Genomic DNA, 104,938 nt, shown 5'->3' with positions numbered 1-104,938 from the left:
AAATGCCATTACGTTTAAAACACGTTGTATATATATTACAAAAATGCTTATGTCTTGAGACCCACGGAACTTATTTAGACATAGACATAACATTTATTACTAATGAAAGACACACAGAAAAACACAAAATAGTAGTAATAATTATTAAAAAAAGAAAAACTCAAAAATTATTAGATTTCCAAAATGTTTTCGAATGCAAAATTATTCCCGATTAACATAGCAACATAACATGTACTGGGATTTTCACGCGTTTTGCAAACTTCGCGTCGCGCCGAAAATATAATTTATTAGAAAGAGACGAAAAATCAAAACAGTGTAATAAGATGGACTATAACTTGCCAAACAGTTTATAGTGTATCTAATTTGATTATGCGATTTTCTTTAATATATCAAATTACTTAAATATACACGCCTCTATGAAATCTTACCTTCTATTTATAATACGTGTTTACTAACGCGAGCACCACATAAAGTGATTCAATCGCATGTTTATATTTTAAACTAGCATTAACAGTATAGCTGGCATACTTGTAATTTAGCCCAGTGCTCCAGACGAAATCATGGCATAAAATATGTCTGAACCCAGTAATCATGGGCAAAATGTGGTCATCTGGAATCAGTCAAAGCCATGTCAAAAGTCTTTTAAAAGCTAGTTGTATTTTACAACTTCGCTACGCCAATAAAAAAATATTACTTTGAAAGATGCTATAATATCATTTGTCGTAGTAATTTATGTCTCAATATTGAAGTCCGCTTATAATCTTGTCGTCTTGACATGACTTCAAGTCCCATAACCCCTAGATGGGGCAGAGGGCGTCTACAGTCTCCATCGCGTTCGGTCTTCAGCCTCATATTTCCCCTCACTCCAAGTCTTTCCGTCTCTCTTTGCCTCATCAGCAACTGTACGAGACCACGATTCCGCTTTCCTTGCGGGTTGCAATCAAGCGCCTGCTTGGGAATATGATTGGAATCCTTTCAGAGTGTATGGCCTATCTATTTCCATTTGCGTCGCTTGCTCTGCTGGCTAATCGGGGTTGCGCGTTAGAGATCTTTAAGGGCTAGTAGATGCCCAGAATACGGCGAAGACAGGGGTTGATGAAGTCTTGGAGTCTTCGAGATGTCTTTGGTGACCTTCCACGTTTCCATAGAGCAGCACAGATTTGACGTTGGATCCGAATATTTTAACCTTGATTCGACGCAACGTCAACATCCGTGACTGCCGTACAGGCCGAAGTTGTGCGAAGGTTGCTCGGGCCTTGGCAATGCGTGAAGTAATGTCCTATGTATAACAAGAGCATAAGTTCTTAAAATACAAAAAAAAGCTTAACATAAAAGATATCTTCTATCTACAGTTGCTCACACTTTGAAATAAATTTTCCTTTAGATTTTATAATTTTCGAATCCAAGTATTTTCTTTTGTCTATTTTGTTTGCCTTTATGTGCTTGTATCATTAATTTTAGTATTTCTGTATATATATATATATGTCAATAGATACCGAGGGTTTGCAAGCTTTTATAAACAAAAAAGCATAATCAACATGTTTTCATTTTAATATTAAAATTTAAGTTTGAACCATGCGTATCAAACAACGTTATATTTATATCAGCCGGTATCTATTAGATAAGAAGTTTAAATTTTGGATATTTCTTTTACTATTTTTATTCAACTATGATAACTATTATTTATTGATGGGTAATTGAGGCCCATTTTTATAGATGGGTAATCAACTGTTTAAAGTGACGTGGGGAGTGTGGGGGGTCAGTGCGTGAGGAGCAATGGATAGCCACTAAAACGCAACATCCGCTCGCTATTGACAGGAGCTGTAACATCGAATATGCTTTTAATATCGAATATTAGAGAGAAGTATTCGTGAACTATTTGGAAAACAAGATTCGCTATTTACGTAACCAATGACGCCAAAGGCCATATTGACATAACCATTGTTTAAAATTAACCTCCAAGGCCTAATCAATATCCTAACTGTATAGCAATATCATTTCCGATATAAAAATTTCCATGATTACGCTATAAAATTATGACAAAATATATGCTTGTTTCTAAGGTCAAACAAGGTTTAACGGTACACTTTATAACTACAGTTATAAAGTAATTTTTTTAATCCAGTATGACCAAGCTAATATCCCATTTATCATTGACATAAGAGAACCATGGTTCGCGCTAATTCCCGAATACCTTAGACGTTTTTCACGTAATCATGTTCCAATAGAAAAATTGTTAATTGTTAGGCATAGGCATATTACTAATGAAACACAAAATAAAAGAAAGATTTTTTTTTTTGGACTAAGGTACATTTTAATTGTGTAATGTGTGTGTGTCGTGGTTGGCCCTGGCTCAGCATTATGCTGTGGAGCAAACGTGTTCCACAACGCTGGTCATTCTGCCAGAGACAAAAACAGTTTGCACTTTTGCAAAAGAAAAATAATGTAGTAATGATGTTAGTAGAAAGAATTAACAGTGTATATCTTGATCTTGGAAGGTCTTGGAAGATTTGTGTGTAAAAGTATATAGTAAATAAAAAAATAAGAATAATTGTTACTAAAACTACTACTTTATATAAGAAATAGATAAATAAATATTTTTGGGCGGATTAAAAACTAGATTTCGTGGGATTTTTGTTAAGTAAGTACTTTATAACTGCGACGAAAATTTGATTTTAGTTTTCGATACACAGTAAAACCATACCAAATTTCTAAATGCGAAATTACTTAATTATTCTAAGGAATGTTTAGATGCGAATAGTAATCTATGCATCTCGAAGAGAAAATGTTTTAATTAAGTGCGTTGTAGTACTAAATGTATCTTGTACAGTGGTCTGTTATAATATCTGTGTGTTATATTATGAATGCTTTCTCCTTATCACTCTCGTATCAAATGTAGAAGACACGTTGTTTTATTAATGTTTGATATGTATAGGAAGCTATAAATATATATGTATATCTAAAGCAATCCCGCCTATTACGCGGTAGACCCGGATCGCGTTATAGGAAATCGCGTCGTTTTTAAAACAATTCAAAAGCTAGGAACACGAATTTTATAAAGTTAGTTTAATTTTATAACAACACAATACGAACACGCGTTATAGAGGTATTGCGTTATAGAAGGGTTTACTGTTTAGCTATTTAAATCGTTAGATTATTTTTCTTTCCCTTCAAGGAATTTTCTTTTATTTGGATTAATTTTGTAAGCTGTTGGATACGAACAAAATCTCAAAAACTATTGGATTGATTTCCAAAATTCTTTCACCGGTAGAACTCTTCATAAAGACTTTATTTATTTCTAAAATATTCGGTTGTTCGTGCGTTATTATTAGTGGTTAATATTTTGCTTTTCAATCTTCAAGTAAAGTATTTTATTTATTTACACTTCGTTGCGGTAATACAGTACAATTAAAATAATTACATAAAAAAACCTAGGAAAAAATTAATTAGATACGGTGTGCGCAAATGCATAACTACAAAATTACTTAGATTAATCTATGTACTAATGGAACAAAGCAAAGCAATTAAAACAATTGTAAACAGTGAAAGGGTCAATAAAAAACGACGTAAAGTATTGATTACTTGCCAATTAACTATAAAGAGTTAGTTAAAATGATATGTCGTGGTGGGTTAATTATTTGATCAGCGACGATATTTTATTGGATGGTGAGAGGCTCTAAAGTTGGCACGAGAGTAATAAGGACAAAAGATTTTATAGCTATTAAATTTTTTAGTACGTTTTCAATTAAGTGTTTTCCTTCAACGTGTATGAAGTAACAATTATGCCATCAAAACATATCTTGCATACTAGCTAATCAGATAAAAGTTGAGAGATGGCACCCAGTCGGTTAATTAATTCAGTCCCTACTTAAGGACCTATCTGGTCGCCTAACTCAACAAGTACATTGTTTCTTTCCATTTTTCGTCATCGTTTCTTAAAGTAGGGCGAATGGAAAAAATATATGGTGGAGTTTATGTATGCATTTTGAAAGATCGATACACGATTTAAATAACTTCGCTCGATAGAAAAAAAATCCAAACGTAGCCAATTTTTGACACTTTGAATTTTATGACGAAAATGGTTTTGATATTTACACGATATATTTTATAGCAATTCAAGTGATCCATTTCAGAAAAACAAATGATAAAATTACATTAATTTAATGTTTTACATAACTAATTATTATTACGGGCCGGCGCGCCTCAGTGCTCCAGCTCTCCACTGCGCCCCGCAGTCCACCCCGAGACACTGACACAGCAATTCGTGCTGAGATAGGGTCTTAAGGGACTTTTATAAGTTATAACGCTAACCTAACAACATCTTATAGTGACCATATCAATATTAAACATCTTTACGTTTTAAATTGATTTTGGCTTTTTATTCACAATGGAGTTTTTCTTCTTTAATCGGCAGCTCATGGAAGCATCTGGAGTACTTTTCTTAGACCTTTCATGCCGACTCCTTTGGGAAATTAGGAGTGGTGATTTCCCGTTGCCTTCCACTTTCAGACATACACAGGCAGGCAGACAGGCAGTCCTCGACTTACGTCGTTTCGATTTACGTCGTTTCAAGTTACGTCGCGTATTTCGAGAACCTAACATGCCGTAAGTACGAGGAATGCCTGTACTTCAATTGGTTGCACAGCCGGTTTTATGGATATACTGCCATTACTCTGTAGCCAGAATCTCGTCCGCACAGGAGACGGTTCACCCACTTGCCTATTAAACTAGAAATCTGAGGCCCAACCTGAAAAGGTTGTAGTGCCACTGATTTTTTTTTTAAATAGACATTTACACAAATATAATCTTAACGTGACGAATATAGTACGGGAGGTACCAACGTTTTCGAGAAAGAATTTTAGGTCAGCTGATTTTGTGATATGTCTTCCTTCTTGCACTTCCGGTTAGAGTCTGGGCAATCTGGCTGGCGGTAGCGGTTGCGTTCATTAGTGCGCATCCTATCTGTCCAGGTAATAATCCTGGATTTTAAAAGCATTTTAAGAAGCGTAATTTTTGATTTTTCCTTTTTAAATACGTCTACCTGACATACTTTTTTTATTGCCAGACATTTTTCGCGTTGCTAACTAGACATTCTAAAATACTTTGAAATTTTTATAAAAATAAAACTTAAAATCGCGTCTGGCGCATCGTTAGCAACGTGAAAAATGTCTGGCAATAAAAAAAAGTATGTCAGGTAGACGTATTTAAAAAGGAAAAATTTAAAATTACGCTTCTTAAAATGCAATGCTTCATCACACTGCAATACTTTATCATTTTAATTCAAGACTTAACAACCGAATTAATGTCTGGCAAATTCATTTTCAGTTTTTCTTACATTTAAATAACATAATATTAAAATTACAGACATTCTAAAATACTTTGAAAGTTTTATAAAAATAAAACTTAAAATCGCGTCTGGCACATAGTTAGCAACGCGAAAAATGTCTGGCAATAAAAAAAGTATGTCAGGTAGACGTATTTAAAAAGGAAAAATCAAAAATTACGCTTCTTAAAATGCAATGCTTCATCATACTGCAATACTTTATCATTTTAATTCAAGACTTAACAACCGAATTAATGTCTGGCAAATTCATTTTCAGTTTTTCTTATATTTAAATAACATAATATTAAAATTACAGACATTCTAAAATGCTTTGAAATTTTTATAAAAATAAAACTTAAAATCGCGTCTGGCACATAGTTAGCAACGTGAAAAATGTCTGGCAATAAAAAAAGTATGTCAGGTAGACGTATTTAAAAACGAAAACTTAAAAATTACGCTTCTTAAAATGCTTTTAAAATCCAGGATTATTACCTGGACAGATAGGATAGGATGCGCACTAATGAACGCAACCGCTACCGCCAGCCAGATTGCCCAGACTCTAACCGGAAGTGCAAGAAGGAAGACATATCACAAAATCAGCTGACCTAAAATTCTTTTTTTTCAAACGTTGCTACCTCCCGTACTAATAGGACTATAGACAATTTTATTCTTGCATAATTTTTATTATGTAATCTTAATAAAATTTGTTTGGCTTAAAATTTTGTCTGTTTTTCGTCATACTTGAAATTGCTGAGTCGTACACGTGTAGTTTATCTAGGTGAATGGGTTTAAAATTAAATCTATGCATATTACATAATACATGAAAAACACGACATGACAATTTTAATGGGAAATTGTGTAATATTTTAATAACAGCTATAAAGTATCTTAGACTGAAAATCTAAATTAAACACGGATTAGACTTAAGGTGAGATTCAGAGTCATGACTTAGCCCTAAGCGTGAAATTCGGAAGTCGTTCTAAATCTCACTTTTAGAATCATGATGTATGAATATAGAATCAGTATGGTAACGTCAAAAATGTATTGAATTTTGACGTTCGGGAGTTGTCTTAAATCTGTCACTAATGTCAAAAATTAGAATATTATAAATACTTTGACAGGGGGCCTCATAGCCTAGCGGTCTTATTAAGTGGCAGCTAGGTGAGGGGTACCGGGTTCGATTCCCGGTTCGAGGGCAACTTTTAATTTAATTTAAATTTGTTCTCGGCCTTTGGGAGGGATGTGCGGTACCGCACACGCACGAGTGCCTAAACCGTACATGGAGGATATAATCGAATTTCTAAGGCTAAAAGCACGAATGATAAAAATCTCATACTTGACGCTGGCTAATGCACAAACCGTGCCAGAGCCATAAAAAAAAAAAAAGAAATACTTTGACAAGAGACAAGCTTTTAGTTTTTATGTTATTATATACTAAGCCTCTAAAGGCTTGAAATTACATAATAATTTTAAAATTATGCTCTTCTTTTGTCCTATTCGTGGATATAATTAACAATGGTTAACTCGAGTTTATAGGTGGTATCTAGCTCTCTCAAAGGTAATACTTTGTTTAATTAAGTAATTGTTTCTACGTTATTATCATGAAAGTTGAAAAACTTTGCGTCAACTGTCGAATTGTGCAATGAACGAATATGAAGACGAGAAAAGATTTTCATTTGTTTTATCAATTAAAAAAATTGCGTTAGTGATAATTATTTTCTTGTATATTTAATATCAAATGGCTACTATATACATATGTAATGCATTCTACCAGTCTAAATATTATAAGTTTATATAATTAGTATGCTTTGGTTAAGGATATAGTTATAGCTTATTGTTAATTTGCATTTAATACTGCAAAACGGGTATTTACAATATTCTGTAAATTTTTATACATCCAGTTTTAGTTTAAATATTCATTTAAAATATATTTTTCTTGTATACATTGGAATTCTGTTCTCTATTCTTATATATCGAGGGTATTCAGCCGACTTTTAGCGGTAAGTGCATGTCAAAAACATTTGACACCCAGAAGTTATGTCATCCGAGTATCGGATGTCTCATGTACGTCAAGACTTTTTGATGCGAAAGTATATTATCTTGCCCTAACAATAACTACAGTCAAAATCTGTTATGACGATATCGAAAGGACTACTCATATTTGGTCGTAAAAACCAATAGTAGATACAATAGAATTCAGCCGGGCCTTTGATTTTGGTCAATATAACCGGTATGTTCTAAACGATGTCGTTGTAAACGGTTTTGACTGTGCAAACTACCCTCGATAAATACTTCAGTGCCTTCCCAATAAGATAGTATTGTAAAACGACTGTGAGGTATTTACCAAATGTAATAATAATATAATAAGTATCAATGTTGTATCTGGTTGTGTTTATATAGATCTGTTTATTAAAGAAGTACATTTATTCTGAGTTTTCTTTGGGACCCTATATTAGAGTTTTGTAGCGACAACTCAGTCACTGCGACGAAGTTAAACCATAAATCCGCTATGTATATGTTGCAGCCAACTAGCTTAATTAGTCGTTCATTTAACAGCCTAGTCTCTTTACTGAACAGCGCCGTTCAACTAGCGTCCTGAAAGATATTCAGCCATTTGATCAAACAGCTAGGAAAATGAGTTGAACCGATGACGTTACATTTCGTGCCCGATCTTTCATTTGCGGAGCATATTCGGACGATTACGGATGCTGCTTTTAGGAGATTAGGGTTTGTCCTGCGAAATTCGGTTGGTCTGACGGACACTGCCACTAGGGTGCTATATTCATCATTAGTAAGGCCAATTCTCGAAACCAGCTGCGTCATATGGTCCCCTTATGAAAGGTATTATGGGGATATGATTGAACGAGTTCAAAAGAAGTTCCTGAGAAATCTGTATAAAAGAAGATACAATTTCTTTCCTTACCTCTACCCTACAAAGTTCTTGATGGGGGTGTTAGGGTATAATTCATTAGAGCTTCGTAGGGATTTCTCGGTGGTCAGGTTTGGTTTGAGTGTAATTAAGAATGAAACAGAAAGCGCATACTTGCTGGAAGAGATCATGAGGCTATACGTCCCGGACAAATATTACCGCTGCCGGAAACATAACCTTTTCGCTGTGCGTTCGGCTCGCACTGTCCAGCGACAACAAGCGCCCATTCCCCGGCTACTCTCACTGCTTAATGGGTTTCTCGACTCTTCACCGGAGAGCGACCTGTTTGGGAAGCTTATGGGGGTGGTATACTGTGCTTTCAGAGTGTACCTGGAGGGGATAAGGGGGTAATGCGTTGTAAATCTTAATTGTATTTTATTGTATTGTTTATTGTGTTTTTTAGTCTAAGTTTGGCCATTGTGCTGTTATTAAATAAATAAATAAATAAATAAATTTCTGGCCTATCCTGTTCATGTCAATTTAGTTCCACTTTCTGCCACTTGTCAAACTGTCAATAAAGCGTCGGCAAACAACAAATTTGATGTTTTCAAAAGTTTAATGATAAATATGGAAGAGTATAAGAACACTAATAAGTTACATTTCAAATATATTAAATAAAGAATTTCTTATGTTAGATATTTCAGCTTTGTTTATTTCCGTCATATGATCGTACGATGTAACAAATTCTACGGCTGAATATAATTATAATTTAATATAATTATAATTGAAGAGCAGCACATTCCTCCACAGTTATAATAAAATATTGCCATGAAGTCGGATAATACAATTTCAAAGCAAAACATATTTAATAACAATTACGCAATACAGCAAGAAAAAGCAGCACACTGCCGCAGGGAGGTTACTTTTAAAATTTATTTTAGATAATTATAATGCATGTTTATTCTTAATTATTATTATGTACAGCTTAGATAATCGTTTCGCAACCATTTTGTGTCGCGACCCACGAAAAAGACAAAAAGTTGAGTAAAACAATCTTGCGAGTTGCGACCACGTCACTGTAATATTAATAATTTAGTTTTATAACACTACATTTATAATTCCTTTAATAAACGAATCTTTTGTACATATATGTATGTATTTATTAATTTTCAACAGACTGCGACCCCCTTTTAAAACAAACTCGACCCCCCCAAGGGTCGCGACCCAAAAGCGAAGAGCGGTCATGCGGAGCTTGAGAAACGATCTGTTTCATGATCATTTTCAAATCTAATAGGCAAGTAGGTGATCAGCCTCCAGTGCCTGACACACGCCGTCGACTTTTTGGGTCTAAGACATGTCTGTTTCCTCACGATGTTTTCCTTCACCGTTCGAGCAAATGTTAACATTATGATTGAAGTATCTACAGTTATTTTTACGCCCGGAACCCAGTACGGATAAATGCCATACCTACACGGAGCAAATCAATGAAACGGACGCAAAAATGTTTGCCCATCGCTATGATTCGTAATTTCTATCCAGAGGGCAATATTATTTATATAATTTCAAAAATAAACAAATTTTGTATGTACTTATTACAGTTTTCAAACCTACCAGTTTGTTTTAAAGAAAAGTCGCAATTTATCGACTCAAGAAACAAAAAGTTTTGGAAGGCATGTGCAGAAACCCTAGATAGAACGACACAATCACCCACGTAGTCCTGGAATGCGAGGCTGTGGCTAATCAAGGTGAAAAAATCCTCGGAACAGTGAGGGCGCTCCGGGAAGCCTGTGAAGTGCCCAGGAGACTTCTGTGCTTCTGGAAGGAGCTAGGCTGGCTAAACTAGCCAGGACTTTAACGAACAACGGACCAATCAGGAGTCTAATTGCGGAAAAAGGAGTCCTACAACCCTAACCCTAACCCTTAGAACGACACAAAAATGTAAGTATTATGTGCTATTATTCTACATAGAAAACAAATTGTATCTTAATAGTAATAATTAAACTAGCAACTCTTCTAACTCAGAGACTCTGTTTCAGAGTTCAAACAATTGGGTTTACCTCCATACACCCTTTTCTGATAGAAACGAAAAACACTTGTTATTAGCCAACTAATGGACTATTAAAAAACATTCAAAACGTTTCCTTAATTTCAAACCTAATCTTACTTTACCTTTATATCTAATCGATTCAGTTTTATTATAGAGATCAAGAATATTCGAACAAAACTGTGTCAAAATACGATCGGCCGATGACTGACGTCAGATCGTATGACATTATTTTACAACCAATAAACATTTCTTTACATGAATATTAGCAAACGTAGTTTATTTATAAAGTAATGTTCATGTAGCCCTCCAAAGTTTATGTATCTTTTAAGTAAAATAAAATATATATATACAGTCAAAACGATACGACGACATCGTTTAGAACAACTTATCGGTTATATTGACCAAAATCAAAGGTTCCGGCTGAATTTTATTGTATTAGGTACTTTTTTTTTATTGAGATAAAGCTTGCCAACGCTTGGCACACTGAGACATTGGTAAAAACAAACACAAAATACAATTATTAATGTGACAAGCACTTATAGGCAAACATGACATACATATAGAGATCATATGGAGATTATTAAACAAAACAAACATTACAAAAAAAAAAACAAAACAATTACTTATCAAAGAAAAAATTCTAATTACAAAAAACTAAACAAAAATCCATTTTATACTGTGAGGGGAGCAACTATGTATATCCAGACCTAGCTCGTTTATAAGAATGCTTAATCTGGACAACTTAATAACAACGTCATCGGCTGTTACGACTATCGGTTTTTATGACCAAATATGAGTAGTCCCTTCGATGTTGTTATTACAGATTTTGACTGTATATAAGAGATGAAAAAAGTTCCTGGACACTATACATAAAAGCCCTCTAAAGTTCCTGATTCCTATACTTCTTAGTCATTTTTCGTAGCAATCAAGTGTGTACCTCCAATGAAACCTAGCACCTATTTCATCATTCAAATGTATACCGAAATTACTTATCTATTACAAATATACTAAATTTCATGGCTTATTATTATTTATTTATTTATTAACACTTCGTTGCTAAAAACAATAAATCAAACACAATACAAAAAAAAAATAATAATAAGGGATGCAACGGGCGGCCTTATCGCTAATAAGCGATCTCTTCCAGGCAACCCTAGTTAAAGAAAAAACTAAAAACAAAGAAACATGATTCGTTATTATGACCTGGGTTTAATTAATTATCATGTAATATTTGGCATGTTTTTGTTAAGTTGGGTTCAACTGCGTACTTAAAATATGTCCTGTATGTTTATGGTCACAATTTAATCCTTTTTTTATAATTGGAAAACGTCTGTGCTCCATTAGAAGTGGAAATTTGCGACAAGCATTTTGTGAATTGAATTTTTTATTACTCAAACAGTTAAGCTTTACAGAACATACAAACAATTGCAAACGCAGCGGTATTTCATGAAATCCGATATTTCACCTGCGTCGAAAACAATATCTAGGTTATATTTAATAATATTCCTGATTGCAATTTAAAAGTGTTTTCATTGTAAAACTAAATTTTCATTCAAGTCAGTTATTAAGAGTTATTGATTTAAGCCATTTAAATTTGTTATGGATCCAATAATGATGGGCAACCGTCAAGGCCAAAGACGAGCTGGCAGAAGTCATGGTAGCGAACGTACGGGAATGGACCGGCATCTCATCCGCCTAGTAGCGCAAGATTCCCGGCAATTGAATTTGTTACAGTAATAAAGTGGCACCTGAAGAATAATGGAACGAAAGCTCCAACAACTCCAAAGAGACTACATATTTATATTTATTTATTTAAAAAAAATACAAATATATATGTGACGGTTGAACTAAAATTCTTCACAATTTCTCCGTCCACCGAAGCGTCAATATTCATCACAATAATTTTATAATAATTGGTTTACAATGGTAAGTGCGACAATAGGAATCCTGTAGTAATGACGTCCGTGCCAAGTGCGAGGTCCAGGATGTCTATAAAGTTGACTGAAGGAATGTATAAATCTTATTAATGGTTTATATCCATCATACATTATAAATTCGATGATTCAAGTGCTTTTCAATTATCAGCATCTTGGCGTGATGCTTAATGCTGATGCTAAAGTTAATTCCATACTATTATTTATTTATTTATTACAGAAATACATACATTATCCTTACAGACTATGCCAATACGATAATGTCGAGAAACAATTAATAAAATACAATAAAGTAGGTACATATATAATATTAAACACATAATATACACAACTAATATTACTAATATTATAAGGCCGGTTGCTTGTTGGTTGAAGCGCTAAAGTATGAATAAATCATAGTATGACTGTAAAAATAAAATTGGCGCGTAAAGAACCACAGACCACATAATATAGACAGAGTACTATATTATGTGGTCTGTGGTTCTTTTGCGAACTACACTACTATGAGTTTATACTCTATACTCAGTTACTTTCTTATTCATAACTTTGATGAACTGGCTGTAGCAATCGTAATCTCTGTTATAGTAACAATAAAACTAATTCAACAATTAAATGATTATTCAATTAAAACCACACTGCCAACAATGACGTTTTGAAAATCCTCCTTAAGTTTGGCGGAACAGTACACTTTTACTAGTCCATTTATTGAGGAAGTCTATAGGCTATATTACATCAGTTGTTGTTCAGTTAAGGCGGAGCAAGCCACGGAACACAGCTAATTATGTTATATTCAAAAACCGGTTAAAGAAGTTTTGTTGAAATATTATTTAGATATATATTACAGAGCTAAATGAAACAAGTGACAGCTGTGTTGCTCTTAAGCCGGTTGCAGACCGAAAACTAAGCTATGCCAAGGCTAAACTAAGCTATGCCAAGCAAGCTAGGCTAAGCTAAGCTAGAAATAAATAGCGTGCACACCAACAGCTAAGCCAAAGCTCAGTCAGTGTGGCGAAGGATGTGCAAATGGTGTGCGGGGTAGCGGGAGGGGCTTAGCTTAGCTCGTGTAGCTGCGCATCGGCATACACAACTAAATTAGCTTCGCATATTTTAGTTAGTTCACATAGCTTAGTTCGCATAGTTTGCGGTCTGCACACAAGTATGGAAAACTGCGTCAGCTATGCGAGCTAAGCTAAACTAACTTAGCTTAGCTAGGAGGGTCTTGGTCTGCAACCCGTATAATACGGGTTGCAGACCAAGACCCTCCCGCTACCCCGCACTCCCTTTGCACACACTGACTGAGCTTTGGCTTAGCTGTTGGTGTGCATGCTATTTATTTCTAGCTTAGCTTAGCCTAGCTTGCTTGGCATAGCTTAGTTTAGCCTTGGCATAGCTTAGTTTTCGGTCTGCAACCGGCTTTAGTGGCTTCAGCGTGCGACTCACATCCCTGAGGTCGTAAGTTCGATCCTGGTTGTGTACCAATTGACGTATGTGCGCATTTAACACTCGCTCGTACGGTGAAGTAAACATCGTGAAGAACCATGCCTTAGACCCAAAAAGTCGACGGCGTGTATCAGGCACAGAAGGCTGATCTAATCAGTCACAGATACAGAAATCTGAGGCCCAGACCTAAAAGGTTGTAAGCGCCATTGGTTTTAAAATGAAACAAGTATTAAAATGAATTGTTTTTATTTAAATTAATAAATAATTTATTATTTAGGTAACTGTCTCTGTGATTTGGTTTGTATTATGAGCCTATTGGTCTTAAATAGTTTTCGCCAATGACATCAGCAGGTAGCTTGCAATCCTTCCAGGGCGTTGAATGTATTGTGAATGGACCGGGCCCCATTAATGTAACTGTAAACATTACCTTAGATAAAGTTCTTGGCAACTTTTTAGACAATCGATTAATGTATTAACAATAATTTATTTCCTTTCGTTAGTAGGATTAGTATAGAGTAATACACCCCGCAACTTTGCAGACACGTCGCAGCAATACTGCAAATAGAGGCAGACCTTCTCATTGGCTATCACATCCAATATATTACTGCCTCGCATCCGACGCTCCAGAGATCCTCATTGTTGAGAAAAAAAGTGCGTGCGTATAAAGTACCTACACATGTCAGAAGTGAAACTTCTTTGGCAAACTAATTTGTAAGTCTTGTTCATATTTATACTAATATTTCATAAATTCTCTTTACGAAATTTTAATTTTAAAAATATAATTTCTATAAGGAAATTCGCCCATCTCTCAATCGGTCTCAATCGCTCTCTCCCTTTTCTTCGACAAAAACGCTGCACACTTTCGTGACACTAATATTATTACTATTGCGTTTCATCCGAAAAATTTTACCCTCATGCACCTAAAGAAGTTTCACTTCAAAAATAAATTTACTCTTTTTTTATACACAGGCAGGAGGCTCATCTGATGTTAAAGGCGGAAACATACTACCAAAACGCGACGCTACACCACGCCATCCAACGCATGTCAGTACTTATCAATCCCATATATTTAATATGGTCAGATGCACATAGACAAAACGCCATGTGATAACACGCGGTAACATCCAATCGATTTGGATCGGCGTGTTGTGGATGTTGTGATGATGACGTCATGCGTCAGTCTTTCGAGTTTTTGACACGAATGTCAATTTATATACTTAGATATTTTTGGATTTATTTGGCGAATTTGGAATTTTATTTCTTAAAAATAACATCATCCAGGTGTGCACCATTGCGCTGCAAACATTCCTCGAATCTGAACCTCAAATTGGTAAAAACTTGCTGGCACATTGCACGGAGAATAAAAAAATAAATAAATCAGCTAAATGACTTCTGAATTTGCAAGCGTGTCGTGGTGTCGCGTATTGGTAATGTGCACGATGGACATCGGGTGTCGACACGACACGTCGCGTCGCGTTTTAGTAGTATGTTTCCGCCTTAAGTGATACTGCCGACCATAGACACTTAAATTGCCAGAAGTCTTGCTCGTTGCCGGCTTTATGAAGAATTGGTATGCTCTTTTCTCAAGGTCCCTTTAAGTTGAATTGGTACGGAAATACACCGATGGGCAGCTGGTTTTACATAGTGTTGGTACACGGAATCTGCCTAAAAACAATCAGTTGTGGAACGACGGACGTTGAGGTGTTACGGGTGGAATGCTGCCTGGCTGTTGATGAAATTCAGCTGCAGGTATTAGTCCGAACAACTCCTCTGAACAGTCTACACGGTAAATGTAAAAATTAATGTGGTTATCAAAAACGCCTGTGAAATTATGATAGCAATCTTCAACATGCGCTATGTACCAAGGAACAATTGTAATCTAGTTATAGACCAGTCATTAGAGACATTCGAAATCGAAAATTTGATAATAATTCCAAAAGTTTTCAAACTTCGGTCAAGTGAATGGTACATTGGGACGACAATAAATCTCATTTTGCAACCTTGTCCGCAGTCCGGAACATTGTTAAAATTGCAATTAAATTAATTTTTGCTGTATGGTCGTGAAAAAAATTCCAAAAGTTCTGAAAACTTGGGGAAGTTTTCGATATAATATTTCATATCACGTATAAAATTTGCAACCAACCTAAGTGTACGGAACATTTTTTGTTATTTATTTTATTTTCGATATATCTGTCAAATTTGCAGAACTTTTGGAACGTTTTCCTTCAGTTTAATAAAGAAAAACATTAATTTTTAATAACAAAAAATGTTCCGTACACTTAGGTTGGTTGCAAATTTTATACGTGATATGAAATATTATATCGAAAACTTCCCCAAGTTTGCAGAACTTTTGGAATTTTTTTCACGACCAAAACTTATTTTTAACAATGTTCCGGACCGCAGAGCAGGTTGCAAAATTTTATAGTTTGTTTTAATACCACTCCCGACCTTACATCAAAATTTGAAAACTTTTGGAATTATAATGAATTAATTGTCTTGACTGACTGGACTATTACCCACAATACAGGGCCCACGTTTCCGTCATATAAGTTTTATTATTATTAAACAAATTAAATTAAATATCTATTAGATACCTGTCAGTCCCGGAACAAGGGTGATATTATATTTCCCATTAAACATAGTGAGGGGCCATTTATCATCCAGTGACGTCACAGTAAGCGTTGTGCCTGCCACCATAATATCTAATGACAAGTGTGCGCCTAAATATTTAATTCCTAAAAATAGATAACATCCATTATCACTTGAACTCAGAACTCAAACAAAAAAATAACATACATTTGGAAAAAATAATATAGACTCTAAACTGTATTTTAAACTAAACAGATTACATTGTTAAATATTGCTCAACGGAAAACATAGGTCAATTAAGTACATCTTCTAATATATAAAATTCTCGTGTCGCGGTGTTTGTGGTTAAACTCCTCCCAAACGGCTCGACCGATTCTCATGAAATTTTGTGTGCATATTGGGTATGTCTGAGAATCGGACAACATCTATTTTTCATCCCCCTAAATGTTAAGGGTAGTCCACCCCTAAATATTTTATTTTTATTTTTAGATATTTTTTTCTGTTTTTATTTCTTTATGATACAGCATTAAAAAATACATATAACCCCTAACTTTCACCCCTCTACGACCAACCCTTATTTTTTTATTATAAATGAATACATGACAAAACGACGTTTGCCCGGTCAGCTAGTTAATACATAAAAAAAGAAAACTGAAATTAAATAAACCAAACTACAAATTAATACTTTAAAGAAATTGTTTACTGTTTAGTTTATTTTTTCGTAGGTAGTCAGAAACTTGGAGTCGCGTGGTGAAAATGTTGAGTACATTTGTCTGCTTTTCTATTTGAGTCTAGAACATGTTCCTTGTTTTTCTTTAATGTGTTAATTGTCCCTCAAAATAACGCGTGATTTTTTTTATTGTTAGGTCAATCCATTTATAGCTCTCCGAGGTAACCTAGATTAACACTAGCGCAAGATACCGGTGACGCGGAAAGAGAGAGTAAGAGATTCTCACTGAAAACGGCCCCATTTGCTCGCTATGAATGGAAGAAAGCTACAGAAACCTTACCTTTTATCCTGAACCTCGAGGCTTCTGGAGGCAGTTGAGGTCTATTAATAGTAATCTTGTCCAAGTGTACACTGATGCCTGCATAACCGAAGATTAAAGCCTGAAGAAACCCTCCCATTCCCGTGAAGAAGTTGACCGCACCCACTTCCGGACGGCGGAGTTCACTCCACACCTAAAATACTCTTAATGGTAATATGTTTCCCAACCAAATTAATTAAAACTTAACTAAAATTATAAATATTTGCAGCAACTTAAAGGCCAGTACCGAAACCCAACAGCGTGCATGTGATAAGGCACAGGAGGCTGATCACCCGGTTGCCTATTAGACTTAAAAATGGTCATGAAACAGATTCAGAAATCTGAGACCTAAAGAGGTTGTAGCGCCACTGTTTTTTTTTTATTAATTTAAAATTGTATTTTCTTGTTATTTTTAGTTAAATTCATTTCTAATTAAATAGAGAGAACCAACCTTAAATGGCTCTCTGACGTAGGGCTCATAGCTTCTGTTGAAGAGAGAAGCCGCCCTCAAGTTGTCTTCGAGCTGAAGATGCCCAATCGCGTGCATACTCCACGTCATCGCTGGTCCCGTACTTCGAGTTACGGTCTCATAGTATGAGAGGTCGTTTGCTCGGGTCGACCTGAAAAAATATAATCGCTTGGAAATATCGTTTAAAAAGTATTGAAATTCGTGACGTGGCTTAGGAAAAATATTTTATTTATTTTATTTACTGAGAAAGCTTATTATTAACTTACTTACTAAATACAATGTTCTTTTACGCCATTAAATAAATATTTGTAAATAGTTAAGTACTAATAATATTAACTGGATTGGTAAAATGATTTTATTCAACTATATAAATATATATCAAAGAAAGTAATAAACTAAGTAAAAATTGGTAAAGTAACACTAAACAGTTTAGTATAACTTATATGTACACTTATAAAAACTTATGGTTCATCATTCATTCCACTGAGGAGCTCAGATGTCATAGCTCTCCTTGCCGACACCACACGAGGCGAATAGGTCAATCACAAGTTAGACTATTAAACTTACTCGCCGCCCTAACCATAAAGCTGTTCCTTCTGTAATTGTTGTGTTAACTTTAGGTGTGTACAATAGGTGCATATTTTTCATAAGAAGATGTTAGAGTATGGAAGTGTTAAGTGCTAAACAAGCGTAAGTTGAATTTGATGTTTTTATGACAGACTCGACCGATGTTGATGATTTTTTTGTGGAAATAGTTTATATTTCCCATCCGGGGGCATATCAATGTTTTTTTTAAAACATAAGATTTGTAATATTGATATGTTCACTATAAGATGTTTATAACTAAGTAATAAATAAGGACAGAAGGTCCCTTAAATACGGACTGAATTAACCGACCTGGTATTACATGGATCTCACAACTTTTTACGGTAGAAGAACTGCTTAAATGACAAAAATATAAAGGTCTTTTCACCATGTTTGGAGTTATTGACTTTAGAGAAGACTCTTGTGCGGGGTTCAATTGCACTAATAAAAGATTTAAGTTGGCGCCTGGTAGATAATACCGGTGACCCCAGAGCTGGTGCTTTCCTTGCTCAACGAATAAGTATCGCAATACAGCGAAGAAATATTGCCAGCGTTAAAGGTAAGTTAAGGTTCAAACTTTTCAAATTTGTTTTAATTTTATAATTATCATTATTATTACTATGTAGGTAAAGAATATTGTTTAAACAAAAACAGTGAATTATTTATGTTTGCCATACATTTAGTATTTTTATTTGTTTTCATACATTTGATTCTATTAAATAAAAAATTCGTTATATTTATAATATTGACTGACTCGATACGTCAGATTATATTATGTAATAAATAGATGTGTAAATCCGTGAAAGGCGTTTTGTGTGTTTAAAAAAAAGATTACTTACACATTCATTGGATACTGTAGAGGATATCCCAAAAGGACAGCATCGGCCTGTTTAATGGCGTCACCGCGGTGGTAACCACTGAACTGCGGATGATAATCCAGGGTTCGATCATAAGGAAGGGAAAGGCTCCAGGCAATGTCTGCCCATCGATCTGGGCTCTTCGCCTCAAAGTACGATTGGCAAAGGCACGCTACGTATCTGTAAAAGATCACTCATCTCATCATCACGCTTATTTCTATAGAAAAGTTCTTTTAAACTTCTAAACAAAGAAATTAATTAGTAGATGTGGTAGTTTTCCAATTACAGAGCAAAATGCGACTCAGTGCCGCACAATGACGAATAATGCTGAAGCTTAATTGGAACGTGAATTAGTTTTCAAATGCATCAGCAGAGTGCGCTATGTTGAAAGTGCATGCTTCATTGAAAGATTCAATCAAACCATTGCAATGTTTACAAAAGTATAATCCTGTAAAATAAATTTGTTTACAGATCCTAATTTTAAAATGAAATTGTATTCATATTTTAAATGTGGAATATAAAAAAAAGTACTTAATTATTTATTCCTTCATCCATACTTATATTTAATTTTTTAGCAGTTCGAAATAACTTTGATTATTTTCAAAATCTACGACAAAACGAAAGCCTTACAAATTTTTCAACAATAAATAATATTACTAGCGATAATATATAAACAAAATTTCGAACAATGCCATTATTGCCAACTTAAAGAAAAAATATAGTTTAGTAAATAATAATTAGAAGCGTAATCCAAATGTTAGCAATCATCGCACACTTGAAGCCAACATAAGCCTTTTAGTTTTTCCCACACTCATAACGATAATGTCCAATAGTTCGACTACACTTATATTCTTTATAGGTATAAGGTAACAGAAGTGTAACTTAGATTTAATAATCCTTCAATAAGCCAATTTAGTGTTTTCTTAGTGTCGCAACCCCACTACCCCCACTCTAATTTTATCTTAGTTATAAGCCCATGTTTTAAACGATTAAAGCTAGTTGACACCCAGGTTTAAACAAAGTGTTTTATTTATTTGAACGTAACTAGTGAACAAATTTTAAACCAATATTATAAGAAAATATTAATAAACTTACTGAGCCAAATATAAAGAATATCCTGCGACGACGTTAGTGAAAACCGAGTTTGTTACATTGCTGTGGTCTTCATCTGGACCCATTACGTCTGAAAACATACAACAACATATATATGTACATTTATTTATTATTGAAGTTTACCACATCATTCATAATACTATATCTACGATACAAGCTATTCTAAAAGACGTGACAATTACGGTGAACATAAATTTTAATGAATAATTTTGAGAAAATATTTTAAACATAATATTCTGTATCGAAGTCGCAATTTTAAATGCAATTTTTCTATGCTTTACAGAGAATATTTTAAAAGTGTAAGCTGTGTCACAAGAATTTTTCCTTTTCGTATTCTCGCGGACGCTTTTAAATATTTAAAGGTCTGGGTGCTTTTATAGGGAGAGTATTTAGACCATAAGTTTGTACAACAGTTATAAATCTCTACAGTTATTATTAGGGAATTATGATAATTGTGACATTTTCATTTTGAAGTTATACTTCTTTAGGCGCGTTATGAAAAATTGATGAGAGTGAAATTTTACGATGCGCGCGCACCGTGACACAAAATTAAGAGAATGAAGTTGCCCACGGAAGATGCTACGGCATTGGACATAATTTAAAAACAACATTCGAATAATAATAGAATTTATGTTACACTTAATGTAAGAGAATAATAATAAATATTTATTTATTTAATTTTTCAAATGTAAACTGAACTTTATTGACTATAATGACTCCTTTTCCAGTCTTTGATTATTTAATTGTAATTAATTATTTGCATGCAATCAAAAACTATTTTTAATAATGCCAAAGAAGTATAACTTCTTACGCGCGTACACAAGTACACGCACCCTTTTTTTTATTAATCAATTTGAATATACCACTTTCTTTACGATTGTTTATTTATTATCTGACACGTGGAGGGATAGAAACAGCCTTTTCGGCATTTGTTTCGGATAGCGAGGATGTTGAAAATGGTTAGCGTTGCGTGAGATTCGTATTATCATGTCATTTTCAATATGTATACCTGTATAATTGTATACCTTATTTAACATAGTGTTTTACTATCTTCGTTTATGTATATTTGAGTGCATAAAAAAGAGGCATAGTGCAAAAATTTATGTTTCAATGATTATACATTTTCTATGGGGTGTACTTAAATAAACATATAATATTATTTACTTGAAATATCATACAGCCCAGTTGTATAGTTGATGACAGCACGCGAGGCCCAGAACTCGGCTATATTTGTGACTATAGAACAGCCTCCATGCTGAAAGTAAAAATAAATCAAAATGTCGCTACTGGCTGAAGGTAACCAAGATGTTTATATACGACTAGAACTACTCATTACATTGAATTGTTTTATTTTTAAAAAGACAAATGACTTCCCAGGAATATTTTCTATTGGAAAATTCAATTGTCGTTTTTAGTATTTTTCTTTAATTGATATTTATGTTACCCACCGTTATAAAAAGCTCGAAATGGCTGGACTGATTTGGCTAGTTTTGATCCTGAACTATTGGTGGAAGTTCAGGGAAGGTTTGAACTGTGGATAACATAAATATCAATTAAAGAAAAATACTAAAAACGACAATTGAATTTTCCAATAGAAAATATTCCTGGGAAGTCATTTGTCTTTTTATAAATAAAAAAATGTCAATGTAATGCGTAGTTCTAGTCGTATATAACCTTGTTTACCTTCAGCCAGTATTCGTCCCTAGTAAGAGCAAGATATTGTCTCGCCGCGAAAGAAATGCATCCGGTGACGTGTTGCTCGAATTCAGCCACTTCCGGGCAACATGGCTGCGTCACTTCCCCTCCTGTGTATGCGCTTTCCCAGGGAAATCTGGAAATTAGCTCGTTGTAAGAAAATATAGTGAGGACGCCGACATAACCTAATCGGACTTTTTTATTTTTTATTATGTGTATACTAAATTCGTATAGAGGCGTGCACTAACAAACTTATTAGAAAAAAAGACTCTTTTTTATGTGGCAGGAGGCTCACATGATGTTAAGTGATACGTGCCCATGGACACTCTCAATGCCAGAGAACTCGCGAGTGCGTTACCGCCCTTTTAAGAAATGGTACGCTGTTCTTGAAGGACCCTAAGTCAAAAAGGTTCAAAAATACTTACGAGGGGATACGGATGGTATTTCCTTCAAGAAAAGAGCGTACCAATTCTTTGAAGGCCGACAACGCTCATGCGGCAGTGTCAGTGCCCCTGGGCGGCAGTATCACTTAACATTAGGTGAGCCTCTTGACTCCTAATTAATTAAAAAAAATTGTATCATATTCTTGCAAATAAATTATTATTAAACTACTAGGTTAGATAGTGTTCTAAAAATGTATGCTGTCTTCCTGAAAATTATTACAATAGATACCTGTATCCCTTATTTCCCGTGATCTTAGCCAATTCAGCGGCGACATAAGCAGTCTCCAGCCTATATTGGAGCAACGCCTTGGCGTACTCCGGATACAAAAGCAGAATATTTGGATAAATCCACATCTCTGTGTCCCAGAAATTGTGACCTGGAAATTGATATGTTGAAGTAAAATGACGTTTCTGAACTCTAAGACCCAAAAGCATGTGCCAGGCGGCAGGCACATAACCTCTACTTGTCTATTAAAAAGATATCAAAGAAATCGATGCAATCTTCGGCCATATAGGGTTGTCTTTTATTGACATAACTTTCACACGTTTTATAATAAAACAATTTTTTACCGGATTGAAGTTATGTATTTACAATTATTTTTCATAATTTTAAATTTATAGAGGCTCACGGTGTCCTCTATAGAGCCATTTCTGCCAAAACCCTCCATCTTTTAGTCGATACCAACTCTGGGGAAACAAATACAGATAATATAACTTTTTCTACAGCTGTGATACTTTTTGACATTCAACACCTTTTGTCTTCAGTCACCGTGACCACGCACGCTATAGAAACGTCGGTTAAATTTAAAATTATGAAAAATATTTGTAAATACATAACTTCAATCCGGTAAAAAATTGTTTTATTATCATAGAAGGTTGTACGCCTGGATTTTTTAACCACAACCCTAGATTAATATAAATCATGGTAAGATTTTGTATCACAACTGAGCGTTTCTTAAGGCAGTTTTTGCCACGTACTATGTGGATCTAGCTGCCCACAGAAGTATTTCCGAACCAATTCGACTTAGGGTCCATCAAGAAAGCGTACCAATTCTTAAAAGGCAGGCAACGCACTTGCCTTATGGCAATGTGACTGTCCATGGACTGTATCACTTAACAACGCGTTTGTCATTATATAAAAAAAACCATGTGTGTACTTATGTACACGCGTTAGAAGTTATACTTCTTTGGCGAAAAAGATAAAAATCTTTTTAATTTTTTTATCTTTCGCCTTATTCTACGTTTGTAAAAAAACAAACGACACTAACAATAGAAAAAGGTAATTAATACTTTGAAAGTTTTATTATAACGCATTATCTAGTTAAATAAAGTTTATTTAAAATTAAAAAAATAAATATTTCTACATACTTAAAAAATATACATTTTTTATTTTAAAATGTTGAGTATGCTAACTTCAGGGTGTCGGTTTTTTGTGACTGTATGCGCGCGCATCGTAAAAATTTACTCTTATCATTTTTCCCTAACGCGCCAAAAGAAGTATAACTTCAAAAAATTCGGATGCATAAAATATTTGGCAACGGGCGGCCTTATACAACAAGCGATTTCTTCTAGGCAATCCAAGTATGGAAAAATATAATAAGAAACACCTAAAGAGAAAAGTACAAGATCCTCGTACCTTCATAGTCTTCAAATGATCCACCTCTCGCCAAACCAGTGGGACTGAGACCATAGTATCTGTCAGATGGTTGATATGTCTCCTTCGAAGGCAGCGAGCTCAGATAGTAATACCAGATACCATTCACGATTTTCGACTGGAATTTATTTATTTATTTGCTTAATGGTATTCCTACAGCTACTTACGAGTACTTTACAATATTCAAAAAATTACACTCTACACAAGAGCCAAAAACGGAATACACATTTAAACATACACAAAGCACAGTTACACCTATACAAATACAAAATATGATTAATAGTCTTTATAAAGTGTCTTTTAGCTAAAACCTATTTATTGGATATGGATGGTTTTGACTTCAATTGAGGTCAGGCAACTATTAAATTTATTTTTGATTAGGTAACACTTCGTTGCATACCTAAATATATAACATACTAGCTGACCTGGCAAACGTTTTTGCCATGTATATTATTTCTAGGAAACATTTTTTTAGTCAATAAAAATAACTATCTACAATAATAAATAATAACATGTACGTTTTTTCTATGCTGTATTATAAAAAAATAAATTTTTTTTTTTTTTGGGGTTTACACTCCTTATCGCTACGGGGTTTGAAAGATAGATAGTAGCCGATTCTCAGACTTACTGAATATGCATAAAAAATTTCATAAGAATGCCGTTCGAGGACACGAGCATTTTATATATATAGAGATAGAGATAGAAATATAATTTTGTAGTGAGATCTTTGCGCTTATTGCTTGCTGCACAGAGATTTTATACTCGGTTCCAATTTGGTTTACTTCAGTCTCAAGTCTCCTCCGTTGTATTATATTTGCCGCTGATTTCGATTGTCCCCCTTAACAAATAAATTTCCCCCCTGGTGGGCATGGTAGGAAACAGTGGGTCTGACATGGAAACAATCATAAGAAACAGAGTTTATAAGACAATTGTTATTTTCTTGATGACAAAAAACATTGCGTTTGAATAATTCTGTCTGTCTTAATTCAAATCTGTTCTGATTTAGAAAGGTACATACCGGGCTATTCTAATGACATGTTTTGTTCGATATTACTGAACTTATTTTTTATAAAAAAATATCTCACCTAATGTTAAGTGATACCAGGACACTCTCAATGCCAGAGGGTTCGCGAGTACGTTGCCGGCTTTTAAAAAATTGTATTTTTGAATTGTTAACTCCTTACCAATTTAAGATTTCCTTCTAACTCCATGCCAGCTTCTTGATACAGTTTCTGCCATTCTTCAATGTGTTTGTCGAATAGCTCATCCCCATCTTCCTGTAACACTGTTTTTCAATAACTTTAAAATATAATTTTTAAGTTTTTTAAACGAATTTTATATAAAAAAGTTTGCTACAATTATAAAATTTTAGAGGCCATTATAGTGTGGGATTGCATTTAGGCCAAAAGTTTTGAATACAATTATAAATAATTTAGCTGTACTTATTATTATTTATTTCTTTCTTTCTTAATCCTACAGCTAACATAAATGATATATAATGACAAACAGTTACACTAAAAATATAGCCAAAAATAGAATACATAATACATTTAACCACAAAAAGGGTTAAAAAACTTACAATAGGAAACAAACAAATAAACATTATTCAATACATTTCACTAATGGCGCGTCTAAACGGGCCATATTTTGCTGCAATTGATGGCTGCAACACTGTGGCCGGCATCATTGCAAACAATAGCAGCCACACTATGCAATATTGCAGTAATGTCCTGGCCATATAGCCAAACATGTTTTGTATAGCCACATATGGCCGATGTTGCCCCGATAGGTGGCCGGACGATCGCTAGGCTATCGAATTCAACTGCAATATTGCACGGCCAGTTCTCTTGTTGTTTCAGTCACTCTCTTTGTTATGGCATAGTGTATCCTTTTCTACGCGACATGACGTTTGCTTTGAGTGAAGTGTGCCTGTTGCTTTATTCTGTGTTTTGCGATCAGCTGTATTTGACGTTAGATTACTACGTAAAAATGACTACTTTTGACATTCTAGTTCTTGAATAATTTACTATCAAGACTTATTTCTAGACTCAAATTGTCTACAGTTTCACGCCTATTTAAGTAAGGTCGAATCCACAATCTCTTCTTTTTCTGTTTCTTTTTTAAAACAATATAAGCTGCTGCGACAAGTGTGATTTCGTCAGCCATTGTTGCCGGTTTGTGTAGCTCGTTTAGGAGTCTGCATCATGGGCCATACTATTGCAACAAATTGCCCAGCCATAGCTTGTTCGGCCATCAGCTGCATTAAAATATTTTTGTAATGGCCGGGCAATTAGTGGCCAACAGTGCAGCCATCAATTGCAGCAAAACATGGCCCGTTTAGACGCGCCATAAGTTGTACCTAATTTGGCTGTTGTGTAATAGTGTAAAAGTATGTGAAGTATGTGTTATGGCGCGTCTAAACGGGCCATGTTTTGCTGCAATTGATGGCTGCACTGTTGGCAACTAATTGTCCGGCAATTAGAAAAATATTTTAATGCAGCTGATGGCCGAACAATCTATGGCTGGGCAACGTGTTGCAATATGTCTGCAATAGTATGGCCCATGATGCAGACTCCTAAACGGTCTACACAAACCGGCAACAATGGCTGACGAAATCACACTTGTCCCAGCAGCTTATATTGTTTTAAAAAAGAAACAGAAAAAGAAGAGATTGTGGATTCGACCTTACTTAAATAGGCGTGAAACTGTAGACAATTTGAGTCTAGAAATAAGTCTTGATAATAAATTATTCAAGAACTAGAATGTCAAAAGCAGTAATTTTTACGTAGTAATCTAACGTCAAATACAGCTGATCTCAAAACACAGATGGTGCGTTCCACTAAGCGCTCACGACGCTCACGCTCACGACCGCTGATTACCCCATTCCACTTGATTGTCAATGTTACTGTCGTTAACTAAAGTGGAATGGATTATGGAGCGTTTCGGGCGTTCATGTCAATATTACAAATGTCAAGTTTGAAAATAGTAGAATTTTAAGGAGGTTAGGTAATCATAAACAATAAGTTTTGATATTTGTGACTTAAATTTATTTATGTTAAAAGTGAAGAATAATTGAATATTTTATAAATAATTTTCGTGAAGTTATCAAACAACTTAAGTTTAAATATAATCGAAATGGCTTTGACGGCAGTTGGATATTTGCTTATGCATCGCAATAAAGCTCCAGAAACTAGTTCATCTAGCTCAGATGAAGAATGGGATGCAATTATAAAAAATTATAATCGTGAAAACCGACAACTTAGGCCACGTATTATTGACTATGAAAATGTAATTTTTCTTGTCGCCATCTTTAAGCTTTGAATATAATAATATTATTATTTGTCATATTTCAAAATAAAATTTCAAAAATTGCGCCAAATTATTCTCAACGTTCACAACGACCCACCTCTTTAGATGGGTCGTTGTGAGCGTTGCGTGAGCATTAGTCATAACGTCATGAGTGACGTTTTCGCCGTGACCACAACGACCGCGGTCGGTATGTGGAATGGCTAAAGGAGCATTTTGATCGTCGTGAGCGCTTAGTGGAACGCACCAAGAATATAGCAACAGGCACACTTCACTCATAGCAAACGTCATGTCGCGTAGAAAAGGATACACTGTGCCATAACAATGAGAGGGACTGAAACAACAATAGAACTGGCCGTGCAATATTGCAGTTGAATTCGATAGCCTAGCGATCGTTCGGCCACCCATCGGGGCAATATCGGCCATATGTGGCTATACAAAACATGTTTGGCTATATGGCCGGGACATTACTGCAATATTGCATAGTGTGGCTGCTATTGTTTGCAATGTTGCCGGCCACAGTGTTGCAGCCATCAATTGCAGCAAAACATGGCCCGTTTAGACGCGCCATTATGACATTATTATAATTAATTTGACATTTTCAAGCCTTTTTTTATATGTCTGATTGTGCGGTTTTTTTTAGATTTAAAGACATTTATTTATTCTCATAACAGACAATAGTCACTTACATGAGAACTTATATACTAAAGATACAATTTATCACGTCGTGGGTCATTGAAGAGCTTCAAGGATCAATTACCGAAGTATAACTTGGGTGGACTTTCATTTACGCAGGTAACTGGGATCACTCAGGAGATGGTCTTTTAGTCTAAATTTAAATATTGCCTTAATTTTAATTTGTTAATTTAAATTTCTAATTTTTATTGTTTGTGATGTCTTATTTTATTTTATGTTTTCTTTAAGTAATGTCATTTTGTGTGTTTTTGTTTGTAATAAATGTTATGTCTATGTCTATGTCTAATATACTAATTTTTTTTTTATTAATTTTATTATTTTGCAAGTCACTTTGCAGATAAACGATTTATTATATTAAAGAATAAAAATTACCTTTAATAAATTCCTTCCTCGCAACAGTCGCATTTTTATCCACCGTCATCAGAAACGTAAAAACCCTTGGCCGGTAATGTGGTACTACGAGATGATCAGGCACAGACGTCCAGTAGGCACACACATCTACTGGTAGAGGTTGATACTCAGGGTCTTCTGAGACTTTGGTCTTTCCACATGAGGTCCAAACCGAGCGTCCATCGATGATCTCAGGCGTTGGGGACGCGAAATCAATATCTTTACTGTCGGGTCCCGGCATTTGTTTTATAGCTATCCAGATTTCGTGGTGGATATGATTTGGATCTGAAATCCACATAATAAGCTATGTTATATATATATATATATATATATGAATATATATACATATAGTTATATCAATCCGTCAATTGTTGATCATGCGTGCTATATCGCGAGCACTTTGTTGATCCGAAAACCTATGTTGATCCGGGTGGTTTTTGTTGATCCAATATAATATTTTTCATACAAATGTGGTTCCGACCGGATCAACGATTTACTCCGTTGAAGTTTAGGAAACGCAACCGAAATGTTGATCCAATATACAAATCCACTCCGATAGTTGTTGATCCGATTCAAATGGGCCAATCAGAAGTCAGCAAGTCCTCCTACTGGACTTACCTAAGGTATTTGGATGGTTTAATTTCTATAATTTATTGCAAGACCACCTAATCAGTAACTTTTCTTTATTTATTCAGTTTTTATGTTTATAGGTATGATATATATTTATGGTAAGGAAATTTATGACGACACACGCTTGTCGCTTACCCGATAACATCGGGCTAGCTTCGTGGCTAGCTTCATGCATGCCAGCAGCTTTATGTCATACAGAGTATGTGATATTGTATTGCACTCAGTAACCCTGAGATATAAGATCTAGAGTCTCGAGGCCCTGTTATTACTTCGCAAATAATGCCCTTCATCCCGGGACACCGTAGCGTTGTTTAGCTACCGCTTGGCCGTTGATTAACTGACAAAGGTCTGGCCTTTCCTCAGACTGGCCTTCGCAACAGTCTTACCAATACTCGATATAGTCTTATATAACTTGACGTATCACACGGAATCTTCATTAAAATATATTTACTTTTTTTATAAATATTGTTAACATACGTGTTAAGTTGCATCGAAGTCCTATTTTGAAGAATAGGTTCTTTATTTAAAACTTCCATACATTTGTTTTTGCCTGGATTTATCTTTTTATTTATGTATGATTGGAAATATTTTTTTACTAATTGTATCTCTTCATCCGACCACTTTCTATGACTGTTTTTTTTCGTTTCTGAATTGGATTATCACTATCACTATCGCTTAAACTTGGGCATTTTATTTTTGTCTTTCTGTTATTTGGTTTAATTTTGATATTTTTATTTTTAGAATCTTTATGATATATATTATTTTCTTTGGCTCGTCTAGTTTTATTTCGTTTCTGAATCTATTTATCATCATCAACATCGCTTTCACTTGTACTACTTGACCATTTTCTTTTCGTGTTGCTTCTGTTTGGCTTAATTTTGGGGTCTTTATTTTTAGGATCTTGGTTGTAATGATTGTCTTGTTTTTTATCGTTTACTTCATTATAGTCTCCAATTTCTATATCGTCCATGTTCTTATTGACTGTAGTTTCTGGTGTTTCGATAGATATTTTGGGGTTTGTACGTAAGATGTTAGATTGGTCGCTTTCTATTGCCGAATTTTTTGAAGATGGCGTCTCTTCCTCAAAGTTTTTAGTTTCTTGGTATGATTGAGACCTAATCGTTTCTATTATGTTACTCTTCTTCTCCATTAATGTATTTTCATATTCTAAGAGTTGAGATCCTACAACAGCTTTTTGGAGTACCTGCATAGGCAATCTATAATTTTGTGCATGAACTGATATATTATGCCCTAGAAATCCTGCCAATTGCTCAGTATTTTGTTTAGAATGAATTTGGGACATTGTAGCAATATGATGTCTCATTCCGGTTGATGTAATCATCTCGGGGCGTTTCAAATTACACTGTTTTTTTATCATATCTAAACACTTACCGCCCTCAAAAGGTTCTTGTGTACCAGGTTTTGGAAATAAATATTGGTTGAAGCTTGGCATTTTTAAATCTTCACGGCAAGCTATTTTTAAATCTATGTTTTCTCGAATTATTTTTGTTAGTTTAGTTAGTTTGACCATGCCTGTTTGTTCATTAAAGCCACACATTTCTTTTATGGCACTTACAAATGTTTCATTGTTTTCAGGATCAATTGCGTCAGTGAGATTTTCAATAGTTGTGTCTTTTTTCCGCAATAAAATTAAAAGAGTAGCTAAATCTCTCATTTTGGAGAAAATCGCTTTACGACTTCGTCGTTCTTTTTGATTAATGGATCATTTTTAACTACTAATGAAATTTCATCAGAACGAAGATGCGACAGTATTTTTTTTCTTTTAGCTCAATCGAAGCGTTCGCCGTATTGGGAACGATTGTTAAGCTGTTATTAAACAATGCTTTTCTTTTAAGTGACGGAAGAACATGTTCAGAAGCTTTACAATTTCTTAAATGTCTGAAAAATGAAGATCTTTTAAATGTACCCAAGCATGTTTTACAAGTAGCGTAAGTTGACGGACTAGAGGTACCCTGGTTGCTTCGTTTTGATGGTAATAAGGTTAAATGAGCGTCCCGATCAAAGCTATTAGAATTGTGTAAAAAAATTCCCTTGTTTCTCAATTTATCTGTAATTTTTTGTCGTTTTAGCTTTTGTATTTTAGGGTCTGTATCATTAATAGCTTTATACTGAAGAACTTCGATTTCATCTGCGTGGTTACGTAAAAGATGTCTAGAATAATTACGTATAGTTACAATTGCTTGACAGTAGAAACATACATTTCTTCGGTACCACTTACGTTTTCTCGCCGTATTATTAACGCTTTTTTCAACTTTACCTCCTCCAAAATCCGGAATTCCTTCTATGAGTACACTTACGCCCTCATTAGTCGATAAGTTCTGGCTACTTTCCCCACTATTGACTTGTGTGTTTCTTTCTTGTAACTGTTTTACTTTTCTTTTGCAATTTTTTTCAACTGAACGACTGGGTCGTCATTATATTCATCGTTAAAAGACTAAAAGGTAAAGGTCAAAAGCCCTCGGATCAACGTTAGTAAGTAAGATTTCGCATATAAAACGGATGCACATTTGACTCGTCGGTATAATATTTGCGACCGTTACGGATCTACAAAAACATTATGTCAATGTATTTTTTGATGGCAAGTATGTTGCAAAGCGACCGATGCAGATCCCCAAACAAGCCTTCCATTTCTAATTCGGATTAAAGTATATCAGTTATATTTGTAAAGAGCCAATTATACACTGCAAGAAGGTGGATCAACATTTCTTTTAATATCTTACTAGATCAACGTTTACATAGAACGGATATATATATATATTCATATATATTCATATATATATATATATAACATATATATACATATATATTCATATATATATATATATATCCGTTCTATGTAAACGTTGATCTAGTAAGATATTAAAAGAAATGTTGATCCACCTTCTTGCAGTGTATAATTGGCTCTTTACAAATATAACTGATATACTTTAATCCGAATTAGAAATGGAAGGCTTGTTTGGGGATCTGCATCGGTCGCTTTGCAACATACTTGCCATCAAAAAATACATTGACATAATGGTTTTGTAGATCCGTAACGGTCGCAAATATTATACCGACGAGTCAAATGTGCATCCGTTTTATATGCGAAATCTTACTAACTAACGTTGATCCGAGGGCTTTTGACCTTGACCTTTTAGTCTTTTAACGATGAATATAATGACGACCCAGTCGTTCAGTTGAAAAAAATTGCAATAGAAAAGTAAAACAGTTACAAGAAAGAAACGCACAAGTAAATAGTAGCCAGAACTTATCGACTAATGAGGGCGTAAGTGTACTCATAGAAGGAATTCCGGATTTTAGAGGAGGTAAAGTTGAAAAAAGCGTTAATAATACGGCGAGAAAACGTAAGTGGTACCGAAGAAATGCATGTTTCTACTGTCAAGCAATTGTAACTATACGTAATTATTCTAGACATTTTTTACGTAACCACGCAGATGAAATCGAAGTTCTTCAGTATAAAGCTATTAATGATACAGACCCTAAAATACAAAAGCTAAAACGACAAAAAATTACAGATAAATTGAGAAACAAGGGATTTTTTTTACACAATTCTAATAGCTTTGATCGGGACGGTCATTTAACCTTATTACCATCAAAACGAAGCAACCAGGGTACCTCTAGTCCGTCAACTTACGCTACTTGTAAAACATGCTTGGGTACATTTAAAAGATCTTCATTTTTCAGACATTTAAGAAATTGTAAAGCTTCTGAACATGTTCTTCTGTCACTTAAAAGAAAAGCATTGTTTAATAACAGCTTAACAATCGTTCCCAATACGGCGAACGCTTCGATTGAGCTAAAAGAAAAAAAATACTGTCGCATCTTCGTTCTGATGAAATTTCATTAGTAGTTAAAAATGATCCATTAATCATAGCATACGGTGCTCGTCTCTTGAAGAAGAAAAAAGAACGACGAAGTCGTAAAGCGATTTTCTCCAAAATGAGAGATTTAGCTACTCTTTTAATTTTATTGCGGAAAAAAGACACAACTATTGAAAATCTCACTGACGCAATTGATCCTGAAAACAATGAAACATTTGTAAGTGCCATAAAATAAATGTGTGGCTTTAATGAACAAACAGGCATGGTCAAACTAACTAAACTAACAAAAATAATGCGAGAAAACATAGATTTAAAAATAGCTTGCCGTGAAGATTTAAAAATGCCAAGCTCCAACCAATATTTATTTCCAAAACCTGGTACACAAGAACCTTTTGAGGGCGGTAAGTGTTTAGATATGATAAAAAAACAGTGTAATTTGATGATTACATCAACCGGAATGAGACATCATATTGCTACAATGTCCCAAATTCATTCTAAACAAAATGATCATTATACTGAGCAATTGGCAGGATTTCTAGGGCATAATATATCAGTTCATGCACAAAATTATAGATTGCCTATGCAGGTACTCCAAAAAGCTGTTGTAGGATCTCAACTCTTAGAATATGAAAATACATTAATGGAAAAGAAGAGTAACATAATAGAAACGATTAGGTCTCAATCATACCAAGAAACTAAAAACTTTGAGGAAGAGACGCCATCTTCAAAAAATTCGGCAATAGAAAGCGACCAATCTAACATCTTACTTACAAACCCCAAAATATCTATCGAAACACCAGAAACTACAGTCAATAAGAACATGGACGATATAGAAATTGGAGACTATAATGAAGTAAACGATAAAAAACAAGACAATCATTACAACCAAGATCCTAAAAATAAAGACCCCAAAATTAAGCCAAACAGAAGCAACACGAAAAGAAAATGGTCAAGTAGTACAAGTGAAAGCGATGTTGATGATGATAAACAGATTCAGAAACGAAATAAAACTAGACGAGCCAAAGAAAATAATATATATCATAAAGATTCTAAAAATAAAAATATCAATATTAAACCAAATAACAGAAAGACAAAAATAAAATGCCCAAGTTTAAGCGATAGTGATAGTGATAATCCAATTCAGAAACGAAAAAAAAACAGTCATAGAAAGTGGTCGGATGAAGAGATACAATTAGTCAAAAAATATTTCCAATCAATTTCAAATCATAAATAAAAAGATAAATCCAGGCAAAAACAAATGTATGGAAGTTTTAAATAAAGAACCTATTCTTCAAAATAGGACTTGGATGCAACGTAACACGTATGTTAACAATATTTATAAAAAAAGTAAATATATTTTAATGAAGATTCTGTGTGATACGTCAAGTTATATAAGACTATATCGAGTATTGGTAGGACTGTTGCGAAGGCCAGTCTGAGGAAAGGCCAGTCTGAGGAAAGGCCAGACCTTTGTCAGTTAATCAACGGCCAAGCGGTAGCTAAACAACGCTACGGTGTCCCGGGATGAAGGGCATTATTTGCGAAGTAATAACAGGGCTTCGAGACTCTAGATCTTATATCTCAGGGTTACTGAGTGCAATACAATATCACATACCTACTCTGTATGACATAAAGCTGCTGGCATGCATGAAGCTAGCCACGAAGCTTAACATCGGGTAAGCGACAAGCGCGTGTCGTCATAAATTTCCTTACCATAAATATATATCATACCTATAAACATAAAAACAAATAAATAAAGAAAAGTTACTGATTAGGTGGTCTTGCAATAAATTATAGAAATTAAACCATCCAAATACCTTAGGTAAGTCCAGTAGGAGGACTTGCTGACTTCTGATTGGCCCATTTGAATCGGATCAACAACTATCGGAGTGGATTTGTATATTGGATCAACATTTCGGTTGCGTTTCCTAAACTTCAACGGCGTAAATCGTTGATCCGGTCGGAACCACATTTGTATGAAAAATATTATATTGGATCAACAAAAACCACCCGGATCAACATAGGTTTTCGGATCAACAAAGTGCTCGCGATATAGCACGCATGATCAACAATTGACGGATTGATATAACTATATATATATGTTATATATGTTATATCTTAATTAGCCGTCCAATCAACAGCCTAGCGCGTTACTAAACAGCGCCGTTTAACTAGCGGCTTACATTCGCTTGTACGATATGAACATGGAGATGTTTTAAGCCCAAAATTAGACAACGTCTCTCAACTTAGCTACATTTAAGGCATAATCAATGAAATAATCGCAGCAATCTAAAGTCAATAACACACACCTACTGGATGATTTTATTATTGATATACAAGGACTCAATAAAAGAACATCATAAGGGATTTTATGTAAGCCTGTGTCAAATTCAAGTCCGATCTATTTATAACAATACGTGTCTTCTAAATTAAAACGGCTTGATATTTGTATTTACGTTAATAAGCGGTGTACAAAAGCAAATATAAAAAGAACATCGCAACAAAATTATTGCACCTGATAAAATAAATGTAGCAGAGACTAGTTCGTGTTACTTTGCTATGTTAAGAATAAAGGTATTCTAAAAATTTAGATTTACGTAATGTCAAATAGTGGACGTAATAGAATAGTAACAATATTTGAAGTGAAACTTCTTTATCGGGGTTGGATAAAAATTTAGTGTAACATTTTTCGGTTACGCGTCACATGTTTCGGTTACGCGTCACATTTGACCGTTACGTGCGTCTTTTTCTTGTCCCTACCACGGTTGATTCGAAGAGATTCTAAACCATTAATAACAAAAATTTATAATAACTATAACAATGATACTAAAAATTCTGTTACAATTTATGAAATTCTGTAATAATCTTAGTGGTAATAAGGTAAAATGAAATAGACATAGACATGTCTATGTCTATGTCTAAATAATTGTATTTATATTCATGTCTATGATAATAAAAGCCTTTTGTTAAACTTTATCTAATTTAACTTTATTTAACCAATTTCTGTAAAGTTGCATATAGATAATTTTTCGAAAAATAAGTTATAAGGTCATAAAGAAGTTTCACTTCTAACGTGTGTACACTAGTACACGCACATTTTTTTTTTATGAAAAACTGAATAGAGGGTCATGATTGAAAAAACACAAATTATAATTATATGTAGGTTTAGTTACACTTATTTAATAACTACCGATAATTAAAAAAGTGCTTTTAATAATTTGTTATTAATACGTGATATAAACTTACCAATACGTCTCTTTGGCTCCACGTGTATTTGATTAACAATAGCTCTAGTATAGTACTTGTGAGCAAAGATCCTCTGAGTGACAATAGATCTCTCTCTATCCACAGTTACAGTAAAGACACCATGTTTTGTATTCAAGCTATACACAGGGCTATACGGGTTATTTGTTAGAGTTGAGTTCAGTCTTATATTGGCCCAAGAGGGGATCCTTGCGCGACGACTTTCCCCTTTTCTTCCATTGTAAAGTCCATTCATGTAGACTGTGTCGCTGAAGATGTTGGTGGCGATGTGGCCGTTACCAATCGATGGCATGAAGTGGTCATCTGACGGTAAGCTTGAAAAAAATATATTTATTTGACCACAGATAAAAATTAATACGTGTTAAAACTACTGTATAATCTAGTCGATTTCTGGCTGGAAATGTACATGAATTATTTTCTAGTTTGTAACGTTAATATAACAATGTTTACTCTGTAACATTATAAAAAGAAATAAGTATAATTTTTAATAATCTTTAATTTTATAAGTTATCAAGTTTGTTCTGGTTTTGGACGGCTGGATATTATTCAAATTCAAAATCATTTATTCATTTAGGTAACACAATGTACACTTATGAACGTCAATAAAGAAATACGTATGGAATGCTTCTAATTTTTCATTTACTGCCAGTTCTCACATCAAGGGCGTAGAACGGAAGAGAAGAACTGGCAATAAACTCTCCGCCACTCTTTTCAATCGCCAAGTTTTTGTTTTACAGATTGTAAGGAGCTGCAACCATTACACCATGTTCCACATGACGAATTCAAGTCCGACCAGTCACCACAATTATTTTTATAGATTTGGTATATGTTACAATTATAAGCATCTACATCTAGTTTCCATAACAGTATAGATAAAGAAAGATATGCTTCGATATATTAAAATACGGACGGGGTCCGGGAGATTTTTTTTACGTCAGGAAATACGTTACGCATATCCCTGCGGCATTTTGCTCAGGGATTATTTGGGACTCAAACTTAAACTAAAACCTGACTGATGCCTTCAGCTTGCCGATGGGCGGAGACGGGTAGCATCTGAGCTCTATCCTTACCCCCGCCAAAGGCGACTGTCACACACCGTGACTCCTCCCACGCACAAATCTTCATAACCCGAAAGAAAACCTCCTTCATCTTTATCCAACCTATTTTTGCAGCAATTTTCGCCAGTTTTAAATCATGTCGTATATGTTTATCAGGGATGATGTGGCATTTTAATATTGTGAGAAATCAGACCATTGGTTTTTGAGATACGCAATGGCAGATTTTCATCAGGCGTTAATAAATCGTCGGAGTTACTCCCCGAGAGTATAACCAGACGTATGCACTCTCTTCAGCTTTTTATAAGCATATCATAGCGTTTTCATAACATAGCATTCATGAACCATTAAATTATTATATATCCTTTGTTCGCTTGATTATTAGTAGTGTCCATAATTAACACGATTTTTATAGTTTTAGATTACTTAAAACATGCCATTTTTATTCCGATAATGTATTTTATTCGGAACGAGTTTTATCTGTGGTGATCTTTATTTAGTTGACACAATAGCGTACGTAAGGCCATTGATATTTTAATCCGAGTCTACACGTGTATTTATTTACAAAACATATTAGTGTTATTAAATAAAACTTCTCTGGAAGAAACGAATTCGTTGTATTATTTACATAAGACGATTTCAAACAAGTGCCAGGGAGCATCGCCAGCCCATTTTCAAGGACCAGTAGAAGTAGGTACAGGGGGGAGGGGAAGTATGAATTATATAAAGCAAGTAATAATGATAAAAGTTTCATATTTATTTATTAACACTTCGTTGTATACATAAATACAATTGCAATAATGAGGGAAATTGCCCTTATTGCTTTAGTTCTCTTCCAGGTAATGGAAGATTTTTTTAGATAAGGTGAGCTCAAGAAGTGCAAATCTACATATAGTTACTTAGACAAAACTAATGGACCAAAGCAAAGCAATTAATATATTATGTAAACAGTGAAAGAGACAATCATAAAAAAATTGTCCCCTGACAACGCCCTTGTCTCCAAGGCCTGGCAATGCCTTCTATTCCTTTCAAACGTAGTCAACCAGCGCCTCATAACTTGCAGTAAAGCATTTCCGAACCAATTCGACGTAGGGTCCTTCAAGAAAATAGCGTACCAATTCTTAAAACGCCGGCAACGAGCGGCGAGTCTTCTAGCAATGTGTCCATGGGCGGCGGTATCATTTAACATCAGATGAGCCTCCTACCCGTTTTCCTATTACATAAAAAAGAAATCATCAAAGATAATCAAGATACTTAATGGATTTACTTCGAGGAAAATTAAAAATAAATGCAAACTCAAAACTGTCGTTAAAAATATTTTCATTATATCTATCTTCACACAGGTCGTTGACTTCACGCAAACATAATACTTTAAGAATTTATTATAATGATACGAATAAATTCTCGTATAGAACAATGGAGATTTCCACGCCTATATCATGAGGCCCAGGGGTTCGATTCGCATAGAAACAATTCAGTCAAGTTAATGACCTAAGCTGGTTTACCAGCTTAGACAACTTGAGTACTAGATTATTATCACCAATTAATCATATATCATATATGCTTGTTTAAAATTTATACGATTCGATATGTAATATTAATATTGACCATGATTCTATTTATATATTTATGTCCAACGGTATTCTACTGTGGGGTGCTGCTGCAGATGTTCAATCCATATTTATGCTGCAGAAGCGGGCTGTTCGAAGTATTTTTTGTGTTTCCTCAAGGAAGTCGTTACGAAATAAGTTTAAGGAATTAACTATCTGATCAATATATTCTTGAAGCCTTGTTGTATGTACAAAAAAATATAAACGATTTTAAAACAAATGGTGGCTTTCACCAGTATAATACTCGAAGCAGAACTAATCTAAGCGTACGACCAACCGGGCTACTGAAGATAAACTACTCATAATATGGAAATTGCATTAGTTTTTACAACAAACTCCCAAGCGAAATTACAGAATTATCACTGAATACATTCAACATTTTCGTTAAAAGTAAATTAATCAATAAAGCTTTTTGTACATTTGAGGAATACCTAAATGATCCTAATCCTTGGGATTGTTTTGCTCCAGTTCAAATATGTATTGCTGCTCTGCTTTACAAACAATTTGTATGACTCAAACTTTGCGATTAAAAACAGTGGCGGAGAGTTTCTTGCCAGTTCTTCTTGCCCGCTCACACCCTTGACTTGCGAACTGGTAATGTAAATTTAGAATCAATTTAACATCTTTTCTGTAAACGTTCATAAGTGTACTTGGTTTCCTATACGAATAAAGTTATTTTGAGTTTGATGTATATAGCTTGCGGGAATCCAATAATTTTGGCACACAGGAGTTGTATCGATAAGTTCCGACTGAATCTGATCCTCAAACCCAATTTTGTATAACGCTCTAGTGTCTAGTTCATTCGCAACGCAAAGATCAATTACACGACTTGCATTCATCAGTACAGTATTTCTCCTACGCACCCGTACCATCAGCGACTTAGGCAATTGAAAATGATGTCATTGTGCATTGTTAAGTGCCTATCTGATACCTAATCCGCATTGTAAAGCAAAAAATTACGTATTTGTACGTGAATTTTTATTTATTTATTTTGTGTATATGTCAACCATAATTACTAATATACTAATATACTGTATATAAAGCATTATATTTAATATGGTATCCTTTAATTAATAATATTGACGTGCGTCCGGCACAGAAGGCACCTAGTTGCTTTAAGAGAAGCGAAATCTACGCAGAAATATATGTTCCATGCAATTATAATATATTGTATATTTTAGTATGTGGGTACCTAATTTTTTATATATTCTTATCATAGTTCGTGTATTGGTGCCTCTAAATACTTACGTAAATGTTGAAAATATAGTAGGGTCCTCACTGATGTCATTTGTTTCTTCTGGTAGTTTCTCAACCACTTTATAACTTGTGCCTTTGGTGGCCAAAAATATCACCACTAACGCAGCAGCAACCAACACGGCCAACATGGCCGCAACTGGCCTATTTCGCGCCAAAAAATGCCACATCCAATAACTTTTTCGTAATTACAACAATTAATGTAACGATTTATAACTAAATATAACAAATAACTAAAAGCCAATTTTCTTACGATTATATCTAAACGCAATACACTTTGTAATTCGGTATTCACACAAAAACAATCTTCACTCATTTGTTTACATGGCACAGACTAGCACAATTAAATAAAAACTTTTTAGTTTGTCCTACTTTTTTGCAGTCAATTGTCAATGACCAATGCAGTTTACCGCTCACTGCGCAGCGCCACATTAGATTAAGCGACCTGTGACATGACACTATTAAAGATGATAACGTGTACTAGGGCCGACTACTGACCGGATATATTGTTATAATGGCTTTTGTTTTTATTTTTTCAAATGAGATGCACGTTGAATTAATTTTTTGACATAGTCATTACGTACACAGACTTTAATACTTAAGGATTTATTTATCGGATATTCCCCAATAGTTTTAAGGTTATTTTTTAATATTTCATATTCACAATAGTAAAACAAAAACTAGTCTACGGACTTGATTGCAAGAGTATTGAATCGTATACTTAGTGTAAGATAATGCAAGAAAATCCTCTTTTCTTATTCTTCGCAAACAATTAAATAAATTTAACAATTTTTTTTATTATTTCTCAAATATAAGATTCAAATAGAAAACTGACACGCAAAATTAATTGTCACAGACAGTAGATGGATTCAATAGATACTTTTTTCAAATTGTTAGAAGAATTATAATTTTAAAATAAATGTGGTATTTTTAACTTATTTGTTACCCTTTTTTCCATAATGGAATAGTGGATAAAACTATTTTATGTAAAAAGTTTTTGTTAACTCATTAGTTCCTCATTTTAACAAATGTATAATGTGCCAAAAATATTGATGTCAGCCCTAAAGAAGTTTGTCAATTGTCACTTCCTTATTCTATTAAGTTTAAGGAACATTGTCTATGATGTAGATTAACTGCTACAATTAGCCCAACCTGTTAATTATCTTCAATATTAAGATGACAGCATAAAGTAATTTATAGCAGGAGAAACTTAATTTTAGTCCAAAAATTGGTTCGTTAAATTAACACACATTTAAGCAAACGGGTGTGTCACAGACAATTATTGGGTTTCCATAAATTAACTTTTTTTTGTGCAAACGCTCATAGACAATCACATTGACAGCGCAAGTGCGTTGCCAGCGGTTTAAGAAGTGAACTCTTGAAGGACCCTAAGTCGAATTCGAAAACTACAAATAATTTAATGTTTATCACAACAGTGAAACATACATCGCTTTTTCGCTTCAAGAACTTAATTTAGTTTGGTATTTCCTAGATATAGATTATTAATAATTACAACTATTCTGTAATGGCGCTTGTGTGATCTCACTTTCAAACTATCACAGGGCACAGCCGAATTAGTTATAAAGTATTTACCTAATCATTTTTGTCGAGTATTTCCTTTCTTTAATATTTGATCCTTTTTGTATACATTAGTATGTTTGTATTTGACCAGTGGCATAATAGTGTGGCAGGGCTGGTAAAATACACGGGCCCACGACCCAAGAGGGCCCCTGCCCAAGAGATATTATGTTCTATGGATGAATGTGAACTCTCCAATACGCATTGGGCTAGCGTGGGGACTACAGAACATTCCCTTTCGCCTAAGAGAGGAGGTCTATGGCCATTCGTGGGACATATACAACGTGTAATTGAGTACGCTGGAAATCTCAAAGTTTATTAAAATTAGACTGAGTACAACGTGACAATTTTTACTGATAGGGCCCCACCAAAAGAATTTTCCACGGGCCCCAGATGGTATAGTTACGCCATTGTCTTTGACTATATGTTTAGTATAATTATTTTTTCTTGTTTATAAATTATGTAAGCTGTAGGAATACGAAATAAATAAATCATTATTATGTATACAGGACTAACTATGACTATAAATGACTATGTTTATATTGCATAAGTTCTAAAATAAGAATTCTGATCTAGGATTTATTAAGGTGATTCAGGAAATATCAGATGTCTTTTGTGCTTTATACATCTGAGTCATTGAGGTAATTCGCACGATGTTATTTTTAGATCATTACTAGTTCACGCCCGCACTTGAGAACAAAGCTAAAGGCTGAACTGAACACAAAAATACTGCACTTTGATACTGATTGTTCAAACAAACACCACATCAAACACAACGCAAACCTACTTATAAGCAACCCAAAAAAACGCACTTTCTTCGCTCAACTCTCATCTTTAACCACTTTCTTAAAAACAAAATTTTCACTAACATTTCAAAATTAGCATTCCATACATTCACTAAAAATCTGAAACAACATCTTGTCAACCTTTCCTATGCTACCTTTCAAATCAGTCATGAAGCAGTCATTTTATGATTTGGCATTCTGATAAACAATAAACAACAAGCTCCCTCCTTATAACGACTGATTTGAGCGCAACCGTCGCTGCGAAAACCGCTGTGAGAGTTCGATAAGTGAGTTACAGAATCGCAAGGCTGATACAGAAAATATTCTTATCGTGCAAAAATTGTTTAATTATAAATTGTGTTATGTAGAAATTATTGTCAAGTACAGTTAACATGTCAAATGGAAGAGACCCGCTGCCCACAACTTAGAGAATCTGTAGCGCTAGTGCACTTTATTTTACCTAAATATCCTCTTACTGTGTATAATATTTTTTTCCTACTCTCTTTCTTAATGATTTGGAGTGCTAGAGAGTTCGAGATTGAAGTTTTCAGAAGGATTGCATTAAAAGCAACAATGAGTCCGCAATTCGACGCACGTCACAACCGCCATCGCATTTTATGAATTGGACGATGTTGGCGTCGTCAAAGTTATATAATATAGAAAATTATCGTGTCGCGGAGTTTGTAGTTAAACTCCTCCGAAACGGCTTGACCGATTCTCATGAAATTTTGTTTGCATATTGGGTTTACTGTCTGAGAATCGGACAACATCTATTTTTCATACTCCGACATTTTTTTTTAATTATTAGACAATATTTTTGTTTTTATTTTTTAATGATACATATATTTTTTTTTTATTAATTAAAAACTTATGACTTGAACTCTGAGGTTTATATAGAGAAAGACTAACAGAAAAACCTAAAAAGTTTTCATTCCGGAAAACCGAACAGTCTCTGGGGTAGCATAGCAAAATGTTCCATGTTGGTATGTTCTAAAAAGGTAGGCTAAGTAAAATCACATTGAGGAGAAACGAAGTTCGCGGGAACTTTATAAACAAAACAAGAAAACATGAAACCTAACCCAAACCTTTTTTTTATAACAAATTATGAATAAGATTTTATGATCATATTATCGCATTATTGTGAATTCAGACAGTGTGATATATGAGTCTCACATGAAGTAGTATTGAGGGTACGTAAGACGCAAGTAAATGATGTTTTCGTAAGCGACCATTTAATCCTCTTGCAATCTAGTCTTTCGAACGGTTATAACAGTCTTTAAGAGTAGTGTTGGTCTACTGGCTTCAGCGTTCGACTCTTATCTCGTAGCTTTGATTCCTCTTTGTTCCCTGCTGTACACTAATGGAGTTTCTTTCTATGTGCCCATTTCACTCTAACGGCGAAGGAAAACATCGTGAGGAAACGGATTGCCTTAGACCCAAAAAGTCGACGGCGTGTCACAGGAGGCTGATCTCCTACTTGCCTATTATATTAGATTGATCATGAAACAGATACATAAATCTGAGGCCGAGACCTAAAGAGGTTATAGCTGATTTGTTTATTTTTTATTTTATATCTTTACACCTTGCGTCGTTTTGCGTCTCTCGACAGTATTGTGAAATGTTTTATAAACACAAAACTAATGTTGTTTGGAAAAATATTTCACAATATTCATTGTATTTGTAAGGCCAATGAAAATGTCATAACGTCATCGCTAGCAGAGCGCGACCGCAGGGTATACGGTCTGATGCCTCCGCTACTGGTTTGGTGGAAAGATTATTTTGAAATTATACCTACACTTTATAGAGAACATACTTTTTGTATGGTTGCAATATATACATTCAGGCACCTGTGTTATGTTAGTTATATCTGAAGGCAGGTTTTCAGTGGCGTAACTATACCATCTGGGGCCCTTGGCAATTCTTTTGATGGGACCCTATCAGTAAAAATTGTCCCAACTCAGTTTAATGTTAATAAACTTTGAGATTTTCAGCGTACTCAATTACACGTTGTATATGTCCCACTAATCTTAGGTTCTTGTCACTTTTTCTTAAGACGTGCTTGAAGCAATTTTGTAATATTTGTTTAATTAAATAGGAAAATTCGCTGATATGATATCGTAGCTGGTGTTCGTCTGTATTTGTACTCTCACTTAACTTTACTTCTCACTTGTTCATACGATTTTTAAAGTGTGTTTTTTTATGAAAATTGTAAAAATATGTAATACTATTGTTGTATATTCGTGTTATTTAGATTCAAATTTATCATTTATTAATTTAGGAAACACAATTTACACTTATGAACGTCAATTAAGAAATACACATAAAATGCTTCTAATTTTACATTTACTGTCAGTTCTCAAATCAAGGGCAAAGAACGGAAGAGAAGAGCTGGCAATAAACCAAGCTAATTTTTTTGTTTTACAAAATTTTTGTAAGATCTGCAACCATTTATGTATATTTGTTGCGTTTTTCTATTAAATAAAATAGACATTGAATGATTATAAATTTTTAATCTACTCATAGGTGGTACCTGTGGACACTTTTATTACCATCTGTCAACTATGCGCTAACCTTGTCTATGCCAATCAGAATATAAAATAGTGTAATGCAAATTGTAATAAGTGATTAAACATTGGTTAATAAGAAATCTACGACGTTTATTGAAAATATTGCCAATTTCCAACAATAGATAGGGCATATTCTAGCATTTGTTTTGAACCTGCTAGATGCTAAGAGACAAGTGAGATATGATTGAAGCGGAGTCATTATCCTAGCGGGCGGCGGAGCGTAACGCCCTCGCGTTCCGCTTGGAAGCGCGGTCGGCCACCTTGACTTGAGACCATCTCAACCAATGCTCTCAAAGTTTACAGATAAACAGGTTTATGGTTCTGCTTAAATGAAATCAAAAAATCTTATCTCTATTCTTAGAGTTATTAAGTTAATTAATTAATAAATCAGTGGCGCTACCACCTCTTTAGGACCTCAAATTTCTAAATCTGTTTCATGATCATTTTTCAATCTAATAGGCAAGTAGGTGATCAGCCTCCAGTGCCTGACACGCCGTCGACTTGTTGGGTGTAACACATGTCGGTTTCCTCACGATGTTTTCCTTCGCCGTACGAGCGAATGATAAATGCGCACATAGCAAGAAAGTCCATTGGTGCACAACCGGAGATCGAACCTACGACCAGGGGTATGAGAGATGCCACTAGTACAAAACTGCTTAAGTTAATTAGGATACTAAATCATAATTTTTAGGGCATCATCAATAATACGGAAGGTAAGACTTGGATAAGTCTCTCGATCCAAGGATTTTTCTACATTTATCACGTGTTCATACGGTGAAGGAAAACATCCTGAGGAAGCCGGTATTAAAACCAAATAGATGACGTGTCTTACAGAAGATCATGGCATCATGGACATCTTCTTTTTCTACCCTAATCCTAGGTTTAGGATCTCATTCGCTGCGAGTTGCCACCAATAACTGTATATTAAAGAATTAATAACATCATTATTATTACAATAAACAATCTATATAAAAATGACAGAGGTAGTGCTTTTTAAGCATCAGTTTATCATAAACAAAGCTTCATTAGGTTTATTAGAGGATCTTTGAAGCTTGTAAGTCGAGTGCTTTGAGGTCGAATGGTGGAGCTGGGAAATGATAACATCGCGATTTATAGCCTGGTTACGGTCAGGGTACAAATATGGTGAAGCTTACTAATTTATTTTATAGAGCAGGGGGCAAATGGCCAGGAGGCTCATCTGATGTTAGGTGGACACTCTCCATACCAGAGGGCTCGCGAGTGAGGAATTGTTACGCTCTTTTCTTGAAGAATCCTGGGTTGAATTGGTTCGGAAATACTTCAGTGGGCAGCTGGTTATATATAGTGTTGGTGCGCTGCAATTGACTTACAAAAGCGAAAATAAAACTATAAAAAACGATACTTATTAGAAATGTAATATTTATATACTGATGACATAAATATGTGAACTGAGACTCTTCAGTTCGGATACATTCCCGACACTTCCCATTCTGGGTTTGTACTTTCCTACCAGACTAATAGAGACTAATTTTTTTTCGCATGGCTTAAATAATAACTTTGAGCAGTGTGGATTAATAAAGGACGTAATGACTGGGATACGAAAGGTGGTTTGCACATAAAAAATATGTTTATTATGGAATATAAGATACAGGTATCACTTATTCCACGCCATTAAATTTGAATCGGTAGATATCCCTACTCATCGGCAAAGAAGACAGAGGGTGTATGCTGAGAGAAAAAACCAGCTTAAAAACCCTCGGTACTCTTTTAAAATAGCAAATCCTCAAGATCACATCACCATGTAGAACGGATGAATGAGAAGCGGTTAACAAGTAGGAGATACAAGACAGCCTTGGATGGTGAAGACGGGTTGGGTAGGCCTCGTTCATATCTGGACCAAATCCAGGAGGTACTAGAGAAGGGCAAGTTACTCATAACCGACGAGCATGCATGGTGAATGTCATGATAATGATATAGAGGTATGTCAGGACTGTAGCAAGAGATCGATGGTATCTGCCTAAACCTTTAGGTAAAAGGCATTATAATATAAATAAATAGCATATTGGCCTAGTGGCTTCAGCGTGCAACTCTCATCCCTGAGGTCGTAGGTTTGATCCTCGGCTGTGGACCAGTGGACTTTCTTTCTATGTGCGCATTTCACATTTGCTCAAACGGTGAAGGAATTCATCGTGAGGAAACCGGCTTGCCTTAGACCCAAAAAGTCGACGGCATGCGTCAGGCGCAGGTCATCATCTATGTATCAAATGCTATCTCCTATATGTAATATCTCCTATCTATTAGATTTACAAATGATGATGAAACAGATACAGAAATCTGAGGCCCAGACCTAAAAAAGAGTTTGTAGCACCAATTATTTATTTATTGAATATAAATAACTTTGTACATATTTCGTTTACTTTGCCAGGTATTCTATTTTCAAAAACTTTCCTTTTTACTCTTACACCTACAACTCGCAAAATTGGATAGTTAAAAGAGCTCCATAGACTGAACAAAGGAACGAACCGCCTTCGAAAAGAATTTGTGTAATAATAAATCAATGCGTTCGAACCATCAAATATTGATTTTATAATGAAAATATTACCTATATGCAATAAAATATCTTTTGCATCTGTTTAGAAAACAAACGATTTGTTAACATACGAGAAAGCGGTCTACTATACGCCGGTGAAATTATAAAACGTCTGCAGAACAACGCTTTAAGATTGACTGATTATGTCTTTCAAAGACTCGTTATTTATAAACAAGTGATAACGTTCATTTCAACTATTTATGAGAATTATAAAGTGTTTAGGACAATGGCACATCCATGACTCCTGAGGTAGAATAGGAAGAAATGAGTGAAAAGTTGAATTTAGGTTAAGTGATATATTAATATTAGAAGTTTTAATTAAATGTTATCACAGATCGACAGCTGTAGGTAATAAAAGGTACATATAAATCATTTTCTTGTGAAGTTTACTTTGTTAGGGGTTTTTACTTAATGGTTTCGTTTAGAAACGACCTCAAATAAGGATATTTATGTGGTAAAAATATTTTAACAAAGTTTGATAGTCCTTTATTTAAGTAAATGTTAAAATTAAGTTTGGTTGTTAGATTATATATTCAGACTACTTATTGTACTTTTAATAAATATCCTTTATTTGTTTGTCTTATTTTACATAATAATAAGCTTTTATTAATCCACATATAAATATGTGTATAATATACATAACGAAATATATATACAATTTTATTTAGCTAAGCGGTCCCGTCCGTGAGACGGCCTCCTCTAGCGTTTTCCATCTTCTTTTATATTCTTCCGTAATCATCCTATTTTTTCCAGCTATTCAATCTCGTCGGTCCATCGCTCTTTTGTTCTGCCCTTGTTACTTTGTCCTTTTGGTCTAGTCCATTCCCTTACCTACCGTTTGATCATCTACCATCTGTATAACGAGACCTGGCCATCTCCATTTGAGGAGTAGGGTATGTTGATCAGCATATTACATATAATCCTAAATTCCTCAATAAAAACCTAGAATATTATTCCTAGGTTTCGTTATAAAAATATATTGTAATTCAAAGAAAACACTTTTTTACCGGATTGAAGTTATGTATTTTTTTTTTTTATAAGTTTACAATTATTTTACATAATTTTAAATTTTCCGACGTTTCGCGTGCTTTACAGCGGGCGTGGTCACGGTGATCACGCAGAAAAATTTAAAATTATGTAAAATAATTGTAAATTTATAATAATACATAACTTCAATCCGGTAAAAAAGTGTTTTCTTTAAATGTGTAAAAGTGTGTGTGAATAAAAGACAATACTATATATTGTAATTCCCCAATTAACTGTTGTTTAAAAAAGTATCTCAATAGTTGGAACAAAGCATATTTCATGTTTCGATCCAATTAGAAAGTAATCAGTATTTTATCCAGTATATAATATATATTTCTGTTAGAAATAGCTATCTCCCGATGCAGGTAGAGTCGTCTCGCTCGGCGAAGCGTGACGATCTCGTTATGAGGTGCTGTATTCTGCTTGTTAATTTCTTGCCGCCTCCGTGGCACAGTTGGTCACGCACTGGGTTGTTCGACGCGTTAAAACTACTCCTTGGGGATCTATTCTCGTTACCAAATCAAATATGAGGAACGATTAAAGTTTGCGCCGTAAGTAACACGATAAAGAAATACTTACACAGGATTCTGCGTTCTAATTATTTTTTCACTACTTGTATAAGGAGCCCAGGATGTGTCTAAATGACGAAATTCTTTCATTAATTTGAAAACTATAACTACTAAAAAAAGACTTTTAATTTATTTATTTTTTGAAAAGTACTTATTAACTTATTAAACCATTCCTATACTACTGACAGCAAAACCCCCAATAATATCTAAACACTACTTATATTCTATATAAAGGGTATTTCAACAAGAAGTTTGTTTTTCAATTGTGGCAACACCGAGAACGTGATAGTTTTGACATTTAGTTTTTGGCGGTATTCGTAGCAGGTGCTTTGGCAATTATTACAATGAATTCAATTTCGCTCGAAAATCGCATTAAAATAATTCAAATCCACTATAAAAATGGTGGTTCTGTTAAAGTTACATTTCGTAAAATTCGTGATATTTTCGGCCAGCATAATCGTCCTTCTGAGACCGCTGTTAAGAATTTGGTCGCGAAATTTGAGTCGATAGGCTCGGTACAAAATGTGCCAACACCAACACGTGTTCGACCGGGTCGTTCAACAGAAAACATCGCCGCCGTGAGCCACAGTGTTGAAGAAGATCAAAATTTGTCAATTTCACGACGTTCTCAACAATTGGGGTTATCCAAAAGCACAACATGGCGAATTTTGCGAAAGGATTTGGCTTTGAAGCCTTACAAGATTCAACTGGTGCAGGAATTAAAGCTGATCGACCATTCAAATCGCCACAGATTCGCTCAGTTCATTCAGGAACAACCTGCTGGTTTTTCTGAAAAAATCATTTTTTCAGACGAAGCCCATTTTCATTTGTCAGGGTACGTCAACAAGCAAAATTGTCGCATTTGGGCTTCTGAAAATCCTAAAGCAATTATTGAGAAGGCTTTGCATACTCAACGTGTTACTGTGTGGTGCACTATGTGGTCTGGAGGCGTGATTGGGCCGTTTTTTTTCGAAGATGAGGCTGGAAATGCGGTAACAGTCAATGGATCACGGTATCGCGAGATGTTAACCACTAAATTTTGGCCTATTATTGATGACATGGATATCACTGAAATGTGGTTTCAACAGGACGGTGCCACATGTCACACAGCCAATGAAACGATCAATTTATTGCAAACCAAATTTCCCGAGCGCATAATTTCGCGAAATTCAGCTGTTAAGTGGCCAGCCAGATCGTGTGATTTAACACCACTGGATTATTTTTTGTGTGGCTATGTGAAAGACAGAGTCTATACGGAGCCAATCGAATCGATTGCAGCCTTAAAACTCAAAATCCGTGATGTCATTAACGAAATAGACCCTCCATTTTGCCAAAAAGTGATTAAAAATTTTGATGAAAGAATCAACATCTGTCAGCGTGGTCGTGGTGGACATTTGCCAGATATCATTTTTCATTCATAATTGCCAAACTTTTCTCTTTGTAATACAATAAAAATTTTATTCATTTTCCTCTAAATTCTTTGTTTTATTTTGTTTTAGAAAACAAAGTTCTTGTTGAAAAACCTTTACTACTACTTTACTACTAGCTTGACATATTCGATAGTAGGCTGATCAATTTAATTTTTTTTTTTAAATGCCTATCTGATACTTAATCCGCTGTTTTACTAGTAATTTTTATTTAAAATTTATTTCAAATTTTGGTAACACTTATGTTTACCATGATTGTCATATATTTGAGGAAAGATAGCTTGTAACATATACTGTCGATATAGCATTATGTATGTTTAGTAAATACATATAATATCGATATTAGTACTATAATAATCTGTAAAGGGCAGAACAATATTATATATCATTGAGACATACCCCGTCCAAACTTCAACAAACAACATATGAACCGCCACATCCAAAATCCGTTCAAAGCACGTGCCAACCTCTCGTTAGTGCAACGTAATGAGGCCCCTATTTACAAGACCACCGAAGCCCGTTGAATCCCTTATCTCTCTAATTTACTGTACGACCTTTGCAGGATTAAGTTTCAACAAAGAGAATGAATCAACGGAAATTCTAACGATTTTAATTCCATCGGAGCGTCTATCGATTAATGATTCGATTGTAGATATCGATATGTCTGAAACTAGTTGATTCCTTGGAAAGTCAAGGCTCCACTATTTTTGTATTGCACTATATTGATGTCAAAAATAATTTATAATATAAAACGTTAAGTTACGTTTCTCCTTAATGTGATTCTACCTTTTTAGTACATACCAACATGGAACATTTTGATATGCTACCCCAGAGACTGTTCAGTTTTCCGGAATGAAATTTCTGTTCTTTTAAGGTTTTTCTGTTAATTATCTCTTTATAAACCTCGGAGTTCATGTCATAAGTTTTAATTAACAATTTAAAATAGGGGTTGATCGTAGAGGGGTGAAAATTAAGGGTTATGTGTATTTTCACATAATTAAAATAATAACAAAAACAATTTATCTAATAATAGAAAAGAATTAGCCGATTCTTAGAGTTACTGAATACGGATAAAAAATTTCATAAGAATCAGTTGAGCCGTTTCGGAGGAGTATGAGAGTATAATTACAACCGTATCATAGATTAAGACAATTTAGATTTTAGAAGGTGGATAGAACAGCAGGTAGTGCAGACAGAAATGGCGGGAATTGGAGGTGGCCTTAGCCAAAAAAGGGCACAGATATGTAGGAATGAATTATATTATAAATAATTTAAATTTAAAGTATCTGAAATAAAAGTATTAACATAATTATTCTAAATTTTTAAACAATTTCCGGAAAGTGTTCGAAATTCAAAAACTACTTTGACACACAATTTCTTGCAAAATACACCTGCTTGATCATTCCGCTATCACACGCGTTTATCAACAATTCTCAAGTTAGCACGTGAATGTGGCCCATTTGACATTTACATGGTTGCCCGAGACATCGCGGCGCCTGTCGCGACCAACTAGATTTATTCACCTTCGGACCTCAATGGACTGTTTGGTTCATTCAATTCAAATATATAAATCATATATAACTAGTAACTTGAGTTGTCATTAACAATAGTACTTTTGTATTGTCTTTGATTAACATAACCTCTACACATTTAAAGAAAAAACTTTTTAACCGGATTAAAGTTATGTATTATTATAAATTATGTTAAATAATTGTAAATTTATAATAATACAAAACTTTAATCCGGTTAAAAAGTTTTTTCTTTAAATAGTACTTTTGTTAGTTGCACCAACCTTTTTACTGTAACATTTTTTTTTAACCTTTTAAATTTTTTAAGAAAACAACTTGTTTGTACGGTTCATAACAATGAAATAAGGCCTCTTTCACTGCTTTAAGTAAACTAATCTTTCATCTCTTTCTGTCAAATTTTGATTACGCTGTAATGAAAAGGGACCGAGTATCATTGTATCGACTAATTTCTTTTTTACGAATGGGGTTTAATTTTGACCGTTGCTTATAATATATTTTTTATTAAATTATGTATCAACGTTTGTATTAGATATTTAGTACATATACTTTGATACTACATAAATTAAGACGGAAACGGGCGGCCGTATCGCTAACAAGCGATCTTTCCAGGCAACCCTAGTAAGGAAAACTCAAAAGTCAAAGTCAAAGGCGAAGTCAAAACTAAAAAGTCAAAGTCGAAGGTAAAGTCAAATTCAAAGTCAAAATCATTTATTAATTAAGGTAACACAATGAACACTTATGAACGTCTATAAAGAAATACATAATGCTAAATGCTTCTAATTTTACATTTACTGCCTGTTCTCAAATCAAGGGCGTAGAACGGACGAGAAGAACTGGCAATAAACTCTCCGTTACTCTTTTCAATCGCCAATTTATGTTAGAAAAATAAATACTAAACATAAAGTGTAAAAAAAATCTAAAAGCTTAAGCTTATGAGTCATTAATCAAAATGCTTGGTTATAACGTACATACATAATAATATATACGATCCAGCTCAAACGCGTTAGTACCCAAGTATATACTTATTTAAACATTTCTACTGAGCCCGGAAACGGAACGAAACAGTTATTCCACTCTTCTCTACATAACGGTTTCGTCAATTGCTGTATACTTTTTCTCGGTGCACAGCTATCGTAACGCTACTATGGGCACTCGAATAGAACTCGAAAATATGCGAAATTTTATATGATCTGTACGTTTAGTTACTGTTAGTAAGTGTGTGTAGGTTTAGATATCGTTTAGTCTTAGAGAACTTCCATTTTTATTTATAGATAATTAATTGCTTTATACTTGTCAATCTATATTCTATAGCATATTTTTATAGAAGGATATAAAAAGGACGTATTTCGTAAGAAATAATAATAAACAGATAATAATATATATAATAATTGTAAAAATATCCGTACATTGAGTTATTTTAAGTACGTTTAGATATCGTTTAGTCTAAGAGAACTTCCTAGGCTAATTAGTTGTTTTAAATATATATACAGGGTGGTCAAAAAGTCGTGGATCAAACGCAAATGGGGGATAGATGAGGTCATCAGCTCCAAAAAATTGTTCTACGGGAGGTCTCTAAGCTCAACCCCTGCAGAGTTATAATTAATTTTGCATTTTTTTAAGAAAATTTACTTTTGAAATTGAAAAAAAAGGACGTATTTTGTAAGGAATATTATAAACATATAACAATTTAATAAATTGTAAATATTTAGTTACTTTAATAATTACGTTTAGATATCGTTTTTGCCTGCTAAATAATTATTGTTTTTGTCCACCAAATTGCAATAAAGAAAAAAATATTGATGTACTTGTTACTGGTATTCCGATTTAAAAAATAAAGTGTTTTCTAAGTCTACATGACTACAAGTTTCAATCGAGAAATCATAGTAATCTTTTACTTAAAGTGCATTAACCAGTCCTACTTAAGAGACAGCTAGAAAACTATTGTTATTTGGATTATAGAAAACATTGGTGAGACGGTATCTAACACCACTTTTATTATGATTGTATTTGACGAAAGCTACGCATGCGAGCCAGAATCTCTTTGTATTGAAGTACCGTAGCTGTAGTAGCTGTCCTGATTTAAGTTATAAAAGTATAAATTGATAAAAGGAAAATAAAATACAATTTTTAATGTGACAAGCACTTACAGGCAAACATAGCATAGAGATAATAAAAAGAAATTAAACAAAATAATAATATAATTTATATAAAAATTAGATAGGGATAGATTAAATAGGGAGCAACTATGGATATCCAGACCCAGCTCGTTTAAGAGAATTCTCAATCTGGACATCGGTAAATTTTGGCCAAAACGCGTTCTCCGGAAAGGAGGGACATATGGAATGATGGGATGCCTTGAGAGGGTACACGAAATTTAAATTTTGTTAAAAGGTTGGGGCAATCAACCTGATTGTTAAGTATCTTAATTGCAAACGATACACCAATTAATTTTCTGCGATTCTCCAATGACAACATCTTAAAGTCCTAGCTTTAATATGATTTTTTTACTTAGCCTACCTTCTTAGTATCTACATATCCAATATATTACATACATTTTACTATGCAACCCATAGAGACTGTTCGCTTTTCCGGAAAGAAAGCTTAGATTATTTACTGATTTTTTTTTAATTATCTGTTTTTTTTTTCATAAAAACCTTCCTCATAGTTCAAGGAATAAAAATAAAACTAATTACTCGAATCAGTCCAGCCGTCTCCGAGATTTGCGATTTGAAAAATACAATTAATATTTTGTAGAGCGTCAAATACATAAAGTAGTTTCTAATTGTTAAGAGTTGGTCATGGTGTACTGTGCTTTATTAATTTCCTGGTAGAGACCCTACTTCCTTAAAAATTATAAAAACAACTAGACCCATACTATTCCGGAGCAAATGCATTTAGAGACTTCAAGACTTTAAAACAAGTATTTAATTTTCACTTTGTGCTGTTGTAAAATAACCATAAAGAATTCAAATTCCAAATACACTCGTACTTCAATAAAGCCTTTTAAAGTAGCAATAAAGATAAAAGTATCGTAAAATCTAATTAGTTCGCAGCCAACCACATAACAATTTAATTAGACCTAAATACGAACGAGAAAACATCTGGTCTAAATTATACGATGAAAAAACAAAAATGATAAGTCAAATCAAACAATGACAATTTACATTCACGTGTGGACTTTTGTATCTGTATTTAAGGCTGTCAAAAATGACATGGAAGGTTTCGTTGTCGGTGGTGAATATGCCCAGATAGCACAGTACCCACATTCAGTGTTTCTAGATATTAATTGTGGTGATTCCTATATTTGTGGAGGATCTTTGGTCACGAATCATTTGGTCTTGACAGCAGCGCATTGTCTTTCATCATGCAATTCCGTACGAAGGGACCATATTATTATAAAGTATGGGCATGAAGTTATAGATAGAATGAGGACACAATCAGTGAGGAAGTATGTCAAACATAGGCACTATAATGATGATACCCTGGTGTTTGATATAGCTATGGTTATGGCGAGGAACGCCATTGAACTGGGACGGTTTGTGAAACGAGTCGCTTTGATGGCGAAATATCCAAAGCAGCCGTCGGCTGGCTACATGGCTGGATGGGGTGTTGTGAATGTAAGCTTTTTGATGGTGAATTTGTATACAGAAACCAAATTGTGATGTTTCTCTGTCTGTTCTGGTTGTCTCCTGTCGCGACAAGTCTAAACGTGTAATGGACTAGAAAGGAGACCGTTTGGGCATTATATTATCCTGTGCATAACCTTCCAGCATTGAAAGCATACCACAAAAATACTCAGGTTTTGAATACACAAATGAAACATTTTCATTGTGTATATGTGATGTTAGTAGACAAATTTTTGTACCTCTAAGATCGATATTTGCTACAGATAATATCTATAATATTACAATGACTATAATAATAATAAAAATAACATTTATTTATTGCAAGAATATGGTACAAAAATGTGTAAGGTGGTACAATCGTAAGTTCGCATATTCTGCCACACACAATGGCGCGCAAATTTGTCTAAAGGAATTTTACATTATTAGTCATATTTTGATCAATTGATCAATTCTTATATTATTTGCATCGTACATATCATATCATACGTTATTAAATTTATATCAACTACAGTGTCTCACGCGAATAATCATTTATTGAATATTAATTAATACATTCTCAGTCGATTTTTTAAAACTTTAGTCGGAAGATGTTTTAATTCTTTTGGTAAATTATTGTAAACCTTGATTGCCATACAAAAGCTGTTTTTCCTAAACAGCTCCAGATTGATTTTCGGCACAACCAATTTCTCCCCATGTCTACTTCGACAGGTTTTTATTCCCGTTGACTTAAAAATATCTATGTTCTTGTGTACATTAAGTGTTTATAATAAATTAACAACATTTAATTATTATCAATAAACGTAAAAACCTCAAGGTATGAAATGATGATTACAGTCAGAACAAGAAGAAACTGTTGTACTGAAGGCAACAGTTCAAAAGTTTCAGCCCAATAATGTATGCAGCCTTTTAGGAAATCTACCAGCTGGTACATATTGTGCTGGACCCATAAGAGGAAGCGGAGCCCCTGACCAGTAAGAGTACTCTTTGTAAATCTATCATTCCCATCCGTTAACCTTTGAATAGTAACAGTGGCGCTACAACCTTTTTAGGTCTGGGCCTCAGATTTCTGTATCTGTTGATCATGTGTCAATCTAATAGGCAAGGAGGTGATCAGCCTGTGCCTGACACACGCTGTCAACTTTTTTGGTGTTTAAAGTAAGCCGGTTTCCTCACAATGCTTTCCTCTACCGTGCGAGCTGTTAAATACACATAGAAAAAAAGTCCATTGGTGCACAGCCGGGGATCGAATCTAAGACCTCAAGGATGAGAGCAGCAGGAGCTAGGCTAACACTGCTCCAACCTTTGAATAAAGCCGGGCTTAATTGTTATATCAAGTTATGTCAGAATGCACATGCGATACCGAGACCCGCTGTGAGGGGATGAGCCTCTCCAACATTCTTAACAGTGCTGTTATTTAGAAAGTAGAAGGAGAATTTTACAAAAAAAATTGGAAACACATACAATTATGTTCAGAATTTATATATAAAAATAAGCTAAAAGACAAATCATTTATTTAAATTAGGCCTATTTAAAATATTTAAACAAAGTTAATTTCATATGGAGAAGAATGGGCAAGAAACTCCATACTAACTCTTTTCAAATAGTAAACTAAATTTTAAAGTCTAGAGTTTAATATTAATTCTTAATAATATACAATTTGTTTTTTTACTAATTAATTACTTAGATTTAACTTGCACTATGCTATTGATATTATTTCAGGGGTGATTCCGGAAGTGCATTCGTGATTCAAGGGTATATTCAAATTGGTATAGTATCCTACAAGAATCCGCGATACAGCCTAGTTGTTTATACTAATACGACATACCATTATGATTGGATATTAAGAACCGCAGAAAGACTAAATTGCAATTAATAAATGCTTTATAACCCTAAGTATTATTTGTCGTACGTTTGGTTTTAACTGTTGAGAAGTTATAGTTATTTATTGACACTTTTTACGAGTATCAGAAAGGTATTCCTACAGAACAGCTTAAAAAAAGGGTGCGTGTACTTATGTACGCGCGTAAGAAGTTATACTTCTTTGGCATTATTAAAAATAGTTTTTGATTGCATGCAAATAATTAATTACAATTAAATAATCAAAGACTGGAAAAGGAGTCATTATAGTCAGTAAAGTTTTACATTTGAAAAATTAAATAAATAAATTATTATTATTATTCTCTTACATTAAGTGTAACATAAATTCTATTATTATTCGAATGTTGTTTTTAAATTATATCCAATGCCGTAGCATCTTCCGTGGGCAACTTCATTCTGTTAATTTTGTGTCATGGTGCGCGCGCATCGTAAAATTTCACTCTCATAAATTTTTCATAACGCGCCTAAAGAAGTATAACTTCAAAAATTAATTATAGTCTAGTCGACAAGTTGAAAATGTAACAAAATAGAGATACTACTCTTAAAATTATGTGCGATAGCTCATTGGATCCGAAATGACGTCTAGAAAAATGTGCTAAAAGCGTGTATTAGCACATAAAAAATTGCAAAAGTTATAGACCATTAAAGATGAAAAAATTATGGCATTTAGTTTTTTGCCAATATTTAATAAACTATTAATATTTAAGAAATTTCAAATAAATATTCTGAAAGAGGAGGAAATTTCTAATAAAAAACTTCTGACTCCCAGAACTCTATCTCCATTATTTATAATGTTAATTTAACGCTGAAAATAGGTCTGCGGTTGACATTTTTAGGATTCGCGCGTGGCGTCAAAAGCGACTACGGCACATTAATTAATTTATTTAAGGTATTGAATATTTTTTTTTAAATTTGAAAAAATTATGATGTGTTCTGAACACTATAATTAATTTATTCCCGTTGAAAATTTTACTTAAATTAATTTTTCAACAAGTTAAATAATTGTTTACTAACGAAATTTTCTCGAACGACCGTCTTAATTGTAAGTGAAAAAAAATGTTTAAATAATGGTCGTAAAAATATTTCGCTTCGTAGAGCCTTTCTTACATACATACTTAACAAGATCGTGCCATAAAAGTTAAAAAAATATTTATACTTTGTTTATAACAATTTTTTTACTTAAACAAAAACTTAAAAATCCATGTAATGATGTTAAAAAAATTTTTTTTTTCTAAATCATCATATAATCGTTTTTTTATTAATACAAGATATTTATTGATTTGCAAAAAAAAAAATTCCCGCCATTTGTTGATAAATTTTTTTAAACAAATTGATTAAATCAATATTTTTTAAAAAAAATTTAACACAACTTTATTACATTAAAAATTTTATGATTTTTAAAAAAAATTTTTTCCTTAATAACAAGTTTTAATTGTTTATAATCGTTTTTTTTAATTTTCTATTGTTTAAATAATTAGTTAAGAATTTTTTTTTTAATTTTTTTTCACTTACAATTAAGACGGTCGTTCGAGAAAATTTGGTTAGTAAACAATTATTTAACTTGTTGAAAAATTTACTTTAAGTAAAATTTTCAACGGGAATAAATTAATTATAGTGTTCAAAACACACCATAATTTTTTCAAATTTAAAAAAAAATATTCAATACCTTAAATAAATTAATTAATGTGCCGTAGTCGCTTTTGACGCCACGCGCGAATCCTAAAAATGTCAACCGCAGACCTATTTTCAGCGTTAAATTAACATTATAAATAATGGAGATAGAATTCTGGGAGTCAGGAGTTTTTTATTAGAAATTTCCTCCTCTTTCAGAATCTTTATTTGAAATTTCTTAAATATTAATAGTTTATTAAATATTGGCAAAAAACTAAATGCCATAATTTTTTCATCTTTAATGGTCTATAACTTTTGCAATTTTTTATGTGCTAATACACGCTTTTAGCACATTTTTCTAGACGTCATTCCGGATCCAATGAGCTATCGCACATAATTTTAAGAGTAGTATCTCTATTTTGTTCCATTTTCAACTTGTCGACTAGACTATTACTTCATATTTGAATGATAAAACAAGTAAAAAATACGTGAATTATGGAAACAAGAGATGTTCAGAAAGTTTTCATAAATTAATCAATCTATTCATATAGATAATTTAAAATTTGAATTAATTTATGTATGCCTTTAAAAATAAAACTTCATTAATTATGTAAAGACGTCCTCATAATTTATAACAATGGGATATTGTCAAAACATTTTAGTGATTGAATGGGGAAATAATCAAAACTAAAGACTTATTTTCTTCTAATATATAAAATTCTCGTGTGACAATGTTAGATCCCATACTCCTCCGAAACGGATCGAGCGATTCCTATGAAATGATTTTTTATGAATATTCAGTAAGTCTAAGAATCGGCTACTATCTATCTTTCAAACCCCTAAATTTTTATTTTTTACATAAAATTTTTCGTTTTTACTTTTTATGATACGGCATACAAAAATACATACAATACAACCCTCTTATTGTCACCCCTCTACGATCAACGTTAGATAGTTATTTTTATTGAACTAAAAAAATGTTTCCTAGAAATAATAATATACTCTCACATTAAGGAGAAACGAACTTCTCGGGGGCAGCTAGTGTAGTATACTCGTATAAGTTCTGGGCTATTCAAAGCCGGCTTATGCGACGAAAGTGCAAAATCATAATTCTATTATAAAGTGAGTTCCTCAATTAAAGATAAATTTTTGAACTTCTCAATGTATAAGCACCTGACAGTGGGCGTGACACTAGCATTGACGTTTGATAAACAATTGATGGTTGTGGCTTGGGTACAAAGATCATTGGCCAAGTGGAACGACATTGTTAGAGAAACTGGTAGACCGTGAATAACTGCCTTAAGATTAGAAGATTAAGTGAGAAAGGAAAAATTCCCATACATCAACTAAAGTAGAAGTTTTAATTTCTTAGGGAAGATATCGTATCCTTGGATTTTTGTAGAAATTCAGTATTATTTCTGTATAAGACTCACCAGTAAACGGGCACCTAAGGAAATTTACGTTCTAAGTATTCAGTTAATCAAAATTTAATTGTCTGACTGTGTAAATTAATACGCGTGAAGTAAATTCTGGAAATGGTGCTTTTTTATTACTGATGAATTTAAACCCGATGTTCGCGGCCAAACATAAGACGTGGTTGGCAATAAAGGAAATCTTCTGGGCATGCTTTCTACGATGTTTTTAATATGTTCTCTCTCTGCAATGACTCTCTTTAGCTCCTGAAGTTTGTGTAGCAGGATGCACTGATCTTACTCGACTCTTTAGAACATCCCTGACATGCTCAATTCGATTGAGGTCAAGACTTCAAGCCGGCCAACGTTAAAGAGTAATCTTAACTTCTTGCATATTCGCTTCCACATCACATCGTCAAAAGAGTTTATTTATTGTAAACGAATGAGTGAAAGTTGTATATGACTTTGTTCTGCAATCATCAGTGTTAATTGAAATATTTCTGGAGTTACTACATGTTAGTGGGAATGATTACCCATAATATAAATGGCTAAATAATCAAGCCGTGACGTCTTGCAAGGTATTAATATTGTCGTCCCTGACTCATTCCCAAGGTCTAAAACCAGCAAAAAAATTTTTAGCCTAATTCTATCTGCAAAAATCAACCTAGAAGTTCAGGCTCTTCTTTCGAAATTTTCGCGATTATAAGGGATTGAACAGTACTTATTCGGAGCTGCATATAATCGGTACTGGGCTGATAAATTATAAAGAAAGCATTGTTAAGTACCTATCTCGTACCTAATCCGCTGTTTTGCTGGTAATTTTTTTTAACTACTGCTTAACAAAAATGACTAGTATTTTAATTTTTATAACATTTATGTTTACCAAAATTGTCATATAAATATATAAATAGACATCATTCCTGGATTGAGAAACTATGAAATCAAACCCAATACTTTACGTGGTACATCCAGTGGTATTAACTAATTAGTACACCTGGAATGAAATATTTATTGGCCATAGAAGATTAATTACGTCCGATAACACATAGAATTTTCACATTTGTGATTTAGAAGTTTGATCGCCGCAAATTTTCATCTGCTTAGTGATTACATCGAGAAAAACCTCCTATTAAACATAATTAAACAATTATGACGTAAACCATAAAACTAATGTAGCAATTAAATCGCAATGACTCGTAAAATAACCGGGAAATGACAAACTGAATTCAAAAGCAATTATTTCTCTTCGGTGATTACATTGAGAACATGATTTTGGAACTGGTTTTTCTCGCTTCTGTTAAATTCAGTTGTGCATTCGAAGGATTCGTTGTACGCGGCGATAAAGCTCAAATAGAATACTTTGCACATTCAGTGTTTCTCTCTATACGAGATTTTGGAGGGGCGTATGTATGTGGTTCATCAATTTTGAATCAGAAAATTCTGCTAACGGCAGCTCATTGTTTTGAATCATGCAGCGCTAGTAATGTTAACGCTTTTGTTGGCAATGCACATAAATCTAGAGGACTTAAATATCGTGTATCTAGTTTTAAAATACATGAAAATTATGATGAAGATGAAATAAGGAATGATATAGGACTGGCTGTGCTAGAGAGGCCTTTAGCGTTGGGAGATAATGTCAAAAGAGTGGCAATTCTTAAATCACCTCCGAATAAGAAATTGGCTATTGTTGCGGGTTGGGGACTCATTGATGTAAGTTTTTGTATCCACTAATACTATATAGGTACCTTAACTAGTGTAGTATATCATATAATGGAGTCGAGAATCATAATGCCGCTGAAGTGCTAACACCCCTTTTTGACGTGAAACTTCATTAGGCGCATGAGGGTAAAAATTTTACGGAATATTACAAAGATGTACGGCGTTTAGTAGATTTTTTTGAAGTTATACTTCTTTAGGCACATTATGAAAAATTTATGAGAGTGAAATTTCACGATGCGCGCGCACCGTGACACAAAATTAACAGAATGCAGTTACCCACGGAAGATGCTACGGCATTGGACATAATTTAATAAAAACATACGAATAATAATAGAATTTATGTTACACTTAATGTAAGAGAATAATAATAAATATTTATTTATTTAATTTTACAAATGTAAACTGAACTTTATTGACTATAATGACTCCTTTTCCAGTCTTTGATTATTTAATTGTAATTAATTATTTGCATGCAATCAAAAACTATTTTTAATAATGCCAAAGAAGTATAACTTCTTACGCGCGTACACGCACCCTTTTTTTTTCTTTAATAAAGATGTGCTAGTATAATATTGTTGTGCAATTATTTATACTTCAATACCGATGGTGTTTTTAATGCATATTAATATCATTATTATTTATCAATTATGTTAATAATGAGTTTGTTATATTATTTGGTAATTGTTACCATATTTATTTCTATATCAACAACTAATTTTAGTTCTGGTTTTTAATTAGCCTTAGTATTATTCATTAATATAGAAAGACTGGCAAAATTAAATTATGGGATTTGGGCAGCTTAATTACTCAATAATTAATTTACAAAGAAGTTTCACTTCTGACATGTGTACTTTGTACGCGCGCACTTTTTTAGTGACGATGACAATAATACAGTTCGACAAAAAAATATTTGTGTATATGTTTGTGAATAGATTATGTAATCATAGCTGCCACGCCTCTTTCCGCGGACTATCAGAGGTATGAAATAAAACAAAGTATGGTTTAAAACACGTTTTATTACCACAAATTCACATTATTTTCTAACAAATTGCCGAATCTTTATATTTGCCTATATACAATTTAAGGAAGAAGATGGAGTGAGAAGTAGCTGGCTGCATTCATCAAACCAAAAGGTGTGGACATTGTCTGAATGTAGGAGAGTTTTGCGTGCAATCCCAACGGGTACCTTGTGTGCTGGTGATACAACAGAAACAAGTTATGCTTCTGAGTAAGGATTCTTTTATGGTCTTTTACTGTTATCTATCCTATCCAAATTATCACATAATTTCAGTGCTGACATCCCGTAGCTGTCGAAACCTTTTCACTTCTTTCTAAATCTTAGCAAAGGTGACGTGAGAACACTATCATCTCGGAAAGTCCAAAAAAAACAATTTTGAGTCAAGACAATCGTGAATCAGACAGTGTACTACCATACGATCTTGGACTGTTTTACTTTTTTATAGAATAGGGGGAAAACGGGCAAGCTCATCTGATGATGAATGATACCGCCGCCCATGGGCACTCTCTATGCCAGAGGCCTTGCGAGGGCATTGCCGGCGTTTATGAATTGATACTTTGAACTTCAATCGAATTGGTTCGGAAATGCTTCAGTGGGCAGCTGGTTCCACATATTGATAAATTATGTATTACATAACATTTTAAATGTAACAAAAAATGGTAACCATGGTTACAAATAATTCCTAACACAATTTTTACTTTACAAGTCTCTGACAGTCATTAAGAAAAGTCATTTACCAGAATCTCCCATATATCTTCGATTTCTTTATAATTTTTGTCGAAGTATACCAATATACAAGCAGTGTTGGCATAGTGGCTTCATCGTGCGACTCTCATCCCTGAGATCGTAGTTTCGATTCTCGGCTGTGCACCAATGGACTTTCTTTCTATATCGCATTTAACATTCGCTCGAACGGCGAAGGAAAACATCGTGAGGAATTTGGATTGCTTAAGACCCAAAAAGTCGACGGCGTGTGTCACACTGGCCCCCTTCTTGACCATTAGACAAATGATCATGAAATAGATACAGAAATCTGAGGCCCAAACCTAGAAAGGTTGTAGCGTTGTGTATTTTATACCAACATTGTTAATTCAAATGTACTATTGTCTATATAATAGCTTTACTTTCAGAGGTGATTCCGGAAGCGCCTTAATCATAAATGATTACATTCAAGTGGGGCTGGTTTCCTTCAAGAGACCAGACACAACCAGAGGTCTAGTTGTATATTCAAATGTATCTTATTTTTATAACTGGATCAAACGTACGTCTAAATATTTATATTGTAGTAGCAATGCTAAATAAATAAATATTATATCTGAGTATTTTACGTTTGTGTGATAATGAAATATGGGATTAATAAAAGCTTTAGTCAATTTCGTTGCCTTGCTAACATTACGTAGCGCTTTTGGACACAGACTCATACTGAAGACAAGCCACGCGTGCAACAGTGACTACAGAACCGACCAAACGGTGGTTCCTTTACTTGTTGACTGTGCGACTTTTGGGCCAGGTGCGATCTGGAGCTCGAGTCTGGCATGAGGGTTTCCCCGGATGAGCTATCCGACATGTTGCCTGAGCACAGATAGCAGCTGGAAAAATTCTGCTGCAAGATTGCCGAATATGTCACTAACATAAATAGTACGAGAGGTAGCGCGGGTGGCGCCGGGCAGGGGGCCCGACTCGCCTATAAATATTATGAGGATATTTCCGGAGTAGTTGTCGCCAACCCTTTAAGTTAATAAAGTCCCTTTGTAGGAAAGCGGAGATTTCGACACTGAGCTTAGCTTCTCGTTAAGATATCTGCCTGATAGACTATGAGGTGACGCTGTGAATAAATAAAAACTTTATGTTGCCCAACTGCTTGATAACTTCATTATGTGAAATAGCCAACTATATCGTTAATAGGAAAGATGATATAGATTTAAATCATCTTTCCTTTACCTATGCTCCAGGTTATAACTGGATTAAAACCTTTGATACTGTAAAACAATTAGTTATAGTCGTTCAGCCATAGATGGCGTTGATATACATATGTTTTATAATTATATAAACTTAGTTACATTAAAAGAAAAACAAATCATATAAATTATTAGGGATGCAACGGGTGTTATTGGTAAAACCGACTTCCAGGCAACCCTAGTAAGCAACAAACAAAAGAAATATTAAGGTGCAAAAAGTGCATAACCAAATAACAAAAATAAAATTACAAGTAACACTGAAAAATTATAGGTACCAACTTTATCTATAATAATAACAAGAAATTGATCAAATAAACTAAAACCTAAAAGCTAATTTGATTCATGTATTACAATACAATACAAAAGAATAAGAAATACATGAATTACAAAAGACACGATTGAGCGGGATAGGATATGGTTAAGAGGTGCACATTTTTTTCTGTAGATTCAGTTATCAGTTATCTGTCATCAGTGTCAGTTGTCAGTCCTGCGCTGACCACGAGAAAAAAAAAAGCAATTGAAACGTCAAGTTATGTAAATATTTTAAAAATAAGGATTGGTATGAGTAAAATGTAAATTTGATGAATTTATTAAGATGTAAAAATTTATTTTAAATAACCGACGAAAACTTCGATAACAAAACTAATACAACAATATCAAAACTACTGAAGGGATTTGAATGAAATTTGATTACTTATGTTGGAAAAAAGTCTTATCTCAATTAATGACTTAATTTCTGAGAAGTTTTGGCTATATTACGTGTAGCTAAATACTTACATATTTTCCAATACATATGTACAGATCAAACTTAAATCGTTTTTATAGATAGCTCTCTCTTAAGTACCTACTCGTCTCTGTCAAATTGTGTTTAAATGTAATTAATTATTTCACTCAAGAGAAACAAAAAAAAATTGTCTTATATTTAATTTTTTCAAATTTCATTATTATTCCTCATAGATCTTATATATTTGATTTTTTTTAAATATTTAACAATAAATTTGATTGACCGCTGTGTATCGCTGTGTAGTGCTGAAAAGACAATTAATATTTTTTTGGTTTGCATGTTTTATGAAGCTCTTGCTCTTTCTAATTCTTTTCATCTTCTGTACCTACTTCGACAGGCCTTCTTGACAATAGGTGCCACCCTTGAATAAATTTTTTAATTTATTTAAACAAAACATCTTTCTGTAAAAGTAATTTACATTATCTTTACACTATGCTCCTTAATTGTCTTAACATGTACAGTGGAACAGGCGATATCGCAAATACATTCCTTACCTCATATGGTGTTACATGCAAATGATTATGCTTTGTAAAAACTTGACTGATAGAGAAAAATGTTTATCATGTTCTGACAATGGTAATGCGTAATTTGCATGGCCTAAATGGAATGTGGAAACATCCTGGTATTTTTCTTGAAGTATTTACTGTTTGAAACAGTGTTGGCCTAGTTCTTCAGCTTGCGATTCTCATCCCTGATCCGTAGGTTCGATCCCCGGCTGTGCACAAATGGATTTTCTTTCTATGTGGGCATTTTCATCTCGAACGGTGAAGGAAATCATCGTGAGAAACCAGTTTGCTTTACTCAAAAAGTCAACGACGCAACGTATCAAAACATTATAGAACACTAAGGGTCTGTTTCACAATGTACGGATAAGTTCTACATAAGTTCCAAATTAGCTATTTATTACTTATTGGTAGGATAAACACAATTATTGCGTTTCACGACTGTCAGATAGCGCTATTCGTCACATAAAGTCCAACATAAGTTATGAGTCCAATGAAGTGTCAAATAGCACAATTTATCTTCCAAATAATTTATGTGTTGCATATCTATTTGGTACTTTATCCATACATTGTGAAACAGACCCTAAGACTGTTAACGAACATTACCAGAGTTAAAGCTATTCACTAAAACTGAAGTAAACATATTATTAGCCATAAATATTGTATAGGCTAGATTGTAATTAATGTAAAGTCGCACTCTCTTTTGTGAACTTTGTTATAAAAATACTAACAAAACGTGTGGCCTTTACATAAAGAGAGTCACGATTACAGGTCTAAACGCGTACTCATTTAACTGGGGCTTATAAGGCGTATCCCAACGGGATGGACCTTGACATAAATGGAACAATGTTACACAACGGAAGAGGAAGTCTGAGCAAGCCAGCCGTAGAAACTGGAAATGTAGAATTCCATATGAATTTATTTATTTCAATTCGAAGTCAATATTATTTTATTAGTAACGATGCTAAGATGTCATGTGGACCATGGCGTAATGGATGCAGCTCCTTACAAACGTTGTGTAAAACAAAAAACTTGGTGATTAAAAAGAGTGGCGGAGAGTTTATAGCCAGTTCTTCTCGTTTTTGACGTTCATAAGTGACCATTGTGCTACCTATATGAATAAATGATTTTTGACTTTTGACTTAAGGGTCTCTACTGCAAGGGAAACAAACAGATTTTGTTCCCGTTGGAGTAGAGACTCTGACAGAGACGTGAGGTTCAAATGTACAGGCGCTAATTAAAGATTTAAGTTGGCACCTGATAGATAGACTAGATTGTACAATAATGCCCTTGATTTGAGAACTGGCAGTAAATGTAAAATTAGAAGCATTAATATTTATTTCTTTAATGACGAATCACAAGTGTACATTGTGTTACCTACGTGAATAAATGATTTTTGAATTTGAATTTGAATTTGAATAGCACCGGTAACCTTAGAGCTGGTGCTTTCCTGGCTCAACGAATAAGTACCTATCGCAATACAGCGAGGAAATGCTACCAGCGTTAAAGGTACACTGCCACAGAGACCAAACTTTTTAAATTTGTTTTAATTTTCTTTTTATTATTACTATGTGGGTTAAGAAAATTGTAAATACTGTATAGTTGATTGTTATGGTTACTAATAAAACCAATTTCTTTATTTAAATAAAAATTACCGTCTTGTAGCAACCAATCACATCTCAATCATTCGCATTTACGGACTCAAAGACTCTAAAATGTACTCAAACCATCACAGTAAATGGACCATTTCACTGTTTCTGTGATAAGTTTTTTATACAGCCTTTTACGCCTTCCGACCGGAAACAATTATCCACAAAAGTATAATCGGAGGTAATTAATAATGTAATTTAGATCTATTACAAATTATGATTCATTTACAAAGTTACCCTAAATTAGTTAAATACGATTTTCATACTAACACAAATATAAGGTAGTATAATTTCATGTATTATAAATGATATAATACATGAAATTAAACATAACATAATTAAATTAAATATATTATTTAATTTTGTCTCACACACTGTTTTATTGTGTTTTTTATATTATTTTTATTACTCTTTAATGTATAATATTCTACGGTTTCGATATTTGTAAATATGTGAGGAACATGTATACTAACTTTTTTAGTATAGTAGTTTTATTATAAGAGTTCATTATCTTCACATATAATTATTTAACTAATGTGAACAAAATATTGTTAACCTATTTTAAAAGAGTAAGTGTGGAGTTTCTTGCCCATTATTCTCCACACGAAACTACCTTTTGGAAGGGGCAACTAGAATCTTCTTTGTATTTTGTTTGACGTTCAAAAGTGCCATTTTAGGTGGTCTAATTGAAATAAATGATTTGACTTTGACTTTACATGATACAAGGCTTGAATACTACACAGGTACTACCGATACATGAAATTGTTTTACGTGCACTGGGACGCAATCGCAGTTTTGTTATTAAAGGAAATATTTTTGTATTTTGGGCTGACAAGTTCGTAGACTCACACATAGATGGCGCTAGTAATGAATTAATATGATTTTTAGTTGACCCTAACCTTCAAAAGACACGTGTTTAAATTTGACTACTGGCATACATTAGTTTCTGTGATATAGTATTGAATGGTGTCGAACGATTGTATGACTGCTTATAATTGTTATATCCCTCTCGAAGACTATATTGAATAGTCAAATCCCATTTATCAAAATACAAAAGGATTGGTTCTATGTTAGTCTACGAACTTTTCAGCCCGCCTTAACGAATTCTATAAAAAAACGATTTCAAAAATTCCTTCGCTGTTAGAATTTTAAAATTCCTCAGTAATATTGTATTTGTTTCCAAAATATTAGAAAAAAATGTCGAGGGATGTTATTGATAAACGGTACTAGTTATTATTAATGGTTGAAGGAGGCGAAATTGGAACAATTTTCATTTAAGAAAAGCTCTAAAGAGCTTTCTCAGTAATCATTGGAAACTGAGCCAATCTTACTGAGCGATTGACTGAGTACAACTGGCTATCAAATACAGGTAAAGACATGCGCATACAGAGTTCTAAATGTCTATCTGTAATCAATATTAAGAGTATTAAATATTTTTTTTTAGTTGTAAGTAGTTGGGTTGCTCAAGAAAACATATAAAACAATCTAGTCAATGTTTCCCAATCATTTTTGTACCAAGCCCCACCTTAGCCTACTTAAAAAAAATATGCCTAATATGGGGGGGAAAGCAAAACAAAAAAAGCATTCCCCCCCTATGTAACCTACATAATGTATATATTTAAAAAAAAAAACACGTAAGAAATTTAAATGATAGGTTTTAGGAAGAAAATCACAAGGAAATTGCTAACGAAACAATAAGTTTTAACAGTAAATTCAAAACATAATGAAAAACTGGAATTCAAATTCCAAATAATTTTAATAAAGATTTTTCTATATGAATTTAGTGAGATCCTTGCGCTTCATGCCTGCTGCATAGAGATTTTATATTGGGTTGCAATTTGGTTAGCTTCAGTCTCAAGTCTCCACGTTGTGTTATATTCAGCTGATTTCGATTTCCCCCCGTAACGATCAAAGTGCCCCCGTTTGGGGCGTGGGCCCCACGTTAGAAAACACTAGTGGTCTAGTGTGAGTAACATGTTAAATACGAAATATTCTTCAAGCAATACCTAATACTAAATAATCTCTATATAAATATCTACTTTTACAGCAAAAAATGGGCAAATTATATATTATGTAAATAATTAGGGATTGCAGGCTTCATATACGTATAAAGAACACACCAGAAAATCCTTTTTAAAAAAAAGACGCGCGTAACGGTCAAATGTGACGCGTAACCGAAACATGTGACGCGTAACCGAAAAATGTGACGCGTAACGAAAAAGTGTTACACAAAATTTTTTCCAACCCCGATAAAGAAGTTTCACTTCAATAATAATTTATAACCTAATATAATTTTAAGGTCCAGTATAAATTTAGAGCGACTTACAAAAGTCTTATAAAATCTTTCAACATTTAATTCTCTTATACAAGGACCACTGATTTTGAAATAAGAAATATTGTTATTAGGAGCACCATTAATGGTTCAACTTACATAACAATAAAGCCACTTCAATTCCATAATATAATAATTACAAATCATACGGGTGTTAGTTTTGTAATTATACAAGTTAATGTTTATTAATATATACAATACTAGCGACCCGCCCCGGCTTCGCACGGATGCAATGCTGATACTAAATTCAAAGTGCTATAAAGTATAGGGAGAACCGCGGCCTCCGACGCGCTGCGTCCCGCAATTTTTAAATTTGTAATATCTTCGAAATATTCATTTAAATCATATGCTGTAAAGGGCCATATAGATCTATATTAAATGAACAATGTATTCAAGGTATTTAATTGGTTAAAGATTAATGCTGTACTGGTTAAAATCGCTTCGAAAATTAGCCATTATTTGTCGTAAAAAGTAAATGACAAAAAAAAGTTATTGTGGGTTATCCATAAGAGGTAGACATATACCATCACGGAGTTTTCTGTAGACCTTTTCAATGTGTACAATACTTAGTACATTATTTTGATAAAACTCGTAGGGTTCAGCCTGCGTTTGCAATGTAAGCGGAAAAAATGTAATTATTTACGACATCACATTAAAAACCTCAAAAATAACAGTACTTCTCCACTATTTAATGGATGTTATTATACATATAAACCTTCCTCTTGAATCACTCTATCAATTAAAAAAAACCGCATCAAAATCCGTTGTGTAGTTTCAAAGATTTAAGCATACAAAGGGACATAGGGACAGAGAAAGCGACTTTGTTTTATACTATGTAGTGATCTAAACAATTACATTATACCTACACAAAACCCAAAAACGGAATTCACATTTAAAAGTAAACATAAAACACAGTTAACAATTATTACCTACTTATATATAATAAATTGTAAGATGCATATATTATTTTAGATATATTTAATATAAAAGAGGAATATCAAAGCTAATATATCTAATAAGGGATACCACAGTTATGAAGCACAATTTAATTACAATAAATATATCATTTTGCTGGTAATTTGTGTTATAAAAGGTATACGATACATGACTTAGTTACGTAAATGTTATTTCCATTACTTCGTGGTCTGCACTACGAAATTGGTACCTAAGAATTTATCGTAAAACTACCTGTTTGCGGCGAACTTAGCAATAAATACGTGTTATCAAAACACGTGTAGATTGAAACGTAGCAAGTGGAAACGTGAAAGTAGTTTGCAGGTGCGAAGAAACAATTACTAATTCTTAATCTTGGAGCAAACGTAATTCTGTAGTGAACTTTAATTATGGAATCGTTAGTTGAAGTTGTACAAGGAATAAATAAATCTTTTTAAAATTTTAATTTTATATATTCTTTTATAGATTATTTACAGTCAAGTCAGAAATGGCCAATTTTTCCTTGCGTATTTATCCGTATGTGTAACATGATTTAGCTTATAAACTCATCCAAAACACAAACGCCACTATGAATAAAAAAGCATGGACTTGATTTGTAGTAGCCGTGAGTAGTCAGTGATTTAGACTTCATTTTAAGCACAATAACTAACTACATTACGTTTTTTTTTAGTTGTCTAAACTGAAATAAGTCTTACAATTACAATCCAGTTTAGAACTAGAGTTATATATATATATATACACAAAAAGAGTGCGACTTTACATGAATTACAATCTAGCCTATACAATAATTATAGCTAATAAGTAATATAATGTTGACTTAAGTTTCTACAATACTAATAAATAGCTTAAACTAAGGTAATGTTCATTAACAGTCTTAGTGTTCTATAATGATTATATTATTACTATTAATGTTCGTGAGTCCGAGATACTGGACATGCACTTATATTCTCTACACTAGGGTTTTATAACTTAAAAAGTTTAGTTCTCTTTAGGCGTTTAGAGTTAATTAATTAAAGAATATCAATTAATTTGCTAAAACAAATAATGTTATTACACATAATTTGGTATTTCCTTGGTTAAAACTCGACGACGTCCTTGACCGTAAAAAATTGTTTTTGTTTTTAATAAAACTATTATATTGGTGTGAAAAATAATAATTTATGGAGGAATATAAAATATCAAAACAATCTATTAAATACATTATATAATAATTTATATCTTACGTCGTAACCATTTTTCACTAACATTAATATATTAACAATTTTATGTAAACCTGACAAGATTATCGCTATATAGTAATTTCTAGCAAGTTTATAGTATTTTTATGTGTTACTTTTATGCACTAGTTATAGTGTGAAATTTAACAGCTTAATAACTTTATTAGTTTGAACAAAGTAAGCAGAAATATGACCAAACCTTATAGATTAAAGTAAGGAACTTTCTGGAAACGAAACAAAAGACTGTCATAAAATATATTTTGTTTTTTGGGTACATAGATTTATTCCGAATAAAATTATCTTCAAGTTTCTAGTTGATAGGAATAAATTGTTCTTCGGTTCCCGTGTTTGGTGTTAAATTACTATTATCTGAATTACTCTTTCAGTTAAATTGTTATTGTGCTGATAATATGTGTGTAATGGTGAATGTGGTACCTATATAACACAACAGATTTTTATTTTTTTTACTTATGTAACTTTAATGACGTTGTGGTTTATGACATTTTCCTTTGAATAATTGTACTGTAGAGGGAGGGTAAAATTTGCTGAGTTTTTTGCTCGTTCTTCTCAGAACAAGGCCTCCTGGTACTTTTGCGAACGGATGGCGTAGTCATGGCTCTTTCACGAAATTTGTGAACGTTTTTGACATTCATATGCATGCTCTAAGCATCTAAATTGAAAAAACGTATTTTGATTGATTGATAAGAGATATTTAAGTAAAACGTGTTTTTAGACTGATAATCCATAAACAATCATTAATTATAAGGCTAAATACAACAATAATATAATTTAAAATGTCATAGCTGGTTCATCTCTCACTCTCTCTCTTCAGTCGATAGCTCATGTCTGAGCGGTCATGCCAGCAAGGAAACATCTGGAGCAGTCAATTTGTTTCCACCGGTATCTATTCAGCGCCTCTCTTATGACAGTGTACAGTTTTGAGGACGACGAGACTTCACTTGCCAAATTTCCCTCGTCCGTGTAACCTTAACTCCCTACTTTCCCTCCCATCCAGCCCTATAGTTAAAATTTTATCGAAATTTATTTCTGTTAATATAATTATAAATAAGATTCTCCCCTCCATACCTTGTAGTATAATTTTAACCTCTTGTATATATTATTAGATAGATATCTGTGTGTGTTGTCTTTATTGTGACGTCATTTTTGTTTTGGGTAACTCCGCTTAAATTCAATCCATCAAATCTATCCTCACCGTGTTAAGACTTAGAACGCGACATTGGCGGAATTGTGATTGACACAGAAGTCGCCATTAAAAATAAAGTGAAGTGAAGTGTCTTTCACTTGATCGGTCCATCTGGTTGGTGAAGGAACTCGTGATCCAAGTTCTCATTGCCTTTGCGTTTTTAAAAATGTAGCAATTATCTAAATAACCTAAAAATACATCATCCTTAATTGAATTAAATTATACACAAATCTTCATCAATTTATAAAGACGGCAATTTATAATAATTAATGCCTTATAAATCTTCAATAACTAACACTTAAAAGTGAAATAGTGCTGTCAGTTTTTCAGTCTACAAAAACAGAAGCAGCAAACCAGTCTTCAAACCGATTTATTAGACAGGCTGCGTTCTTTAAAGAAAATTATCTATTCTACTACTTTAATTCAACCAATAAAGGACACGTATTCTTCTACTCTTCTTATGCGGTACACTCTTGATAGAGCGGTCGTGATTGATATGTAGTATGTAGTATATTAGAAGGGGCAGCTGTGAAGCGCTGTATGAGGATTCACCATTGTTGCCTATTAGAGGTCATCTTGCTGGACTTATTGAGGATATACCTCCTAGAGCAGACTTCATCTGGTCAGTCCAACGCGTAGGCAACCTTCCTTTGGATGACGAGACGTTCTATGGACTGATCACCATGCGATACGTGCCCGAAGAATGTATTATGTTCAAGAATTAGGTTTGCTTAAATAGTTTTATAAGCCTTATAATATATAAGTAATGATAAGTAACGAATTTAATGTAATTAGATAAATACCAAATTAAAATTTGAATGTTATATCATAGTAATACATGTTTTAAACAAAATAAAAAGGCACACTGCGTTTCATGACTACATATATATATAATATGACCATTTATATGGTTCAATTCCCGGCGAAACAACTATTAGGTTTGGTAGATAGATAAAACTCACATAAAAAATCTATTTAACAAACTGTATTCAAATTCATTTAGGTAACAACACAATGTATACTTATGAACGTCAATAAAGAAATACATATTAAATGCTTGTAATTTTACATTTACTGCCAGTTCTCCAATTAAGGGCGTAGAACGGACGAGAAGAACTGGCAATAAACTCTCCGCCGCTCTTTTTAATTGCTAAGTTTTTTGTTTTATAAAATGTTTGTGGAGCTGCAACCATTACACCATGTTCCACATGACATCTTTAAGTAATTATATGGTAGGGTATAGCCAGTACCCATTGTTATTCTTTGCAAACAATTTTATTAAAGTAACCCTTAATATACGTTATAGCTTTGACTCTATTTACGAGACGGCCTTCACCGACACTTCTCTTCTACCCCTTTATGACCCTAATTTTCGGTCGAGAGTTACACGTGCCATACGACAACTTTGGCCTTTCTATCAAATCTAAACATTTAAGAAAATATCTTCATGAGATGGCGAATCGCCCACCACCAGTGATGCCACTAAGAGTCCACGGGAATGTAAAAATAAACCCGTGAATTCTTCCAGTGCCATTGCCTGTGCATGGTGCGAGTGCTTCTTTCTTCTTTTTAGTTCTTCTTCATTCTTGATTCTTCTTTAAAAAGACGCAGTGTAAAATGTTTCAAAAACATTTTGTTTTATTCTGGTAATTTACTGTTATTGTTTTTAAACTGTTTATCAATAAATAGAAAAAAAATTACTGCTTAAATAAAAGTTTTACAATTGTGTAAGGTTAGTTATTGAAGCTCAAACATACTTTGGCAGTTTACGACAGCACCTTTCATATCTGTCATAATCATTTGTGAAAGTGACAACTGACATTATTCAATGTGACAGTTGAATGAATGAAACTATTTTCAGTCACCGTTCACTCGTGTTAATGCTCTCGCGTAATTCGGTAGATGATATCAAAAAGAATATAATTACTGCTGCATTTCGCATGTTGGATAAAATTCATTCGGTTGGAGCGATAATATCGCTAATTAATTATCAAGCAAACGCGCCGCGGGGCAATTTATTTCATAATTAATGAACATGAAAAAATGTTTTTTTCGCACCCATTCACTGAACTGAATACAGTAGTATCAACGTTTTTTTAATTATGGCAATTATTTAGAATAGATTTGCCGGCGTCCACAGTCCATATACCTTGATCGTTGGCAATTTAAATAGTAAATTTAAACTATAAATTGTAATAATAAAATTAGTAAATTTATTATTTGTAAGGAGTAATACAAATATTACGAACGCAAAATGCGGTACCAATGAGTTCGCGGGATTCTTCTTTAAATAATCTTTTTAATTTACGAATCTTTTAATTTATATGAAGTTCTTTGTATGTATAGCATAAACTAAACTTTCGTTCATTATGAAAAAATAATAAATTGAATTGTTCACTTAAGACATTTAAATGATAGGTTTTAGGAAGAAATCACTAGGAAATTGTTGACAAAAAAATACGTTCATTTTCAAAACATAATGAAAAACAGAAATTTCTATATTAATTTAGTGAGATCCGAGCCCTTGATTCTTACTGCACAGAGATTTTATATTAGGTTCCAATTCGGTTACCTTCAGTCTCAAGATGCCACATATTATATCGAGCTGCTTTTCATTGCCCCCCTGTGGGGCATGGGCCCCACTTTAGGAAACACTGCCTTGGACCGATCAATAAATACTTTCATAAAAAAAATTATAGAAACCACAGACAATCGGGATATTTTTAATTATTAGAGAAATGGCTCCAAGAATTTCCTAGAACTACTCAAAATGGGTTGTTTAAACCACTCTCAACCTGTTAATCCAATGGAGCCTTGCCTTTCAGATACGGCTTTCATTAATTTTAATTACGCGCACGCGATAAAATCTCAATGGTCTCGTGTGTCGCACATATTATGATCAATATATTATGTCTACATGATGATTTAAAACTCACTGTTACAATAAATTGAGACATAAATGTAGAGTGTCTGAAAGTTTATCTAAGTCGGCACACGGACAGTAATCTTTCGTTAAATAATATAGAACATTATCTTATATATGTGTGTGGATATATCATTCATTAACAATCTTAGGCTATCTTATGTCTGTCTTATGCTTAAACCGAATTAAAAAATAGTAAATGTTATTGTTGTGTTGGCCTAGTGGCTTCAGCGTGCGACTCTCATCCCGAATGTCGTAGGTTCGATCCCCAGCTGCACCAATGGAATTTATTTTTATGTGCGCATTTAACAATATATAATAACAGATACAGAAATCTGAGGCCCAGACCTAAAAAGATTTTAGCGCCAATGATTATTTTTATTTATTTAAGAGTTATGTAGATTTTATTACTTCAAGCACCTATGATCATAAGATGTATAAATACCTGAGTTTCATCATCGGACGTTGAGGCAGAATACGAAATCCCGTATCATCTCGACGTCCGTTCGTTCCACACTGTGTTATTTAAGGCAATTTTTGCGCGTGCTTTGGGCCTCCAGTTTGTTTTCCCGCTGTTCTATAAAAACGTCAAATGGAAGAGGCGAGCTGCTGTCCACAGAAGGAATCCTAGACTTGGGGCTAGTGCACATTCTCTTGTATCAACTTTATGAGACAAGAGAAGTTATTTCTATTAATCGTAATAGAACTATACGTTCCCTTAGAAGTTAAACGAAAGATATCTAATCATTCATTTCTAATTACGGAACATTAGTTAACACAGGAGAATAGCTAGTTAAGTTATTTAGTTTAAGTTTTCTATTCCAATTTAATTCAAAATTATTATTTTCAATTAAACTTATAACTCATGAAATAACATTAAGTGCCCTAATTTAAAGATAATTACATAGCATATATGTTTGTTATTTTCCAACAGAAGACTGCGCGGCGCAAACAACCAGTCTAAACATTCCTAGACACGATTTCGTCATGCAATTCCTATTAATAAATAAACGTGGTTTTAAACGAGTGCACTATTTACGATTAAACGTAAATATAATTCAATTGCATAAGCTATTATTATTGTTCTGTTCTTTTGTATACGAAATTGATTCAAACAGGACAAAAATCACAAGAAATCTACGTGGATCTGAAATATTATTTGATCCTGCAATCTATATCTTTCAGCATGCATATAATAATTTAAATAATAAATCGTTAATTTGCAAAGTAGTATCCAGATTGATTAGTGTCTTTTTTCTATAAACGTAGAATAAATTTTTTGAAAAGATTTTTATCTTTACGCTAAAGAAGTATAACATCCAACGCGCGCACATAAGTACACACACGTTTTTTTTAATACTCAGGTCACTGAAAACATAGTGTACAGATATTCAAACCCCTGAAACTCAATACTGCAGCCCTGTTAAATAGTACAGCGAATTTAAATCAAACAAAGTTTCCCACGAGATAAGCGCGGCTTACACTCAAGATATATTTCACAAGCCGTTCGAGTTGATTTAGTATTCTGGTTATATTGAACGTTTGCTAAGCTCTTCCTTGCATGTAATTTCAGCTTTGGTATAAACTAGTTTTAGTGTATACTAAAGCTAAATGTAAGTTAAGTGTAAGATAGATACATAAACAAATGACTGCTGAAAAGATGATAAAAAATAATTCACACTCATTTTATTGACTGTTAAACTGATGAACTATTTATTAGTTTTGAAGTCTTAATTATTCCTCTCATAGGTAGAGGCAATCCCCAATTCTACTTAAAACTTACGTTTTTAATAAAATCATAATTAGTGTTAAATCAACAGAAGAATTACCGAAAACCCACCCAAATTATTGATAGTAATTTCGTCAATAAATATAAACTAAAGTGATTTCTGATATGATTAAGAAGCGTAGGTGGATTAAGATATGTTTTAGACACTTGACCGTTACAATTAAAGCTAAAAATAAATCAGTGGCCTAAACCTTTTTAAATCTGGGCCTCAGATATCTGTATCTCTTTAATGATCATCTCTATTTGATAGGCAAGTAGGTGATCAGCCTCCTGAGACAGGCCGTCGACTTTCTGACGTCGACTGAATGTTAAAAAGAAAGTCCATTGGTCCAAGCCGGGGATCGAACCTACATCAGGGATTGAGAGTCGCACGCTGAAGCCACTAGGCCAACACTGCTCAAATCCGATCGGAATATCTCGATGAATCAGGTCTGTATCTCATTACAGGTATAACTGTACCCGACATCCCCTGTCACGACTGCAAAATATTCGCGGTATAAACATCCTAGTTTGTTGATTTCTATGGAATTGTACACACGATGTTCGTAAACCAAGCGCTGCGGGTGGGATGTACTTATTAGTAATTAGTTATACATTTTGCATATAATAAGAGGTATAGAAAAGTGGAACAAAAGAAGGAAGGTATCGAAGAAAGACGAAATAAAAACCGTAACTGGGAAAAAATGGACAAGGAAAGCTCGGAACAGAGCAGAGTGGAAAGAAATAGATAAGGCCTTTGCCAAAGTTGGGCAAACAGATGGGTTGTCGGTGTCACCGACTCACTAGAGACGCTTTTTTAGTTTTAGATTAGTTTAGTTTAAGATTATAATTATGTAAAATTTCTGTCTGAATAAAGGCTTATATTGTTATACATTTTTTAAAACTGGTGGCTCCATTAATTCGGTGGTAGTACGATATTAGCTTAAACGTTTCCGGTAAATAGAATTTTAATTGCAAAATAATAATTTAACACATATATCGTAGACTTTTTTTTTATTGAAGTCTTCTAAAATTGTAGTAGGTACATCACTTGCTCTACTCGTATTGTTAAAAGTATCACCGTACGCGATTTAGGAATTTGTTAGTTTTTTCACACCTTGAAACACTATTGTAATTTCAAACAGAACCCTAACTTTTTTGAAAATTTAGCCTTGATTCATCAGGGATAACATAGGGTTCTAATGGCGAAGAATTTTCTTAATCAGTCCCGTAGTTTTGGAGCTAATTCAATTCAAACAAACAATCAAATCTTACGTCTCTATAATATTAATGTAGATATGTTCCATGATCACATTGACAGTACATTTTTTATTACGGTCCTAATCCTTTTTATTTATTCAAATAAACAAAGTACTCACTAATTCATATTGACTTAACAATTCAGAAAGGTTTTTAGGGGGAAAAATCGGAGGTTATCTCGTCTTAATGATAATAATAAAAACCCACGCGAGCCAAATTTTATGCAAAGCCTGGTTATTAATATAACATTTCAACATATATAACATATACTATGTAAGACAATGTATTCCCGTAAATGACAAGTATGTTGTACAATTTATTGGACGATCACACAAATGTACAGTATTTACAAGTATCTTACATATATAAAATAAAGAAAATTAAAAACAAATGTATTAATTATTATTTTAAGAACAAATTTAATTGCGTCACAGCCTTAAACAGGTGCAGCCTCACTGTATGTTTACATCTCTGTGTGGTCTTTAACAAATATTTGTTAAGCGTATTCATCGGAAGATTCAGTAAAGATTGTGTCATATTTATGCAATACAGGGCTGCGCTATCTTTATGGGGTTACAATTTATGTAATGTACGTTTATGCGTGTTAATATATGTTTCAAATGCATACATACTTTTTAACCAATATTAATGAGTATTCTGAGAGAATATCTAATCATCATGGGAGCTTTGCAATGAGGTGCCGATTGACAGGTATATAATATCCGGAGGGATTCAAGTCACATTGCCAAGCAACCTCTCGACTGGAATCCTTTAGGAAAGGGAATCGTGGCTGCCCAAATCAGACCTGGCATCATTGCTGAGGCGATGTGGGCTGGAATGACGTGGAGTGAAATATGGAGAACCGATCAGGGTGGTTTGCTACGCTGGATGCCCCACTTGGGGGATATAGGACTTTAAGTCAAGTAATTCAACCAATGTTCTGTTTTAATATTGAGTCTATGTTTGAATGAAAATGAAATTATAATTGTATACTATCTAGGTCATAGTTATATCATAGGTCTCTCTACTAAAACTCTACTGTAACCTTCTTTTTCTTGTATACAAATAAATTAAAATATCGCATTTACTAACGTAGATTATAAAAATAAATTTGTCATCCTAACAAAGGAGGGCAAATATTTTTTTTTTTTACTTCAAATTCGGCAGGACTCCCAAGATAGGACTCCAGGACTTCTTTGTGTGTCTTATGTGAAAAGCAAGAAGAAGCCACTGAAAGAGATCGGACCAACGCGACGTCACTTAATCAAATATACTTTTCTTCAAATGCGATTAAAATCAATTGTTTATTTTTTGGTTACAAATAAATTTAATTTAATTTAATACGAATGTTATATCCAATAACAATAATTTCTTGTACATTTTCTACCGGATCCGAGAAATTAGCTAGATAATATCGAGTGGCCGTAATACATTGTGTCAACACAACAACCGTAGATAACAGTTTGTGCCAACAATAAAAGTCAATTCGCTCATAACTATATCCGAATTTTGTTTATTACATTGCAATCTAGATGCATTAATTTTGTTTAAGAAGTTAATGTAGGAAAATACTATTCAATATTCTTACTATATCCGGCTTTGGCTATTACCTAATATAATGTCCTTTTTTTATAACTTGGGATATGAAACAATTACATTAATGAGATTAAGTGTAGTACAAATTAGACACTAAAGCAAAAGTGCTAGTGAATACTGTCAACACTAACTAACTATTGTTAGTTACATTATGACCAGCATTACACACTTAAAATGTACCTTATTCCTGTTTTTTTTCTTTCCTTTATTATTTTGTGTGTTTCTGTGTGTGTTCCTAAGTAATAAATATTATGTTAAATAGCTACTACAAGTATTTATCACTCTCGTGTGACGAAAAAAGGGACAAAATATGCCATATAAAGTAAGTTTTAAATATTAAAAACTTTTCTATTCAGACTAACTTGTAAGTTTGAGTGGCAGAGTTGTATTGAAAGCATGCCGACGATATATTTGAAAAAATCTCCAAACAAAACAGTGACTAAATCCCAAATGAAAATATTCTATTTTTATCATGAATAATTTTAATAATGAATACTTAATTTAACCGGTGATCGCAGAGCTGTTGCTTTCCTCGCTCAACGAATAAGTATCGCATTAAAGCGAGGAAATGGTTTTTAAGTTGTTTAAATTAATTTTTAATCATTTTTATTATTACTATGTATGTTAAGAAAATTGTAAACACTGTATATTTGATTGTTATTAAATTAACAATGCTATAAAAAATATCATTCAGATGTTATAGCAAGTAGTCTTCTTAAGACATTTCTTAAGTACCTTTACGGGTACATTACAAGTCTTTAAGCTGCTAAATGCATATTATAAATATTCCCGAAGGAAGCCATTTAAATGGGACATTTCCTATACAGGATAATTACTAACCCGTTTATAGTTTTCAACAAATTATCCCTCCCGGCTAACATCATTTACATCTTGTTAATAAACGTTAACTCGCTGTTTAGCTAATTTCTCGTCCAGTTATGACGTTGAAAAATGATCGCATCGAACCGCTACTGAATCCACCATGACGACCTGAAACAGGTCAACAAAAACTGCTGGTTTTTACACGCTTTATATTAGCTTCACCTGTATGTAACCGACTCCTTCGGACTCGATTTTGACCCACTTTTAACGGACAGATTTAATTCAAACTTTGCGCACCTGTCAAAGATCGATGACAATGCAATAATCCGAAAAAAAATAATAAAAATTTAACTAAAAAATAAATAATAGTTAAAAAAAACTAAAAAAACACGCTTTTAAAGCACATCAAACTAAAAAGTGAAAAATAATTCCTAATTTAGGCTGAAAATGGTAATGAACAAAAAATACTGGTATTATTGTGAAAAAGCGTGGGGCGCTCTGTGCCATACTATCGAGCAACCCACGCTTTTTCACAATAATACCAGTAGTTTTTTTAAACTATTATTTATTTAATTGAACTGGGGGTAAACGGGCAGGAGGCTCACCTGATGTTAAGTGATACCGCCACCCATGGACATTCTCAATGCCAGAGGGCCCGCGAGTGCGTTGCCGGTGTTTCAAGAATTGGTACGCTCTTTTCTTGAAGGACCCTTGAACTTGGAACCTTAGAACTTGTTTACATGACAACCACCACTATGTGGAACCAGCTGCCCACTGAATGACTTAGGGTAATATTAAGAATATCCATAGCACTATCACCTGCATAATAAGCACACTCCACACACACACCGTCATGTATCATATCACATACCTACCCTCACTTTTACACATCACTCAACATAGCTGAATTATATATCACTAAGTTAAATGTATTTATTTATTTCTACTGGTTGTTTTTTCTTTTGTAAATGTTTGAACCTTTTTGTATATATTATGTATTCGATCATTGGCTTTATCTTTAGTATGTTTTTTGTAATAAATAACTTATGTTACGAAATAAATAAATACGTTTGCCGTTAATATATTATGAAATGTGAAACCTTTAAAATGTTGTAAGGGTACTAATAATAGCGAGCAACTGTTAATTCTCGCATCTGATTTTAAAGCGTGAATCGACAAAAAAGATACATTCCATTAAGTTATGACATTAAAATACTTTACTAAAAATGTTTTATTTGATTTTTAAAATAAGTTTACTTATTAAATATATAATTCTGATTATATCTAGATATATTTTAATAGTGGGATTCATAATACCGCGAAGAAATGCTAAAACTTTTTAAATTACATATATTTAATTACCTATTACTATGTAGGTTAAGAAAATTGTAAATATTGTATATTTGATTGTTATATTTTTAGGTTTTAATAAACCATTTGAATAGAGTACGGCTATGTGTGTTGCTAATATTTAAATAAAATAGCAATTATTTTATTCCTTCTCATATAGAATTGTTAATAGTCTGTCAAATCAGGGCTGTCACAGCGGGTGATCGCTACTGGTTAATGGTGCTACGGTGTAATAGAATTATTTCAAGATTGATAGCCCTACAGATGAATAGATAAAGATCGTGAATATTGTGTAAGAAAACAAATGTACTTTGTGACAGAGTGAATGGGCCCTATATACGATGGTAATTGATTATGAGGTGTTGCGTATAGATCCTTTGCTTTCTGAATTCATCAATAATTTAGAAGGAGAAAGAAAAGCTCTTTTGCATAGAGGGCTGAATGTTCAATGTAGGGAGAGATGGTTGGCCAGTTGGAGGAGGCCTATACTCTTTAAGAAGTTCTTGGAAAAAAAATATTTTGTATAAAATTTGATGTGTGTAAATTTTCTTTGGTAAATATTTTTTTTTTAATATTGGGATTAAAACATGAGCTTATTAAGTTTCTCATGTAAATAAAATACATTATTTTCGTAATGAGAAATAAAGTTCTTTAAATATAAATTATTATTATGTTTTGATACGAGTGTATAAGTCAGAATTGATCACTTAAACAACCAGAATATTTTATAATATATATTTAAATATACAGCTACTATATACTCGTATACGTATATACTACCCGTATATAATTTGTATGGGAACAATACCGTAAGACATTAAATGTAAATAAAAATTTTTTTTTTTTTTTTTATCGAAACGAAAGAATAAAGAATTTGTCAGAAAGTACATTACTATATTCAAAAGTAATACAAATAACACAGTTGTATAGGAATCTTACAAATGATTTCTCGGCTTGGATTTGTACAATTAATCATAAAATGGTATATATGGTTCTCGTATACCGTAAGTGGAATGAATTATTATTCATATATTTCTTAGTACGCGAGAACCTGTAATAACTTTTCCGGATCTGACGGGGCGGAGTCACGCCTACCTCACCTGTTACTGTATTATATTTATCACATTAACAAATGTAACAATTTCGATATAATCTATAAAGAAAAAAGAAGTAGCACAACCGTTATTAGGTCTGTGCATTTCTGTATCTATTTCGAGATCTGTGATCAGCCTTCTGTACCTGACACACACCGACTTTTGGGTCCAAGGCATGCTGGCTTCCTCTCTCAGTTTTACTTCCCCGTACTAGCGTTAAATGCCCATATACAGAAAGTCCACAGCACAGCCGGAGTTCGAATCTACGACCTCAGGGTTGAGGAAGATCTTAGCTATCTTTAGCGCACGTGCTCAATTTATATATAATTATATATATTAATAATTTAGGATTAGTTTTTACATTTAAGTTTTACTTAACGTATATTTTTAATTATAACGCGCGTCGCGTTCTATCTCTCATTAAGTTTCAATTGCAAAAAACGGCTAGTAAAATTAAGATAGGTAATTTAAGAAAAGAAAAGGCGCCTATTGTGATTGATCCAAAGCATAGACCAATCACAGACACGCGATGATGCGTTCCGTTGGACCAATCACGAACGAACGAAACGCGCCATCATGTCGTTTCACATTTTCTAAGTGATCTATTCTCGATAAGAGCATTAATATTAGCACATAGACCAGATTGTGGTGTGAAATACTCTTATACACATTCCTAAAGATTAGTAGAAAAAAGGTAACATCTGATTCTGGCCAGCATTTGCCGAGACTTTATACTTTGTCTCGGATATTTGCTATGCGGGAGGTATTGCAGAACTAAGCAGTGTTGTATTCCAGTTTCTAGTCGTTTTATTTTACAGCACTTAATACTATTATGATTATAGGCTGCCATTTCAAATGATGAGTGACTTCGGACCTCCGCAAAACGTAGACAATAAATGAAAGAGAGTTGGTATAAACAAAACTCTTCATCTGATTAGCATATGTAATTATTATAGTGTTAGCACGAATTTCTTTGAATGCAATTTTTAATCTTATCCATGTCTTACAAAATCTAAATAAAAAAGGGGCATTTTTCATTGAAATTTCAATATATTTTTTCTGTTATACTATTGAATAGAGTATGATTTTTATCGATCCAAATAAAACCTAAACAAATGTGATTAAACAAAAGACAATCGCATTTAAAACAAAATACTGTTTGGTCGTGTTTTATTCCAGTTTGAACCACAACAATTATTATACGGTGTTTGCTAACACCTTATACATTACGATAAGCCTCCACAATCCGGACAATTATTTCCACAAACTCAACAATCGCTTAATGGGTGTAATATTTTTCAATCAGCAAACAAACATAAAACGGAATTGCATTCGTCGGAACTTGTTCTACAATTTATAATAATGCTTCCGTACTGCAATAAGATTGTAGATAGTGGATTGTTTAATATATCGCTTCTGGCAATACTCATTTGTATCATAAATTGTATCTAGGATTGGGACCGATAAACAATGTTCAACTTTAGATTTGACTGTACATTTTTACACTAACTAGTTCAGCGTTAAAATCAACTTTGTTTTAAATTTGAAGGACAATTTATCTGTTATTTATGGTCTGCTATGAAGTGTTATTTGTCAAAGATTACTTTGATTATATATTTAGTGACATAAGACAATTTGTCAGTTGAGACGATTTTATCGGTATTTTTATTAAATCATTTAAAAATTTATAGTGAGCTTAGAGGTGTTTAATTATGTAGTTAGTTAATTTTATCGGTGTGGGTATAAGTGCCAGACTCCATAAAGATATCTCAAATAAAATATTATATAATTAACCTACCTACGAGGGAATCATTTATAATTTTTTGTTTTTGAACAGATATTCAAAGGTATTTCATCATCAGAACCTAGTTTCCTTATCATGGTGCCAACCTTGGGATAACTCCTTTCCAACAAAAAGAGAATCATCAAAATCAGTTCATAAACGATGAAGAACAATCTTCTTCTTATAGTGCCATCTCCTTGCGAAGGTTGGCGATCATCATGGCTAGTTTGATTTTGGATGCCGCGCTTCTAAACAATGACTTGGTGCTTTGACCAAAAGTGAATGAAGATCATATGTAATTGTAATAGGGCCTATATGAACTTCAATTTTTTTTATATTGCAATATTCAATAGACAATTTTCGGTACTTTACACATTTGATAATTAGCCAATAAATACGATAATATCAACAGACAATTACTGTAACGTCATTTCGATTGCAATTGATCCAGTTACATGATTGGTCACGCGAAACGTAAAACGCAAGGCCTAGTAATAATTCGATTAAAACAATTTCTATTTAGTTTTCGTTATTATTATTTTTTTGTGGTTGCTTGTTTGGTTTTTTTCCCTTGCATAGCTTATGTCCTAATATAATCGATGTGTATGTACTTATACTTTTAGAAATAAATCAGGGAAAGAAAAGTAGAAGGCTCATCTCATGTTAAGTAATACCATGGACACTCCTTGCCAAGGGCTCGCGAGTGTGTTGCCGTCCTTTTAAGAATTGGACGCACTTTTACAAATAAATCAGGGAAAGAAAAGCAGATGATAAGTGATACCATGAACATTCTCATTCCTAAAGCGCGAGTGCGTTGCCGGCCTTTTTATTTGAAATTATACTTTATAAATAGTATATCTGGTGTCAAGTCTCGTTATTTAACACTCCTAACCTTCATAAATATTTAACTACAGTTTTCACATATAATTCAAAGACTAAATAAACAACGCGTAAACAATAGAACATTACCCCCTCATACAGAAAGATTAATATTAATGAAAATACTTTATTGAAATTTATTCTATTAAGACACAAGCTCGCATTCCCTAAAGGCTTTGCTCTGTTTTAGGAGCAAGCGTGACCGCAGGAGCAATTGTGGTACCGTGGGATTCTATGCGAATCTATTCATGAAATATTTTGTTTGAATAGAAGTTATACTAAGAAGGTTTAAATTTGGAATGCAGAAACATATTTCTGTTTTTAAACGATGATTTTGTTTATGTTTTCTAGATTTTTGTCTAAGGCCGGTTCAATAGAAAAACAAAGTACAAAGGCAAATGAACTTGCGACCTAAGGGTAAGAGCTTTTACCACTAGACCAACATGTATACCATGTATGTTTGTAACGAATAAACTCGTAACTTTCCAAAATATTTTTAAATGTTCGAGAGAAACAGGCATTTAGAGAATTGAGTTAATCGTACATACAAGCGTTGTTCAATCTCAACAAATGTTTTCTTATCTGAAACAATACAAAATTATATTATTATTTGGAAATATACAAACTTTTGAAACTTTAGGAAAATATATTTTCGATACACATAATAAACTCACGATTATTAAAGGCATTTTAAACGTGAAGTTCGCACCAATAAAACAAAACACTACTTAAAATTTGAATTTGGAATTATGAATTCAACATACAAATTAAATTCAAAATATACAGTATTTCTTTAAGTTTAATTAGAAAACACAATGCACGTCTAAAGGGACACAGATGTAACACATTATAGAGATGAGCCCTCATAGAAACAGGTTTCTTGCCGACCAGTTGAAGTTCTAGTTTGATGACATAATAAAAGAGATTTACTGATATTGATACTCGCAAAGTAGTTCTTTGGAAATCTTTTGTAATATCAACAAAATGCCTATCGAATTTTGCTAACTACGTACGTATGTCCATAATGTGTGATAATGTTTTTATCAACTATATGTCGACAACGCATTATTTCGTACTTTGGTCAGATATTGCGTAGTGGTGACGATTACCTAGAGAAGCTCATGAGATCAACACCGAAGGCAGAAGTTCGAGTGGACGTTCACCAACGAGATGGACTGACTCAAAACTATACACAGTTGGAAGAGAAGCGCAGCACGGAAATTGGAGAAAAATGCTTCGCGCCAGATCTTTACACCTGACCACGATATCACACTAACACGACCCAGAGAGAGAGAGTGATAATGGGTGACATAATATTTTATTAAAGTCTCAGTATTATTGTTATTATTCAGTCTTACTGTTTTACCAGTTACCCCTAACTAGTTTAAATTTATGCAATAAAATTGTATATACGCAAAGCTTAGAAGGTCAACCCTGAGGTCGCGCCTTCAAATCCTGACTGTGTGCTACACGTATATGTTTAATTAACACTTGTCTAACATGTCTCAGATGTAACACAGAATTCATTGTAAGGCAATTAGCATCATACCTTATTTGTCTGCTGATTTTTTATATATATATATGTCTTTACTAAGACATCATGGAACATTACGATTTAGTCTAACTTAAGAATAATAAGTAAAACTAACCTAATTTACTAAAAAGGATATTTAACATAAGAAAGTGTCCAATAACACTACTTACAGTATCTATTAAAGGGAAGTCCCTAAAGTATAAACAAATCATATTATCAAAGTTTTTATAATCATGTACCAAATCTAGAATGTTTTAATAAAATTATAATACCTGTAATAACTCTTTCAATATAAATTCCAGTACAATTTTAATTGGTACAAGAACTGTACTGTATATGGAGATACAAGATTGTACTTAATTATTGTATTGTGATGTCACTGGTGCGTTTGTTACATGGTTTTTGTATGCAAAACGATTGTCAGTTAATTATCACAATGTTACTGTACTGGCTTCCAACGGCAGTTGCCCGCGTACATGCGCGATATCTTCAACAATACGAATTAACAATATTATAAGAAAATTCAGGAAAAAATTCAACAGAAAAGCGGGATCACCAAACGAAATGTTACATAAAACGAAGCCATCTGGTGGCGAAACGGAGTTCGCCGAGTTTGCTATTTAAATATAAAATTTTATAAAAAATTACTTTGATAGTTTTTCTCTTTTACTAAACTGGTATATTATATAAAATCAATTTTTAAAACATAACGTGACTTCAGATTACAGTAAACATTATTTAGAATAAATCTCTACGGTCTATTTAAAAGCTATACAACGCGCTCTATTGGCCCGAAGTAAATCAGCTGAATTTGGGAAAATAGACTTGCCATCTTGTAGGACATACGGAAAACATAGACGAATATTTATTAAAACAACAAAAAATCCTACAAAGATTCTGAAGCATTACGCAGATATATTAGGCAAATTTCGATACGTTTATTTAACTGTCAATAGAAAACTTTTAGTAAAAACAATTCCACGTTCGACGTGTTGTTTTAACTAAAAGTTCTAAAAGTATTATATTATATAGAGTATCATATTTATTACTAAAAGTATTCCTTCTTCGGGTTTTTGGAGTCGGTTAACAATACCTATCTAATTATTCCAACAAGATCGCATCTAAATAAAAAATAAAATTTCCCTTATTAAGAAAAATATAATTATAAAACATTTTGGGTCTCAGAGCCAGCATTGTGTTATTAAGACAAAAGATGACACCCCATTTTCTTTTATTATTGCTTAAACATTATAAATAAACTAAGAGTACAAATCACCAAAAACCTATACCCTTGGAGCCTGAAGGATGACGCAAGAAATAAGCGGCTTAATTTAATAGTTACATAAAATTATAAGGCATTTAATTAATTCCCGGCTCAAATTCAATATCATTTTATTTAAGTATGCGAAGAATTTTATTACTGACTAGCAAACTCGGCGAACTCCGTTTCGCCACCAGGTTTTCGTAACATTTCGTTTGGTGATCCCGCTTTTCTGTTGAATTTTTTCCTGAATTTTCTTTGCTAGAAATTTGCTATGAAGCCCGACCTTTCCAACGAATGCAAAACCGTGGAAATCGGTTCGTGCGTTCTTGAGTTATAGCGTCAGGAAGGAAAACCCGACTTATTTTTATATAGTAGATATTTGGTCTTGTATATTACTCAAATTATGTAGTTGCTATATTTTAAAATCGATTTTTTTACTTTAGTTCGAACCATTTGGCTGTGAGATATTTTACTTTGCCCCATCTTAGTAGTTTCTTTTTTAATTTTTGCCTGACACAGATATCGCTAGGGGCTTCTTTGGGGTAAGATTTAGAGGCCTGGACACATCGAATTATATTAGTATTATTTATTTATTTATAAGTTCTAAAATAGCTTAAAAATACAAGAAATTCACAAATGACATTAAGTATATTAGAACATAGAAATTACAAATAATACGGTTTGTAGGAATATTTTTTACTTTATTAATTAAATTGTAAGCCTATTTACAGAAGCCTTGTGTCAAGTAACTTTAGAATTTCAAAGAGATAAAAGTTTAGCAAGAATATCAGTATTAGTGAATTTTTAAAGGCAAGGTACCTTTATAGCGTGACTCGTGGGCGAGTATTTAGACCATAAGTTTGACAACAATTCTAAACAACTCATTATAAAATTATATGACATTTGCTTTCCTATTTCCATTCGGATTTTTATAATTAATCGATCCAAATGTACCACTTTCTTTACAAATAAACCATGTATTTATTTATTTAAGAAAACGTTTTTAAATTTCAATTGTATTTATGTTTTATAGTACGAATTTAATTAAAACACAATGCTTATCTATCATTTGCTTCACAAATTGTTAACTTTAGTCAGTAAATTATAACAATACAATTTATTGTCTTAAATGACGTAGAATTATTATTAAGATTCGCGTGCAATAATTATTATGAGCACGTAAGATCAAAAATCTAAGCTTTCATTGCGACCATTTAAATAATATATAACAATTGAATTTATTATTATTGGCAAATGTAAAAACATTAACACACGCCTGTCCAAAATGAAACAAGTGTATGTTAGTGAAGATAATAAAGAGGGCTGGTCCACCATAAAACGAGTTACCAATTTCTGTGATAATAATACACCATACGACTTAAATAAATATAGCCCTTAATCGAGTACTACATAATCAGGATTACATTAAGTACTTGTCATTATATTTAACAGTACACGATATCCAGCGAAGTGAAGGCTCTCTCCAAATTCTTCCACTTGTCTCTCATCCTGGCCACCATTTTCCGAAACTTCCCCGCTATGCCTTTTATTCCATCTTTCCAGGTTTCTGGTTCTAACATTTTTGAAGTTATACTTCTTTAGGCGCATTATGAAAAATTGATGAGAGTGAAATTTTACAAGGCGCGCGCACCGTGACACAAAATTAACAGAATGAAGTTGCCCAGGGAAGATGCTACGGCATTGGACATAAATTTAAAAACAACATTCGAATAATAATAGAATTTATGTTACACTTAATGTAAGAGAATAATAATAAATATATATTTATTTAATTTTTCAAATGTAAACTGAACTTTATTGACTGTAATGGCTCCTTTTCCAGTCTTTGATTATTTAATTGTAATTAATTATTTGCATGCAATCAAAAACTATCTTTAATAATGCCAAAGAAGTATAACTTCTTACGCGCGTACATAAGTAGGTACACGCACCCTTTTTTTTCATACTTACTAATACATATATTAATATAACTTTGTATTGTTCGTATTAAATCAAATCTTGTCTTTCACACGTTATAATTAGTCACACTGAATTCGAGTGCGTGAATAGCTAACGGGAGTTAGAAGAAAACGTTTTGATGGTTTAGATTTTAGGCCAAAGCATGCTTGCAATGGTTATTATGAGTCTAAAGGTATGCGCAGACAAAGACTTTTTATAGATTTAGATGATTAAAAAATCTTTTATTAAATACATACTTAAATAGTTACAGGATAAAACTTTATTTTTGTTGACGTCTAGCATTTTTAAGGTAGCTTTTGCCACGCACCACCACTATGTGGAACCAGCTGCCCACTGAAGTATTTCCGAAAATAAGATAAGAAAAGAACGTACCAATTCTTAAAAGGCGGCAAGGCACTAGCGATCTCTCTGGCATTGAGATTGTCAATGGGTATCACCTACCCGTTCAGAACTATTCGTTCTTTAAAAACCTTTTACAAACTCCAAATTTCTTAATGGTACAATGGCCTTTACCTTTCTTAGAGATGGATCTAAGAAAGGTAAAAAGCCGTACAAATACTCGCGGGGAAACGGCGAATAAAATCAAAAATACCGTGTCTGCGAAGACGCTTATAGTGAGAGGCGTGAGAATACATTAGGGATTTTCTACAGTACATCAATACTGAAACGAAACTTATACGCATTATGACTTCCACATCCGGTACAGGCGTACAAAATCTTTATATAGTATGATGATATTACATAACATATAATAGCATATATTTACTTACAGCTAATTGTTAGTAATAAAATGTTAGTCCTTTGTGGTCATGAACCCAAAGCTTCCTCCAACCCTTTCCTTTGGAAATAGAAAGAAAGAATCTATCTTTGCAAATAGTCCAGTCTTTTCTTGCTATTTCTATTATTGATATACATATATATAACAATTATTCCGCTTGTCTACAAAGAAGGATTTTGACTTTAATTAAGTGCGCTTCAGTTCCATATGGCTATGTTCAGATGGCAAAAACTTGACGCGCGTTCTCAAATCGCGCGTCTAGATATTGTGGTATTTTCATACAACTGTTCACATGAGCGCGCGTCAACGCGCGTTAACGCGCGTCAACGCGGCGCTCAGAGAAAAAGTCTCTAGACGCAGGTGATCGCGCGCTGACGCGCGCTTTGATATTAATGTAATGTCCGTTTGCTGTTCAGATGAGCGCGCGCTTTCATCGCGATCGCATGTAATTTTGTTAATTTTCGTAATTATATTTTGTTCTCGCATTTAAAATGAGTGAAATTGAAGATATTGACATCGACTTACTAATCGATGAAGTAGAAAAAAGGCCAGCAAGTTGGAATATAGCAAATTTGTATAAAAAATATAATATAATTTGTATCTTTATTCAAAATTGGATGAACCCAATGTGTACGTTTTCTTTTTCTATATTTTTCTTTATAATATAACTAGAAAATAATAGCCTCTTCCACGTCCATTTTCTACGTTCTACAGAACTAGACTGACGAGTACTCTCGCAACGCGCGTTAGCGCTCATCATCTGAACGCTCTTCAAATTTGATCGCGCGTTGACGCGCGTTAACGCGCGTTACATGTGAACATAGCCTAAACAATGCATACACAATTTCTAATAAAATAATATTCGTTTATCTTATACCCGCTTGTTGATAAGAATAAATTGATTATCAAAGGAAAGCCCGCATCCGTTTTTCCTACTACAAGAAGCTTTTAGATAAGATATAGTGTAGGAGTCAGTGAACTATTAGGTGGGCTGAAAAGATCGTAGACAGAAAAAACCTCTTTTTATATAGAATTTGACTGATTCTTCAATATATATGTCGATGCCAACTAGTTAATTTAAGCGGTTTAGTCGACAGCCTAGCCTCTTTACTAAACAGCGCCGTTTAACTACACTGGACACTCACATTGCCAAAAGGCTCGCAAGTGCGTTGCCGACCTTTTAAGAATTGGTAAGATCTTTTCTTGAAGGAATTGTCGAATTTATAATTGGGTATGACGTGATTACAGTGACTATATATTGTAGGTCTCGCTACATATACTATATAGGTTTTCTTTTTTTCGGCCATATTTCTAATTCTAATAAAATTCTATCAGCTCTTTGTCTAGTCGAGCAACCAGTAAAACCCGATACGTCAACTGGACTTGACTCGCGCTCAAACGAACTGAAATCGATACCCGCTTGGGAAATAATTATGACTTTCCAGGATACACCCATCCTGCGGTTGATTTGAACACCTGCGGACAGGTTTCTATACTCGTACATTTCTAATACCAAAATGCAAAAGAATTTCCTTTATTACTAAATAATGACATTTTGAAAAGATATTGGATATACATATATATATATTATATAACTTTGTTAAACTTGTATTCAATAACATAAACTCGTTTTTTAATAATCTCTGATCGTAATTTTTGAATTTCGAACTCAAAAATTGTTCTGTGCTTTAAATAAAACCTCATCGTAATATTTGAATTTAAAATTATTCTATAATACGTTTCAAATACAGAATCACGCTTTCGTCGTAATATTTGAATTTCGAATTTAAAATAAATCTATATTATGCTTCAAATATAGAATCACGCTTTCGTCTTAAAATTTGAATTTCGAACTTGAAATTTTTCTATAATACGTTTCAAATACAGAATCACGCTCTCACCGTAATATTTGAAATTAGAACATCACAATGGATTCATTACGTGCTTTAAATACAGAATCATCAAGGCCGACAAACAGGGGTAGTTTGGTCGCCATATTGTAGTTCAGACTACTGATCTCTTTAGAGGTATTGCAATAAAATTTCTACCTAGAACCTGATTGGGTTCAGATAGAAAAAACGGAAGGAAGTAAGGTCTATAACATTCAATATATTTCTTATTAGGTTTTTCTCTGTATATAATCTCTGTATATAATTATTACTAAATTATGACATTTTGGAAAGATATTGGATATATATTTGTTAAACCTGTATTCAATAAAATAAACTTGTTTTTTAATAATCTGTCATCGTAATTTTTGAATTTCGAACTCTAAAATTGTTCTGTGCTTTAAATAAAATCCCATCGTAATATTTGAATTTAAAGTTATTCTATAATACGTTTCAAATACAGAATCACGCTTTCGTCGTAATATTTGAATTTCGAATTTAAAATAATTCTATAATATGCTTCAAATATAGAATCACGCTTTCGTCGTAATATTTGAATTTCGAACTTGAAATTTTTCTATAATATTTTTCAAATACAGAATCACGCTCTCACCGTAATATTTGAAATTAGAACATCACAATGGATTCATTACGTGCTTTAAATACAGAATCATCAAGGCCGACAAACAGGGGTAGTTTGGTCGCCATATTGTAGTTCAGACTACTGATCTCTTTAGAGGTATTGCAATAAAATTTCTACCTAGAACCTGATTGGGTTCAGATAGAAAAAACGGAAGGAAGCAAGGTCTATAACATATAATATATTTCTTATTATTAGGTTTGTCTGTATATATCTTTTATTCAAACTTATAAATAAATATACACACATGTACCGTTTTAAATCATAAAATGAAAGCATGTTGAATCATTTATAACACAAAAGGTCGGGTCAATCAAAAAAAACGTGGGATTTAATGACCCTGCCCACTCTTTCCAGTAATTCGTAATCAAAATTATGATTCACAGTTTATATACATGTTTATTTTTTACATATACTGTTTTGTTAGTAAATAAATAGCTTTATTATATATACATTAAGATAATATATAATATATCTTAGCACAAGTAAATAGTCGTAAATTTCGATTTTATATTCCACAACGAGTAGCAAACGAATGGTACTTCACATTAAACCATTAGGATTAATAAAAAAACGAAGTTTGACGGGGTTATTAATACTTCGTTACCATGGTTACGTGTAAAACGTAACCATAGCAACATAGACGTTACTACTGCTAACTATTGTATTAATGACGGTAAGATCCCGATCTAATAAGTACACATTAAATGCGTGTATTTCTCAAAATCTGGATGAAAAACATAACTGAGACATCATAATATCGTATTAATATGATTCCGGGAACATGGCAACATTAGCAGTATTCCCACGTGTGTATGTCTGTAGGGTTACCAACTTTAAAAATTGTATAAAATGTAGATATATTAAATGTTTTGTGGCGATTAAATATGTTTCAAGACAAATAAACAATTATTTATATTTTTGAAATTCGCCGCAAACTTGGAAAAATCCTTAGTAGGAGAATTTTTATGACCAATTCAAACCTACTACGCCAAAATCTTGATGAACGTAAATATTACAGTTTCGTAAATAAAACATCGTATCTAACACAATTAATATCGAAGGAGTTTTTTAACCACACAAATATACATTATTTGCATTTCTGGCATTCAAACCTATCGCCAAATGCTCGATCAACGTAAAAACTATTGTAGAATTAAAATTGAAGCAGTTTTTCAAACAACCCCGTGAATATATATTTTATTAATTAGGACAACAATGATTGAAGCAGCTGGTACTGTCAATCTCGTAGCAAAGCGATATATAAAAAAAAGATTAACTTCACTTAATCCAGTCCCAGAACTTAGGAGTTTTCCAATTCAAAATAAGTTTTATTTGTAACTTTAACCTGAGGTTAAGTAAGATGTGGCCTATTGGAGGACACGCTTGTCCAGGAGATGCCCGTTTAACCACCGGTTAAATGAACCAAAAACTACATAATATGATATTTTTTAATTTATAACGTTTGACAGCCCTATAAGAATCATGTAGGCAGGTTATGAACCCGACCTTTATGACGCTCGTACAGCGTAATCATCAACTTTGTGCTTACTTTGAATAATCCCAACTAAAAAATAACTGTACAGTATTGCGTGCGTGCCAAAGATTAATTGATAATTAGTTAACAGTTTCTTAACCTTTAAAATTTAAGAAATAATTTAAAATATGGTAATAGTTATTTTTCTATTAGCGTATATGTGTATTTTAATATATATTCTCATACCCCTATGTATGAGAATTTGGGAAAAGCTAAGGTGGAGCATGTAAATAGTATTCGTTTTTACAACAAACTCCGAAGCGAAACTAGAGAATTATCACTGACTAAATTCAAGCGTAAACTAATCAATAAAGCCTTTTATAAATTTGACGATTATTTAAATGATTCAAATCCTTGGGATTGATTTGCTCCAGATCAAACAATTTGTATAACACAAAACTTTGCGATTAAAAACTAGTGGCTGAGAGTTTCTTGCCAGTTCTTCTTGCCCGCTCTACGCCCTCGTCTGCGAACTGGTAGTAAATGTAAGTTTAGAATCAATTAAACATATTTTCTTTTGACGTTCATAAGTGTACTTGGTTACCTAAATTAATAAAGTTATTTTGAGTTTGAGTATGCTCAAAGTGATTGGAAAACCACTAAACAATATATCCGGTTAATTTTATTAAAGTGGAGCATCTTTAATCAAAGTCCACCGCTCGGCATACAAATGCTTCCAACAGATAGAATACAAAGTTCTAACGGGAAAATTCTTCTAACCTAAGGCTTTCCACTCAAATTTATTGGCAAGTATAGTAGATTTATAGAGAGTGACAGAACCAGTTACATAGATTATGAACAATATTTACTGGCAATACTTAGCGTGCAATCCTCGCTTAGTCTGTGGATAGAAGTTGTCTATGGTCGTAATTAACACTTGCATTTGAATGGCGAGTCTACAATCAAAAATCACCAATGGACTTTCTTATTTAAAATTCGAATTTGGAATTTAAAATTCGAACGGTGAAAGAAAACATCTTCAGGAAACTTGCCTTAGACCCAAAAAGTCGGCGTGTTTCAGGAACCGGAAGCTGATCACCTACTTGCCTATTAGATTGACAAAATATCATGAAACAGATATAGAAATCTGAGGACTACAGATTGTAGCGTCAAAACATTAACAAAATTATTATTTGGTATTGTATATAAAAAATTACAAAACTCGCCGTTCTAAGCTCTCTAAGTTGTCATACATTATTCCTTTCATAAACAATTAATTGAGATTAATACCCTTTATTGTATTAAATTCGGTAAGAGACAGACATATCAATCACAATGCAATCTCCGAGCGTGAGAACGCGGCCATGACGTTTCTAACGCTAATATTTTATCGCTGGCAACCCTATGGGAAACGTGAATTACCATATCGATAAATAAAATTATTTAATATTTTGAATAAATTATTCTATATTAATGTCTTTATTAATTGTATATCGTTTCACTTAATATATTATGGAATTACGAAAATTTTAATAATTACAGTTATTTTATCTAAGCGCGTTTTTTACACAATATATAAAATTATGTATTAATAAAAGCTTGCCAACGCACACAGATACATACAAGGAATATAAAATACAATATTCAATGTGACCCTTATAGGCATAAACATACTATACACGAAGAGATTTAAAAAAATATATAAAAACTAAAATCCAGTCCTAGCTCGTTTATCAGAATGGCTCATCTGATGCTAAGTGATACCTTATGAACACGAGTGCGAGAGCGTTGACACCGCGAGTGCGTTGCCGGCTTTTATTTTTTTAATGCTCTGCATGTCGGTCTGTCATATATTGATTCCTGATATTTAAAACAAAACCCAACACCGTTATTTCTCAAGTCAACAATTCTATAATCTATCGTCATAGCGTGAAAGACTTCACACTCCATTGTTAATAGAATAAATGAATAAACTGTAAATCGCTCGCTAAATTGACTTAGCATTTTGTTTTAGAGTCATTAGTTCTCGCGGCTGGCTGTCAGTGCATCGTGACCAGAAGGGCCTGGGGTCACTGATGTACGGGCACTGTCGATGCCTGGATATACGATTTGCGAAGCTGGAAAATATTGCTTATAGCACGCGAAGAGCGCAGTCACGTCTGCGCAGATTAATTATTATAGTAGGTTAATAAAGTAAAATACGTTTCCTCTAATACATATTACATGGGCGACCAACATGACAGTTCGACACAGATGGTTCGACAACCTGTCAAAGTCATCGTAATAATTTGACACGCCCAAGGTCATGATAGTTTAAAATTGTATAAACTGGATATGCTCGAGACTTTTTGGGGCATTAATATGTTAAATAAAATATATGTTTACCGCAATTTTCTAAAACTGACACTATCCAACTTCCCAGATAATTAAGAAATGTCCACAACACATTTTTAACAAAAAAAAAATGTTTTTTGTAGTAAACAATGTGAGCGTTAAATTTTAATTTTAAAATGTTAAAACACCTACTTACATAATTAGTACACCCCACATACACACCCTCACGTACATACACTCACTTTCACACCATCACACAACACAGCCGAATATAATTAATAATTTTTATTGTTTTTTTCCTAAATGTTTGAACCTTTTTGTATGTCCATCTTTGGCTATATCTTTATTTTAATTATTTTTTTTTAATATAATTTATGTTAGCTAATTACGAAAATTAATGATTAAATACTAATTGAAGTACTGATGAACCATAGTTCATCAGTACTTCAATTAGTATGCAATAAATGCCTAGTTTTTCCCCACGTGCGTCTTTGAAATTCCCCACTGTATAAATACTGTGACTCAATCGATTTTTAGTCTTAAACGAGTTCCTTCACACTAGTTCCAAGTTCACGGTCGGATGTTCGATGTAGGATGTGGGCTTGCAATCATAATGTTCAAAATGGGGGAAAACGTTGGTAATATTTTGTATTAAAGACAGTATATTTATTTCAAATATTGAATACATAGTTTAGATTTATCTACTTATTTACGTTTATTCTTAATTTTAACTTTTAATTCTATTTATTATACACTGTTACACACGATTTACTCACACTTCTAACTTTAATATTATTATTATTATTTTTCTACTTGGTATTATAATTATTTATTTTATTTTATTAGAGGCGCAAACTAGCTGCTGTGGTCTCTGGCAGAATGACCAGCGCTGTGGAACTTTTTGCTCCTCAGCATAATGCTGAGCCAGGGCCAATTACAACCACAGTACACACACATTGCACACTAGAAGCGAACCGAATGGCAAAAGAAAATTTCTTAATTTTAATTTCTAATTTTTATTGTTTGTGATGTCTTATTTTATTTTATGTTTTCTTTAAGTATTGTTATTTTGTGTGTTTATGTGTGTGTGTTTTTGTTTGTAATAAATGTTATGTCTATGTCTATTTATTTATTTATTTTTATTTATTTACCCTTCGTTGCAAATGAAAGAAACACAATACATAAAAATTCTATGGGATGCAACGGGCGGCCTTATCGCTAATAAGCGATCTCTTCCAGGCAACCCTAGTTAAGAGAAAAACTTAAAAAAAATAAAAAAGAAACATGCGTGCGAGAAGTGCAGAATCCTTAATCTAAAGTAATACAAACTAAAAACTTAAAAGCTAATCTTACAAATACATGGACAGCGAATAGTGATGTAAAAGGATTTACATAAGAATTATACAAGTCACGATTGATGAGGATAGGATAAGGTTAAGAAATGATTATATAGAAGAGTTTTAAAAGATGACAGAGAGGTAGCCAATCGTACGGAGTCAGTATTTAGTTTTTTTTCTTTATGGCAATGTGAGTGTGCCAGAAGGTTCACAAGTTCGTTGCCGGTTTAAGAATTGGTACGCTCTTTTCTTGAAGGAAGTTGAATTGGTTCTAAAATACTACAGTGTACAGCTGGTTCCGCATAGTGGTGGTGCTCGGCAAAAACTGACTTAAGAAACGCTCAGTAGTGGAACGACGAGGACGTGAAGGTGATACTGATGGTATTTTGCCTTGACCTCCGATGTTGAAACTCAGCTGCAGGATATGTTACTCGATAACTTGCTTCTGTACTATTGTTCGGGACCCCTTCACGGGTAAAGGACTTCTCCAACCCTTTCCATATATCCATGGCTTTCTTTCTCCATTTGCTTCTTACTAACGCATTACAAACGCATTTCATTTCCTCAATTATAAAATTGTTTTTATTTTTTGTTTCCATGGTAAGTCGCTTATTAAACAATTCAAATGATAGACTAAAATCAATGCGGCATTAGTTAAGGACTGATTTACGGGACTAAAAGTCTGAACTCAATGAACGACTCAATTACGTAAAACAATTATAGATGACTCGATGACTGATGCTCAATTGTTTTTTTCCTACGATTATATTGCACGTGTACTTTTTTTAGTTATTACATAACCTTCGTGTCTCTTAAGAATATTATTAAAAATTTCTTATCAATAGGAAGGGAATCATATTTGTTTCATAGATTATATTTAAATTAGCCATCAGTTTGACATGTCCTCACGATGTTTTTCCTTCACATATCAATTAGTTGAGTTTAAATTCATTTAAAACTAAAAGGTAAGTATGACTCCACAATACGATTCCCACTATGGAAAACTTAAGGTTGAACTCAAAAATGAGACAGAAAAATGCATCCATAAAAAATTTCCAAAGATGCACATTTTTATCATTTAAAATCTTGTATTTTGTTTTAAGTACCCATGTATACTGAGCGTTGGCAAATCAATAAATAAAGACCCATATAGAAATGCGTCAATACATTAGTGAATTATGGATTTATTATTATTTTTTGCGGGGCAAATATTATATTTAAATCCAAATAAATCTTGATGAGCTCATTACAAACATGAGCCGATAGAAACGCTTTTATTCAAACGGTAACAATCCCACGGCTCTCACGATTTCTTGAGTACAAACTTGATCTTACCATTGTCTCGCTTTCCCACGCAAATGTATGGTGAAACGGGAATCAATTTTGTTCGCGATCAAAATTATTTCTATTTTTTTAAATTAATGTCAAAGTTAGACTAAAATATATGGTGTTTAGATATTTTAAAATGTCGTTAAAACGTCATTGTTTTTGAATTATTTTGGAGATTAATCTACAAGAATGCTATTTCTGTAATATAGTCATAAATTTGTTGCATATAGATTATGTTTTTTAATAGAATTATGGGCCAGATTTTGTGCGGAGTGCCCCTAAACACTCAATGCCAGTGGGCTCAAGAGTGCGTTGCCGGGTTTTTAAGAATTAATTCTTGCCAAGTCGAATAATTTGTATAACATTTACAGAAAATTCCAGAAAGATACCTCATAACCTATTGTTGAACATTATTTCTTCTAATTTCGTCTCTGTTACTTTTTAAGTTTGATATAATATTTGAGGATTATTTAAAGCATAAGCTTACCTTATATTATCGAAGTACAATGTTAAATTCCTTTGCCGTACTTATCTGAAACAATTGAAACACTAATAAGTAAATTTTAAATTACTATAAATCAGGCAGGCTGCGTCAGCCAACTGGGTCTATGTCTTATCTTATGTAAGTTAACATACCATTAACACACCCCACATACACACCCTCACGTACATACCCTCACTTTCACACCACCACACAGCACAGCCGAATTAGGTTATCTTAAGTAATTTTGTTGTATATAATTTATGTTAGCTGTAATACGAAATAAATAAACAGAGCATAACACACAACATTAATTGACTTAAAAAAAAAAGAAATAAAATTTACTAAAAAGTATATATAGCTATTGAAAAAAAAAGAATCTATCTCGAATAGATTCGATCATTATTCTTTCTATGTATTAAGATTCTACAAATGACAGTTGGTAGGGCAGCCGGCGCTCACCTGCTCATGCATATGTCAGCCCGCAGGTACACCCTCAGAACACGTGCTTAAATTTGTTATATTAATTCGATTTTAAAGTATTTCATAGAAGTGACCAGGAAGCTTGTGGAAGGAGCTAGGCTGGCTTAACCAGGACTTTACGCACAACGGAATAAATGAGCGTCTAAATGCGGTAATAGAGTCCACACTCCAAAAAAATCAGTGGCGCTACAACCTCTTTAGGTCTTGGCCTCAGATTTCTGAACTGTTTCATGATCATTTTTAAATCTAATAGGCATGTTATCAGTGCCTGACACACGCCGTCGACTTTCTCTAGTGTCATTTTAGGTCCGATATGTTACCTACATAATAATGCAAATTATTTTTAGTTATTACGTATAATTGGTCTTATCGCGGAAAACATGAGGAAAACTGGCGAAAACTTACATATAAGTGAATAGATTTTATTTCCACACCACAAAGCTTTTAGTGTAATATTTATAAATAAACATAAGTTTTCATTTGATTTTTTTCGAGATTGCTATTACAAAAAAAAAAACATTTTTTTTTCGAGTATTCTGTTCAATAGTCATAAAATCTGTAATTGTATTTATATAAACATACCAGAGAATTAAAACCATTTGAATTAGTCTTAATGCACGTTAGTCTTAAGTGCTAAAGTAAAAACTAAACAGAGTATCTTCTTAATAGAGACTGTTTGTGTGTTATTAGACACTTTCTTATGTAAAAAATCCGTATTAGTAAATTAGGTTAGACTTAAATTACTTCTTAGTCTTAAGTAAGGCTAGATCGTAATGTACCATGGTGTCTCAGACTCACTTCATGCATTTCGGTCTGTTACTAATTCCGACTCCATAATATACTATTAGTATAAGATCCCGATATACAACGACCTTCACCGAGATGCTTATTTAATGAAACGTATATTATATTTAATTTAATATGTCAATAAATATAATCCATATGGGTTGCCAAGCAAATTTCAGTCCAGAGTATGTTTAATTAGTATTTTTTTAAAAATATTTTTTTATAATTTGCATGTAGTACATTTTTTAATTTTTTTTCAATCAATAATTTTAATCAGGGTAGTATTATATATGTATCACTATAACCTTCTTTTTTACTAACAATACCTAACGTTTGCATATTCTATGGGCTTCACGCTTTCGATTGGTATAGAATTTATCTAATAATCATACCGGTGAAATGTTTAAAAAAAAAATTTTTTTAAATAATAATTAAACATACTCTGGACTGAAATTTGCTAGGCAACCCCTAATGAAATATATTTATTAACATATTAAATTAAATAATAAAATACGTTTCATTAAATAAGCGGTGAAGGTCGTTGTATATCGGGATCTTAGACCATATTTAATATGAATTGATTATTTTATACATTTAGGCACTTCATAAACAGAACATTTCGGAAATTTAAATTCAACAATACAGATTCGACAAAATACTTTTGATCATAAAATTAAAGCTTTTAGCGAATCAGTGTTTAAAACCTCTGCAACTGTTTAAGTATCGTTGTAATACTTAAAAATATTACGTATTGAGTGAATAAAATTAAATCTTCGTTATTAAAATTGCAGTAACTTTAGCGTAAATATATAAAATGTTTTTTTCAGTTATTAATATATATTTGTAATCTCGAGCAGTCGACACGAATACAACGTTCAAATAGTATTCGTGTAGTAAACCATACAAATTGTACAGAAATACGACTGTGTTGCTTAATTTTTAACAAAATAAATATGGTTATTAATGTATTACTTATTTATTCCCAACACACAAATATAGATTATTTACAATACTCTTAAACTACTTAGTAATAATAATAAATAAAAATGTAATAAATAGAAAATTCAATTTAAAAAGTTAGGTCCCTGTGGCAGTGTACCATTAACGCTGGCAGCATTTCCTCGCTGTATTGCGATACTTATT

The 104,938-nt window shown here is 33.2% G+C and overlaps 3 protein-coding genes across 3 annotated transcripts; 2 read left to right on the top strand and 1 right to left on the bottom strand.

Annotated features, from left to right (window-relative positions):
• Nucleotides 1-13,842: 13,842 nt before the first annotated feature.
• Nucleotides 13,843-40,534, bottom strand: LOC125056025 (protein-glucosylgalactosylhydroxylysine glucosidase). Its single transcript, XM_047658839.1, has 14 exons — nucleotides 40,088-40,534; nucleotides 36,157-36,488; nucleotides 28,421-28,723; nucleotides 25,231-25,331; nucleotides 24,029-24,164; nucleotides 22,622-22,769; nucleotides 21,938-22,085; nucleotides 21,419-21,509; nucleotides 20,237-20,324; nucleotides 19,124-19,321; nucleotides 17,682-17,850; nucleotides 17,213-17,384; nucleotides 16,208-16,348; nucleotides 13,843-14,027 (listed from the first exon to the last, which is right to left on the bottom strand). Exons 1-14 carry the CDS (start codon nucleotides 40,261-40,263, stop codon nucleotides 13,918-13,920), a joined length of 2,313 nt encoding a protein of 770 aa, XP_047514795.1. The 5' UTR covers nucleotides 40,264-40,534; the 3' UTR covers nucleotides 13,843-13,917.
• Nucleotides 40,535-46,812: 6,278 nt separating this feature from the next.
• LOC125056274 (mast cell protease 1A-like) lies at nucleotides 46,813-57,665 on the top strand. Its single transcript, XM_047659304.1, has 6 exons — nucleotides 46,813-46,876; nucleotides 49,336-49,356; nucleotides 52,130-52,161; nucleotides 55,284-55,760; nucleotides 56,604-56,740; nucleotides 57,489-57,665. Exons 1-6 carry the CDS (start codon nucleotides 46,813-46,815, stop codon nucleotides 57,640-57,642), a joined length of 885 nt encoding a protein of 294 aa, XP_047515260.1. The 3' UTR covers nucleotides 57,643-57,665.
• A 4,005-nt stretch (nucleotides 57,666-61,670) lies between these two features.
• On the top strand, nucleotides 61,671-64,735 carry LOC125056101 (hypodermin-B-like). Its single transcript, XM_047659038.1, has 3 exons — nucleotides 61,671-62,380; nucleotides 63,475-63,617; nucleotides 64,538-64,735. Exons 1-3 carry the CDS (start codon nucleotides 61,937-61,939, stop codon nucleotides 64,707-64,709), a joined length of 759 nt encoding a protein of 252 aa, XP_047514994.1. The 5' UTR covers nucleotides 61,671-61,936; the 3' UTR covers nucleotides 64,710-64,735.
• The last annotated feature ends 40,203 nt before the right edge of the window (nucleotides 64,736-104,938 follow it).

The sequence above is a fragment of the Pieris napi genome, chromosome 14 (genome assembly GCF_905475465.1).
Source record: "Pieris napi chromosome 14, ilPieNapi1.2, whole genome shotgun sequence".
In the NCBI taxonomy this organism is placed as follows: domain Eukaryota; kingdom Metazoa; phylum Arthropoda; class Insecta; order Lepidoptera; family Pieridae; genus Pieris; species Pieris napi.
The sequence above is the reverse complement of the archived record's forward strand: the minus strand, read 5'-3'. Positions and strand labels throughout refer to the sequence as shown.

What these genes read in the sequence shown, in the direction of transcription:
- LOC125056274 (XM_047659304.1), top strand. Translation starts at nt 46,813, where the DNA reads ATGAATGAGAAGCGGTTAACAAGTAGGAGATACAAGACAGCCTTGGAT. An exon ending in CTGGATGGGGTGTTGTGAAT is followed by an intron (nt 55,761 to 56,603) that starts GTAAGCTTTTTG and finishes TGATGATTACAG; the next exon opens with TCAGAACAAGAAGAAACTGT. An exon ending in GGAAGCGGAGCCCCTGACCA is followed by an intron (nt 56,741 to 57,488) that starts GTAAGAGTACTC and finishes ATATTATTTCAG; the next exon opens with GGGTGATTCCGGAAGTGCAT.
- LOC125056025 (XM_047658839.1), bottom strand. Translation starts at nt 40,263, where the DNA reads ATGTGGCATTTTTTGGCGCGAAATAGGCCAGTTGCGGCCATGTTGGCC. An exon ending in TAGAAGGAAATCTTAAATTG is followed by an intron (nt 24,165 to 25,230) that starts GTAAGGAGTTAA and finishes AATAAATTCCAG; the next exon opens with TCGAAAATCGTGAATGGTAT. An exon ending in GGGACGAATACTGGCTGAAG is followed by an intron (nt 21,510 to 21,937) that starts GTAAACAAGGTT and finishes TTTTACTTTCAG; the next exon opens with CATGGAGGCTGTTCTATAGT.
- LOC125056101 (XM_047659038.1), top strand. Translation starts at nt 61,937, where the DNA reads ATGATTTTGGAACTGGTTTTTCTCGCTTCTGTTAAATTCAGTTGTGCA. An exon ending in CGGGTTGGGGACTCATTGAT is followed by an intron (nt 62,381 to 63,474) that starts GTAAGTTTTTGT and finishes ATACAATTTAAG; the next exon opens with GAAGAAGATGGAGTGAGAAG. An exon ending in GAAACAAGTTATGCTTCTGA is followed by an intron (nt 63,618 to 64,537) that starts GTAAGGATTCTT and finishes CTTTACTTTCAG; the next exon opens with AGGTGATTCCGGAAGCGCCT.